Source organism: Cetorhinus maximus, chromosome 19, assembly GCF_964194155.1.
Source record: "Cetorhinus maximus chromosome 19, sCetMax3.hap1.1, whole genome shotgun sequence".
NCBI lineage: Eukaryota > Metazoa > Chordata > Chondrichthyes > Lamniformes > Cetorhinidae > Cetorhinus > Cetorhinus maximus.
In genome coordinates, this window is record NC_135897.1 from 17,446,139 (window position 1) to 17,590,317 (window position 144,179).

The 144,179-nt window shown below is 43.5% G+C and overlaps 1 protein-coding gene across 8 annotated transcripts; it reads right to left on the bottom strand.

Moving 5' to 3' along the window:
• Window positions 1–5,492: 5,492 nt before the first annotated feature.
• Window positions 5,493–113,466, bottom strand: cep63 (centrosomal protein 63). 8 transcript variants are annotated; one of them, XM_078563533.1, is made up of 15 exons: window positions 113,372–113,466; window positions 106,815–106,888; window positions 92,404–92,587; window positions 81,811–81,906; window positions 81,448–81,576; window positions 78,869–78,982; window positions 67,656–67,910; window positions 61,501–61,646; window positions 54,535–54,678; window positions 39,328–39,442; window positions 31,351–31,548; window positions 26,759–26,830; window positions 25,149–25,351; window positions 20,001–20,340; window positions 5,493–6,671 (listed from the first exon to the last, which is right to left on the bottom strand). In XM_078563533.1, exons 2-15 carry the CDS (start codon window positions 106,856–106,858, stop codon window positions 6,522–6,524), a joined length of 2,190 nt encoding a protein of 729 aa, XP_078419659.1. In that variant the 5' UTR covers window positions 106,859–106,888; window positions 113,372–113,466; the 3' UTR covers window positions 5,493–6,521. The 8 variants fall into 8 exon arrangements, with proteins under 8 accessions (XP_078419659.1, XP_078419658.1, XP_078419662.1 ...); XM_078563532.1 differs by having other exon boundaries at window positions 54,535–54,681; XM_078563536.1 differs by lacking the exon at window positions 78,869–78,982.
• Window positions 113,467–144,179: the final 30,713 nt, after the last annotated feature.

A 144,179-nucleotide genomic window follows, 5' to 3' on the forward strand; every position in this document is an offset into this window, starting at 1 on the left:
AGCCCCGTCGACCCTGCAAAGCCAACTTTAATAACATTGGGGAGAGCTATCCCACAGACTAGGCAAGTAATAGCCTGACATCATCATACTCAGCAAATCATGCCTTACAATGTTCTAGACTCCACCCTCACCATCCCTGCGTATGTCCTGCCCCACTGGCAGGACAGACCGACCAGAGGTGGCAGCTGCTATGATCCCCGCTGAGGTTACCCCTGGACAAGCCTGATCCCATAGTGGAACCCAGCTTGATAGATCCTAACTTTGTTTGTGTAGATATGTGGAGAGTAGTATGTGAGCAAATAAGAATCACAGGAGTCAACTGATGAACTTTTTATAAAACAATAAAACATTTATTCAACAAGAAAAGGTGAACTATATTACAATACTCCTTCACCCACAACTAAACCTTTAACATATAAGATAGCTTTTGTGACTTGTGTTATTCTTACTGTGTACATTATAGATATATACAGATTTGTAAGTACCCAGTCCATGTAAACCTATGACACCCTGTTGTCAGACATACCACACTCTGACCTCAAGTGACAGATGCCACCTCAACCAGATGTTATGGATCCCTCAACTCCCCCCAGATATCTGTCACATTGTGAGCCAACCAGTCTCACTGAACTCTGTCCTTCACACAAGGGTTTCCAATCTCCACTCTCCAAGACCTCACCTTGGAATCTTCTCCCAAACTGATGTTTTCACTCAGACACCTTCCACAAGGGTTCACCTTCAGGGTTTCAAATTTTCCATTTCCCTGGTTCACCACGTGCGTTCAAGCTGTCTTTCACACACTCTCTCACCAACTCAGCATTAAGAGTACACCACTGCTTCACATGCACATAGCAAAGAATTACAGACCTTCAGTTGTCTCTTTGAACCTTCTTGCTTCTTGCAAACTGTTCTCACTTTAAATCTGAAGCTTGGAGCCTTTCCCTCTGCCCCTCACTCTTAACTTTACTTAATAGGACCTTTTCCCAGGCTCATGTCCTTCCCTTGACTACAAGGTCTCCTTTAGACTTTCCCCTCTTTCACTCTCCTGGATTTTTTGTTCTTTTGGGAAATCTGCAGTTCCCTCTCCCAGTGTCCAGTTTCTCTGGGGTCCTGACTTCAACTGAACTTAAAAATGCTGTTTCTTTAGTTCTGTGTGTATATCTTTGGGAGGAACCTGCCTATCTGCCTGCCACCCCAACCCCCCCAACCTGTTGCTAGGCAACCAGCACTATTCTCTCTACTCGTGTGTCTACTTTTTAGGGGTCGTAAACTTTTTGTTAGAAATGCAAGTAACCTTTTAAAGTGAAACTGAAACTCTATTTGACCTTTCTTAACACACGGATACAGAAATACAAATCAAACTTATTTCTACCACCCACAAATACAAATAATTTGAGTTTTAGCTTTGTAGTTTAAGTAAGTTATAATCTCCATTTCCTAACAGCGGCATGGTGGTATACAGTTGGAACATGTGGCAAATGTCATATACTTGTACTTTGAAAGGGCCTTGGGAAAAAAAAATAGACATGGTAGGCTCAGGACAAAGTTAAGACAAATGCACTCAGGGACAAATAGCTACACTGATAATAGCTACACTGATAGTGAATTGGCTAAAAATTGATTGGAGTTGGGGGCTAAAGGATAGTTATTCCTGAGAGTAGAAAGGAAAGTTCCACAAGGATCAGTGTTGGGACCATTCTCATTCACAATTTGCATCAATGATTTGGACTTCAACGAGTAACTCAACGGACATTTGCAGATGATAACAAACTGAGGGGTCTAATGAACACTGAGGAACTATGCAATATTTTCAAAGATGACATTAGAGATCTGGCATACTGAGCAATTAAGTGGTAAAGTAACTGACAGTAAGTATGAGGTGATCACTCTGGTAGGTGCCATGAAGGGACATTAATGTATGTAATGTTATTGGAAATTATTTTAAATTGGACTTGTAGTAGGGCCTGTATCTGTGGGTGTGCCTGTGTGTGTCTTAATTGGATTAAAGCCAGCTAGTCTGGGTGCTTCGATGTACAGTAGTTTTGAAATGTTAACAGCAAGGTAAAGGGTGTATTTGCATTTTGATGAATAAACCATTTGAGGACTGGGGTGAAATCTTGTATCTAGCTGAGAGACACCAAGAAATATGTTGATATTACTAATAAAATTGGTACTATGGAAGGGGTTTGATTGTTAGAAGAGGTGGAGTTCAGGAGGTGATACAATGAGATTTTACATTCAAAGGGAAGGCTAGGTATATACAGAAGAATTTTGTGTGTGGAAGTCAGAGGCATGTGAGATCTAAGCCTGGAAGTCTATAACTGTGTCTGCAAAGGCAACAAATTGAAAGAGACCTCATTTTGAATTCGTAAGATAAAATGTGCTTTGCCTGGTGTCTATTTAAAGTCTACGGGTAGAATTTTCTGGTCGGCGTGTGGGGGGCGGGCATGTGTCCCGACATTGCTGCGCGTCATTCCAATCTTTAGTTCGGCGGGCATGCACCGGAGTTGGCTGCGTGCCCACCGAATTGTCAAAGGCCTATTAAGGCCATTGATAACCTAATTAACCAATTGAACAGAGCTGCCCGTCCAACTTTAAGGCTGGCCGGCAGGCAAAGAGCCCAGGCGGCGCATCCACAGGCAGGATGAGGTTTCATGAAGGTTCTATTAATTCAATAAAAGTTTTCATGAAAATTCATAAACATGTCCCAGCTCATGTGACACTGTCACATGAGGGGACATGTCTGAATAATTTTATTTTTTTCCTTTTTTTCAATGTTTCATTATGAAAATAATCTCCCTGAGGCAGCTCCAGACCTCAGGAGATTTCTGCTCTCTTTCGCGCACATGCCCCAACTCTCCCTCCTTGCCCCACCTGCACAGGTAGCACTGAGCACTACTGGGTGTGCATCACGCTGGGCGGGCCTTAGTTGGCCCACCCATGTAAAATGGTGGCCGCAGCTGATCGCGGGCGATCACCTCCGCGCCCACCCCCGCCCGCTCTCAAACTGCCCACCTGACGGGGAGAAAATTCTCCCCTATGGGCTATTGTTGCCTTGGTGAAGATTTTAGGAGTGATTAATTTAGGAATTTGTTTAATAGTTACTATGGTAGTAATTTGTAGATGTCTATGTGTTGTAGCTGTAATCTCCTAGTTCTGACATCATCCTTGTAAATGTTTTTACACTTTCTTTAATTCTGTGTCCATGTTACAGTGTGGGGGCCAGAAATGTGCACAGTACTCTTAAGTACAGTTTGACTAGCGTCCTATGCAGTTTAACATAACGTCACTATTGAATTCCATATCACTGGAAATAAACCCTAGTGCTTTATTAATATTTTTAATTGTTTTGCTGACCTGTGGTGATATTACAGCGAATAGTTATTATGGTGGTAATTTGTAGCTGTGTATGTGTTTAATACCTTGTAAAATTAATAAATGTTTAATTTAATTTATATAAAAAACCTCTGGAGCCTTGGTGGTTTTATTTCTGAATTCAGAGCTGCATCTCAAACATACCAATTGATAATATAGTTTATGACAATTGTTTAAAGTTTCCCTCTGGGATTTTAAATAACTCAGCCTTTACCAACTGCTGTATCATAACAGCAGGGAAAACAGAAACATCAGTGACAGCTTAGAAAATCAAACTGAACAGAGTAGAAGAGCAAAGGGACCTAGGGATACAGGTGAAAAAATGATTAAAATCAGCACCACAGGTTAGCAAAACAATTAAAAATATTAATAAAGCACTGGGGTTGATTTCCAGCGATGTGGAATTCAATAGTGACGTTGTTACAACTGTATAGGACGCTAGTCAGGTTATACTTAAGAGTACTGTGGACAGTTCTGGCCTCCACACTGTCACATGGACGTAGAATTAAAGAACGTGTAAAAATATTTACAAGGATGATGTCAGAACTAACAGATTACAGCTATTGGTTGAACAGATAAAACTTAGGAAAGACCTGATGTTTTTTAAAAATTGGGAATGGGTTGGACAGGGAAGATATGGAGAGAATATTTCTCCTTGTGTCAAAATCAAACTAGGGGCCATCAATACAAAATAGCTCCTAACAAATCCGATAGGGAAATAAGGAGAAATTTCTTTACTCAGAGAGCAGTTAGAATGTGGAATTTGCTACCACAGAAGGTGATTGAGGCAAATAATTTATCGAGTTTCCATCCGAAAGTATCTGAGTACATGAGAGAAAAGGGAATAGAAAGATCGGCTGAAAGGCTAAGATGAAGCAGACAGAATGAGAGAAGACTTTTGTGGGCCATTAACACCAGCACAAACCATTTGGATTAGACAGCTTGTTTCTGTGCTGAGTGTTCTATGTAATTATTACATAAATTATTTGAATTTTTTCCTCTTTCTGCACATCACTGAAGTCCCACATCCCTGGTACTATTCTAGAAAATCTTCTCTGTATCCTTTAAGGGCTTGAAATCCTTCCGAGAGTGTGGCATCCAGAATTAGACACAACACTCCAGCTGTGCTGTATAGGTTTAGCATAACTTCCTTGCTTTTGTCCTTAATTCATAAAGCCAAGAATCCCAAGTGTTTCTTCAACAGCCTTCTCAAATTGTCCCTCAAGGTTTTGTGTACATATACTGCACCCCGCCACACCCCACTCCACCCACCACCACCACAGCCACACCAGGTATCTCTCATCATGCAATCCCTTTAAAATTGCACCATCTGGGACCACTGGTGACAGAGGTCTAATACAATACTAAGCAGGTACCTGTGTTTTATTTCAAAATGTGAACAAATAATATACTGCCTGGGATTTTGCCACGTAATTCTATGGTCAAATCCTGGGCATTATATTGACATTTTTAAAAGATCATAAAAGTTAACTTTCTATCCTTTGCAGCACTGACCAACATAGTCACTATTTTGAGTTACCCTAGACAATTACCAAGAGCGTCTTTTCTTGAAACCGTTTTACTTTCTCTAAGGAAATGTCAACCTTCCATTTAACATTTCCTCTAACCCACTCATTCAAGATTAGATCCTTGGGTGGAGAAGTGCAGAGACTCAAACACAAGAGCAAAATACTGTGGATGCTGGAAATCTGAAATAAAAACAGGGTTTTCCTTTTTATTTATTATTTCACAGGATGTGAGCATCGCTGGCTAGGCCAGCATTTGTTGCCCATCCCTAATTACCCCTGAGGTGGTGAGCCACCTTCTTGAACTGCTGCAGTCCCTATGGTGTAGGTACACCCACTGTGCTGTTAGGGAGGGAGTTCCATTGTGGCATTCAAGCAGCAACTGTGGAGAGAAAAAAGAGTTGAAGTATCAGGTCTGTGACCTTTGATCAAACTATAACTCCGTGCCTGTGCAATGCAACATGAGATCATGTATATTACAACAGGCAAAATAAAAACGGAAAGGACTCATTGTTGTTTTTATACAAATCTAACATGCATATAGATGTCACATCTGTGTACTTCAATAAAACAAGCTGGAACAAGTTTCTTCAATTGTGTATAAAGTTTATTGATAAATCTTATGTACATAAATATACAATTATAAATTAGCATTGGAGGTTTCCTTTATAAAACAAACAATTAGCTTCATTGATTAGTCCTTTCAGGAAGATGCAGATCCTTTTAAGTAATACTGACCAATAGACGTGGGAACCTGCTACCAATACATGACTGACAAAGGATAAACTGATCAAAAGCAGACTCTGAACTCGTCAGTTTCATTCCTTCGACTGCACGAATAAAACTCTAACTTTTTGATAGAGTTTGAACTATTTGTTAACTGGCATTCATTCGCCAGTTTATAATGGTGTAAAAAGTGTAAACATGATTTCAGACATGTCTAAAATACTGTTAAACGTGCAATGTAAAACATAAGACTTGTTGACTGGTCATTCTTGGGCCACAATGTTGTACCAAAATACAGCTGTCAAGCAGACAGCTTATTGTTTCCTGTCCTTTAACAGAAGCACCCATTGTTGTATTTTGGACAAGTAGGCCCAATCCAACGTCTTTAGCACAGCACCAATATGGGGTGGTGGATAGTCTTCAAATGGTTCACAAATGTGTTTACTCACAAATACTGATGTAAACATGGCCTTGCACTTGACACTTGCCAAGCTGGGCTGTTGTAGGTACTGGAGTAGTTTCTCAGTGCCATCTCTGAAAATTCAGGGACAGAGACTGGATTTTAGGGGAAGAATAAGAGCTTGAAGTAAACCTCCCAGAGTGGTATTGAGTGCACTTTGAGGCATATGCTGGTTGCACTGCTATAGACTAACATGATTACAGATCAGTAACTTTGGTCAGGATGAACAAAAAGCTACAGTACCACAGGTTATTAAGAAACCAGGAGAAGGATAGTTAATGCATACTCTAATATACATTAGGTACAGTTCAAAGAACCAAAATGTAACAATCACCAAGGCTGGACAGTACACACAATAGCTCCATTTTATTCAGTCTCACACTGAATAATGTCCGTTATCTGGAGCCTGGGAACGGTGTTTGGATCACAGTGGACTAAACATATTTGTCAATGGTTCTTTCGCTTTCAGTTTTGAGTTCCTCAATGTGCATGTCCAGACGTTTTAAGAGCTGCTGTGATCTCCTGTCCTCTTCCTCAAGAAACCTGACCGCGAGTGATGTGTTGGTAGATGCAATTGTTGGGCTCTGAAATACATTAACCAACATGATTACAAACAATAAATGGAAGGACTATCTATTTTGAGAGAGACAGACAAATTAGCGCTACTAGTGTACAGGTGTGAGCTGTTTTACACTATGTGCTCAGATCATTAGTTGAGTCTCTTAACAACCTGCAGAGGAAGGAGACATTCTCATGGACTGGATATAAATATAGGTCCCTTGTGCAAAAGCTAAAGTCCTAACCAAATACATTGTGCTATTCCATTGTATAAATATGATGTTGCTATGAGCAATTTCAGGTCACCTTGTGTGGTTTTTTAAACACTAGCCGGAAAATTGGGCAAAGCCCGATAACGTGTGTGGGTATTGCAAAGCATAATTTACCCACATCTGTTGCTTCTGATGCAGGCAGCTTGCAAACTTTGTGCTACCTGTTAATTTGCATGATGACTGCATGCAGCCAGCCGTAAACCTGGCTGCAAGCAAGGGGCCCCAAGTTTGGGCAACACTCGCACCACTTAAAGCTGTTCTGCATCGCTTAAATGGAGAGGTGGATTCTGGCAGGACAATATGTTGGAAATGGTTGTAGAAGAGAGTGTGAGCACGAAGGACACTGAAATATGGCAGAACAGGGCATGAAGCATGCTCCAAAGTTGTGGGAGTTTGCTGTGTGTGAATTGGTGTTGCATTTCCCACATCATAACAAAGACTATTCTTCAAAAGTACCTCACTGGCTATAAAGCATTTCAGCACATCCGGTGGTCGTTACAGAAATGCAAAACTTTGTTTTCTTTATCAGTCATGACTCATACTGCACATTCATAGTTTCATCTCACCCTCACACATTGAGTACTGTTGCACGCCTCACAGCCACATCTCATGTCAAGCACATCACCCAAATACATTGCAACACACTCACTAACACAGTTCCCTCTCTATTGCGGACAATAGGTGCATAAACTGGAGGCAGCAGCACAAAGCCCACAAGGGGCAGACAAGGTTGCAAGTCCTAACTAGATAGAAGAGATGGTGGTTGCCATGATTAGAGCAGCCATCGCGAATGTTGGGGCAAGCAGCGGGGCTGAAACAATTCATAACAGCATCCTGTTACATAATCCTCCTCTCTTACATCTATAATTTCTTTTCCCAGTGGTCCCACCACAGCAGCCATGTAATCTGGGAGAATTTGGGTTGGGTAGAAATGAGAAATGATAAAGGCAAGAAGTCACTTGTGGAAGTGGTGTACAAGCCTCCCAACAGTAACCACACGGTAGGACGGGGTATAATGGAAGAAATAATGGGAGTGTGTCTGAAAGGTATGGTAATAATTATGCAGATTAAAATCCCCTATCTAGACTGGGAAAATCAGATGGGCAAAGGCCTAGATGAGGAATTCATAGAATGTTTTTGGGATAGTTTCTTAGAACAGCACATTCTGGCACCAAGCAGAGAGCAGGCTATACTAGACCTGGTACTGTGCAACAAGATAGGGTTAATCAATGACCTCATAGTGAAGGCACCCCTAGGTAGGAGTGATCATAATATGATTGAATTCTACATTCAATTCGAGGGAGAGAAGAGTGGGTCCAAGACTAGTATTTGAAACTTAAATAAGGGCAATTATGAGGGTATGAAAGTAGAGCTAGCTAAAGTGAATTGACAAATTAGGTTAAAGGATAAGTCAATAGAGATGCAGTGGCGGACATTTAAGGGGGCACTTCAGAATATACAGGATAGAATTAAAGATTGTTCCAAAGTTAAAGAAAAAACATATACTTGCACAAAGATGGGTGGCAGGTCAGAAGATAGGGCAGAATATAAATGATGGCAAAGAATGACCAAAGGATTGATAGGCAAGGAAAAATTAGAGTACGAGAGAACGTGAGCTAGAAATATAAAGACAGACAGTAGGAGTTTCTATAGGACCAGCGTTCACTTTATTAACTCATTTCTTTTTTAAAAAATCTATAGAAAGTGAGTCTGGGAAAATAAACAGATGGCAGATGAATTGAACTGGTATTTTGCATCGGTCTTCACTATGGAGGATGCAAGTGACATCCCAGAAATAGCAGTAAATCAAGAAATGGAAGGGAGGGAGGAACTTAGGAAAATTACAAACACCAGGGAAGTGGTACTGAGAAAATTGTTGGAACTGCAGGCTGACAAGTTCCCAGGACCTCATGGACTTCACCCTAGGGTCTTAAAAGAAGTGGCTAGTGAGACAGTTGATAGTTGATCAAAATGGGGTGAGATGGCTGCGGCATTGCTTTTAATTTTCCAAAATTCCTGAGATTCAGGGAAGGTTCCTTTAGATTGGAAAATAGCCAATGTAACTCCTTTATTCAAAAAGGGAGGCAGAAAGCAGGAAACTACAGGCCAGTTAGCTTCTAATATTTTCCCTATGACAGATATTAAGCTATTATTAAAGGTGTTATAGCAAGGTACTTGGAAAAATTCAGGGTAATCAGGCAGGGTCAACATGGTTTTGTGAAAGGGAAATCACGTTTAATTAATTTATTGGTGTTCTTTGAGGAAGTAACATGGATAAAGGGGAACCGGTGGATGTGCTGATTACCCAGAATTTTTCCAAGTACCCTGCTATAACACCTTTAAATTTCTAGAAGGCATTTGATAAAGTGCTATATCATAGGTTACCCCGTACACAACGAGCTTTTATTTTTCGCAATAACCTATTGGCATGGATAGAAGACTGGCTAGCTGACAGGAAACAGAAAGTAGGCATTAATGGGTATTTTTCTGATTGGCAAGGTGTAACAAGTGGTGTGCCACAGGGATCAGTGCTGGGCCCCAACTTTTTACAATTTATTTAAATGACTTGGATGAAGGGGCCTAAAGTATGGTTGCTACATTTGCTGATCACACAAAGATAGGTAGGAAAGTAAGATGTGAAGAGGATAGTAGGAGGCTACAAAGGGATATACAAAGTGAGTGGGCAAAGACCTAACAAATGGAGTATAATAAGGAAAATGTGAAATTGTCCATTTGGGAAGGAAAAATAAAAAATGTATATTTTTTATTCATTTACGGGGCATGGGCTTCGCTGACTGGGCCAGCATTTATTGCCCATCCCTAACTACCCTTGAGAAAGTGGTGAGCTGCCTTCTTGAACCGCTGCAATCCCTAGAGTGTAGGTACATCCACAGTGCTGTTAGGGAGTTCCAGGATTTTGACCCAGCGACAGTGAAGGTACGGTGATATATTTACAAGTCAGAATGGTGGATGGCTTGGAGGGGAGCTTGCTGGTGGTGGTGTTCCCATCTATCTGCTGCCCTTGTCCTTCTAGTGGTCACAGGCTTGGAAGGTGCTGCCAAAGGAGCCTTGGTGAATTTCTGCAGTGCATCTTGTAGGTGGTACACACTGCTGCTACTGTGCATCGGTGGTGGAGGGAGTGAATGTTTGTGGATGAGGTGCTAATCAAGTGGGCTGCTTTGTCCTGGATAGTGTCAAGCTTCCTGAGTGTTGTTGGAGCTGCACTCATCCAGGCGAGTGGAGAATATTCCATCTCACTCCTGACTTGTGCCTTGTAGATGGTGAACAGGCTTTGGGGAGTCAGGGGTTGAGTTACTCGCCGCAGGATTCCTAGCCTCTGACCAGCTCTCATACATGGCTAGTCCAGTTCAGTTTCATATTATCTAAATGGTGAGAGATTCCAAAGCTCCGAGATGCAGATTGATTTAGGGGTCCTCATGCATGAATCGCAAAAGGCTAGTATGCAGGTATAGTAAGTAATTAGAAAAGCCAATATAATGTTATTGCTTATTGCAAGGGGAATTGAATACAAAAGTAGGGACCTTATGCTTCAGTTATACAGAACGTTGGTGAGACCATATCTGGAGTAATGTGTATAGTATTGGTCTCCTTATTTAAGGAAGGATGTAAATGTATTGGAAGCAGTTCAGAGAAGGTTTACCAGACTAATACCTGGAATGGGCGGGTTGTCATATGAGAAAAGGCTGGACAGGTTAGGCTTGTATCCTGGTTTGTAGGCTGGTTTAGAAGGGTAAGAGGTGACATATGTTTCAATCAAAAGATCCTGAGGGGTCTTGACAGGGTGGAGAGGATGTTTCCTCTTGTGCGAGAACCCCTAGTACGAGGGGCCACTGTTAAAAAATAAGGGGGTTCCCATTTAGGACAGAGGTAAGGAGAATTTCTTTCTCTCAGAGGGTAGTAAGTCTTTGGAAAACTCTTCCTCAAAAGGCAGTGGAAACAGAGGTAGATATGACAGAGGCAGAGGTAGATAGATCCTTGATAACGTTTCACCTCCTTGCTTATCAGGGGTAGATGGGAATTTGGAGTTGAGGTTATAATCAGGTCAGCCATAATCCTATTGAATGGTGGAGCAGGCTGGAGGAGCCAAGTGGTCTACTCCTGCTCCTAATTCGCATGTTTGTATGTACCATCTTCCCCACTGAGTATCACCAACTATGCTGCAGCCACTGGGGTAGTGCCATGTAGCAGCACTAGGACACGCAAAGCCATATGGAAACAGATACTAAGGAAACGCACACAGTTAACGTTTATATGCAACATGGTATGGTTTAATTCATAAGTTTGGTTGGAATACTTATTTTTTTGCAGCTTTTTTGTATTATAGCCAAGTGGATAGTAAGGTGTCGGATTGTTGGGGAATTGGAACGGTGTTTCCTAGGATCACAGTCGGGTGAGCTGATCACGGACAGCCTGGCCAGGAAACAGCTGTATGTTGGTTGCCTCTTCTCTTTGTCCACCTCCTCCTATAGATGGGAGCAAGGATTGTCCCCTCAGCAGGATTGTGCAGCAGACCACTATGAATCTTGGCACATCCTCTGCAAAGTACTTCAAGGCTCCTCCAGCGAAGTCTGAGCAGCATAAGTGTAGTTTAAACATCCCAATGGTCTGCTTGATCACATTTTGTGTGGGAGCATGGTTTCCATATGCATGCTGCATATTTAATGTACAAAAGTCATGTGCTAGGTGGTAGCTGATGGTGCTTGTGGCCCAGCAGCCTCTGATTTGTCCTCAAATGCAGATGGGACTGTTGCAGAAGGAAGACATCATGACTGTTGCCAGGATACCAGGCATTGACCTGCATGATTCTCTGCTTATGGTTTGCACATCAGTTGGACATTAAGGGAGTGCAATCTGAATTAAAACGCACAGCAAAGCAATGGGCACACAGTCAACGGCACCTTGAACCATAGGGAAACCTGCAATCTTCACAAAGCCCTGTGCTCACTCTGCCTGCTTCTCTCTGGCAAGACAAAGTGAAATGTTGCCAGTTGTCTTGGATATTTAAATTGAGAGAAACATCATAAACAGAATGCTTCAGTGCAGAGTCCTCATACATGAATCGCTGAAAGCTAGTATGCGGATACAGCAGATATTAAGGAAGGCAAATGGAATTTTGGCATATATTGCCAAAGGAATAGAGTATAAAAATAGGGAAATGTTGTTGCAACTGTGCTAGGCATTGGTGAGACTGCATCTGGAGTACTGTGCACAGTTTTCGTTCCCTTACTTGAGGAAGGATGTAGTTGCATTGGAGGCGGTTCAGAGGAGGTTCACTAGATTGATTCCAGAGATGCTGGGCTTGTCTTATGAGGAGAGATTGAGCAGTTTAGGCCTATACTCGCTAGAATTTAGAGGGAGGAGTGGAGATCTAATTGAGGTATATAAGATGCTAAAGGGGATAGACAAAGTAGAGGTGGAGTGGATGTTTCCCCTTGTGGGGCATTCTAGAATGAGAGGCCATAGTTTTAGGCTAAGGGTGGTAGATTTAAATCCGAGATGAGGAGGAATTACTTTTCTCAAAAGGCCGTGAATCTATGGAATTCATGACCTCAGAGTGCAGCGGATGTCAGGACGCTGAATAAATTTGAGGAGATAGACAGATTTTTAATTAGTAACGGGTTGAAAAGTTATGGGGAGAGGGTGGGAAATTGGAGTTGAGGCCGAAATGAGCCATGATCGTAATGAATGGCAGGACAGGCTCGAAGGGCTGAATTGCCTACTCCTGCTCCTAGTTCTTATGTTCTTAATACAGAGCCTCAGTGGACAGCAAATTGGAAATGTTGCAAATATCACCTTCTCCAGCCTGCAAGCGCCCAGGCACATAAAAATTCATCAGCATGGTCACCTTCACAGCCACTAGCAATGCCGTCCTCACCCTCTACTGAGCCTGCAGCAGGTGGTAGATTGCAATGAGGTGCCCTTAAGGCAATATCACACCCACCCTTTGTAAACACAGTGATATCAGCCTACTCTAGGAACTTGCCTGAAACGCTGTTCCTTACTGAGGATCAGGAAGGAAAATTGCTCCCTGAACCCTCTTTATGGATGTGGTCTCCTGCAGAAAGCCCAATGCCCACCCTCCCTCTTCCAACAGCCTGTCTTACTCTGTATTGCCTCTGCCCATTCTCCTCACCATGCTGTAGTCCAAGTGGGGTGCAAACTACTACAACTTTGGCTGAGAACAAGTGGACTGTGCAGAATCCTCCAAGTCAGGCATTATCTCACACCACTCGCCATAGACTTGAGCCACTTTAAAGAATTTAGAAACCAAACATTCCTACAAACTCTGCAACAATCAGTAAAAATCAAACTAACCTGACAGTTGATGATCCCTTGAAATAGCTCTGGTGGGGCAGCCTTCTGCTGCTGAACAGCTGAACATGTGTGTCAGGTGAAGAGAGGGCAAAAGCTGTATACTCCCAACTGACACTCACTGCTCAGGTGCTAATGCCCTCATCAAAATGGCACCAGGTGTGGCTTGCACCAGAAGCATGTGGTTTACCCCAGACGGCACTTTGGAGGCAAAAATAGCACTCATTATGCCAAGAAAACAGGCAGTCAACAGCATGACTTCAAAGGCACTATGGGTGAATTATGGTCCTCTCGCATGGTGAAAGATTCAGGGGCAAACCAGCAGATTACTACCCAACTTAAAAACCCTTAGTACTCGCAAGATTCAGGGACTTGGGCCTTTTCATTCTGGAAAAATATAGGGTCTGTGGAGACATAATTAAAGGATTTAAAATTATATTTAAAGGATTGTGTACATGTAGACATTTCCCCATGTTCTTGCTAATTTATCAAAATGAAATATTCTGTCTACAAGTTACGTGAGCATAAGGTTTGATGGCTTTCTTTTCAGAGAGTCACTGACCTTTATTGGCATTAGTGGTCGATCACAACATTGGGGCAGATTTACAGCAAAGATTCAAAAGGGAACAGGACAAGTTCTTAGAGGCGGCTCATATCACAGAGTTTACAAAAGGCGTATGATGCATCTTGTGGTCATTTACCAACTAGAACTAGTTTTTGATGATCGTCAGCAACAATTTGCATTTATATAGCACATTTAACATAGTGAAATATCCAAAGGCACTTCACAAGAGGATATCAGACTAAGTTTGACAATGAGCGACACAAAGAGATATTAGGACAGGTAACCAAGAGCTTGATAAAAGTGGTAGGTTTGAACAGGCTTCTTTTTATGAAAACGCACGTTCCAAACGCTTTGGCCAAATATTCTGCAATTGTTTGCAAATGCCACCACTTTCCAAACCTGATCAAATTTTTCCACAGTTGCCAACCATTATACAAACTTTGGAAGTTAGAAAACAAAATGGGTTTCAATGACTAACGGTGGAATCATCCTAGATTTGCAGTAATTGCAGCAATGGCTGCTTCTCACGCTGTACTGTCCCAGCTTTAATTATGCAATCCCGGCAAACATGCCATTTCAATGCCGGATGGGCTTTCATTCATCCGCCACCCCATCACCTCTCCGCTTCCTCACACTGGGCGCCATATTTAAAATGCATCCGTGCGCACATCTTTCAGTGCTTCCAGCTCAGGAATGCTGCATGGAAGACATGGCTCCGAAATACAAAACAACCGCAGCCCCCAGGTTTAATGATGTGCCCATTGAGCGCCTTTTGGACGCAGTGGAGGCTCGGCGTGATGTCCTCTACCCCTGCTCTGTCTGCAGGATGAGCAGCAACATCACCAATCAGGCTAGGGAGGTGTTGGCAGCTGTGGTCATTGCGAACACCTGACAAAAGAGGACAGCCATCTAGTGCTGGAAAAGGATGAATGATCTCCTCCGTTCTGCCAGGGTAAGTCACTCTTCTCATCACTCTCAACTCACACACTCACAAACCCATTACACATCCACAGGGAAACCCCACTCACTGCCAGTTCAAGGGACATCACCATTCACTCTCTCATGCACAGCTTCATTGTCCTTATCCCATCCATGGGACCACTCATCACCCACACATGCCAGGTATACTTATCATTTTACTCTCTCCATCTCTATTCATGCAGGATAAGCTGGCACACAAGAGGGAGAGGCTGCAGACTGGTGGAGGAATGCCTGAAATCAAGGCCATCCAACTGGCCGCTGAGAATCTGGGCCATTCCTGTGTTGTCGGTGAGGCTGGTGGTGCTCTACCGAGTGAGGATTCAGCAGTGCAATGTCCATTAGACAACCACGCTTTCAGTGATGTGTACTGTTTCACAGACTACTGCCATGCACTAATTATCTCCCCTTGCTTCTACAGGCACATCTGGGAAACAGCCAAGGGAGTCCACGACCCAAAGCCTCCAATCAAGCCATGATGAAACCTCTGAAGAGGAATATGAACACCCTTGTCCCTGAGGAGCCATCCCTGCAGTTTCAGTGGACCCTGGAAGATGCCAGGGGTCTGTGACCGACTGAGAATGTAGGAGTCGTGGACACTCCCTGGAAGTTGAGTGCAGACCTGCAGGGTGCGTTTGTGGTGGTCACACACCAGCTGCACATTCAGTGAATGGAAGCCCTTGCGGTTGATGTAGTTGACCGCTTGTTGCCATGCAGATCTGAGCAACATGTGAGTGCAGTCGAAGGCACCCTGTACCTGTGGCAAACCTGAGATCTGGGCAAATTCAATAGCTCTTGCATCCTGGCTCTCCTGGTCCCAAGTGAAATTCACAAATTTGTGTGCCTTCACAAAGATGGTGTCTGTGACCTCATGGGTGCATTTGTGGGTGGAGGATTGCGATATCCCACAGAGGTCACCTGTGGAGTCCTGAAAGGAGTCACTGGCATAAAAATTGAGTGCTGCAGTCACTTTCACAGCCACTGGCAGTGGGTGTCCCAGTGGGGTCAAATCCTGCAGCAGCTGGCAGATGTGAAATAGGCATGTTCCCTAGACATGTGCAGAATTCGGTGACACTGGTTCTAGGTCATCTGCAAGAATGAAAGGCTTCGTCTTTAGACCCTGGGTCTGGACAGGCACCGCCCAGCGACGGCTCACTATGGCTCTTCAGCGGCGTATGCGGGCGTCACCACCACCTCTTCTTCCTGAAGGTACTGCTTCTCCATCTGCACAGCCAGACGTCTCCGCTGCTCTCTTCTCCATCATCTCTGCTCTCTCTCACGAGGCATACAACTAGTTCACCAGGCTTCATGCTCCTGATGTACTCCTCCTGCAGAATGAGAGAGAGAGACGTGTGGGTTAGCATGGGTGTTCACAGAACCTCTCTTAGTTAAGTCTGAAGGCCTCTTAACGCATTCCAGAGAGTGCTGGCCACCACTTGGGTGACCAGAGTTTAGTGCGCTGCATGGCTGCCCAAAGCCCAACCCACCTCCGCCCCACTCCACCTGACCAATTGGGGCAGCTTTGTCCATTGGACTGCACGCTGTGCTCTCAGCTCAGGCACAGGCATTCTCCTAGCCCGCACTGCAAAGCTGCACTGTCAGCTTGAACCATGGGGGAGACTGGACCAAACTGGGATGATGACATTGCAAAGGGCTGTGAGCACCTCCACCCGTGACTGCTCCAAGGCCAGCTTTAGCAAGGAGATTGGACAACGTGTCCAGTTGTCCAACAGTTCTACAGTCCACTAAAACACTCATTAGTTTGCAGTCTTTGCCTGAGAACTGAAAAGCTCTGGAGCACTTGATGGCACTTTATGCATGTTGCTTGAGTGGGGAGGGAAGCTAGAGGTCCGACTCCAAGTATGTTAATATGACAGTGTCCGAACTGTCTCAGTTGCGGAGGAATGATCACTTTATACAAGGTTTCACTGATGTGTGGCCGCTTCCCTCCCCCCACATGCTTGTGCACTACCACTGACTGCAAGGCAGCCCTTCCCCCCCAAACCCGCCTCAACCACAGGGCAGCCCTCCCCGCCCCCAAACCCACCTCAACCACAGGGCAGCCCTTCCCCCCACCTCCCCCCCCCCAACCGCAGGGCAGCCCATCCCCCCAAACCCACCTCACCCGCAAGGCAGCCCTTCCCCCAAACCCACCTCAACCGCAAGGCAGCCCTTCCCCACCTAAACCCGCCTCAGCCACAAGGCAGCCCTTCCCCCCACCCCCCCCAAACCCACCTCAACCGCAGGGCAGCCCTTTCCCACCCAACTCGCCTCAAGCTTGAAATCCAACAGGCGACCCTCATGAGCATTGCGCAATGTTACTGTGCACTCACCTCCAAGTTCCCCTCAAAGTGTAGCTCGCCAAGTGCACGCCTTATATATGCTGTTGTGAAACACATCAGTGTTGGACAATCCAGTGTCGGGGGATGATTCTGGCAGGCTGGACTTATAATGGGATGCAGGTGTATTACAATGAGTTTCCCGACATCCGACATCGGGAACTGCGGCCCACCATTGACAGGCAGAGGAGATGATTGCAAACTGGTTTCACCGATTTTTGGCCTTCTTGCCAAACACAAACACAAACTCACACTGCCAAACACACCCGATGCCAGCGGGCATGGAAAATTCCATCCTAAATTTCAATTTAGTTTCTTTTCCAATGACTGACATTGGTCTACCTCAAGCGGCTGTAGATTGGATTCCTGTTTGCCAGGGCCCAACTAAAGCAGAGGTGCTTTGTGCATACTCGTACAGTGAGCTGCACCCAGCAGCAAAATTCTACAAGCTTATATCACACAGATGTCAATGATAGCCTTGGATTAGCAATTAAATTAGTCGCAGGTGCATACAAAAAGTGTTCAGGAGATTCAGTGGGCTCCCTGGCCAACTTTCCTCACCTGATTTGCATTGGATTAACACTTCAAACAGAGGTGCTGTGAGATTCCCTTCTCCTGAGTGTTTTTTTTTGCCAGTGACACTCACGTCCCAAGAATGGATTAAAAAATAAAGGTGCAGTGCAAATATTGTGGATTTTACTAACAGATAAACTGCCATCATATTAAAGGAATATGTATCCACTGTAGCCTTCTCACATGGCCTCACTAGTACAATGGAAAGGATAAGGCCAAATCTGATCGCTCTGCACCTGCAGCACCCCCACCTCCTGCAAACTCCATTTCCTATTGTGTCTGCCCCTGGAGAAGAAAACTCTCTCATTACCGGGAGAGTCGCTCAAATCCAACAGCCTCGGGACTGGGTCCTTGGCGGATTTCGGAACTTGCTAGTTCTCAGGAAAAAAAACTGGAACTCCCTTAATTCAGTCAATAGGGGACAGAGGGGACACAGGAAAGCCAAATGATATGATTGCAAACCACTTTAGGTTAATGGCCATGTCTCTGCTGATATTAATTCACTTCTCACACATTGGATTTAATAACTCTTCCATGCCTACCCCTACATCAGCAAACCATGTTTAAAATGAGGAAAGATCGATCAAACTGAGATGATGTTAAAAATATTGTATTGTAACTGAAATTGTTTTTTATTCATGCTAGATTGTACAGTACTCTTTAATAACTCTTTTTGAGCTGACTTGGGCTAATGGCAAGAAAGTGCTCCTACACGGGTCGGCTATAATCTTCCAGTCTTCCTTAGAAGCAGGGGAGGTGCCAGAGGACTGGGGAATTGCAAACATTACACTCTTGCTCAAAAAGGGATGCAAGGATAAAGCCAGAGACTATAGACAAGTCAGTTGACTTCAGTGGTAGGGGAATTTCTGGAAACTATAGTTCAGAGCAAAATCAATAGTCACTTAGACAAGTGCAGTATAATTAAGGAAAGCCAGCATGAATTAAGGGAAAATCATATTTAACTAACTTGGAGTTTTTTTGAGGCAGTAACAGAGAATGTTGATAAGGGAAACGCTGTTGATGTGGTGTATATGGATTTTCCAAAGGCATTCGATACAGTGTCATACAACAGACTTGTGACCAAAATTCTAGCTTGTGGAATAAAAGGGAAAGTAGGCACTTGGATAAGAAGTTAGCTGAGTGGCAGGAAACAGAGGGTAATGATAAATCGTTGTTTTTCAGATTGGAGCAAGGTTTGTAGTGGAGTTTCCCAGGAGTCAGTGTTGGGACCCTAGCCCTTCCTAATATATATGAATGACCTAGACTGTGGTGTTCATGGTATGATTTCAAAATTTTCAACTGATACGAAGATTGGAAACGTTGTCAACTGTGATGAGGATAGTCTTGAACTTCAAAAGGGACATAGACATGTTGGTGGATTGGGCAGCCAAGTGACAGATGAAATTTAATGCAGAGAAGTGTGAAGTGGTTCATTTTGGCAGGAAGAATATGGAAAGACAGTATAAAATAATGGGAGCAACTCTAAAGGAGGTGCAGGAACAGAGGGACCTCTGTGTATATGTACCATAAGTCACTGAAGATGGCGGGGCATGTTGAGAGAGCAGTTAAGAAAACATATAGTGTCTTAGGATCTATTAATAGTGGCATTGAGTACAAGAGTAAGGAGGTCACATTGAACTTGTATAAGACACTAGTTAGACCTCATCTGGAGTACTGCGTCCAGTTCTGGATAGCATACTAGAGGAAGGATGTGAAGGCATTGGAAAGAGTATAGAGGAAATTCACAAGAACAATTCCAGGGATAAAGAGCTGTAGCTATGAGGATAGATTGGATAGGCTGGGACTGTTTTCCTTGGAGCAAAGAAGGCTGAGAGGAGACTTGATAGAGGCATTCCAGATCCTGAGGGGTATGGACAGGATAAATAGTTAGAAACTGTTCCACTCAAGAGAGCATCAAGAACTAGAGGGCACAGATACAAAATAATTGGCAAATGAAGTGAAAGTGATGTAGAGAAAATTTTTTTCACCCAAAGGATGGTTGGAGTCTGGAACAAACTTCCTGAGAGGGTGGTGGAGGCAGGTTTGATCGAGATATCAAAAAGGAATTGGATTGCTATCTGGAAAGAGAGAATGTGCAATGTTATGAAGATAAGGCAGGGGAGTGGGACTAGATAGAATGCTCTTTCAGAGAGCCAGTACAGACATGATGTGTCAAATGGGTCCTTCTGCACTGTAAGGATTCTGTAATTCACATATTTCAGAATAAGAGAGAAATTCACTGTTGAGGAGAATGCAAGTGTTTGGTTTACAATAAACGTACAATATATTACTTACCAAAGGCAGAAATTGTTCGCTGGGAAGTGAATGGACAGACTGTCCTGATACATTGTCAGAAAAATCTGCTTCATTTTCATCTGCAGACAGGATAACACAGGAGGTAAGCCTGTGCAGGGAGTCAGAAAATGAAGCATCAGATGAATCACTTTGAATGGCATTGGAAAAGCCCCTCTCAGTAAATCGGCCCTCTGTAAAATTGGGGAAGTCAGACTCTGAGCACGGATGCTGGCTTCGCAGTGCCTGTTTGTCTCCTTCAGAGTGGACAGCCATCTCCTGGAGTCTGTTCTGAAGCTCTCTGAGTTCCTTCTTATGTTCAAGCTGGAGCTCCTCCACTCGTCTACAAATATTCAGAAAAGTTTTCAGATTACACAACTGTTCCTCTAATTAATGGAATTAAAGCAACTGCTGGAAGCTGTAAAACATCAGTTCTCCAGTGAGTGCTGCACTAAATCAATTACCTTTACCACTTTACACATTTTAAGGGAACTTTGATCAAAACATATCGCTCAAAAATTATTTTACACCTTTAGGGAAGGAAAGCTGCTGTGCCTTTCTAGCCTGGTCTATATATGACTCCATTATACTGCAGGGAGATCTAGTGTTCAGTAGTCTAGCAAGCCACTTAGTTATGTCAAAGCCAGTACAAAGAATATCGGAAATAAAACAGGGTGGACCACTCAGCTGAACACTTTACATAGGGGAGCAACTTCACCAGCTGGACTGCAGCAGTCATGTCAGAAGGCAGCCCACCACGACGTTCTCAGGGTAACTAAGAATGGGCAATAAACGTTGGCTTTGCCAGTGATGCCCACAGCCTGAGAATCATGAAGAAGGTTTTATTTAACCAAAATTTGGAACGCAAAGCAATCACTTTTGAAGATCTCCAACTATGTCTTTCACCATCACCAGCTACAACAGAGAGCTCCTGAACTTCTCAATTCTGGATGGGGCACTTAAAGCAAAAATCAAATTGCAATTTTGGAAATAAATGCCTGTAGATTTACTTTTTTGTTACGAGTACAGTGAAAATCTCTGCCAACTCTTCAGGTTACAGAATCACTCAATGTTACTAGGCTCCACCTAATTCAACATTAACCCAATGATAAAATCTGACACTGCAATGAAGCCATGTCTTATCAACAAGTTTCTTTATCACGATGTAACATCCAGCTCAGAAAAAAAAAATGCTCTCTTTTGGATGGTAAGAGGCATTACTGAAGGTGGCTCACTAAGTTTTGTGCATCATAGTTTGGAGTTTTTGAACTCTTGAGGAGATTGGGGAGAGGAAGTTGTAATGAAAGTCTGGAATTATAATCACACTACACCCTGCTCAGGGTGGCATAGTGGTAATATTACTGGACTGATAATCACTTGACAGGACCTTCCAAACCAAAGTTATTCAGCCCCTTGAATCTGTTCTATCATTCAATTAGATCATGGCTGGTTCAGTAGCTCAACTACATTTAACCTCTACCACACAAGGACAAGGGCAGCAGGCACATGGGAACACCACCACCTGCAAGTTCCCTCCAAGCCACACACCATCCTGACTTAGAAATATATTGCTGGGAACTATGTTCACTGTTGCTGGGTCAAAATCCTGGAACACTCTAACAGCTCTGAGCATGTACCTACACCATAGACTGCAGCAGTTCAAGGAGGTGGTTCGCCTCCAAGGGCAGCTAGGGAAGGGCAACAAATGTTGGCCTAGTCAGTGAGCCACATATCCAATAAAAGAAAATTGCAGGATACTTGTAACTTAAGCAAATTAAGTTCTCCTTCCTTCTCCAGAACATCTTCAACTCAGTTTCTTTTACAATACATTTCACTCAATTAGATTTTCTCAGTTATTTCCATGATGCATTAGATGCACGTCTGCTTCTTACACCCTACAGTTGCCTTCTAACTCTTCTTGAAGCTATTGTAGCACTTCCCAACTCAGGTCATGAACCACTAGACTCACTGGCCAGCTCTGTCCCTGGCATTCACCATCATCAATAAATTGCCTCACGCATCACCCTTCAACCTCCACGTAAGTAAGAAATGAAAGAAGCTATTCAGCCCCTTGAATCTGTTCTATCATTCAATTAGATCATGGCTGGTTCAGTAGCTCAACTACATTTAACCATCTTAACTCCATACTCCTTGAAACTCTTATCTATCACCGGTTTATCCATCTTGTGCCTGAAATTGCAATTGTTCCAGAATCCACAGCATCTTGGGAACCAGTTCTAGATTTCCCTTATGTGAAAAAGGGCTTTCTGATTTGATTCCTGAATAGCTGGCTTTAATTTGTAGTTATGCCCCCTTGTTCTGGATTCACCTAACAGATGAAATAGTTTCCCTATCCTGTTGATCCCCGTTGTATTTAATTGAGTTCAGAAGGTTGAAAGATGATTTATAAGTTGTTTTCATAATTTAACCCTGGTATCATTCAGATGAATTTGCATCGCTCCCCCTCCAGTATATCCTTCCCTGAGGATCGTTCCCCTGAACTGAAAACAGTCCTGCAGATGAGGGTCTGACCTCGACTCAAATACAACTGAAAACACTCCATTAGCCTTTTTGATTACCTTTTGTAATTTTATGTACATGGACATGCAGATCTCTCTACTCTTTCATAGTTCCAACTCTCTAATTGAGAAAACATTCCCATTTGGCTTTCCCAGATCCAAAGTGGATGATCTCATATCTTCCTGTATTGAACACCATCAGCCAGATTTGCCCACACTCTTAGCCTGCTTATATCATTTTGTAACTTCTTGCTTCCACCTACATAACTTGCTATGTCTCCCAACTTAGTGTTATCTACAAACCTGGATAGGCAGTTCTCTATTCCTTCAACCAAATCATTGATTACATGGTGAAAAGCTGAGGCTCCAGAACAGATCCCTGGGGAATACCACTTATCACATCACAGTAAACCTCTCCTTTATCCCTATGCTTTACCTCCTACCTCCTTTACTAACCACAAGGTTACCTCCAAATCCAGACACTTGCATTTTTGACAATTTTCTGTGCTAGACCTCGACAAATGCCTTCTGGAATTCCATTCTGACAAGATCCACACGCTCCCCTGTCTACCATGTTAGTAATCGACTCCAAAAATTGAACTAGATGAGTCAGACTCGAACTACACATACATTATTAAACTGACAGGTCCTAAGTTACAACTATGACTACACTTCATTGGCTGCAAAGCACATTGGGACGTCTTGAGGTCCTGAAAGGCACTACCTAACTGCAAATCTTTCTCTCTTTCTTTAGTTGGCTGGTTTCTACATCCCTCCCTTTTTAAATAATGAAATGACGATCACAATTTTCCAATCCAAAACACAGTTCATGTATCTAGGGAGCTTTGAAAAATGACTAAAGCCTCACTAATTTCCTCACTATTTCTCTTAATTGCCATCAGGCCCTGAGGATTTGGCTATCACAAGTCCCATCATTTTCTCTATTGCTATTTTATTTAGAGTCCTAGAATGACACAGCAAAGAGGGAGGCCCTTCAGTCCATCATGCCCTTTAAAGAGCTATCTAACAGTCCAACTCCCTATAACTTACTTACTCACACTAAATCCATAATGTTTCACCCCATGAATTATATTTATGTTTCCTGCACCCCTGGTATTTTGTCCACATTCTCACTGTGAAAATGTATTAAAAAGTACTCATATTTCAAAAGCAAAATATTGCAGATGCTGGCAATCTGAGATAAAGAAAGAAAATGCTGGAAATACTCAGGTCAGGCAGCAGCTGTGGAGAGAGGAATCTGCACCAATTCTAATAAAAGATCATTGACTTGAAATGTTGGCTCGAGTTTCTCTTTCTACAGATGCTGCCAGACATTCATTCTTTTGAGTGTTTAATATTTATGTTCCCTTTACTCCTCTTATATTATAAAAACTTTAGCTTCAATAACTCTTCAAAGCTGTTTTTCTTTAAATATTACCTTGTTGCTCATTACCTCCTTTATAAGTCTGTTGCATTTTAGAGCTTTCCAGTCTCCTGGATTTCTATTTTCCCTTACACTTGTCCACGCCTTTACTTTCAGCTTCATTCTGTCTCCTGTCTCATTTATTTCCCACTGCTCAAAAATTTTCTGCCGGTATTTCTAACATTAAATTATTGATCTGAGCCTTGAAAGTGTCCCTCAGGATCTGCAGCATTTTTTGGGGGAAGCGTGTTCTGGCTTTCCACTACCCTTTGTGTGAGAAAATGCTTCCCGAGTTTGCTCTTGAATGACCTGGCTCTAATTTTAAGATTATCTCCCCTTGTTCTGGATTTCGCCATCAGAGGAATTTGCTTCTCAGTCTCTAACCTATTGAAGCCTTTATCATTTTAAACACTACTATTACATTCCTCCTAAATCTTTTATGCTCAACACAAGCCAAGTTAATGCAACCTGCCTTCAAGCTACTTGTTTGCATTTAGTCAACGGGATATTTGATAACAGTTTGTGGCTTTCTGAACTAATCACAGGCGCTTTGGCCTATGACTGTGAAGTCTTGGAAGGTCTGGTACACATGACTGCTGAATTTTTAATTATATTAATATAACATTTGGTATTACAACTGCATGGTGATGTTAACCAAGACTGCATACATCAAATGGTTTCTGACATCACTAAATTGGAACTACTGCCTAACGACAGATTGTGGCTATTAAGATGTTAAGTATTTCTCTATAAATAAAATCTTAGATCCATTTCTTTTATATTCTTTCTTGGCCAGACCAGCATTTATTGTCCATCCATAATTGCCCTTGAGGAAATGGTGGTGAGCCGCCTACAACTTCGTGGCTTGTGAGGCCATTTCAGAGTCACACAAAAGTCAACCACATTGGTGTGGCTCTAGAGTCACATGTATGCCAGACCACGTAAGGACTGCAAATTTCCTCTCTTGAAGGGCAACAGTAGCTTAAGGAGGGTTTCACAACAATCTGGATCATTATTAATGGGACTAGTACTTCATTCCAGATTTATTCATTCATTGAATTTAAATTCCCTGAGCTACCTTGGTGAAATTTGAACTCATGTCTCTGAACATAAGCCCATTCCCCTAATGATACTGTAAATGTTAGAGGTTAATGCAGTGCATCTAGTTGAGAGTTAACTACATATTTGTGCCTGACAAAGATTTCATACCTATCCTCCGTTTCTCTGATATCTGTCAGCTTGTTCTGTATTTGCAGCAGGAGCATCTCGTATCTGTCCTGAGACACCTTGGCTGACATCTCCAGCTTGCTTCTCACATCAGTCAGTTCTTGTTGGAGCTGCTGGTTTTCTTGTTCCAGTCGCCTCACAGATGAAACATAGCCATCATGAAGGTCTGTTACTGAACAATTCTGCTGTAGTTGGAATGAATGGAGAGGTTGTTAATTTGTATCCCTTTCTCCCTCTTCCCTTTTGGAAGTCATGGATTCCTGCAGCTTACCAATATAACCATTTTTCAAGTGTCAACCGTAACACAGACTATTCAACCACAAAGACCATCACTGCTGAACACAATCCTACCATCATCCAGCATACGTGTATTCCAGAATGAGCCAGGACCTCTTGTCATTGTTCCATTTATCTAGCTCAAAGGTACTAAGGTCAAGTATAGTGCCTGGCATTGCTAGCCCAGCAGGATTCAATTGCTTCAGCAAGAGAGGGTGCAGGACCTGATACCTTGTGTCGCAGTTAAAGACTAGCTTTACTATCTGAGCACCCAATGTTCACTTTCAAACCGATTAATCAGTCACTAAGCCCATAAAGAAATTGTTAATAATTGCACTGTTAATAAACAGTTTTTTTATTTAAAAAAAGAAATATTTCAGCAACCAAATCATTAACATGAAAATAGTAATAGCTGCAGAGAACACATTTATTTCAGTAAAACTAGCTTATTTTTGACAAATGTAGCCCCATACTATGAAAACTACATTTTATTAATTATTGATTTGGCATCATCTTGGAAAATATATTTAATTTCCTATTACTAACTATTGAGGAACATAACATAAAACCTTGCTTATGGGGATTTCAAATAGGAGCTGGTGCAATGTGTTACAGAGAGAAAGCGTAATCTAGTTCATCTGCATTTAGATAGCGTCTTTCACAACAGTGTTTTTGCAGCTAATGCAGTATTTATAAAGTCTAATTACTGTTTTAGTGTAGGAAACAGGGCAGCTAATTTATGCACAGCAAGGTCTCACAATCATTATGACCAGACGATCTGTTTTAGGTTTAGTGATGTTAATCGAAGAATAAATATTGGCCAGGGCACCTATGTTTCCCCCATTCTTCTTCAAATAGTGCCGTGGGATTTTTTATGTCTACCTCAGTGAAGAGTTTGGAGCTTGGTAGCTCTGACAGTGCAGCGCTTCCTCAATACTGTACTAAAGTGTCAGCCTAGATTATGCACTCAAATCTCTAGAGAGGGACAGCACAATTGCGCAATCGATGCAATGTGCTATTGAGCCAATCAGTAAATCATAAAACTACAGTGATGTGGCTTGTGCCATTAGTCTTGTACAGGATGGACCCTTAACCTCGACCTCACTGCTGAAAGATCCAGTCGGTGTTCATGTTTTCCCTCATAAACTTTGCACTAGTGTTGACTGGAATCAGCGGCAGAGCGCCGTATCTTTTCAACCACCAATAGCTCCAAACTGAAGTTAGGCCAAACAACTGTGGTCAAGAAGAATTGTCAAATTTAAGTGAACCTTAAGCTTGGCCCTGCCTCATCCAATACATTTTAAATATGCCCTTACCCCATCTACTTTTAATATTGCTGCTAAGTGTTCATTTTCCAATTTCAAGGTCTCTAACTGAATCTGGGTAATCTGGAAAAAAGGAAAACAAAAGCTCTTTAAAATCCAGGAGTTATTGTTTGAGGCTTGCAATGTTACTCCTAATTCAGTGTGTGTCCATTTTGATATTTAAGTACATTAAAGCAGATTCTGTATTAAGGCAAAGATCTAAAAATAAATCCGAAGGCAGGATTCTGTTAAACTTCAAAGTAAATAGAATATACAGCACAGAAATAAGCCATTCAAACAAGCCAGTCCATGAGTGCTTCTATTCCACTTGAGCCTCCTTCTATCCTCCATCTATCAATCAACACAACCCCCTATTCTCTCTTCCCTCCCTATGTTATCCAGCTAAACCTTAAATACCTTATACTGTTTGTCTGAACTAGTTTCAGCTGAATTCCTTATTTGATTTTTTTGATGGCTATCTTAAATTGATGGTCTTTAGTTTTGTTCTTCCAAATTTGCTACCTCTAGCACCTAGGAGAACAAGGACAGCAGATGTTTGTGAACACCAATGTCTTTCCATACAAGCGCAGGAGATGCAACACCTGCCCTTTTATTTCCTCTCTCCTCACCATCCATGGCCCCAAACACTCCTTCCAGGTGAAACAACAATGTACAAGGATTTCTTTTAATTTAGTATATGCTGTATTCGCTGCTCACTATCCAGTCTGCTCCATATTGGAAAGGCCAAATGCAGATTGTGTGATCACTTCACAGAACATCTCCGTTCAGTTCACAAGCATGATCCTGAGCTTCCCGTCAGCTGCCTTTTTAATTCTCCACCTTGGTCCCACTCTGACCTTTCTGTCCTCAGCTTCCTGCAGTGTTCCCATGAAGCTTAATACAAGCTCAAGGAACGGTACATCTTTTGATTATTCACTTTAAAGACTTCTGGACTCACTACTGAGTTCAGTAATTTCAGGTCATAACCTCGGTCCCCATTTTGTTTCCATTTTCTTTGCAGGTTTTGGTTTTATTGTCTTGTTTTTCTATTTCTTTCCTTTATGATTCATATTCATCATTCGGTCATTCACACCTCCTCTGGACACATCTTTTGTTTCTTTACTTGTCCCATTACTACTACCCTTGACCTTAAGCCACCAACCTTTTTGTCTTTTAACCTCTTCTGTTTTCCACCCCATACCACAGATCTTCCCTTTCAATCTTTTTCCAACCTTCCTCCCCTCCCACAACATTTCACCTACTTAAAACCTATTATATTTCTAACTTTTCCCAGTTCTGATAAAAGGTCATCGGCCTGAAACGTTAACTCTGCTTTTTTCTCTCTACAGATGTTGCCAGACCTGCTGCATATACTGTTTATATTTCAGATTTTATGCATCTGCAGCATTTTGCTTTGGCGATATAACCAAGGCTTGATATAAACTTAACATAACCCCTCTACTTTTCAATTCTATCCCTTTAAAAATAAATCCCAGTGCTTGATTTGCATTTTTTAATTGTCTTTATTAAACTGTTGTTCATTTTGAGTATTTGTACTCCCAGATCCCTTTGCTCCTCTACCTCATCTAGATTCACATTTTCCAAGTAATGTGGCTATCTTGTTTTTCTTACCAAAATGTGAGAGTAAAACATAAGGAGGGTAAGGGGTTTATGAAATGTGTTCAGGAGAACTCATTTGGCTAGTATGTTCTCCGCCCAACTAGGAAGGAGTCATTGCTGGGTCTGATGTTGGGGAATGAGATGGACCAAGTGTCTGTGGGTAAGAGTGATCATTGTATCATAAGGTTTAGACTAGTAATGGAGAAAAGCAAGGAACAACATAAATTAGAACATCCAGGTTGGAAGTGGGCTAAAATGGAACCAAAGACTGACAGGAAAAAACTGTAATGAAACAATGGCTGATCTTTAAGGAGGTAGGTTTGAACAAGGGTGAAAGGTAGGGGATTAAATAAAGTTCGATGGCATTGTATGCTGTACATTTCTCTATAATGAAATGTGTAGGGTATTGTATGAAAGGCTAGATTATTTAACTTCATGAGAGAACATCTGTCCTGAGCAAATGTTTTTATGTAGCTATGTAACTATCACTCAATACCTGACCACAGCAGCACATGTTGAATATAAAATACCAACAGCTGCCATCGCTCATCCTCATGCTGGACATCCATGTTAAAACAACACTGTCCTAGCACACTGCCAATGAACAGAATACCAAAACAAATCAAATGAAATGACCCTGTTGCCACAGGCTGAACAATTGCTGCACTAGATTTATTTTTCCATTTGCTCTGTGCTGTGATGGTATCGCTCTGCTTTAATCCACAGTAAGTTGGATTAAGCACGTCACAAGTCGTGATAGACAGTAACTTTTTCCTCATATAAAGACAGAAAATTCTGGAAAAAATCAGCACGTCTGGCCACATCTGTGGAGAGAGAAAAACATTAACTCTGTTTCTCTCTCCACAGATCTTGCCAGACCTGCTGAGTTTTTCCAGCATGTTTCTATTTCAGATTTCCAGCATCCGCAGTATTTTGCTTTTAACTTTTTCCTCATGTTCTGCTTCTATTAAACCTGTACCTTTTCAATCCAAAATCAAAACATAAGGTGGAAAAAAACTTTGTATTTCAAAATAAGAGAAATGAGAAAGTATGTGCTTGACAGTGACTTAAAAGCAATAATTCAATCTCAACACTTAAAATACAGGAATTACACAAACTCAGCTCTTGCTATTAATGATGCTATCTTAACAGTTTTATTGAAATGTGCCTTGTAAGCTTTCAGCTAATTGCAATCCTCCAATATTAAATGGAAATCATCATTGAAAATAATGAAGCAGGTTAGGGAGCTGGAAGAAGGGAGGCAAATTCACTATTTTGAGTGGAACCAATTTTGATGACAGGTCGTACTTGAAATTTTGACTTGCATTTCTTCGGGGCTTAGGGGTTTGAGGAGTTAGTAAGCAAACAGCTGAACCATACACAGCAAACAGGTCTGATCTTTGGTCTGTGTAGCTATGGTTCGCTCTGTTACACAGCTGTAGTGCTTGACATTTCTGGGGTCGGAAGGGAAAAAATAAAGAGTCAAGGCTGATGCCTGCAAACACTGTCAAGCTCAGCTATGATGTTTTGTTAACAAATGGCCTGGAGGTATTCACTGACATTTTGGAGGAGGTGACCAGGGAACTGCACCCCAGCCAAACATCGCTACATTCATAAGAGGAGCAGGGGATCAAACAAACTGATTGGAAAATGAATGACAACATAATAGGAATCTCCTCTCTTTTAAATCCTGAGTAGCCATCTGTACATGTCTAGGTATAGAAGAGAAGGACTGCATGGCTGCAAGCAGAGTCAAATTCATGGAGGAAGATGACAAATTTTAGTTAACAGTCGGAAAATATCACAGGTTTGGTTCTCATGATTTAGAATGATTATATTTACAACAAACAATAACTTGGATTTATGTATAGTACCATTAATGTAGTAAAATGTCCTAAGGCGCTTCACAGGGGTATTATCAAACAAAATTTGATACCAAATCACATAAGGAGCTATCAATAAGCTTGATTCCTCATCCCTGGCCACAAGCCAATCTGTTCACAACCTTGGTGTGATCCCAAAATAGGTTTCCGACCATATATCCATGCTCTCACCAAGACCTTGGTAACATCATCCAACTTTACCCCATCTCAGCTCATCTGCTGCTGAAATACACATTCATGCCTTTGTTACCTCGAGACTCGACTATTCCATTACACTCCTGGCTGGTGTCCCACATTCTACCCTCTGTAAATTTCAGCTCATCCAAAACTCTGCTGCTCCTGCCTTAACTCACACCAAGTCCTGTTCCCCTATCACCACTGTGCTCGCTAACCTACATTGCCTCACTCTCAAGCAATTGTCTTGATTTTAAAATTCTGATCCTTGTTTTCAAATTCCTCCCTGGCCTCGCCCCTCCCTATTGCTGAACTCCACCAGTCTCACAACCTTCTGAGATATCTGTGCTCCTCTAATTTTGGCCTCTTGTGCATCTGCAATTTTAATTGCTCAACTGATGGTGGTCATGCCTGCAGTTGCCTAGGCCCTAAAATTGGAAATTTCCTCCCTATACCTTTCCATCTCTGTGTCTCACTTTCCTTATGACAATCCTTAGAACCTACCTCTTTTGGCACTTGACCCTATCTCCTAATATGGCTCAGTATCATATTTATTTTATAATGCTCCTGTGAAGTGCCTTGGGGCATTTCATTACATTAGAGGCACTACATAGATTATTGTTGTTGTTGATTAAAGAGTTAGGGTTTAAGGAGTGTCTTAAAGGAGACTCTCCTTAAACTCAGGGCTCAGCATCTGAAGGCAAGGCCACCAATGGCAGAGCGATTAAAATTGGATGCATAAGAGGCTAGAATTATGGTAGCGCAGATATCTCGGAGGATTGCACGGCTGGGGTAGGGACCCTCCCCCATTCATATCCCACTCTCCAGCACTGAATATCCATCACTTTGATAAGCTGAACGGTCTTTTCACATTTCTAAGTGCCATGCTATGAGGCAAAGCAATAAGTTAATGGTTAGTTTAAATACCTTAACTTCTTTTGTTTTCCTATCAGTTTTATCCAATTCACTTCGAAGCTGTCGCTCCATGTTGGAGGTGGCTGCACTCATCGTCGCGATTGTTAAATCCCGCTGGTGCAGTTCGGTGGTTAGCTGTGCAATCTCCAATTTCATTCCCTTCAATTCAGAGTGGCGTTGCTGCTCGAGGGAATTCAACTGGTCTCTCAGCTGTTACAAAAAGAAAAGGCTTCATTGAAAGAGTACTCAGGGCATTAATTAAAGGAACTTCATCAGCTCTTTCCGTGTGTTGGGAGGTGGATGTTCTCCCAGCAGACTTACAATATAGTCCATGTCTGTCCTCCATTATACTAAAAGGACGTGGCCACTCATAATGAAACACTGCAGTAATGGATTTTACAGCAAACTAAACACTTTTGTGCTGTGATTTTCCCAGTTACATTGAACACTTACATGAGGACCAATGGAATTCAATGAACTTCCCATTTCTAACCTGTTGAGGTATCTAGAAAGATAGATGTGGAGAAAAAGATGTGGGAAAAAAAATTCTGATCCTTGTTTTCAAATTTCAGGTAGAGTATCTCCAGTTAATTCCCTGGAGTTTCCACGAGGAGTTTTCACTGCACCATTTGCTTCAGTGAAATTCACCTGACATCAGTCAAACCAGCGCCAACGATTGCAGAATTTCAACATAGATTACCCCTGCACAATTCAAGTTTTCGCAATCTTTTGTTCTAGTTTAAAAAACATCATGCAAGAGACTAGCCCTACTCATAAAAGTGGCCATGCCTCCAGATCAAATTAATCACCAGGGTGAGTTTCTATTAATTATACCCAGTCCTGTAGTGCAGTGGAATTAAAAAATCCCACCACAGCAGCTGAGAAACTTAAATTCAATTACATGCATCTGAAATAAAAAGCTACCACCAGTAATGGTAACCAGGCTGTCATAAAACACATCTGGTTCACTAGCCTCCTTTAGGAAGGAAATCTGCTGTCCTTATTCATCTGGCTGTATGTAACTCCACACAGCAATGTGGTTGACTCTTAATTGCTGTGAAATGGCCGAGCAAGCAACATATTTGTATTCAAGGCAGCGACTCTCCACCACCTTGTTGAGGGCAATTAGGGATGGGCAAAAACTGTTGACCTTATTAGCAATGCCCTCATCCCATGATTGAATAAAGAAAAATTAAATCATTGGGCAGGTTTCTGTTAATTTCAGGGGGGCCTGGGGGAGGCACAGGGATGCAAGTAGGTACATTTCAAAAACATTTAAATATATTTTCTAGTTTACTAATAAACTGCTGTATTACATTATACCAAAAAAAAATTATACTGAACCATTTGCTGAAGTGTTTTTCAATTATTTAAATTTAGGTGGTGGATTGACGCTTTAATTAAAAAGCCTGTGTTTCTGCCTCTGCAACTGCAGGGGGCGCATTCGCCAGACATGCAGTCGCAGTGCCTGTAACATCACTGCCAGCAATCAAGGAATAGGACCATCCATAATACTGAGTATTATTAAACAAGTGCAGCATCAATACGTGTTTTGAGGTGTCAGCTGTGGCTCAGTTCATAGCACCCTCGCCTTTGAATCAGAGGGTTGTGGGTTCATGTCCCACTCCTGGAAACCAAGAACTGTGATTGTACTCGAAAAGAGTTGCAATCTGTGACTGTTGATAACTCGAAAGAGTATCAATACGTGTTTTATACACCATGGTTAAGGATTGCAGTTTTCACAGAATATTGAACCCCAAAATGCCCAGTTGAAAATCCTTGGATCGCAATTGCGATTTTCTCATCACCCTGCTCGTTGCCTCACTGCCTCTCCCACTTGCCACCCTGCTCCCTCGCTGTCTACAGGCAGCGAGTGGGAGGGCGACCGAATACCCCAAGGATTGGAGCAAAGCAGTGAGAGGGGCGGCGAGAAAAGAGGCCAAGGGTTTGGAGCGGGGCAGTGAGTGAAGCAACGAGTGAAGTGAGCAAGTTGGTTAGCTTCCAACGAGTGCACAATGATGACATCAGCAGCACTGCATATGTGTCTACAGGTGGAGTGGGTGCTGACTTCCTGTTCCAGGCACACAATGATGGTGTCAGTATTGTAACATGGGTTCTTTAGATGTCTCAATCATGAGATCTTGAGACTTAGATATTTAAAAAATTCTTTCGAGTTATCAACAGTCACAGATTGCAACTCTTTCGAGGACAATCACAGTTCTTGGTTTCCGGGAGTGGGACACGAACCCACAACCCTCTGATTCAAAGGCGAGGGTGCTATGAACTGAGCCACAGCTGACACCTCAACATGAACCGTTTATTGTTAGAGTTTAACTAATTACAGATTCCAGGTCACTGTCATGCATGGTAGTTATCTCCATGCAGACTGGGTCCAGGGTGCTCTTTCTAGAATGTTCTCTGAGTCTATTACCTATACATTATACTATGGGCGGTGCTATTCTCCAGTCCCACAGTAACCCTTGCTCTGCTGAGCACCTTTACATTACAATGGCATGCAGCATACAACATCCCCATTTCTTCTTCAAAGAAAACTTTCCTTTCCAACTGAGTATAACTATTTGTGATACAATCAATACTTGCTATCCTTGCTCCCCCATCTCAAGTCTTTGACTTTATAAATTCAGACGGTCTTCAGGCTTGACAGTTCTTCCACATCTTGGTCTGACACATTTGGAGGAATGGTAGTAGGACTCTGTTTCTGATACTTGGCTATCTCCATTTGATTTGTTTTATGCGCTTTGAGTCATGTTGCTCTTTGTTAACAACTCGTTCGCTTTTTCGGACACTGCAGGTTTGTCCTGTTCCTTCTGTGGGGAATGTACACTCCATTCATTCCTAGAATTTTCTTTTTCCATGGTGCCTGCCATGTTCTCGCTGGACCTTGACAATTTGCAAATGGAATCTTCATTTCCACATGCCTCACAATCTCAGCCAAACATTTGTTTGCTGTTTTATTTTCAAATTGTTTTGCAAACTTATGAATCTTTTCATTCAGCTCAGCTTTTTCTTTTTTTTTCTTTTTCTAGCACCTTGTGCTTCAGTGTCTAATTTACATTTTCTGGTCTCATTTCTGTCTTCTTTTTCTGTCTGCAACAGAACTTTCTCCTTGTCCTTCATTTTGGATTCACTGTCAGCCAGGTCTGCCTCTGGCGAAGTCTTAACTTGTTTAGTTCTGTAATTGTACAACTCATGGCTTCATTGTCTGAACGCAGTTTGGAAAGTTCTACAGCTTTTCCTTTCAATGCCTCCTCTTCTCCATTCAATTATTGGCTTAGCTCTGGCTTCCTCCTGGAATACTGAACATTGCTGAGTCTTCCTTGCCAAATGGTTCTTCAGTTTGTTCGGAGTGATGTTACATCCATTTTGCTTCTCTTTGCAATTTTTCAGAAGAATAAACTTTGTCCTGTGGGATATTCTTGTAACATGTGAAGGCTGTCAACAGGTTTTCCTTTTTTGTGAAGCTCGTTTGCTTCATCTTGAGCTTTCCTGTAATTCAACAGAGTCTCGAGTTTCTTCTGCTGTGCTTCCTTTCTGCTCTTTAAGACGGTCTTCATTTCTTCATGTTGCTGAATGTTTACACATTCCTTTTATATTTGATCTTGAAGGACAATCAGTTGTTCTTTCAACTGTTTATTTTCCTGCTGACTGCTTGCCAACTCACTCGGGGCTTTAGTGCATCATTTTGTTGCTACTGAAATTTCCAACACAGCTTTTTCTGAAGTAATATTCGACATTCTTTTTAGCATGATTTTCCATGGCTACATTTTTATTTTTCAAGGACCCTTCCATGGTCACAATTTCTTTGCGTGCCTTATTTGTCTGCTGTTTTGCCTGGCTGTACATCTGGTTGAGTTTGCCCAACTCCTGCTTTGATTTGCCTACTGTGGAATTGAGGGTCATAATTTCCTTTGTGTCATCTCTGAAATTTTTGTTCAGACCTCAAACAGCTTGGCTCATTGAAGACTTCAGTTTATCATGCAGTTCAAATCTTTCAGTTCAGCTCAGATGTGAACATTTTCCTGTGGGACAGCTTCATTTACATTTTGCTTCTTTTGAGTTACCTCAGATGGTTCTTCTTCATTCACTGTCATCTGCTCACTCTGCACTGTCTCCCTCCCTCTGGGTCTTCTTTCACCCTCTTTCTGGGGTCCCTCGGTGCCCGCACCCTGCGGTTCCTCGGTACTCGCCCCCTGGGGCCCTCTGCTGCCCTCAGCACTTTATTGGGGGTTACCCTCTCTCTGGGTTCTTTTGTTGTCCTCAGCGCTTTACTGGGAGTTGCCCTCTCTCTGGGGTCTATTGCTGTTGTCCATGGTCTTTTTTCTTGTAGTTACCGCTTTAAATGTCATGACCCCTTTAAGGCTGTCAGTAAGGTAACCATTTCTTTCCACTTGGGCTGACTGCAGCTGTCGGCTTTCCATGCTGTGAGTTTCATGTGCTTTTTTGGGTTTTGGCAGGCTCTCTGCTGACTGCGGCTGATTTTGTTTTTGAACTTCTAAACTTTTAAGTTAGGAGTATTGCTTTTCTCTAAGATTTTTTCCTTTTTTTTCTGCAGGTCTTCTTTTTTGGAGTTTTGGTGGGCTTGTGGTCTGATGGGGTCCTTTTGTTTTTAAACTTAAAGCAACTGCACTTTGTTCTTAAAAATCTGCAGGTCTCCTTTTTTAAACTCTGCATGTTCTGCTTAAACTTTTGACTCTGTCAGCTGATTATATATCAGCGATATATTTCCAAGGTGGTGAGTGGCTTGGAGGGGAATTTCCAGGTGGTGGTGTTCCCATCTATCTGCTGCCCTTGTCCTTCTAGATGGTAGTTGCCGTGAGTTTGGAAGGTGCTGTCGAAGGAGCCTTGGTGAATTCCTGCAGTGCATTTGTAGACGGTACACACTGCTGCTACTGTGCGTTGGTGGTGGAGGGAGTGAATGTTTGTGGATGTGGTGCCAATCAAGCAGACTGCTTTGCCCTGGACAGCATCAAGCTTCTTCAGTGTTGTGGGAGCTGCACTCATCCAGGCAAGTGGGGAATATTCCATCACACTCCTGACTTGTGCCTTGTCGGTGGTGGAAAGTCTTTGGGGAGTCAGGAGGTGAGTTACGCGTCACAGGATTCCTAGCCTCTGACCTGCTCTTGTAGCCACAGTATTTATATGGCTAGTCCAGTTCAGTTTCTGGTCAATGGTAACCCCCCAGGATGTTGATAGTGTGGGATTCAGTGATGGTAATGCCATTGAACATCAAGGGGAAATGGTTGGATTCTCTCTTGTTGAAGATGGTCATTGCCTGATACTTATGTGGTGTGAATGTTACTTGCCAGCCAAAGCCTGGATATTGTCCAAGCTGGATTTGGACATAGACTGCTTCAATATCTGAGGGGCTGCGAATGGTGCTAAACATCGTGCAGTCATCAGTGAACATCCCCACTTCTGACCTTATGACAGAAGGAAGGTCACTGATGAAGCAGCTGAAGGTGGTTGGGCTGAAGACACTACCCTGAGGAACTCCTGTAGTGAAGTCCTGGAGCTGAGAGGACTGACCTCCAACAACCACAACCATCTTCCTTTGTGCTAGGCATGACTCCAACCAGCAGAGAGTTTTCCCCGATTCCCATTGACTCCAGTTTTGCTAGGGCTCCTTGATGTCACACTTGGTCAAATGCGGCCTTGATTGTCAAAGGCAGTCATTCTCACCTCACCTCAAGAGTTCAGCTCTTTTGTCCATGTTTGAACCAAGGCTGTAATGAGGTCAGGAGCTGAGTGGCCCTGGCGGAACCCAAACTGAGCGTCAGTGAGCAGGTTATTGCTAAGCAAGTGTCGCTTGGTAGCACTGTTAATGACCCCTTCCATTGCTTTATTAATGATGGAGAGTAGACTGATGGGGCAGTAATTTGCCAGATTGGATTTGTTCTGCTTTTTGTGAACAGGACATACCTGGGCAATTTTCCACATAGCCAGGTAGATGCCAGTGTTGTAGTTGTACTGGAACAGCTTGGCTAGGGGCGTGGCAAGTTCTGGAGCACGAGTCTTCAGTACTATTGCCGGAATATTGTCAGGGCCCATAGCCTTTACAATATCCAGTGCCTTCAGCCGTTTCTTGATATCACATGGAGTGAATCGAATTGGGTGAAGACCGGCATCTGTGATGCTTGGGACCTCTGGAGGAGGCCGAGATGGATCATCCACTCTGGCTGAAGATTGTAGCAAATGCTTCAGCCTTATCTTTTGCACTGATGCGCTGGGCTCCTCCATCATTGGGAATGGGGATATTTGTGGAACCTCCTCCTCCAGTGAGTTGTTTAATTGTCCACCACCATTCATGACTGGATGTGGCAAGGCTGCAGAGATTATATCTGATCCGTTGGTTGTGGGATCACTGAGCTCTGTCTATCACTTGCTGCTTATGCTGTTTGGCACACAAGTAGTCCTGTGTTATAGCTTCACCAAGTTGACAGCTCATTTTTAGGTATGCCTGGTGCTACTCTTGGCATGCATTCCTGCACTCTTCATTGAACAAGGGTTGATCCCCTGGCTTGATGGTAACGGTAGAGTGGGGGATATGCCGGGCCATGAAGTTACAGATTGTGTTTGAGGACAATTCTGCTGCTGCTGATGGCCCACAGCGCCTGATGGAAGCCCAGTCTTGAGTTGCTAGATCTGTTCAAAATCCATCCCATATAGCACGGTGGTAGTACCACACAACACGATGGAGTGTATCCTCAATGTGATGGCGGGACTTCATCTCCACAATGACTGTGCGGTCGTCACTCCTACCGATACTATCATGGACAGGTGCATCTGCAGCAGGCAAGTTGGTGAGGATGAGGTCAAGTATGTTTCTCCCTCTTGTTGGCTCCCTCACCACCTGCTGCAGACCCAGTCTAGCAGCCATATCATTTAGGACTCAGCCAGTTCAGTCAGTAGTGCTGCTACTGAGCCAGTCTTGGTGATGGACATTGAAGTCTCCCACCCAGAGTACATTCTGCACCCTTGCCACCCTCAGTGCTTCCTCCAAGTGATGTTGAACATGGAGGAGCACTGATTCAGCAGCTGAGAGAGGGCGGTATGTGGCAATCAACAGGTTTCCTTGCCCATATTTGACCTGATGCCACGAGACTTCAAGGGGTCCGGAGTTGATGTTGAGGACTCCAAGGGCAACTCCCTCCCGACTGTATAGCACTGTGCCGCCACCTCTGCTGGGTCTGTCCTGCCAGTGGGACAGAACATACCCAGGGATGGTGATGGTGGTGTCTGGGACGTTATCTGTAAGGTATGATTCTGTGGGGATGACACTGTCGGGCTGTTGCTTGACTAGTCTGTGAGACAGCTCTCCCAATTTTGGCACTAGTCCCCAGATGTTAGTAGGGAGGACTTTGTAGGGTTGGCAGGGCTGAGATTGCCATTGTCATTTCCAGTGCCTTGGTCGATGCCGGGTGGTCCGTCCGGTTTCATTCCTTTTTTGTGACTTTGTAGCAGTTTGTTACAACTGAGTGGCTTGAGGCCATTTCACAGGGCATTTAAGAATCAACCACATTGCTGTGGGTCTGGAGTCATGTGTAGGCCAGATCAGGTAAGGACGGCAGATTTCCTTCCCTAAAGGACAATAATGAACCAGATGAGTTTTTACAACAATTGACAATGGTTTCATGGTCATCATCAGACTTTTAATTCCAGATTTTTATTGAATTCAAATTCCACCATCTGCCGTGGCAGGATTTGAACCCTGGTCCCCAGAGCTTTACCCTGTCTCTGGATTACAAATGCAGCAACAATATCGCTATGCAGTCGTCTCCCCCCTCACCCCGTGACAGCAAACATAGCAGGAATGGAAATCCTGTATTGGTTATTGACAAGGTAAGAAATAGAAATGGGGGAATTGAACAGCACAAAGAAAAAATACTTATTTTTATCAAAAAAAGACCAGACATTTAACATAATGATGGTGGATGGAGGACACTGCTGTGCCCAGTATTCATTCTGTACCTTTTTAATGTCTGCTTTGCATTTACTGTGCTCCATGTCCATCTGTCTCAGGTCCCCCTCTTTTTTCAAAATTTCCTCAGACAGAAACGTACAGTGATCATTCGATGAATCTAAACTAATAAAAGTATCCTTTTTTAAAACAGGTATCCAAAATCCATCTGCATTGAGAACATTAATCAAACTAATTTTCCTCTTAAATCTATAACACTTTATTTAGTTAGGCCCACCACTAGAATTTATGAAAAGAAACGGAAGTCCCAGTCGCCCCAGAGGACCATAGGCTGCTTTTCTCATTAGAGGGAGATGACTGGCAGTGAGTTTAACCTGAGGGTCACCACACCTCAAGCGAGGGGCAAGGTTCAGAAGGTGCGGCCTTCATGGTGACCTCAGCCGGTACAGGAATTGAACCTGCGCTGTCGGCGTCACTCTGCATCACAAACCAACCATCTGGCCAACTGAGCTAACTAAGGCTCTGCTGGGAGTCTAAATACCTCTGAGACACACAGTTACAAATTTGCAGCTGCCACAGGTATATCTGCTCAGGTTCAGTGGAATCATCTGCTCCCTTAAGCAGTGTCTTTCTTACGGATGTTGAGTATTTTGCAATATCCACTGCGGTAGTGAGATTTGCGAGTATAACAAGGCTTCCTTTCGATCTGGACCGAATTGCGATGTGTTACACACGTGCTCTGTTTCAACATCTCTGAAGGTGAAGCAAGGTAAAGCTGTATGGGGCAAACTTTTGTTTGAATCATAAATTGCTTTATTCCACAGTAGGTTAAAAATACAGAAACAATGGGGTTAGTACAATGAACATACGAATTAGGAGGGGTAGGCCCTTCGAGGCTGCTCCGCCATTCAATAGGATCATGGCTGATCGGATTGTAACCTTAACCCCACGTTCCTGCCTACCCTCGATAGCCTTTCACCTCCTTTATTAATCAAGAATCTAACTAGCTCTGCCTTAAAAGTATTCAAAGACTCTGCTTCTACTTCCTTTCACGGAAGAAAGTTCCAAAGGCTCTCAACCATCTGAGAGAAAAAATTTCTCCTCGTCTCTGTCTTAAATGAGCAACCCCCTATTTTTGAAGTGACCCCTAGTTCTAGATTCTCCCACAAAAGGAAACATCCTCTCCACATCCACTCTGTCAAGGTCCCTCAGGATCTTAAAGGTTTCAATTAATTCGCCTCTTACACTTCTAAACTCCAGTGGATACAAGCCTAACCTGTCTAACCTTTCCTCATAAGACAACCCGCCCATTCCTGGTATTAGTCCAGTAAACTTTCTCTGGACCGCTTCCAATGCATTTACATCTTCCTTTAAATAAGGAGACTAGTACTGTACACAATACTCCAGTCTCACCAGTGCCCTGTACAGCTGAAGCATAACCTCCCTACTTATGTAATCAATTCCCCTCTCAATAAATGATAACATTCTATTAGCTTTCCTAATTACCTGCTGTACCTGCATATGAACCTTGTGTGATTCTTGCACTAGGACACCCAGATCCCCCTGCACCTCAGAACTCTACAATCATTTCCATTTAGATAATAAGCTTCCTTTCTATTCTTCCTGCCAAAGTAAACAATTTCACATTTGCCCACATTATACTCCATTTGCCAGATCTTTGCCCATTCACTTAACCTATCTATGTCACTTTGTAGCCTCCTTACGTCTTATTCACGATGTACTTCCCTACCTATCTTTGAGCCGTCAGCAAATTTAGCCACCATTCCTTCCGCCCCTTCATCCAAGTCATTGATATAAACTGTAAAAAGGAGGGGCCCCAGCACTGATCTCTGTGGCACTCGTCACATCCTGCCAACCAGAAAAAGATCCATTTATGCCAACTCTCCGCTTCCTGTTAACTAACCAAACTTCTATCCATGCCAATAGGTTACCTTTTATTTTCCGCACTTTATCAAATGACTTCTGGAAAACTAAGTACATCCACTGGTTCCCCTTTATCCACAGCACATGTGACTCCTTCAAAGAACTCCAATAAATTGGTTAAACATGATTTCCCTTTTACAAAACCATGTTGACTCTGCCTGATTGTCTTGAATTTTTTTTTAAGTGCTCTGCTATCACATCTTTAATAATAGCTTCTAACATTTTCCCTATGACAAATGTTAGGCTCACTGGCCTATAGTTTCCTGCTTTCTGTCTCCCTCCCTGTTTAAACAAAGGAGTTATATTTGCTATTTTCCAATCTAATGGAACCTTCTCCAAATCTAGGCAATTTTGGAAAATTAAAACCAGTGCACCAACTATCTCACTCGCCACCTCTTTCAAGACCTTAGGGTGAAGTCCATCTGGACCTGAGGATTTGTCAGCCCGCAGCCCCAACTATTTGCCCAATACCACTTCCCTGGTGATTGTAATTTTCCTGAGTTCCTCCCTTCCTTTCATACAACTTGCTTGATGCAAATTGGTTATATCTAAAGAACTTGCAGAGGGGATGGGAGGAGCCAGTTATCATGGTCCATGTTGGGATGAACTGCATTGGGAAGAGTAAGCAAGAGAAGGTCCTATTTGGTGAGTACCGGGAACTAGGAGCTAAATTGAAGAGCAGGACCTCGTTGGCTGATTTATGTGCAAATTGGTGTAGGGATAAGCAGATTGGGGAGGGGAATTAGTATTGGAACAGGAAAAAAACTGCACAGTTGGGATGGGTTCCATCTGAAATAAGCTGGGACCAGGGTTCTAGCAGAAATGATAAATAAGGCGGTCACAAAGGCTTTAAACTAGCAAGTAGAAGGGTGGCTCTAAAGAAAAAGGTAGTAGAACACTGGTTCAAAAACAGACAAATGTGAAGAAAGTGGAGTAACAGTCAGAAGTAGTACTTTATACTTTTTAGTTTTCCCTTTACCTGTCAAGCCTAAAGTTATGAGACCAGGCGAAAGTAGAAAGAAATAGAAAAGGATTTAAGACTGTAATGGAAGTTGTGCAAAGATCCACTAGTAACAGCTGTAATGTGGTATATTCCATAAATGCAGAAACTAGCAATTAGGAGGGGCAGAATGGTTTTAATGGGGGATTTTAACTTTTCATAAAGATTGGGAAAAGTAGACACATGTCAGAAAGGTAGCAAATTTGAGTGTGCCCAGGGTAGTTTTGGAAACAATGTGTTCTAGAACAAACAAGGGGGCATGTCGTATTAGGTTTAGTAAGGAGTAACCAGAAAGATTTAGTTAAGAATTTAATGGTGCGTGAATATTTATTTAACATTGATCATAATATGATTGAGTTCAACATAGTGTTTTAAAGGGGGAAATGTCAAACAACTACAATTTTAGATTTGGGTAAGGCTGAGTTCAATGCAAAGAGTCAGAGACTGTCCATGGTTAGCTGGTCAAATCTGTTAAGGGTAAGATCAGTGGGACATGTTTAAAAAGGAAATTAATGTAATACCGACCAGGTTATATCCCTAAGGGGCAAGAGTTCCACTTGCCAGCAAAGACAAACAGATAGTGAAACTAAAAAGATAAGAGACAACATAAAACTAAAGCAAAAGCATACAAGAAAGAATGAAAAGTCAAAGTGCAGATCCTGGTGAATAAGTAAGATACGAGAAACTCTCTCGCTCTCTCTCAGGTCATCCTGCAGGATTGAGGATGTCTTGGAGATGGCTGATAGTTCCAATGCACGATTTGCAGACTCCGTCACATGTGGGGTCAGTGGTGCTTGAAGGGTGGGTGATGTTTCATCTTTTCAGGGATGCTTTGAGGGCATCCCAAAAGTACTTCCACTGTCCTCCTGGGGGTCTCCTGCCACAGAGTTCTGAGTGGAGCAGCTGCTTCAGGAGTCTGGTGTCAGGTATACGAATTACATATCCTGCCCAGCGGAGCTAGTTTTGAGTGATTAGCACCTTGATACTGGGCAAGTTGCTTTGGGAGAGGACATTGCTGTTGGAACCTTTCTTGCCACTGGGTTTGAAGGATCTTATGAAAGTATCACTGGTGGTGCTTTGATGTGTCTGCTGTAGGCTGCCGAGTCTTCATAGCATCTAGGAGTGTGGGGATCACTGCTGCAAGGTGAATCATGACCTTAGTCTCAGGTTTGAGATCTTGGTCCACAAAGACTCTTTTCTTCAGTCAGTCAAAGGTTGTGCTGACATATTGGGGGCGATGAGGAATTTTGTAGTCTATGAGCAGAATCGTCCCAGATTTGCACGAAGTGCAGTAGTGGGCGAGAAAAAGGACGTTTTACCCACCAGGCGCAATGGCGGGTTTTCGCACCATAACGTCCCATTCCTGCCTATAGTTATATGCATTCCTGGGAATCACTGGCGGGGTGTCCTCTGATTCGCCTGCCCTGCTATCACCTCAGGCCTTCAGTAATCCAGGCGCCATTTTTAAGGGCTGCCCCTGCACAGAGAAGGCACTCTTCAAGGGATAGGAAGCTGCTGGGAACTGATGGCTGCCAAAGGGAGGAAACATACCGCCCCCAGATTTAGAGACACCTCCCTCAAGCACCTACTGGACACTGTGGAGGCCAGTCACGACATTCTCTATTGCCGCTCTGAGCAAAGACCAGCAAGCAAGGTCACCAATCCAGCATGACAGGCAGTGGTATCTGTGGTCAGCGCCAATGCCCGACAAAAGAGAACAGCCACCCAGTGCTGAAAGAGGATGAATGATCTCTGACAGAATGTTCTGCCAGGGTAAGTCACTCTCCTCATCACTCTCAACCCCATCACACATCTACAGGGATCTCACTCACTGCCAATTCAAGGGACATTCACTCTCTCACACACACCTTCTTCTGCCCTGCAGATCAAGTCCTCGTCCTGTTCATGGCACAACTCACCACCCACATCCTTATCATCTGGCGTGGCAGGCGTCCTCCTTGCACTCTCCATCTGTTTTCATGCAGGACAGGCTGGCACACAAAAGGGAGAGGTCACAGACTGGTGGAGGAATGCCTGAAATCAAACTCCTCAAAAGACTTTGAAAATAGAGTTGTCCAGCTGGCTGGCGACAACTTAAACCATTCCTGTGCTGATGGTGAGGTCGGCGGTGCTCAACCAAGTGAGGATCCAGCAGTGCAACATCCATCAGATAACCATGTTCTCTGTGAGTCACTTCCCCTACTCCGCAGCCTCTGCCATGCACTAATTACCTCTCTTTGCTTTTACAGGCACGTCTGGGAAGCAGCTGAGGGAGTCCACACCCTAGGTCCTCGATTCAAGCCCCGAAGAAACTTCATAACAAGAATCCAATGACAACCTCATTGAAGACCCATCACAGTGCTCACCCACATCCTCCACCAACGCAGAGATGTACACCTCGGTGGGACCTAGCTTTAGAGTAGCCTATGGGTCACAATCTGATGAGCATGTCACATTGTGGGATCAGCAGCAGGCGGAGGCAGGGACTTCCCAGGTTTCTGGCACTCGAGGACTGCTGGAGATCAGAAATCTGCTGAGTCAGAGTCAGATGATGAGCCTCTGGACTCGGTCATACCTCAGTTGCTGGGGCTGCAAAGGCAAGCTCGGGAACACCAAGAAGGGATGTCCACTGCACTCCTCAGGTCGCCTTCAGTCTGAGGTGATAGCGCCGGCATGCCAACACACCGAGGTCAACAATAGTAGGATGGACTATCGGTCCTGCACTGCTGCATGGGCTGAACTCGATCGCTGACGTCATTTGGCCTCCAACAGTGTGTACGCAAGAGGGGTGTGGGGCAGCTCAATCTCACTCCAGCTTCCCCTTCTCCTTAAGGAATCAGCCAAGTGTCCTTGGACACCAATAGGGAGGAGGATAAGCAGGTGCACAACCCAGGGCCATTCACCCAAGTGACTCCGGGAGCATCCAGTCCACTTGAATCCCCTCTTCCTGTGACCCCAGCAGCTCTAGTTCCACAGGCTGAGGAGGTGCGACTGCCACACAGCAGGACCCTGAAAGCAGGCCAGGGCCCTCCAGAGGACGCCCATCAAGGTCATCACAGACAGGGCGTAGCATTCAGCAGGCTGCCTCCACCCCCACTGTGGATGTCAGAGGAGCACCAAGACGTAGGGACAGAGTTAGGAAGGTTAAGATGATGTAACTCTTTTCAGTTCTGTCCGAAGAGGGGTTATTGTCTCTTTTTTTTTTACCTCGAGTTGCTTTGCCATCTCCTTCCATTTCCAGGGGCAGGGCGAGGTCTTAGCTCTGAAGAGTCATATATTGGACTCAAAACTCTGCCAGACCTGTTGAGTTTTTCCAGCAACTGCTGGCTTATTTGATGGGAATCGATCCCATGCTGCTGGCGTTATTTTGAATTACACATGAGCTTGCTAATCGGTTAACAGGTTAAGATGATGTAACTCTTTTCGAGTCAAAACAATAAACTAAATTAACACAATAAGGGATAAATCAGGCACAGCCCCAAAGTCAGGTCAGCTGTGAAACCAAGGACAAAGTTTAAAGGAAACTTACAAACATTAAACCAAAATGTGATTAAAGGGGTCAACAAACCACCCCAGTCCCCACGGCGCCCACCGGGCACGGAAGGCCTCGAGAGTGCCAGCAGACACCGCGTGCTCCCTTTCCAGGGACACCCGGCCACGAAAGTAGTCGCGGAAGAGGGACAAACAATCGGGCAGGACTCCCCCCTCGATCGCCCGCTGCCTGGACCTGTTGATGGCCAACTTGGCCAGGCCCAGGAGCAGGTTCACGAGGAGGTCCTCCTCCTTCCCGACCCCCTTCCGCACCGGGTGTCCGTAGATCAGGAGCGTGGGACTGAAGTGCAAACAAAACATTAACAGAAGGTTTTTTAAATAACTAAAAAGGGAGTGCAGCCTACAACACCCTATGTAAACGTGGTCCACGGACTCCACAAGACCACAAAAAAGGCAGGTGTCTTGGGAGTCCGTGAACCTACACATTTTACGATTGTAGGGGACTGCTGCATGCAACACCCTCCAACCCAGGTCCACGATAGAAAGAGGGAGGACACCTCCGTAGAGGGCCTCCCATCGGGGGCCTCCGCCGCCGGACGGTAACAAGGCACGCCAGGGCGTGTCCGGGCGGCAGACGAGGGCGAGAAAATGGAAGGTGTGCAGCAGCAGTCCGTACAGAAAACTCCTCTGCGCCGTGCCAAATGGCACGGAGGGCATGTCCCCGAGGCGGCTCATATTATTGCGGGGCACCGGCACCCGAGGGAGGGTTCGGGGCTTGGGGCCAATGTGGAATTCCGTCCGAACAGGGGAACGTTCAGCCGGAAGATCACCGCGCACCTGGGCCACCTCCAGACCTAAAATGACTTCGGGTCCGAGCACGACCGTTTTTAGGTCTTGGATGGCATCGGCTGTGACCTGGACACTCACTGACGCGCGACGCGCCAACTCCTGCGGGAGCATCCAGCCCAGTCCTCCGCCACCCAGCACGTCCCCGATCCTGGTCACCCCGGCAGCCACAGCCCTCCTCTCTGCCAGCCACTGAAAAGGACGGAGGGGCGGATTCCTGAGCAGCGGCTCTCTGACGATAGCCGCTACTCCTGATGGGGGAGAGCTGCGTCGCGAGGCGACCACATTCCAGACTTTGATCAGGTCCTGGTAAAAGACGGGCAATGCCTGTAAGGAGCCACCGAGGCCCCTCTGCTCTATAAACAGGAGCTGCACGTCATAATTCAGGCCGTGCACCTGGCGGAAGAAATACGTCACCAGGGCACACCATCTCTGAGGAGGCTTGACATAAAGGTATCGCTGCAGGGTCTGAAGACGGAAAGTCGCCACCTGTGTGCGTAGGCACACTAGCGCCTGACCGCCCTCCCTAAGCGGGAGACTCAGAACCTCAGCAACGACCCAGTGCAATCTTTTGTCCCAGAAGAAGTCGACTAGCATTCTCTGGATTTTTGCGACAAAGTCCGGGGGAGGGGTCAAAGTGACCAGCCGATACCACAACATGGCGGCGATCAGCTGGTTTATGACCAGAACTCGACCCCATGATGATGTAACTCTTTCGAGTTATCAACAGTCACAGATTGTAACTCTTCTGAGTACATTCACAGTTCTTGGTTTCCGGGAGTGGGACATGAACCCACAACCTTCTGATTCAAAGGCGAGGGTGCTATGAACTGAGCCACAGCTGACACCTCCCCATGATGATGTAACTCTTTCGAGTTATCAACAGTCACAGATTGTAACTCTTTCGAGTACATTCACAGTTCTTGGTTTTCCAGGAGTGGGACATGAACCCACAACCTTCTGATTCAAAGGCGAGGGTGCTATGAACTGAGCCACAGCTGACACCTCCCCATGATGATGTAGTTGCACAGCCTGGGCACGGGTGTTAATCACTTGTACATCGTGTTCACTATTGTCAATAAAGTCCCAAAAATGTCTCCCTGCCTGTGGTTCCTTGTTCTGGTGAACAGTGTTCATGTCACTCAGGTGTGAAACCTTGGTCCCTGCACAAGATAAAGGCAGGTGTCTCAGTCCAGGGCCTCCTCCCTGTGCTTTGTGTAACTTTCCCAGCACACTGATGGTGCATCTTCACTGTCACTGGTCACATCAGTCATGCCTGCACCTCGATGGGGCTTGTCATTGCTGCCAGAATGTCCTGGGCCAGCGGCACAGAGTTCCATCATTCTCTCTGTGTGTTCTCAGCACCTTGAGGTGCGACTGGCCCCCGTCTCATCGGCATCTGTGTCCGGAGACAGTGTGGTCCTGAAGGGTTCAGCTCACGAAAGATGCCATAGGATCAGGAGAAGTTAAAGTTTCCCCGCTGCATCTCCATGATATGACTCTGTTCACAGGGTGCAAGCGAGCTGCCATCAGCCAGAAAGGAATCAGATATCCATGAAAGCTATGTGAGGATCTACGGAGTGCCCCCACTGCACGTCATCATCCTCCTGGAATGTAGGGACGATGGGCATCTACTGTGTCTCCATAACAGGAGCATTATCACAGATGGTACGTGCACTGCCATCAGCCAGACAGGAGTCAAACGTTGACAGATGAGGATCTATGGTGTCTCCTCATTTCATGTCATCACCATCTTCTACGAATATAGCAGCTACGAGGGCCTCCCGAGAGCACCTGCCTCATCTGGCCAATGCGATGGCCTAATTGCCATCATCCTTGCCTTTGAGGAGCTCCTCATCCCCGTCGACGTCCTCTTCATCGGAGGAGATGTAGAGCTCCTCCATCTCCTCCTCAGCCAGCTTCTCTCCCCGTTGCAGCGCCAGATTGTGAAGGAAGCAGCAGGCGATGACGACACGTGACATCCTCTGTGGACCATATTGCAGGGCTGCGCCAGACCAGTCTAGGCACCAGAACCTCATTTTCAATATTCCATGGTTTCTCCCACCAAGGTACGAGTTGCAACATGAGCCTCGTTATACCTTCGCTCTGCTGCCGTCTGAGGCTGCTGCACGGGTATCATTAGCCACATCCTCTGCGAATAGCCCTTGTCTCTGAGGAGCCAACCCTGCAGCCTCTGTGAACCCTGGAAGATCTCAGGGATCTGAGCTCCACTGTAGATGTTTTAGTCATGGACACTCCCTGGGAACCGTGCGCAGACTTGCAGGATGTGTTTGTGGTGGCCGCACAAGCTGAACATTCAGCAAGTGGAAGCCCTTGCAGTTGACATAGTTGACCGTTTGTTGCCACGCAGATCTGAACGCCACGTTGAGTGCAGTCGATGACACCTTGCATCTGTGGGAAGCCTGAGATCTAGGCAAATCCTAAGGCTGTTGCATGCTGGCTTTCCTGGTCCCGAATGAAATGCACAAGCTTGTGTGCCTTCGCAAATATGGCCTCGTGACCTCCTGGGTGCATTTGAGTGTGGAGGCTTGTGATATCCCACAGAGGTCACCTGTGGACCCACTGACGTAAGAATTGAGCGCTGGGGTCACTATCATGGCCACTGGCAGTAGATGCCCTCCATGTCGCCAAATCCTGCAGCAGGTGGCAGATGTGACCGACCAGTTCCCTGAACATGCACAGTCTTTGGCAACACTGGATCTCGGTCATCTGCAGGATTGACAAGCAGCATCTATAGGCTCTGGATCTAGCTGGGCGGTGACCAGCGATGGCTCACTATGGTTCTTTAGCAGCATGTGCAGCAGCCCCAGCTGCCATTTCTTCCTGAGGGTGCTGTTCCTTCCTCTGCCCAGCCAGGCCTGGATAGAGTGGACGTGGGGAAGATGTTTCCATTAGTAGGACAGACTAGGACCCGAGGGCACAGCCTCAGAGTAAAGGGAAGACCTTTTAGAACAGAGATGAGGAGAAACTTCTTTAGCCAGAGAGTGGTGAATCTATGGAATTCACTGCCACAGAAGGCTGTGGAGGCCAGGTCATTGAGTGTATTTAAGACCGAGATAGATAGGTTCTTGATTGGTAAGGGGATCAAAGGTTATGGGGAGAAGGCGGGAGAATGGGGTTGAGAAACTTATCAACCATGATTGAATGGCGGAGCAGACTCGATGGGCCGATTGGCCTAATTTCTGCTCCTATGTCTTATGGTCCCTCCGTCGTTCTCTTCTCCTTCGTCTCTGCTCCCTGTAAGCCATGAGGCATACAACTAGGTCACCAGGCTCCATGCTCCTGATGTACTCCTCCTGCAGGACGAAAGAGAAGCGCATCACACCATGCTGCCTTGCACCCCACAACTCGCCTCAAACAGTTCTGGCTTTCACCCCCCACCAAACGCAGTGTAGCACTTGCCCGGCACCACACTGTCTACCGGGAAAAAGTGACTTCCCGTGCTCTCGCTTGACTGCGCGGCGCCTTGAAGTCGAATGGGCGTTAGTGAGTACTCGCCTCCGAGTTCCCCTCAGCTCGCCAAGTGCACCCCTTTTAAATGCTATTGTGAAACACGTCGGTGTGATTCCTTGGGTGATCCAGCCTAGGGGGATGATTCCTGCAAGCAGGGCTTAAAATTATAGGCAGATGTATTAAAATGACGTTCCCAATGTGCGGCGGAGGGAAACACGGCCTGCCATTGACGGGAGGAGTGGACAATTGCAAACTGGTTTCATGGCGGCGTGAAACCGACTTTTGGCCTTCCCGCCATGTTGTCCGCTCACGCCCGCCATGACATCCGACGCCAATAGGGACAGAAAATTCCAGCCTATGTCTGCCTTCATCCCAGGATACAGAATATGGTCCACATTTTCCAGGATCTCACTGCTGATCTTAATCGATGGGTGGAGTTGCAGTGCTTTGAGAGTTGTTAGAGGACCATCTCAGTGTTTCTGTGTTTACTGAAAGTCCCATTTTCTCATTTGCTTCATAGCAGAAGCTGACAATGACCTGGAGCTCAGTTTCTGAGTGAGCGCACACACAAGTGTCATTTGCATAATGAACTCTAAGACTGGTTGGAGTTGGAGTGGTTTTGGTTTTGGATTGAAGGTGGTGTAGGTTGAACACTTCCCCGTCTGTTCTGTAGATTATCACTTGTGGGTAATTTGCTGAAGCCTTTGACTATGTTAACTGCAAAGGCTTATGGAGTATCCTTCTCAAATTTGGTCACCCTCAGAAATTTGTCACCGTTCTCCGCCTACTCCACAATGATATGCAACTGTGATCCTCAGCAACAGAACCATCACGACCTCTATCTCAGTGAAAACTTGGTCAAACTGTGTCATCACAAAAACTTTTCCATTTTGCTCACAGCAATACTGATACAAAGAACAGCAAAGGATGACAAAGCAAGTGTTAAGAGCCACAAACAGTGAGTATGAAAAGAAGCTCGCAAGAATATCAAAACCAAAATAAAGTTACTTATTTTCAAAAAGTAGTGGGCAGAAGCAATATGGGCCCCTTTAAAATTAACAATGGTGATAGCAATGAAAATAAGGTAAAGATGGAACTTTGTGCCAATATTTAAAGTAGAGAAAAAGGCTAACATGCCAAACAACCCAAATATTGAATATGAGCAGCAGGGATACACCAAAATTTATTCATTTCGGGCTCTGCTCAAAAGCAGGTCCTTGACTCATTGTCTGCTGATGCTTCAACCTGAGCCATTTTCTAGGCAGTTTTTTGCCAGTGATGATTTGCCATTGCCTACCACTCTCAGGGAAAGTTGAAGGAGGCAATTCCCAAGTCTACCTCAGCTGGAATGGGAATCAAAACTGCGCCTTTGGCATTATTTTGAACCACAAGCTAGCCATCTAGCCAAGTGAGCTAACCAGGCACACCAAAAATTACCACAAGCAAAATAACAGCAATGAAGAAAATAAAGTCACTAAACAGTGACAAATCCCAAGGACCAGGCAGTTTCTATTCCAAGAAGTAGGTGAGAACATTGGAGATATCTTAACTTTAGGGTCATAACATCCGGTAGAGTGACAATTGAGTCAGATTGACTCCGCTCAAAATTACTTACCTGGAAATCCAGGCGATCCTATCTTGCCCGATCTTTCTACTCGGGCTGGGAGATCAGTGCAATGCAGCACGCTCCCAGGTCGTACATGAGGGCAGCGCATTCGAAGATAGGTAAGCCACGCCCCTTTTTTTGGCACTCTCTGCCGTAAACCAGGTAGGTTTAAAGGTCCAGCTGGGTTTAAAGGTCTTTGACAAGCCAGGGAGAAGGTAAGCCTATAAGGTAAATGGGTAGGACTTTTTGGAAGGTGGGGGGGCTGCAGGTGGGAGTCCAGCCTAGGGGGGTGGCAGCCTGCCTTGTAGAGGGGAGTTGGGTCTGGGGCGGAAAAGTCAGGAGCGGGGGTGGTTCAGGAATTGGGCCTGGGGGGGTGGGGTGATGTTGGAGAGAGGAGCTGGGCCTTGTGGGCAAGGGAGATGGTGGGGGAAGGGGCGGGGGAAAAAATTGGGTGTCAGGCCTCGGCGGGTGGGGAGTTTTGTTGAGGGACTATTGGGGGTGGGGAGGGGGGTGGGGAGAGTCCCACTGTGTGGAGATTGGGAGGAGGGGAGGTAGTCCCAGGCAGGAGTTGCGGGGAGGGTTGGGGTGTGTGGGTCGGGGTGGTACATGGAGTCCAGTGGGGGTTGGGCTGGGTCAGTCCTATAGTTACCCAGAAGCTAGAAGTGGTTGTTATTCTTCTGTTTCTGGGTAACTATTACTGCACCACAGTTGGAACCATCTGAAGTTTGTGATTTAAATCATATTATTGGATTGTTCCCAGTGCAAGGCAATTGCCCAGAGGAAGTTAGAACTTCCAGGGTAATTGCCGTACAATCCTTATCTGGGAACTTCTGGGTGTGGGGAGGGCAGTTCCCCTATGCATCTTTTGCATTCATGGCGCTAAAGATGCACAGGGGAACTGCCCTCCCTACACCCAGCAGATACACTGCCCTGGAGCTTGGAAGTTACAGCCCAATTTGGGAACCATTCTTTAGATTGGAAAATTGTGTATATCAGTCTGCTATTTGAGAAAGGTAACAAGCCAGTTAGCCTCACATCTGTTGTTGGGAAATTGCTAGTAGGGTGACTGAACAACTTGAAATTTTCCAGCTAATCAGAGAGAGCCAGCATGGATTTGTAAGCAGTAGGTCTTATGTGACGAATCTAGTCAAATTTTTTGAAGGAGTGACTCAGTTGCAAACATGGAAATGTCTGCGGAAATTATTTATATGGATTTTCAGAAGGTATTTGCTAAAGTTCCTTCTAAACTTGACAGCTAAAGTTGAAATTTATGGAATTGAAGCCAAATAATGACCTGGTTGAACCAGGTAAACAGAGAGTAGGGATAATGGGCATGGACTCTAATTGGCAGGATGTGACCAGTGGCAAGGATCTGTGTTGGTGCTTCAACTTTTCACTGTATCTATCAACAACCTGGAATAGATAGCCACATATCCAAATTTCCTCATGCCACATTGAAAGGCAGCATCATAAGCAGGGTTCATGGATGCGAGTGGTCAAAGACAAAAAGATCTGAAAATTTTTTGGGACGAGAAATGATATAATTATAGCACTTTTTTATGATCCATAGTGAAATGCAAATGCTTCCAGGCTGCTTCAAATGTGTGGAATTATTAGACTTCAAGGGGGTAGAAACAATAGTCTTTCCTTTGTTTACCTTCCATTACCATCAAGACTGTGAAACCAATGCATTTGTATCAAATCACCAAAGTGACCTCAGCATTTCAGCATTCAATGCAGTTAGTGCATGTAATGCAGGATGAAGTCCATACTAACAACAGATCATGACCTTGTTGGATTACATATACAAGAAGTGAAGCAAAGCACTATGGCAATATTTCACAAATTATTTTCCAATGTGACCCCAAATTTACTCACCACCACCTTCTCAAGAGCCCCTTATCCTGAGACTGTGCCCCTGTGTTCTAGATTCCCCAGCCAGAGGGGGAAACCTGTGTCCACCCTGCCAAGGCCCTTCAGAATCTTTCAATGAGATCACTTCTCATTCTTTTCATCATAGACAACCCGCTCACCCCAGGAACCAATCTAATGAATCTTCACTGTACCACCTCCAAGGCAAGTATATTCTTCCTTAGATATGACACCAAAATTACACACAGTATTCCTGATGTGGCCTCACCAAAGCCCTGTAAATGTAGCAAGATTTCCTTATTCTTGTACTCCAATGCACTTACAATAAAAGCTAAGGTGGCATTTGCCATCCTTATTTCTTGCTGTATCTGCATGCTAACTTTGTACAAGTACACCTCAGTCCCTCCGAACATCAACATTTAGAAGTTTCACACCTTTTAAACAAAAATATTCAGCCTTTCTATTCTTACTACTAATAAATAACCTCATACTTCCCCACATTATACTCCATCTGCCACTCTGATGCCCACTAATATTCTGCCTATATCTCTTCGCAGCTTCTCTGTGTCCTCCTCACAGCTTACTTTCTTTAGCTTTATATCAGCAAACTTAGATAAATTGCTCAAGGTAAGAACTTCAATTACTCATTCACTCTGAATCATGCTAGTCCCTAACTCAGCCCATTATGCCAAGTATAAAGTATCCATTACATGCACATATAACTCAGTAACTGGTACAGTGCACCCTTTAAACAGAAAGGTCAAACTATTGAATATCAAAGCACAATATACTTAAAAAGCAATAATTTACAGGGCTATGGGGAAATAGCAGGGAAGTGGAATGAATTGGGCAGCTTTTTTGAAGAGCCAGCATAGGCATGATGGGTCAAATGGCTCTCTTTGTGATTTATGATTCATTGATATGCTGAAAGTATCTTAACTGTAGCAAAAAGCAAAGAGTAACATTTCAGCTATTAGCTCGTGTTCATGCCATTACTCTCTTTACAAATCTCTTGGTGCTTACCTGTGCTGAAGGAGTATCATTTCTTCCTTGAGATCCACTTCACCTTGCAGGTTTGCTTGGAATTGCACAGGTGTCTGTTGTACGTCAGTCTGCCTGTGGGAAATGTCACTACACTGCTGCTCCAGTAAGTTTTCTTCTCGAGATCTGCTAGGATTCAGGGTAGAAGTTAATTGTTTTTAAAAGGGGTCTGTTAGAAAAGTACACAATACACTTGTAGGTTAAACTAATATCTGACTTAATACTATATTTATTTCAATTTGTAATAACCTCAGTCTTTCAGCTGGTGGATGAGGGATTACATGAGGGAGCAAAGCAACAATCCATATAAAAAAGTCTAATTAAAATATTCATTCAAAATATAAAATACTGAAATGTAGGTCTCAGAATTTCTACATATATTACTTTGTTTAGGTTATAAAAATGTTCAGTGCAATACATACAAGACTGAGGCAACTCAGCTGCAACAACCAGCTGGAACTGAGAACACAAACACACCTGAACATATCATCAGCAAGCACATTACATACATATGTAACCACATGAACAGAGCCGCCAGCCACGTGCAGATTCTTTTATCCTTTATTTGTACTATTTTGATAAATCCCTATTTCCCTTCCTCACTGTACAAATTTTTACAGGGCAGATTTTCCTAATTTCAAATACTGAAATCAATATTGGTTAGACTAAAGAACAGGGGCATACAGCAAGAAGTCTTTACAATGTTGTCCTTCAGATCTGGGGAGCATATTTTAGAAAAAGGAGGTATAGGAAAATAGGAACAGATATTGGCCATTCGGCCTGTCAAGCCTGCTCCTCCATTCAAACAGATCATGGCTGATCATCTACCTCTTTGCCATTTTTCCCCACTATCCCCATAACTCTTGATGTCATCATAGTATTTAGTATTCTATCAATTTCGGTCTTGAACATGCTCAATGACTGAGCTTCCACAGCCCTCTGGGGCACAGAATTCCAAAGATTCACCTCCTCATCTCAGTCCTAAATGGCTTGCTCCTTATTCTGAGACTGTATCCCCCGGTTCTAGAACCCTACACTCCATCCCCCACAGTCCCCCCCACAACAAACCAGGGGAAACATCCTACATCTACTCTGTCACATCCTGTAAGAATTATATAAGTTTCAATGAGATCACCTCCATTCTCATACATGCCCAGTTTCCTCAATCTCTCCTCCTAAAACAATCCTACCATCCCAGGAATCAGTCTGGTGAAACTCCGTTGCACTCCCTCTATGGCAAGTATATCCTTCCTTAGATAAGGAGACAAAAACTGTACACAATACTCCATGGTTTCTGATTGCAAGATTAAGGAAAACATTAAAAAACTAAGTAAGTTTCATATGCTGTTGAAGGAAAGGAATACAATGTTCCAAATACATTCTAATGAAATGCAGTCCAAAAGGAAAGCTCTGTGAAGAGCAAGATCCTGGAGGAAGCAGAAATGAAAGGCTGGTGAAACTGTTCTGATGTTATGGTGAAGCAATAAATGCTGGGCACGATACCAGGGAACTCGTTCTTTAAATAATGCCATAGGATCACAAACCTCCACCTGAACCAGTAGACAGGGCCTCAGTTTAACATCTTATCTAGTATTGTAGCACCTCTAACATAGGAACAGGAGTAGGACATTCATTTAGATGAAAGCTGACCTGCAGACTTCAATGCCATTTATCCACCTTTTCTCCATAACCCTCAATGCCCTTACCTAACAGAAAACTATCAATTCCAGCCTTGAAAATTCCAGCTGACCCTGAGTTTCAGATTTCCACTACCCTTGGAATGGTAAAACTGTTTTCATTCCTACTAGTCTTGCAGTAATTTTCAGATTAGGCCTCCTTGATCTGGATTCCAACAGTGGGAATAATTTCTCAGAACCCACCTGAACAAATCTCTATCATTTTGAAAACCTCAACATTTCAAACTTAAGGGAACACAAGCCAACTTTATCCAAAGTATCTTCATAACAACTAGTTAAGCCTTGGTATCATTCTGGTGAATCTACACTGTAACCCTCTAAGGCCAAAACATCCTTCCTGAGGTGTGATGCCCAAATTTGAAAGCAGTGCTCCAGGGGAGGTCTGACCAAGTTTGGTACAACACAGAGTCAGAGTCATTAGAGCTCAAAAGGAGGCCATTCCACCCATTGAGTCCATGCTGGCTCTCTGTAGAGTAATTCAGTTAATCTCATTCTCCCATCACTTCATATTATAACCAGCTTGAGATGAAGGCCAATGCTCCATTAGCCTTGTTGATTACTTTTTATACCTGTTTACCAGCTTTTAGTGATCTGTGCACATGGAGATGTAAACCACTTTGCTCCTCCACAGTTCTTAATCTTTACCCATGAAGAAAATATTCTAGTTTGCCTTTGTTGGATCCAAAGTAAATCACTTCACCCTTCCCCACAACTAACTCGTGACTGCCATATATTTTCTAAAAGTTAGTCTGTGTCCCATTGCCTGCTCCCATCTACACAACTTACAATGAATCCGAAATGCAAACTTGGATATACAGCTCTCTATTCCTTTGCTCAAGTTATAAATATATATTGACCCAGATGTTCCACAAGTGGCAATCACCATTGTTGGACTGCTGCTCTGCTCAAACTTTTGCCCGTCCCAATGCTAGTCTGCACTTCTTGCCAAGTCTTCAGAGCCTGGCTTCTCCAGAAATGGGAAACGCAGTGTCCATCAAAGAGCTCCACTGCAGCACTGTTGCGTCAGGGCACGCCCCTTTTTGCGGCACCAGCTGCCCTATAGTAGGTTTAAAAATTCTCAGTGTGTGTTAGTAAATGGTTGAGTGAGTACGTGGGTGAATGTTAGTGTAGGCGGGTGGGTAATGGGTAGTGGGCGGTAAGGAGATAGGGGGGTTGGGGGTAGTCAGGTCTGACTGAGCAGGTAATCGGGTGGTCAGGATTAAGTGTGTTTGGAAGGTGCCGTTGGGTTGGGTGTAGTCAGGTGGTCGGTGGCAGGGTGGTCAAGGAGTCAGTCGTGGGGGACAGCGTGAGTAATTGGGGAGTCAGTTCAGTAATTACCCAGGAGTTAGACCAGGATTTTTCTGCGTAACATTTCCTGGGTAACCATCCAGTTAAGTGTTGTGGAACTGTCCAAAGTCTCTGACTCTAGCAGAGGGACCCAGGGAACAAAGGAATTTCCCATCAGGACAACACCACCTGCAAGTTCCCCTCCAAGGAACTCAGCATTCTGACTTGGAAATATATTGCCGTTTCTTCACTGTTGCTGGGTCAAATTCCAGGAACAGCACTGTGGATGTACCTACACTACATGGACTGCAGCGGTTCAAGTAAGCAGCTCACCACCACCTTCTCAAGGGCAATTAGGGATGGGCAATAAATGCTGGCCCAGCCAGCGATGCCCACACCTCATTATTGAATAAAAAAAAGGAACCCACACTTCCCAGCAATGCACACGGTCAATGCATTGGGACTTCCGCAGAGTCCTGATGCACATAATGGGTCGGAGAATGGAAGATCTGGGCCATTTTAAACGGCCAAAGTCCCACAACAGATCTCTGGAGAACACCATTTGTCATATCTTGCCAATCAGTGTATTCCCCTTATCCCTTCTTTCTGTCTCCAACCTAGCCAATTTTCATCACAAGGTTGCATCCAATTCCATGTGCTTTCATTTTTTATGATAATTCCTTGCGTGAACTGTATCAATTTCTTTCTGGAAATCCATACTGACAACACCTGTAGAAACTTCCCTCCCCACCATGTTTTTGACTTCCTCAAAAAATGTAATGAAGTAGTCAGACATGCCTTATCCATCACAAGCCATGCCAACTCTCTCTGATTATGTCGTAATTGCCCAAGTGGTTTGCCACTCTGTCGCCAATGATAGTTCCAAGTAACCTCTCTGCAATTCACACTAAACCGACGATCTGAAGTTATAGATTTCTCCCTCCCTCCTTTCTTAAATAGGATAATGACAGTTGCAATTTTCCAATCAACAGGCACAATTCTTGAATCTAGAGTGCATTAGAAACTAAGATGAAAGCAAAAAACTGGGGATGCTGGAAATCCAAAACAAAAACAAAAATACCTGGAAAAACTCAGCAGGTCTGACAGCATCTGCGGAGAGGAACACAGTTAACGTTTCGAGTCCATATGACTCTTCAACAGAACTAACGAAAAATAGAAAAGAGGTGAAATATAAGCTGGTTTAAGGGGGGGGTGGGACAAGTAGAGCTGGATAGAGGGCCAGTGATAGGTGGAGATTGCCAAAAGATGTCATAGACAAAAGGACAAAGAGGTGTTGAAGCTGGTGATATTATCTAAGGAATGTGATATTATCTAAGGAATGTGATAATAAAGGTACAGATAGCCCTAGTGAGGGTGGGGTGGGGGGAAGGGATTGAAATAGGCTAAAAGACAAAGATAAAACAATGGATGGAAATACATTTAAAAATAATGGAAATAGGTGGGAAAAGAAAAATCTATATAAATTATTGGAAAAAAGGGGGGATCGGAAAGGGGGTGGGGATGGAGGAGAGAGTTCATGATTTAAAATTGTTGAACTCAATATTCAGTCCGGAAGGCTGTAAAGTGCCTAGCCAGAAGATGAGGTGCTGTTCCTCCAGTTTGCGTTGAGCTTCACTGGAACAATGCAGCAGGCCAAGGACGGACATGTGGGCATGAGAGCAGGGTGGAGTGTTGAAATGGCAAGCGACAGGGAGGTCTGGGTCATGCTTGCAGACAGACCGCATTAGAAACTTATGACTAATACATTTGCCATTTCCCTTATTTCTTTTAATACCCAATGTAATATCACTCAAGAATTATGAAATGTCAACTTTGATGGTGCATTCTGTCCTGAGATGAAATTTCAACCTACAATTTTTTTGATTCAACTGATAAAAGTACCTTTAGTACTTTTAGCTATATAATATGCAACTCATCTTTCTTCTTGGCTTGGGCACAGTATAGAAAGGAGTCCAAAGCACATTGAATTGGCTTGTCAAATCTCACTCATTTACAGTGAGTCACAATTTTTATGATTTTTTTTTAAAACCTTGTCATCATGAAAGAGCTCCCAGCTCAATTGTTTTTTTTCTTCCAATAGGTTTTCAAATAATGTCAGTTATTCTTAAAAAAAAATTGAATGTTTTCAATAGTGCAACCATGACAATGACGTATGTTTGTATGTGCGTGGGTGAAAAGGGAATCGCTTGCAGACGCTCGATTAACCAGCTGGTCAAGGAAGAGATTGCTGCACAAAGTTTGGAAAATCCTACAAATACTGGGCTAATAAGGGGGGAAAAAAAACTTGCATCCAATCGTGCCGAGAGATCTTTCTTCATGACACTGAAGTGCCAGCCTAGATTGGGAAGTTAAGATCCTGGTACAAAGCTTGAAAGCGCGGTTAAAATGGTTAATGCTGAATCTCCATGACAAGGATATTCAAAATGCAATGTGTGGGGAGCACACATTGAGTAACCTTGCCATTCACGTTCGGCACTAACCATTTTAACGCCATGTTTTCAAGCTCCATTCCAGTATTTTGTGTGTTCTTTGGTCAGCCGAGTTGCATTTAATAAAGAAAGAATAGGAAAGAGCTGCATTTATACAGAGCATTTCAAGATCTCAGGACATCACAAAGCGCTTTCTGAAATACTTTTGAAGTGTAGTCACTGTTGTAATGTAGAAGATACGATAGTCAAATTATGCACAGCAAGATCCCACAAACAGCAATGGGATAATGCCCAATTAATTTGTTTTAGTGATGCTGGTTGAGAGAGAAACATTGGCCAGGGCATGAGGAAGAATGCCACTTCTCTTCTTTGAAATAGTGCCGTAAGATCTTGGGTTAAAGTTTCATCCAGAAGATGGCACCTCCAAAAGTACAGCACTCCCTCAGTTCCTAGGTTTTGCTTTTAAGTCTCTGGAATGGGGCTTGAACCCACAACCTTCTGACTCAGATATGAAAGTGCTACCACTAATCCATGGCTGACAAGTGGGCATAGCTAATACTAACAGTAATAAATTTTAGTTATTAACTTATTGCGACCATGCTGGTTTCCCCAGGAAATGTTGGTTTAGTCTATTCAGTTACACTGGGAGAGCAAAGCACCCACTAATGCACACATCTTTAAAGCTTGATGACTAATGCCAAGGGGGAATAGTTAGAATGAATAGGATGCATTTATAGAGCAATTCACTACAAACCAAACAGACTATTTTGTCTTTGGACAAGACTATAGTTGAGTGCCCCTGATAGAATACTTTGTGCAGTTTTGCTCTGCTCACATGGTAGATGACATCGAAGCTTTGGAAAGTGTACGACAAAACTGATTCACAATTTAAAGCATCTTAAAGATAGGGTCAAAGAGCTGGGGCTCTATACTTTATGGAGGCATAGACTTAGTATTGACGTTGACAGGACCAAATGGTGTTAGGGTAAACTATTTGTTTCAACTAAATAGGCTTGTACGACCACAGTCACAATCTTAAGTTATGTAAGGACAGATCTAGGTTAGATGTCAGTAAGTGGTCCTTTTCCCAGAGATAAGGCTGCTGGCTCAATGCCGATTCACTAAGCTCCTTCCAGCGAGAGCAGGGCCTGTTTCTGGCTGGGGTTGAGAGCGCCTTGTACAAGAGGTATGAGCTACAAGGAACTACCAGAGATAGAGTGATTCACGTGGCTGGCTTCAATCACCTGAGGTTGAAGAGGAATTTTCCAGATTTTTAAAAATCCCCCAATTGGTCTGGCTTTCAGTCTGTTCTTACCCCTCTTCCAGATCATCATAAGACTTCTAGGTGAAAGTAGGGAGTATCTGTCTTCTAGTGCACACTCATTACAGTACTTGGAATATGCTAGATGGAGCAAAAGGTCTTTTCATGTCCATCATTCCTAGTATGATGTTAGTACGATCACACTGCCAAATGCACTTTAATTGACAGTGTCACCCTCGCAAGAGCTGGTTACCTGGTTACTTTCTCCCGGGTGTACAGTAATTCATTACACCGAGCTAACTCCTTGTACAGTTGCTTTTGCTGAAGATCTTTACTCTGAATGATATCCTCTTGTGTTTGGAGCTTAGTCTTCAGTTCCTCATTTTCCTCCTCTGATTTCTAGTAATCAAACAAATTGCAAAATCCAAATAAATCATAAACTGAGCTCTTTATCAAGTTAAAAGTTTAAAGGTAATGCATTAAAAATGATATGAAAAGCCAGAAACAGTGCATGGAAGTTTGATTCCACACTTAAAATGCCACTGATTTTCCAGATAAGAACATAAGAAATAGGAGCCGGAGTAGGCCATATGGCATCTCCAGCCTGTTCAGCCATCTAATAAAATTATGTCTGATCCTCGACCTCAACTCCACATTCCTGTCCCATATTCCTTGATTCCCTTAGAGCACAAAAATCTATTGAACTCATCCTTGACATGACTGAGCATTTGCAGCCTTCTGGGGTAGAGAATTTTAAAGATGTACAATCCTTTGAGTGAAAAATCTTCTCCTTCCACAAATCAATCTATGAACCTTTTGTTGTTGCACCCACTCTAAGGCAAGTATATCCTTCCTTGAGAATGGAAACAAAATCTATTCCCAGTACTTCAGGTGTGGTCTCACCAATATCCTGTACAACTTAAGCAAGACTTCTTTACTCTTGTATTCCAACCCTCTTGCATTAAAGGTCAATATGCCATTTCCCTTCCTAGCTTCTTCCTGTACCTGCATGTTAACTTTCTGTTTCTTGTATAAATCCTTCTGGTCATAACAACTTAAAGCACTAACATCCCTTGGTTAATGCTGTTAATGATAGAATTAACAAAAACTGCAACACTTTCACCAGCAGAAATAAAGCCACTTTCTGTACTGGAAACAACTCTACAGAAACAAACAAATTTGCCTCCAAAGCCATTTCATAGCCTACTTCAACGGTCCTTCCCAGTAAGCTACTTTTCAAATCTTTGTCCTTTGGGTGTTAATATCTCCAGGTTTTATTGCTGGGAAATACTTGTGTGGGGACATGATTTACCATTATTACAACATCGCAAACCCTCCTATTGCTAAATAAACAGCTGGCATACTTGAGAAATTTAGCAGGTGAGATAAAAATGGGCAGTTGGTGAGGCATCAGGGACAGCTAGCACTTGTATTGTATCAAGTATGAGTCACAGGAACAGAGAAAGGAGGAGTAGACCATTCAATCTCTTGAGCCAGTACCACCATTCAATTAGATCATGCTTTCATTCCATAACCCTCAAGAAAAGTTTATCACTCAGTTTTGAAATTTTCAGTTGGCCTCCAGTCACAGAAGTGTTTTGACTCAAACTTGTCAGGAGGAGAAGAGAGAAAATCAGGAAAGAAAAGCAAGAAGAAAAGGAAAGAAAAACAATCAATGCGAAATTTCAGCTGAATACTTTAACAAAATATTGAAACCATACACTAGAAACCAATATAACCAGAGCACTGCAAAAAAAGCATTGAAGCAATAATAATCGGGATCTGAAGGTTTTAGGTGCTTACAACTGTATTAAAGGCTGTTCTAATAAAAAAATGGCTCAAGACTTAGGATATGGTACAAAGTAAGGAACATAAAAGGAAAACAATTACACAAATACTGTGGAAGCCTTTTATATTACACTTCTGCAACAAAAAGTCACAGAGGCTGACTGATCAGGAATTAGATACATATTTTGACGAAATAAGGACAGCATCAAGTTACAGTTTTGAAACCAGCACACTCTCAAAACATTTACAACTTGATCCTTTTAAAAGTCAGTTGAACTTGGTACATTAACAAACTTATGACTTTCACAACCTCGGAACATCCCAAAGCACTCTACAGCCAATAAAGTGCAGACACTGCTGTCACATTGAGAACAATGCAGCTAATTTGCAGCCAGCAGGTTCCTACAAATAGCAATGTGGTTGTGAGCAAGTCATCTATTTCAGTGAAGTTGGCTGAGGGGTAAATATTGGCCAAGACACCTGGGATAATTCCACTGCTCTTCTTCAAAATAGTGCCACGAGGTTTTTTTATATCCACCTGAAAGGGCAGAAGGAGACTTGGTATAATGTCACATCCTCAAGACAGCATCTCCAATGATGCAGCACTCCCTCAATACTGCACAAGGCACATCAGGCTGGACTTTGTACTCAAGTCTCTAGAGGCAAGAGTACAACCAACTGAGACATGGCAGACACATTAGTGTAATAAGACTCCTGAAGCTAAATATAATGAACACCTTTTTAAAAAATAGTTCTCTCTCTTGATGGTGCTGGCTCTTACTGAACTATGTTTACAATGGTAGCACAATCCTCCTGTATCACCACCTAATGCCATTCTACATGAATAAGTCCCCCTTCAACCATGGAGGGCACTGAACCAATTTATGTTCTACACAAAGCACCACACAGTTAATAGGCCATTGGGAGAGTTCAACTGAATGGGCAGAAATAGCTGAAATGAAAGTTCAAGGGCGGGGTGGGGGGAAAGACAGGTTCACAATACCGAGGCTCCAGACAGTAGCCAAGCCTCACAAATCCAAAAGTTCCCAGAATCAATGCAGCTGTGCGAGCAGAAACCATCCAAGTAACCCAAGCTAGGAAGAGAGAGAGGTAAAAGTAAATATCATTCAAGGTTTCTGCTCACTATTCATCAACCCTTGTTGCAAAGCTCACCAGGGCATCTGGTGAGAACGGTGCGAGGCTAACACATGATGACTCTTTTGAACAGCCTGCTAGCACTCATCACATACTCACAGATGACAAATGACCATTTGGGCCAGGTACAAGGGCATATCCAATGTCGGTTTTCTAAAGGCTTATAAATACAGTTCTAAGACTGCAGCAAGAAGAGGGGTGGAACTGATTAAGGACTGAAAAGAGGATTTATGTATGGAGACAGGAGGCATGGCTGAGGTAGTAAATGAGTACTTTGCATCTGTCTTTACCAAAGACAAAGGTACTGTGAAAGTCAGAGTGAAAGATAAGGCAGTTTGAGATACGGAATGGGCGAAAATTAACAAAGAGAAAGTATTAGAAAGACTGGTTATATTTAAAAGTTGATAAGTCACCAGGACCGAATAAGAAGATTTGAGGAAAGCAAGGGCAGAAATTGCGGAAGTACTGGCTGTAGACAATCCCCCATAGATATGGGGAAAGTATGTTGCAGGAAACAGTGCAGTTCTGAGTTGTAGTTCCCCTGTTGGGAGTCTGGGACCACTGCTTTTAATATACATAAATGACTTAGACTTTGGCGTGCAGATGATACAAAGGGTACAAAGAGGGTGCAGGAATAGACAGACCTTGGGGTATATTTGCACAAATCATTGAAGGTGGGAGGGCAGGTTTACATGGTTGGAAAATGAGATTCTCTACTTTATAAATAGAGGCATAGAGAACAAAAGCAAGTAAGTTATAGAGAGCAAAAATAAAAATACCTGGAAAAACTCAGCAGGTCTGGCAGCATCTGCGGAGAGGAACACAGTTAACATTTTGAGTCCATATGACTCTTCAACAGAACTAAGTAAAAATAGAAAAGAGGTGAAATATAAGCTGGTTTAAGAGGGGGGGGGACAGGTGGAGCTAGATAGAGGGCCAGTGATAGGTGGAGATAGCCAAGAGATGTCATAGACAAAAGGAAAAAGAGGTGTTGAAGGTGGTGATATTATCAAAGGAATGCGCTAATTAAGGGTAGAAAGCAGGACGAGCAAGATACAGATAGCCCTAGTGGGAGTGGGGTGGGGTGAAGGGAAGGGAAGGGATCGAAATAGGCTAAAAGGTAGAGATAAAACAATGGATGGAAATACATTTAAAAATAATGGAAATAGGTGGGAAAAGAAAAATTTATATAAATTATTGGAAAAAAAAGGGGGATCGGAAAGGGGGTGGGGATGGAGGAGAGAGTTCATGATCTAAAATTGTTGAACTCAATATTCAGTCCGGAAGGCTGTAAAGTGCCTAGTCGGAAGATGAGGTGCTGTTCCTCCAGTTTGTGTTGAGCTTCACTGGAACAATGCAGCAGGCCAAGGACGGACATGTGGGCATTAGAGCAGAGTGGTGCGTTGAAATGGCAAGCGACAGGGAGGTCTGGGTCATGCTTGCGGACAGACCGAAGGTGTTCCGCAGAGCGGTCACCCAGTCTGCGTTTGGTCTCTCCAATGTAGAGGAAACCGCATTGGGAGCAACGAATGCAGTAGACTAAATTGAGGGAAGTGCAAGTGAAATGCTGCTTCACTTGAAAGGAGTGTTTGGGCCCTTGGACGGTGAGGAGAGGGGAAGTAAAGGGGCAGGTGTTGCACCTTCTACGGTTGCATGGGAAGGTGCCGTGGGAGGGGGTTGAGGTGTAGGGAGTGATGGAGGAGTTGACCAGGGTGTCCCGGAGGGAACAATCCCTGCGGAATGCTGCCGGGGGGGGTGAAGGGAAGATGTGTTTGGTATCATGCTGGAGTTGGCGGAAATGGCGGAGGATGATCCTTTGAATGCGGAGGCTGGTGGGGTGATAAGTGAGGACAAGGGGGACCCTATCATGGTTCTGGGAGGGAGAGGAAGGTGTGAGGGCGGAAGCACGGGAGGTGGGCCGGACACGGTTGAGGGCCCTGTCAACCACCGTGGGTGGAAAACTAGAGAGAGCCTTTCTTTACAAAACAATAGTTCAGCCTCAACTGGAGTACTACATCCAATTCTGGTCACTGCATTTTAGATGTGAAGCCTTTACAATGGGTGCAGAAAAGATTTACCAGAATGATTCCAGGAATGAGGGCTCAGTTACATGGATAGATTGCAGAAGCTGAGGTTATTCTCCTTAGAGGTTGCTGACAGGAGATTTGATTGAGGTGTTCAAAATCCTAAGGGATCAAGACAGAGTACATAGAGAGAAACCATTTCCATTATGGAAGGATCGGGAACCATGAAAAATGCAGATTTGAAGTGAGTGGCAATGGACAACATCAGGAAAAGTGGTTTGGATCAGGAATGCAATGGCTGAGAGCGTGGTGGCGGCAGATTTAATCATGGCTTTCAAAAGAGAATTGGGTATTTTTAAAAAATATCTACAGGGCCATGGGGAAAGGGTGGGGTGGTGAAACTAGCTCTGCTGCTCTTGCAGAGAACAGGCAATGGGCTTGACAAGCCAAATGGTTTCCTTCTGTGCTGTAAACATTCTATGATTCTATAGCAGAGGTAGAGTTGGAAAGAGTGTGAGATTGCACATGGTCCCACATTTTTGCAGGAAGTAATGCAAGTGCTTGTAACTACGTGAGGTGTATCTGTGTTGTATCGACTATTTAAAAAGTGAAATTTACCTCTTTATTTGAAATGCTCTTCACCTGTTAATGTTTCAATCCTGTTGGTTTTAGTTAGTTTGTTACAGTAAAATTTTTAAAACGTGAAATCTTGTCCATCAGTTTTCTTCCCATTGGCTTTGTGGGGGTTCCGTTCTTTTTAAAAGTTATTGGCCGTTACGGGAATCATAACAGTTGCCAGGAGGCAGCTATTGCATAAGTTCCAAGTCTGAAGTAGTTACTGTTCAAACTGTCATTACATCAAGTTGCTTTTAGGTATAATCCCATCCCCAAATTCAACAGAAAGGACTTTCCATATTGAACTACTGAAATGGCTCTCCTACAATTCCAAAGATTTGGAACATATTTTTCTTAAGATTTGTCCCCATGGTAACAGACACTTTTTGATGGAGCTTCCTTAGCTGCTCCAATAACATTGCAGATGTAGACCATTCTTAACTTGTCAAACCAGAAAGAATACAATTCCTTGTATCATTGCTTCCAGTACTGAAATCACAGTGTCCTATAGCGACTGCCTGGACTCAAACTTTAGATCCATTTACCATCTTGATAATCATTGCCATACAATGCTGCAATTTGAGAGAACACAAAGAGCCCTAGGTTCATGTCCTAATGCTACCAGATGGACATACCGGCAACAGAAAAAATGGCTGCTCATCACTGAGTCCTGCTTCAAGGTGTTTCTTCTGTCCCAAACCCATATAGAAACAAAGATTTCTGGCACAGAAGGAGGCCAGCCTCAATTTGCAACTAAGTTGTAAATCACCTCACGCTTTCACAAAGGGAAACAACCTTCCCTGCTATTAAAGCTGAATCCTCCAACCTGTATGAGTTGCTGCAATTGTTGCAGTTCTTCCTGCAAGAGTCGTCGTCCCTCTTGAAACTGCTGGTTAGCACCTTTTAGTTCATCCACTGTCATGTTCAGTCGCTCCATGGTCATGTCATTTGCACAGATTGTGTCATTGGCTCTCTCCAACTGGCTCCTCAGATGCTGCATTTCTGACTGGCTGATTAGCTCAGTCTGCTCAATGAGCTGTTTCTGACCACCGAGCTGAGTCTGATATTTTACAGTCTGTTGCTGAAGGACATAAACAAAAGAAAAGCACAAACACAGAAAGAGAGAAGCTTCAGAACAAATACAGGCAAGAGCGAATGTACAGATGGAACTGAAATTAAACCAGCTGGGCAATTAGAATAATCACTATATTCAGGTCAAATCACAGCAGAACATTCCATAGAATCAGCCAGCCCACTTCATTTAAAATGTTCACTGGGAAAGTCTTGCAGCGCGATTCCATTTAACAAAATTGGGAATAGTGGGCTGAGAATCTGTCTCCGTAGAGAAAAGGAAATCATGTCCTTTTTACTCTTTTGTTCAACCGAGTATTAAAATCAAAAGTACAAGGGTTTCCTCATCATGCACTCAGGGCATCACTGATTTCCAGGTGGAGTTTGAAGGTTGAATCACTGATGTGTTGTGATGCCTGCAGCTTCTCCACGAAGCTAATTAAACAGAGAGCAGCAAAGCACAGTTCTTTGTCACCAGATGTCTGTTTGATCCTGGTCATAACACTGAAACCTGGATGCTTGGTGTGTAAAGTGAACTTGCATCTTTTTGATGAGCACAGGAAGCTCCACTGTTCACCAGCAAATGGCTTTTACCTGCTTAATTTTTTTTTAAAAAGACCCAATATTGATCGCTTTACAAGCATCCTCAAAATTTGAGAAAACAGCAAGTAGTGATATTGCTTTTTGATGTTTAGATCAGAAGAGGTTCCACAGAATAGCAAGGGAGCTAAATGTAACACAAATTTTCATTTGACCTCCTGAGTTTCCTACATTGGCAGATTGAGATTAAGGGGATTGCTGACCCAAGTAGTGTGTAGGGCTGAGCACAAGGAACATCTCTTATTATTTTTGCTCATACATCAAGTTTAAGCTCCTTGTCTTTACTCTTTTTATTGTCTGGAAATCTGCTCACTTTCATTTCCCAGACTCCTGGACTTGTCTGCCATTTGGACTATGCTTTCTGCTGCACTACAATTCATGCCTTGGCTGCTGAGATTCTGCTCTGTGACTCAACTGCTTATTTTTTAAGGTAATCTGTTCCAGTCTACACAGTGTTCAGCTGCCCTCCCACTGCTGTTATCTGCTGAGCTTCACAACTGCAGGACTGTCTTCTCTAGCTTTACTCAGCTGCTGTGCTCAGTTCAGGATAGAAGTCTGTCTTTTCCCATGCTGAAGTTCACTTCTCCACTGGCTTCTGAGCTTCAGTGACATCTACCTTCACCATTGCTTTCTATTCCCTGCTGAACTGTCTCTATTCTTGTATCCGATCGGCTTCTGCAGAGTCAATTTGCTCTTCATTCTTTGGGAATTTTTCACTATGCTGAACTGGCTCTGACCTGCTCCTTTAGGCTTCCATTCTGTTCTCGACTCTGCTCCCTTAACTGATTGATTGCTGCATTGCTGATCTATGTTTACTATGACTGCTGACTCTGTTCATCCTTCATCTATCACCCTTCTGGGTTGAATAAGCTACTCAAGGTACAACTGTTACTGCTGACCATGTATGCTTCTCGCCCCTTCACAGCTGCTCCTGCGACCAGCTCCCTTGACTGCACCCATCCCTGTTAAGCAAAGCCTCAATGTTAAAATTCTTATCCTTGTTTTCAAATGCCTCCATGTCCTCTTATGACCCTCTCACTGTAAACTCTGCCAGCCTACAACCCTCAAGATATCTGCGCTCCTCTAACTGTGGCCTTGGACTTCCTCAATTTTAATCATTCCACTATTGATGGCCATGTCTTCAGCTGCCTAGGCCCAAAACTCTGGAATTCTCTCCCTCGCTGCCTCGCTTTCCTTCTTTATGACGCTCCTTAAAACCTACCTCTTATGATCATCTGACCTAATATTTCTTGTGGCAAACATTTTGATTTATAACATTTTTCCTTTCACACACAGACTGGTCCCTTTCCATTGCTTCTCTCTTATCCTCTCATAATCTTGTCACCCAGTCATGCCAGCCTTTATTTTTCCCTTCTTGGGTAATATGTCTCCCCAATCCCTACCCAAATCCACCACCAACTCCCATGCCTCCCTATTCTCCAGCTGCCGCCCCAGACTTGAATTCCTGCTGAACACGTCCATACCTAACCCTCTGGGTCTACCTTGGATCTTCTGAAGAATCCCATCAAGATACTTGCCCCTGCCTGAGAAGAAGCAGCAATTTCAATTGCCCCAACCTCCTTTCTTGCTAATCTTACCACCCAGTGCATCCACTGTGGGAGCAATTTATACTCACATGGTCTGCATCACAAACAAGGCCATCTCCAAACATTGTCCTTTCATTCACCATGATACTTAAGCAGCTGTTGATCTGTTCAACCACACCGTCACCTTTCATACTCTTGCCCCAAGTAAAATTTTCATTCTCTCCCAACCTAGCTGTTTCCCACCCACTAAGGTATCCATCTTCACTTCCTCAAGTCTAAGGCATGTAGACTAGAGCATATTCAACACAAAACTCACTTAGCCATCAATCAGCAGATCTGTTTGGATCACGTCAATTATTATCAGGCCTCACTCTCCCGCTAAAACCAATGACTGCTCCAGGGTCATCTGATAAGCAAAGATAACCTCAGCTTATTTTCTCCACAGTCTACCAACTCCATCAATCCTTTTCCACCTTCACTTGCAACAAGTGCAAGATGATCAGGATTGAGACCATTTGATAAGCTTCCCCCTTCCCTTTCCTTCACCAAACCAAACCTCCTCACTGCCCATGGCCTGATCTGACTTTTTATTTGGTTTCTCTCTAGGCCTTCTTCAAGTTCATGTTGCCCATGAGGCAATCTCCTTCTCCCTTGATCAAATTAGGAACATAAGAACAGGAGGAGTTCATTTAGCTCCTCAAGACCTTTCTACCATTCAATGAGATCATGGCTGATCTGTAAGTCTATATACATGCCTATGCCCATATTCCTAAATATCTTTGGTTAACAAAAATCTATAAACAGATTTAAAATTAACAATTGATCTAGCATCAATTGCCAATGGGAAGGCAAGTTTCAAACTTGTATCACCCTTTGTGTGTAGCATGGATCCTGAAATTTTAGACTATGCTTCCTGATCTTAGATTCCCCAACCAGCAGAAATAGTTTCTCTCTATCGCTTCCCCTTAATATTTGGATCAAATCATTCCTTAACATTCTAAATTCCAAGGAATACAATGCTAGTTTGGGTCAAGGGTTATGGGGACAGGCAGGAAAGTGCACTGAAGCCACAATCAGAACAGCTATGGTCTACTGAAGGCAGAGCAAGCCTGAGGGGTTGAATGGCTTACTCCTGCTCCTATTTCTTATTTTATGGTGTGTCGTGTAATCCCACCTCTTAATTTAAAGGTAACATTCTGCTAAATCTATGCTGCACTCCTTCCAAGGCCAAATATATCCTTCTAAAGGTGTGATAACCAGAACTGTTCACAATATTCCAGATGTGGTCTAACCAGGGATTCCTACCGCTGAAACATGACTTCTACCTCCTTGTATTCTAGTCCTCTAGATATAGAAGCCAGAATTCCATTAGTTTTTTTGATTATTCTATATATTTTTCCTGGTATTTTAATGATCTATGTACTTTGCCCCTTTAGTTGCTAACTTTTCACCATCTAGAAATACCCTGTTCCATCCCGATTAGATCCAAAGTAGATTACCTCACTCTTTCCTGAATTGTTAACAGGTCTCACTTTCCTCTGCCAAAACCAATGACTGCTCCACAGTCACCTGGAGAACAAAGATAACCAGCTTATTTTCTCCGCAAAGATATTATGCACAGGTTAAGTGAGCGCACCACAAGGTGGCTGATGGAATATATTATGGGTAAGTGTGAAGCTATTCACTTTGATAAGAATAGAAAAGCAGAATTTTTTTTCAAAGGTGTGAAACTTTTAAATGTTGATGTTCAGGCTTGGGTGTGCTTTTACAAGGAATACAAAAAGTGAGCATGCAGGTACAGCAAGCAATTAGGAAGGCATGTTGCCTTTATTCCAAGGGGATTGGAGTACAAGATTAAAGAAGTCTTGCTACAATTGTACATAACTTTTATGAGCAGAATACTTGCCCATTATCCGTACTTTCCATCCCCTGCCACTCAGCTAATTTCCTGATAGATCAGCCTTTGATTCCATGAGGTTCAACATTAGCTAATGGCCTCTTATTAGGGGCTTTGTCAAATACCTTCTAAAGTCCATTTTAATAATATTCATAGACATTGCCCTGTTCATTACTTTAGTCACCTCTTCAAAATTTCAGTCAGATTTATCAGACATTACTAATGCTAGCTCTCTTGGATTAGTTGAAAATTTTCAAGATATTCAGTAACCCTACTCTTAATTATACACGCTAGAGATTTCCCAACAAATGTTAGGCTAACTGGTCTATAATTCCATGGTTTCCATCTATCACCTTTCTTCAAGTATTTTGAATACTTTGTGATTTTACATATATTGTGGATCAACAATGGATTAATTGGGCTTTTTCAAATACAGAAAGGGTTAACCCACCAAGCTCATCATTAACAGAACTTACAGTTCTGATTCACAGGCATAGAGAGTAATAATAGGAGCATAAAGGGAGAGGACAATAGAGTTTCTTTCATGCAAAGGGACATTAGAATACGCATTAGACAAAGCATTTTTTCAAAGTCAAGCCAGTCACAGCTTTTAAGGGGGAAACCAAAAACTTGCAGGGCAAACACTAAACTAGGATAAGCCAGACCTGCTGAGTTTTTCCAGGTAATTCTGTTTTTGTTTAGGATAAGGGATAGCTATTTTGAACGTGAAGCTAGCTCCAGCAGTTACACTTCACTGAATAGCCATCTTGTGTACGAGAATGTTTGTGACTCACCACTGAAGGAAACTGCCACTTTCACTCTCCATTAAACTTCCCCCATTCAGCTGCTCAGCTCATGTTGCCCTGTAACTAAAAGGAGGCTATTCTTCCACAAAAAAAAAAGACTCTTCCCAGTGAAGCTCAATGCAAACTGGAGGAACAGCACCTCATCTTCCAATTAGGCACTTTACAGCCTTCTGGACTTAACTGAGTTCAACAACGTCAGACCGTGAACTCTCTCCTCCATCCCACCCCTTTCTGAATCCCTCCACCCAAACTTTTTTCTTATTCATTTTTATTTATTTAAAAAAAAATCCCCCACTTTTTTCATTATTATTTTTTATTTCCATTTTATTCATTGTTTTACCCCCAGCTTTTAGCCTTTTCGATTTTTTTCCCACCACTGTCCCCTCCCTCCCCACCCCCACTAGGGCCATCTGTCACTTTCCAGAATTAACAACCCTTCGACCTTTTGTTTATGACATCTTTCGCAATCTCTCCTTTGCCTCTACCTATCGCTGGCCTTCTATCCAGCTTCACCTGTCCCACCCCCACCTTAAACAGTATATATTTCACCACATTTCTACTTCCCTTCAGCTCTGAAGAAGAGTCATACAGACTCAAAATGTTAACTCTGTCTTTCTCTCCACAGATGCTGTCAGACCTGAGTTTTTCCAGCATTTTTTGTTTTTGTTGTGACTCTTCCCCAGAATTGCTACCAGCTCTATGTGGCCCACCCATTGGGAGTGTTAGTAGCAATGCTTAAAGCAACTTTAAAGCAATTTAACAGATAACCAATGGCCTCAAGCATTTAATTTGCTACAAAGACCCTTAGGAAACAATTCAACACCCAAACATGCCAATGTGGGTTCTAGCTGCAAACAAAATCAAAGGTCCAAGCAACCATTACTCATTGTCTTCCAAGTTATCACTTCATTGTTTACCTCTAAGCAGCTAATCAGGAACTAAAACAAAAACAGAATTACCTGGAAAAACTCAGCAGGTCTGGCAGCATCGGCGGAGAAGAAATCAGTTAACGTTTCGAGCCTTCGTGGCCCTTCGGCAGAACTGAAGCATAGTTAGAAGAAGGGAGAAATATAAACTGGTTTAAGGTGGGGTGGGTGGGGGGGGGTGGAGGAGAGAGACGTTGAGGGTGTGGTGATTGTGGAGATGAGCAGATAATCAAAAGATGTCACAGACAAAAGGGTCAAAAAGAGGTGTTGAAGGTGGTGATATTTGTCTAAGAAAAGTGCTAATTAAGAATGGAAGACAGGATATTCAAAGTACAGCTCTAGTGGGGGTGGGGTGGAAAGACTAACGAGGTTTTAGTTTTAGATTTAAAAATAATGGAAATAGGTGGGGAAAGAAGAATCTATATAAATTATTGAAAAAAAGGGGGGGGGGTGAATTCAATATTCAGCCCGGAAGGCTGTAAAGTGCCTAGTCGGAAGATGAGGTGCTGTTCCTCCAGTTTGCGTTGGGCTTCACTGGAACAATGCAGCAAGCCAAGGACAGACATGTGGGCAAGAGAACAGGGTGGAGTGTTAAAATGGCAAGCGACAGGGAGGTTTGGGTCTTTCTTGCGGACAGATCGCAGGTGTTCCGCAAAACGGTCGCCCAGTTTGCGTTTGGTTTCTCCAATGTAGAGGAGACCGCATTGGGAGCAACGAATGCAGTAGACTAAGTTAAGGGAAATGCAAGTGAAATGCTGCTTCACTTGAAAGGAGTGTTTGGGCCCTTGGACGGTGAGGAGAGAGGAAGTGAAGGGGCAGGTGTTGCATCTTCTGCGTGGGCATGGGGAGGTGCCATAAGTGGGGGTTGAGGAGTAGGGGGTAATGGAGGAGTGGACCAGGGTGTCCCGGAGGGAACGATCCCTACGGAATGCCGTCAGGGGGGGTGAAGGGAAGATGTGTTTGGTGGTGGCATCATGCTGGAGTTGGCGGAAATGGCGGAGGATGATCCTTTGAATGCGGAGGCTGGTGGGGTGATAAGTGAGGACAAGGGGGACCCTATCGTGTTTCTGGGAAGGAGGAGAAGGCGTGAGGGAGGATGCGCGGGATATGGGCAGGACACGGTTGAGGGCCCTGTCAACGACCGTGGATGGAAAACCTCGGTTAAGGCAGAAGGAGGACATGTCAGAGGAGCTGTTTTTGAAGGTAGCGTCATCAGAACAGATGCGACGGAGGCGAAGGAACTGAGAGAATGGGATGGAGTCTTTACAAGAAGCGGGGTGTGAGGAGCTGTAGTCGAGGTAGCTGTGGGAGTCGGTAGGCTTGTAATGGATATTGGTGGACAGTCTATCATCAGAAATTGAGACAGAGAGGTCAAGGAAGGGAAGAGAAGTGTCAGAGATGGACCATGTGAAGATGATGGAGGGGTGGAGATTGGAAGATTGGATTGCTTCCAATCTCCACCCCTCCATCATCTTCACATGGTCCATCTCTGACACTTCTCTTCCCTTCCTTGACCTCTCTGTCTCAATTTCTGATGATAGACTGTCCACCAATATCCATTACAAGCCTACCGACTCCCACAGCTACCTCGACTACAGCTCCTCACACCCCGCTTCTTGTAAAGACTCCATCCCATTCTCTCAGTTCCTTCGCCTCCGTCGCATCTGTTCTGATGACGCTACCTTCAAAAACAGCTCCTCTGACATGTCCTCCTTCTGCCTTAACCGAGGTTTTCCATCCACGGTCGTTGACAGGGCCCTCAACCGTGTCCTGCCCATATCCCGCGCATCCTCCCTCACGCCTTCTCCTCCTGCCCAGAAACACGATAGGGTCCCCCTTGTCCTCACTTATCACCCCACCAGCCTCCGCATTCAAAGGATCATCCTCCGCCATTTCCGCCAACTCCAGCATGATGCCACCACCAAACACATCTTCCCTTCACCCCCCCTGACGGCATTCCGTAGGGATCGTTCCCTCCGGGACACCCTGGTCCACTCCTCCATTACCCCCTACTCCTCAACCCCCACTTATGGCACCTCCCCATGCCCACGCAGAAGATGCAACACCTGCCCCTTCACTTCCTCTCTCCTCACCGTCCAAGGGCCCAAACACTCCTTTCAAGTGAAGCAGCATTTCACTTGCATTTCCCTTAACTTAGTCTACTGCATTCGTTGCTCCCAATGCGGTCTCCTCTACATTGGAGAAACCAAACGCAAACTGGGCGACCGTTTTGCGGAACACCTGCGATCTGTCCGCAAGAAAGACCCAAACCTCCCTGTCGCTTGCCATTTTAACACTCCACCCTGTTCTCTTGCCCACATGTCTGTCCTTGGCTTGCTGCATTGTTCCAGTGAAGCCCAACGCAAACTGGAGGAACAGCACCTCATCTTCCGACTAGGCACTTTACAGCCTTCCGGGCTGAATATTGAATTCAACAACTTTAGATCTTAAACTCCCCCTCCCCCCATCCCCACCCCGTTTCTCCCCCCCCCCCCACTTTTTTTTTCAATAATTTATATAGATTCTTCTTTCCCCACCTATTTCCATTATTTTTAAATCTAAAACTAAAACCTCGTTAGTCTTTCCACCCCACCCCCACTAGAGCTGTACTTTGAGTGTCCTGCCATCCATTCTTAATTAGCACTTTTCTTAGACAAATATCACCACCTTCAACACCTCTTTGACCCTTTTGTCTGTGACATCTTTTGATTATCTGCTCATCTCCACAATCACCACACCCTCAACGTCTCTCTCCCACCACCCCCCCCCCCCCCCCTTAAACCAGTTTATATTTCTCCCTTCTCCTAACTATGCTTCAGTTCTGCCGAAGGGCCATGAAGGCTCGAAACTTTAACTGATTTCTTCTCCGCCGATGCTGCCAGACCTGCTGAGTTTTTCCAGGTAATTCTGTTTTTGTTTTGGATTTCCAGCATCCGCAGTAGCTTGTAGCTTTTTGTTTTTATAATCAGGAACTAATGTGTTTCCACCTTTCAAACATCTCAGAACTGTATTGCTGCAAACTATTTTCACATTTGTTACTAGGCTGTAAAATCATTCAAAAAGTAGCAAATATTCCACCTGAATGTGGAGGTAAGGCTTCAGACGTTTAAAAACATAAGGTAATGTGTAAATGGGTGAGAACTGTGAGGCGATGCACCTGGGGAAATCAAACAAGCAAAAAGAATACACAATTAATGGAAGAATGCTGAGAGGTGTAGAGGAAGTGAGGGAACTTGGAGTGAATGTCCACAGATCCCTGAAGGTAACAGGACAGGTCAATAAGGTGGTTAAAGCGGCATATGGAATCCTTTCCTTTATTAGCTAAGGTATTGGATACAAGAGCAGGGAAGTTATGCTGGAACCATATAAATGGCAGATAATGTGGAGTATAATGTGGGAAAGTGAGGTTGTCCACTTTGGCAGGAAGAATAGAAAAACAGTTTATTATTTAAATGGAGAGAGATTGTTGGCATTATTGCACAAGGAATAGATATAAAAGTAGGGAAGTTTAACTACAGCTGTACAGGGCCTTGGTGAGACCACATCTGGAATACTGTGTACAGTTTTGGTCACCTTATTTGAAAAAAGATATAATTGCATTAGAAGCAGTTCAGAGAAGGTTCACTCGATTCATTCCTGGAATGAAGGGCTTATTTTATGAACAGATTGGGTCTATATCCACTGGAAAATGAGAGGTGAACGTACTGAAACATACAAGATCCCGAGGGGACTTTATAAGGTGGATACCGGGTGTATGTTTCCGCTTGTGGGAGAAACTAGAAATAGGGGACACAGTTTAAAAATAAGAGGTCTCACTTTTAAGACAAAGATGAGGATTTCTTTTCTCTCAGGGATCGATAGTCTGTGGAATTCTATTACACAAAAAGCATTGGAGGCTGGGTCATTGAATTTATTCAAGGTAGAATTAGATAAGACAAGGGAGTCAAGAGTTATGGGGGACAGACAGGAACCACAATCAGGTCAGCCATGAATGGCAGAATAGGCTCAAAGGGCCAAATGGCCTACTCCTGCTCTAAAGTCCTATGTTCCCTTGTCCTAGGTGGTTAAGTTTACTATACATAACTGATCAGAAACATAAATTAGATTTAGACAAAACATCTATTCAAGTATATAGAATAACTAATTGGGTCTGAGGAAAGGTCGTAGACCTGAAATGTTAACTCTGTTTCTCCCTCCACAGAGCTGACTGACCTGAATATTTGCAGCATTTTCTGTTTTTACTTCAAATTTCCAACATCCACAGTATTTTGCTTTTTGTCCATCTATTTAAGTGCTGCTTCCTGCATACCACTTCAACCCAAGGTTCATTTAACTGCTTCATTGAACATCCATATCAATTATCTCTGGATGGCTTATTTAATGAAGGTAGTTACAAGAAGTTCACACGTAGAGTTGGGAGCCAATTTGCTTGGTAAATTGGTGGATAATCCCTAGACAAGTTGCAGTAAGGTGTGATTTAGTGTGATTTACTACAAATGTTGCTTTGTTTGTTCACTCTGTCTTTGTAAAATAAACATTTGATCATTTATATTAGGCCTCATCTTACTAAAGTAAACTACCTTTTGGAATATTTGAGAAGGCACACATAGGGTTAATGCACCCACCTTTTATAACGAGTTCAATTTCAAGCTCTGGGTCACACCATATCACTTGATAGTGAGCAGTAAATGTAAACTCCCGATCAAAAGAGATGTGCGGCCCATTTATTGGAAAGATCAGTAACAATGAACCTGAGAGAATATCTAATGCTGACCCAAAATTTGTAACGTTCCTTTGGTCTGCATATTATTGGGCAGTGATGTACAGCACCTCAACTGATTACCATTACTGTGACACCCATCACCAACAAATGAGCAGCAAAACCAGCAAATAACAGAATATAAATTATCCAAAACTCCACAGCATGTGTATGAGAGATGTTGGATGCTTGGGAGACATTTCCAAACCCTAATGTATGCAAATAATTAGAATCCCCAAGAGGAGGAAGGACTTTCGTGTCGCCGGGGTCCTCTGAAGAGAGGACTACCTTGTGATTGTTCCTGCTCTATTAAGCTCTCTGCACAATTTGTACTTCTTTTCAAATGATTGGAGTGCACAGGATGCCAAAAGCAAATTCTAATATGCAGACGTAAGCTTGTTTATTGTAGCCAAAAACTGATTAAATGTTGTACCTGAATGGCTTTACACTGGTCTGCCAGCAGCTTTCTCTCTGCATCCAGTGATGCCACCTGTTGTTGATAATAAAGCCGCTGTTTTTCCCAGGCCAGTGACTTTTCTGAAAACTCCTAAAAACAGAAATGCTTTTATTGAGGCTCAGTAAATGGGAAAAAAAAACACACCCAGAATGTAAAGAACCAGGAGAGACAATGTAACAATATCCTAGGCCTGAAAATATTAATTCTTCAACATTTTTGAAGTATTACTAAATTGTTGGTAAAAGTTGAAATGTTCAATCTCTGCACTGTCAGAGGTGCCATCTTTAGGGTGAGATGTTAAACCAAGATGAGATGTCTCTCAGGAAGATGTAATGCATCCTTCAGCATTAATTGAAGGGGAGTTCACCAATATTTATCCCTCAATCAACATCACAAAAACATGATTATATGATAAAAGCAAAATACTGTGGATGCTGGAAACCTGAAACAAAAACAAAAATTGCTGGAAAAACTCAGCAGGTCTGTCAGCATCTGTGGAGAGGAAGACAGAGTTAATGTTTCGAGTCCGTATGACCATTCATCAGAACTGATTATATGGTCATTATCACATTGCTGTTTGTAAGATCTTCCTGTATGTGAATCAGCTGCTACATTTCCTACGTTATAACAGTTTCATTATAACAGAACTTTATAATGCTTCAAAAGTACTTCAATGGCTGTAAAGTGCTTTGGGATGTCCTAAGGTCATAAAATGTGCTGCACAAATACAAGCCTTTCTTTCTCTTTATTTCAATTCCTATTTGATTAAAAGCATTATCTTCTTGTATTCTCTGCCTGAAGGCAGGTCCGACTCACAGTGCCATGACCTCCACCATGGGTAAGGCAAGGAGGCAGGTCCCAAATCCACCCTGATCGAACCCATGCTGTTAGCACCAATCTGGTCCACACAAACCGTCCAGCCAACTAGCTCCCCATTGAGTCTAGGTCGCTGTGGTGACATACACTTTTACAAGCATGTCATAACCTAGACATATGGATAGTGATGGTAGAGATTCCAATTTCTTTCCATCACATGGTTGACCAAGAATCTCTCCTGCTCTTACCGTCTGGAGTATATTGGAAGGGTTGATAATCAACCAGTTTGGCTATGTTATGAACAACCTTCTTTGGCCATCAAGTCCTGGAGTGGGGCTTAAACCGGGAGCTTCCAGCTCAGAGGAAGGGACACTGCCCACTGCACTACAGGACCTCCCATAATGGCATTATATATTCTAGCAACTAAAAGACACATTAAAATACTGGGCTGATTAATTTTTTCAAATAGCAGCCACCACATCCACACTCATGCAGCAATTAGAAATCTAAGAAACAAGTTTTTTATTCATTTGGATCTATTCCTGAATCACCACCCTGTGCTGCAACATAACACCAGAAACCATTTCCAACACCTTTCGGAGAACTGTAGTCAGTATTACCTCACATGAGTTCATTCAGGCATTCCAGACTCAGGAGACCAATGCCAGGCTGCTGTTAACAACTGCTCAACTGATATAGTCATTCTTCTGAGATCACATAAATGCCTGGTATTAAGCTGTTAGCCAGGTGACTATTTTAAGATTGCCAAGGCAATGTGATGACAGAGTTGGAAGCCGACACAGCTCTAAACCCAACAAGTCCAATTTTGGTAGAATGTCAATTGTGCTCATCTGAACATGGAACCTGAGGCAGGCCAACTGTCTATCCACAGGGAGGAAAGAAAACAAAATCAAAGCAAGGTTCACCTTTAAAGAGTTACTTCTAATGGCAGCTCTAACATCTGCCACTTCATAGCCTTGCAATGTTCACAGTGCTCAGTGGACCGTGAGCAATTCTGGTCTCTATATTGTAAAATGAAGCACTGGAGAAAGTGAAAACAAGATTTACAAAGGATGATAGCAGAATTGAGAGGTCATAACCATCAGGAAAGACTGAACAGGCTGGAGCTCAGAAGACCAAGGGTAACCTAATGGCGGTCTTCAAGATAATGACAGGACTCGAAAGGGTACATGTAGACAAGGTGTTTCCACTTATGGGGAATCCAAAATTAAATATTAAATAGTCACTAATAAATCCAATAAGGAAGTCAGGAGCAGTTTCTTTACCCCGAGAGTAGTGAGAATGAGGAACTCTACCACAGAGAGTAGTTGAGGCGAATCATATAAATACATTTAAAGGGAAGCTAGATAAACATATGAGGAAGATAGGAAGTGGAGAGTGTGCTGAAATAGGCTTAGATAAAGTAGGGTGATTGGAAACCTGTGTGGAGCATTACCACTGGCTCAGGAGAGTTGGGTCGAATGGTTGTAAAATTGTACAGAATTCCATGTATTTACCTACTGCCATATGCCACACATGTCCCCACTTACAATAACGCACACTGTTAAACCCTCGGTTCCATCTTGCAGCATAAAAGTCAGGCAAGAACAAAACAAAACAAGAGTGTACTGTGTACCCAGTGAATCCTGACAGCTGAAAGTATTGATGAAACCTTGAGAAATACTGAATAATCCAAATGTCCAAAGCAAACAAACTAAATTTCACATGGGGTTGTTTACCTCGACCTTCTTATTCAGCCTGTTAAGTTCAGATATGCCTTGCTTCTCTTTTCTGTCCCTCACATCCTCCTTCCTGTCCTTCAACTGGCGTCTCTGCAACTTCTCATAGCTTTTCTTCAGTTTTCCAATCTGAAAATATGAAAGTTTGAATGGAAGCTAAAAATTGATTGCATTTTAGTAAATACATTGTGCCCCCATGTTCTCCACTTTTGCATCCTTCAATAGGTGGTCAACTGGGCTGGCTAGAGTCAGGGCTGCCTTGGTGAACACTGCAGCAAGTGTGCTGAGCCCTGGGAATTTCCAGACTATGTAGTTTTTCTTTTTAAAAGGGATTCTATGTGATGTTTTGACACCATCTCTTACCTCTTCCCGAAATACGTTCAGCTGTGCTTCATATTGCACCACCATATCATGTTGAACCTTTTCATTGTCCTGCAACTGCTGTCTCAATATTCCCACCTGAAAAATAGAAGAAACATTCCTGTTATTTGTGAGAGAAATCGCACACAAAAACGAGGCATGAAATCCAAAGAGTGCAGTTCAGTTATTACCCACAGACCGTGCACTTCACTCCCAGAGTTAGTAAGTGAACTATTCACATCTGGAATTTTAAACCGGTGGGATTTTATGGTCCTGCCGAAGTAAAAGGGCTTTTGAATGGCTCGCTGCATTTTACGACCCTGCCTACATCTCCACAGGGCCGTAAAAATCCACCCATGGATTGAAAACAGAAACTGCTGAAAAATACTCAGCAGGTCAGGCAACATCTATGGAAAGAGAAACCGAGTTAATGTTCAAGGACTATTGTCAGTACTCTGATGAAAAAAGTCCGATGAAAGGTCATCCACCTGAGCCGTTTACTCCATTTCTCTCCTGACAGAGACTGCCTGACATACTGGTAGGCAAAAATCAGGGAATGTTTTTATTTCAGGTTTCCAGCCTCTGCAGTATTTTGTTTATTTAGTTAAATATGAATTCCTGGTATGGTCACCATATTGGAGGAAGAAAGTGCTACAGCAGGCTGCAGGAGAATGGGGACAGGAAGCAGAAGGAAAGAGAAGGGAATGGGACTGAGGAATCCAAATAGAAGTCCTTCCACAGCCAACTAATCTCAGCAACATCTTCAATAAGAGGTGGAAAGCAGGTGGCCAGTTAGTTCTTCACAGAGTGAAAATAAAGTGGTTTTTATTTGTTCACAAGTTGTGGACAACATTAGAAGACCACATTTCCTGGCCATTCCAGTTGTCCTGAGATGCTGGTGCTCCTGGAGTCTTTAGTCTTTGTCAAGATGATGGTCCAGAGATGGTGTACAATGGGGACCATGGGAATGAGACAGTCTCAGCTTCTCACGCACAGCTCTGTGCTCAGCTAAAGAACAGCACAGAATGGAAAGAGAGAGGCCTCCACACTCATCCCCCTGCAACCCCCCCAACCACTCATGGTGCCTGATGCAGAGATGCTGTGAAGGCAAAGATAAACAGAAATATTCTGAGATTACTTCTGTAGTAACTGTAAAAAACAAAAGGGAAAAAATTAGCAGGGTAACCATCACCTTCAGCTTTGGGTTAGGTCTGGTTAGAAGTAAACAGAAGATGAGAAAAGACTGGGCCAAAATTTACTTAAAGAGTGCATGAATGACACATACTACAAATGTGCAAATCAGCTAGCGACACATAGTAAGTGAGAGATGCCCTGTGAGTTCCGAATTATCACAATTGATGGCTGTTTTGCAGCATTCCACCCATTAACTTTGCGAAAACAGCATCGTACCCTAAACCGCCCTGTGTCATGAAGTTGCTGCATGTGTACACTAATTGCCTATTAAACTCACCACAGAAAGCCAAGTCAAGTCATAGCATAGGTACCCTTTAAATGGTGTGAACTTTAACAACTACCAAAAAACCTTTCCATCCAGAGAGTGAACAATTAGAAGTGTGGAATCACATTCCTTCAGCAAGTGAAGTATTTGAGATTTTTAAAACGGTCAAATTTTAAAAATGTCCACTTATTTTCTTACTTTCCTTTCTCTCTATTTTTCTCTCTCAGTGAAATCTTTCTTTCCCTCTCTGTTTCTCTGTGTGATGCTTATTTGACATTGAATTCACCCACTCTAATTCATGGTCCTTCTCAGTCCCTTTCTATTTAATTCATAACCCTTAAATTTCACTGTTTGCCCTCATGTCCCGTTGCCCTTGTAGCCCCACCCCCCCTCCCATCTGCTTGCACTTCCAGGAACTTTATGGACAAACAAATATTTTTTGAACTGAAGGGGCAGGAAGGAGTCTAACTAACAGAGCCCACTGTGGGATGTCGTCTCCAGAAAATCATGAAGCAATGAGCTCCACTGTGTAGGATCAAAATCTCCTCCAACTGGGAAATTTATGGAATATAATTTCAAACCAATGGACATGTTTTGACCTCATGATTGGAACTACAAATTTCAAAAAGATAAGCTGTGGTCAGCAGTACAGGGCTGGGCAGCAAAGGGTTAATTCGGACATTTAATGAAAACACAGTGGGCTGCATCTTCCGGTCGGCGAGTGGAGGCGGGGCCCACTCGCTGACATGTAAAATGGTGCAGGGTGATGTCGGACAGGCGTCTCGACGTCACCGCGCGCCATTTAGATTTTCAGGTCTGCGCGCCCGCCGAACTGTCAAAGGCCTATTAAGGCCATTAAAAAAGTAATTGCAATCATTAATGGACCTGCCCGTCCAACCTTAAGGTTGGCGGGCAGGCCGGGGGCCCAGGTGGGCTTCTGAAAAAAATCAAACCTCATCCGCGGGCAGGATGAGGTTTCATGAGGGATTTAAAAATTTCTGAATATTTAAAAATAAAAGTTATGGAGATGTCCTAACTCATGTGACAGTGTCACATGAGGGGACATGGCAGCGAAATTTTTTCTATTGTTTAAACAGCTTTTTACATTTGAGCTGATCTCCCTGAGGCAGCACTTTGCCTCAGGGAGATCCGTGCGCTCTTTCGACCGGAGGGGCTGATCGAGAACCCACCTGCCCGCGCCCGCTCATCCACCCTGACAGGGGGAAAATGTTGCCCAGTGACTCATCAAAAGGGTTTGAACATTGACTAATGTGATCAAGAAGTCTGATTACCCAATACAATGGCACAATGGGCATATCATCAATACAATACACTCAAGGAATTATTCAACCACCACAGGCAATAGTACTGGAATAGGTTTTGTGAAGGTTTGGGGCAAAAACTTGGGTTTTTTTGTCGGTACCTACAACTTGTTTCAGCCATATCTTGGTGATATTGGTTTGAGGGGTTTTATTCTTAAGGTTTCAGGACAGGATGTGGTGTTTTGCCTGTGTTTTTGTAAATTTTAACCAAGTCATGGTGATTTTGTGTCGGGTACTGGGAATAGGTTGTTTTAATTTTTGGGTTTTGTACTGTGGGGTTGTGGGTGACTCAATAAAGCGACTGTGAATTATCAGAAGAAACTTGTCTCACTGCTCATTCTGTTCAAGCCATACACTTGTGAATCTAGCGTCACGAGCTTGAGTGTAGGGAGGATCTCTGAGGGAAAATGGGAACCCCTACAACTGTGGCACCCACATCTCATTTTTTCCCCACAGGTTTCTTTCTTTTCTTTTTTCTTTGTTCTTTGGATAAGAATAACAGGAGTCCTCAGGTTAAGGTGCTTCATTGGGGGAAGGCTAATTATAACAATATTAGGCAGGAACTGAGGAATCTAGGCTGGAGGCAGATGTTTGAGGGCAAATCAACAACTGACATGTGGGGGGCTTTCAAATGTCAGTTGATAAGAATTCAGGACCGGCATGTTCCTGCTAGGATGAAGGAAGAGTATGGCAAGTTTCAGGAACCTTGGATAACGAAGGATTTTGTGAGATTAGTTGAAAAGAAAAGGGAAGCATTCGTAAGGGCTAGAAGGCTGGGAACAGATGAAGCCTGTGGAGAATATAAAGAAAGTAGGAAGAAACTTAAGCAAGGAGTCAGGAGGGCTAAAAGGGGTCATGAAAAGTCACTGGCAACCAGGATTAAGGAAAATCCCAAGGCCTTTTATACATATGTAAAAAGCAAGAAGGTAGCCAGGGCCCACTCAGGGACAGAGGTGGGAATGTGTGTGTGGAGCCAGAGGAAATGGGAGAGATACTGAATGAATACTTCTCATCAGTATTCACCAAAGAGGACTTAGCAGTCAATTTGTCTAGGGAAGAGTGTGTAGATAGCCTGGATCATGTTGAGATCAAAAGAGAGGAGGTGTTAGGCGTCTTGAAGAATATTAAGGTGGATAAATCCTCAGGGCCAGATGGCATCTACCCCAGAGTACTGAGGGAGGCAAGGGAGGAGATTGCTGGGGCCTTGACAGAAATCTTTGTATTCTCACTGGCTACGGGTGAGGTCCCAGAGGACTGGAGAATGGCCAATGTTGTTCCATTGCTTAAGAAGGGTAGCAGGGATAATCCAGGAAATTACAGGCCGGTGAGCCTTACGTCAGTTGTAGGGAAATTATTGGAGAAGATTCTTCGTGACAGGATTTACTACCATTTGGAAGCAAATGAGCGTATTAGTGACAGGCAGCATGGTTTTGTGAAAGGGAGGTCGTGTCTCACTAACTTGATCGAGTTTTTCGAGGAAGTGACAAAGATGATCGACGATGGAAGGGCAGTGGATGTTATATACATGGATTTCAGTAAGGCCTTTGACAAGGTCCCTCATGGCAGACTGGTACAGAAGGTAAAGTCGCACAGGATCAGAGGTGAGCTGGCAAGATGGATACAGAATTGGCTTGGTCATAGAAGACAGAGGGTAGCAGTGGAAGGGTGCTTTTCCGAATGGAGAGCTGTGACTAGTGGAGTTCCGCAGGGATCAGTGTTGGGACCTTTGCTGTTTGTAGTATACATAAATGATTTGGAGGAAAATGTAACTGGGCTAATTAGTAAGTTTGCAGACAACACTAAGGTTGGAGGAGTTGCAGATAGTGAAGAGGATTGTCAATGGATACAACAGGATATAGATCGGTTGGAGACTTGGGCGGAGAAATGGCAGATGCAGTTTAATCCGGACAAGTGCGAAGTAATGCATTTTGGAAGGTCTAATACAGGCAGGAATTACACAGTAAATGGCACAACCCTTAGGTACATCGAAGGGCAGAGGGATCTGAGTGTACAGGTCCACAGGTCACTGAAAGTGGCAACGCAGGTGGATAAGGTAGTCAGGAAGGCATATGGCATGCTTGCCTTCATTGGCAGGGGTATTGAGTAAAAAAGCTGGGAAGTCATGCTGCAGCTGTATAGAACCTTGATTAGGCCACACTTGGAATATTGCGTGCAATTCTGGTCGCCACATTACCAGAAGGATATGGAGGCGTTGGAGAGGGTGCAGAGGAGGTTTACCAGGATGCTGCCTGGTCTGGAGGTTATTAGCTATGAGGAGAGGTTGGAGAAACTCGGATTGTTCTCACTAAAGCGACGGAGATTGAGAGGCGACTTGATAGAAGTTTACAAAATTATGAGTGGCATGGACAGAGTAGATAGTCAGAAGCTTTTTCCCAGGGTGGAAGAGTCAATTACTAGGGGACATAGATTTAAGGTGAGAGGAGAAAACTATAGAGGAGATGTGCGGGGCAAGTTTTTTACGCAGAGGGTAGTGAGTATCTGGAATTCGCTGCCAGAGGAGGTGGTGGAAGCAGGTACAATAGTGGTGTTTAAGAGGCAGCTTGACAAATACGTGAATAGGATGGGAATAGAGGGATACGGACCCCGGAAGTGCAAAATGTTTTAGTTGACGGGCAATATGATCGGCGCAGGCTTGGAGGGCCAAAGGGCCTGTTCCTGTGCTGTACTTTTCTTTGTTCTTTGTTCTTTATTAACAGCAAGTCTCCTGTAAAGACAAAGCCACTGGGCTCCATTTAGTTGATGGATGATAGCCAAAATCCAAGGAAGGATCGATGATTTGGTAAAAATTCTATTAGCATTACCAACTACTTGATTGTTAATTTCTAAGAAATATAGAGCTGTTTGAGATATTGACCAATGTGATCTTACTAAGTTACGACAGGACTTGAAAATCCACAACCTCTCCTCACCAGTATTGAAGGCATCTTGCAAAACTTAACATTAAAAATAGACTTAGCCGGTTTTGTTTGCTGGCCCAGATCTTCCAATCCCCATGGTGGTGAATGCTACACTGTTACTGTTCACTGCTACTGAGGATCACAATGGCATTAGAAATCCTGGGAAGCTGATTTACTCCTGAGCACAGAAATTCTGGTACACCAGAAATGGTTTCCTGGGAGCCCTCGCTGATGGCCCCATCGGGACCTGTCAAAGTATAAACTTGGGAAGTTTGCCGTATACGGACACTGTTTATTTTTACACTGATTTGCTTGGAGCTGTTCCCAGCAGTTGTAAGGCCTGATTAGGAGCACAGCTCAAAATAATGCAGGCACAGTGTCAGAGCATTCCAGCACCCATGGGAACCAGAGATCGTTCATCTCACGCCACCAACTCCCTCCACATCACTGGCAATGAACTCCCACCACAGCTCCCCACCACTGGTTACCACCGCACCCTCAACATGGCTCACCACCTGTCTCACACCTCTCTCAACACTGCTCATCCCGCCCCCACCAATGCTCACTTCCCAGCCCACATATCCCCAGCACAGCACCCAGAATCCCCAGCTCCTTAGTCTGGCTGATGTTGGAAAAGCACTCCCAGCATTTCAGGGGGAGTGGGGGTGGGAATGAACATTGCCAGGGGGTGCGCAGATAGGGGAAGAAAATTAGCATTGTTTGGCGGAGGGGTTGGGGGGGGGGGGGGGGGGGGGGGGAAGGACCAATGTCGAGAGGGGGAGGGAGCAGTCAGGGGAGGAATAAGCATTGTCGAGTGGTGGAGGGATGAACATTGTCGAGGCTTGCAGGGATAGGGGGAGAAAATGAGCATTGTCAAGGGGCAGGAAGGAGCATTGTCGGGGGTGGGGGAATGAGCGTTGTCAAGGTGGGGGAATGATCGTTGTTGGGCGGGGTGGGGGGGCTCATGAGCATTGTCAAGGGTTGCTGGGGGAGGGGGGGAAAATGAGCATTGTCGGGGCGGTGGGGGGGGGAATGGGCGTTGCTGAGGGTTGCGAGGGTTGGTGCTGGTTTGAGCAGTGTCAGGGTGCAGGCCGAACAATGTCAGCGGTGTGAGTCGAGGGGGAACCTAAAGACAGAGACAGGTCGATTTAAAAGCAGTGCAACTCAGTGAGCTGAAGACAGACCTCAGGTCATGTGCCTTCAATTCATGCTGAGAAAGGCAGTGTGGCTTGGGCTGCAGTTCACCACTTGCCCTCTCAACTCAATTTGTCACTGGATCCACATTGGACAAAATATTCTAAGGCCCCAACATAAATAGGTAAGGGTGCAGCATGAAACGGGACTGGCGGTATACACCCCCACTCCATTGCTGACAGGAAGATATGGGCCATTAATTCTAAAACAAAATACTGCGGATGCTGGAAATTGGAAACAAAAACAGAAAATGCTGGAAATACTCAGCAGGTTAGGAAGCATTAGGTGGAAAGAGAAAGGGAGTCAACTTTTCAGGTCAATGACCTTTTATCAGATGAGAGGTCCTGATGAAAGGTCATCGGCTTAAAATGTTAACCCTGTTCCTCTCCCCACAGATGCTGCCTAACCTGTTCAGTATTTCCAGCATTTTCTATTTTTATTACTTATTATTCCTCTTGATTTGGACATAATTTGAGCAGCCTAAATGTGATTTGAACAGTAGTTCCTCTAAACCTTTGCAGTAGAGACCCAACTACAATGTAAAGCACTAATGCCACCTACAGGCACATTTAAATGCAATGATAAGCCATGAGCCATAAGTCAACTTTCTGCTGCATGATCAAAATCAAAAGAAAACCTAGCAGGATTGACTTTCAGAGTGAAGGACTGCACTGATCCAGTTACATATAGCACAGATTTACTAGTGTTGTTGGGGAGAGCTTAAACTAGCTAGGCAGTGGGATGGGAAGTTGAGCAGATTCAGAAGGGAGAAAGGCAGAGGTAAAAATGGAAGGCCGAAAATTAGTGAGAGAAAAGTTTGGAAGGCAGAGCAAACAAAGGTTGGAAAATAGATTTAAAGAGAGTCTGGTTGTGCTTCATGGTATGTACCTGATTACGAGGAGTATCGTGAATAATGCAGATGAGCTAAGGGCACAGATTGACATCTGGAAGTATGAGTTTTTAGCAGTCACTGAAACACAAGTCTCTAGATCGTCCGATATAGAACGTACGCCGGGCGACGGGACGCACGCCGGGCGACGGGCATCTGGACTCTACAAATGACCTGAAGCACAGGCATACACGGGAATTGCCTGAGAAGTTTAAGCTTCCAACTGGCTGATTCCCTGCTGCCGGGGCCCTCTACAAATGTCTCTGACCCCGAGCTCAGGGCAGAAACCTGGGCCAAATAAGTGAGACTCACCTGCATACCTACCCAGAAATGCTGGACAGTTTAATTCCTGGTCTAACAGCTGTGTAACTCAACTGAACTTCACAACTGAACTCCCCCAAATTACCCCCCCTCATCTTCCTGACCCTCTCACCCATATTTATTCATTGAAAGGCCTAAGGCCTTTAAAAACTTACCTGAATATGGCAGATACTGTCTTAAAAAGGGAACATCCTCTCCTTTCTCCAACCCTCCTAACACTCATTGGATTTACTCTGCAGTACCGGTGCTGCCCATTTCTGCTTCAGCCAGGATAGGAAGAGCCCAGAAGAAATGGGAGTATTGTCGAGTTGGAAAAAAATATCCAGGCCATGGCTTAGGGAGGATCAGGAATGGCAGCTTAATTCTTGTTACAGAGTTTTCAGATGAAACTGGGAGGGGTTGGGTGCCAAGAGACGAAAAAAGAAAGCGGGGTGGCAATTTTAATTAAACAATTATAGCTATCAGCAGTGATAATGTGTCAGCAGGATCATCAAATGAGGTTATGTGAGTTGAATTAAGGGTCAAAAAACTAAAGGGGTATCACACTGTTGGGAGCGTACTACAGACCCCAAATAGTCCTTGGGAGATAGAACAGCAAATTTCAAAGCAAACTTCTTAGATTCAAAAACAATAAGAATTATTGTGGATTATGGGGGATTTCAATTACCCTAATATTAACTGGGATACACAAAAGATGGGAAATTCTGAATTTAGTTTTAGGAAACGGGGCAGGTGGAAGGAGTATCAGTGCAAGAGCATTTTAGTGCTAGTGATCATAATTCAGTTAGATTTAGCATAAGTGTGGAAAAGGACAAAGATAAAATAGGAGCAAAGGTTCTAAATTTGGAGAAGGCTAATTTCATTAGGCTGAGGATTGATTTAGCAGATGTCGGTTGGAAACAGCTACTTGAAGGCAAATCAGTGTCAGAGCAATGGGAGACATTCCAGTAGGAGATTCAAGGGGTTCGAGGTAAACGCATTCCCACAAAGAAAAAAGGTGGGAGAGTCAAATCTAAAGTCCCCTGGATGACAAGGCACAGAGAGGCTGATAAGGCAGAAAAGGGAAGCTTCTATCAGACATCACAGAAAGCCTAGAAGAATAGAGAAAGTGTAGGTACAAAATTAAAAGGAAAATTAGGAAAGTAAAGAGAGGGCATGAAAACATACTGGTAAGTAAAATCAAGGAAACCTCAAAGATGTTTTGCAAGTACATAAAGAGCAAGAGGATAGCTAAGGAAAGAGTAGGGCCTATTAGGGACCAAAAGGTAACCTGTATGTGGAGTTGGCAGGGGATGTGGGCAAGGTTCTTAAAGAATACTTTGCAGCTACCTTCATGATGATGACAGCATAGTTAAGGAGGAAGGACGTGAAATATTGGATGTGAAGTTATACCAGAACCATACACAACACCAGACAGACAATAAATCAAGTACTGTATACAGTTCTGGCCACATTACAGGAAAGATGTGATTGCACTGGACAGGATGCACAGGTAGTTTACAAGGATGTTGTTGGGACTGGAAAATTTTAGCTGTGAGGAAAGATTAAAGAGGCTAAGGTTGTTTTCTTTGATACAAAGAGGGCTGAGGGGTGACTGAATTGAGGTGTACAAAATGATGAGCAGCCTAAATAATGTAAATAGGGATGACCTATTTACCTTAGCAGCAGAGTCAAAAACCATGGGCACAGATTTAAAGTAATTGGTAGAAGGATAAGTGGGGAGATGAAGAAACATTTTTTTATCCAGAGGGTGGTAAGGGCCTGGGGCTCACTGCCTGAAAGGGTGAGTTTCTGCCTCTGCCACCACATTTAAGAAGTAGTCTACTTGAAGATCAGTGACCTGCTGGGCTACAGAAGGTGTGGTTAGGCTGGGTAGCATTGATTAGCATGGACACGATGGGCCAAATGGCCTCCTTCTGTAAATTTCTATGAGATTGGAGCAAGCCACCACTTCAGCTCTGAGTGTCACTAGGGTACTAATCAAATACTTATCACATCAGTAATCCAGATGAAAACTCACGAACCTCAGTAATCTACGTAGACCCACAGCAGTGGCATTTCAATCACTAACATCCCAATTACCATGCAGGACTCAGAGGTGGCTAGCTTTCAGCGACATTCACCGGAAAGCTTTGAATTAAACTCATGTGAACGTCACACTGAAAGCTTCCATCTACCCACATCTTCAAGTTCATCTTTTACTCCTGATGGAGGGATTATTGGTAGGTACATCTACCTAACCACTCCTTCTCCCTGCAATTACAGCCACCCACCCCAAGATCAGCTAGCTTCCACATCCTCATACTCCCCAGGTTGTTGCCTACTTCGAGGCTCATTCCCTAATAACTTGCCTCCCCAGTAAGTTCAAAAGCACACTCGCATCGAGATTGTAATATCCTCCTCTTGAGCTGTACTGAACTGGCAATATGTAGGTAACTTCAAAGTCTGCATGGCCACTTTCAATTGTGGTATTGAGGGAAGCTTTGCTCCTACCTCTGTGTGTTTCTGGTCAAGCAATAGTCGAAAGGCACTGAGCTCCTGTTCTCGGATCTTCAGCCTGGTTTCCACCGACTGGAACTGCACTTCCCATTCAGACTTTTTCTGTGCCACCATAATATCGATCTGCTTCATCAATTCTTGTAATTCAGCCTCGCAGGTGGTCAGGGCACTGCTGCAACTTGATTCATTCAAAGCCAATAAAATCAGAGAGAAAGAAATTCAGAAGTTTAAAAAACAGACTCCTTTCAAAGCCAATAAAATCAGAGAGAAAGAAATTCAGAAGTTTAAAAAACAGACTCCTTTCCCCAATGACTTGGTGAATAAAGGCATCATCCATTACATAGTCTCAGTAATGGTACCATGAAACTATCATCAATTTCCATAAAAATGTCCTTTAGGGAAGGAAATCTGCCGAACTTATCCAGTCTGGCCTACATGTGACTCCAGACCCACAGCAATGTGGTTGACTCTTATCTGCCCTCTGAAATGGCCTACCAAGCCACTCAGCTGTACCAAACTGCTACAGAAAAGTTAAAGAGCAATAAAACCGAATGGACCACCTGGCATCAACTTAGGCACCAGAAACGACAATGCAAGGTTGATGGGGTTGGGTGTGCCAAAGTCCTCCTCACTAAATCTGGGGCTTGCACCAAAATTGGGAGAGCTGTCCCACAGTCTAGTCAAGCAACAGCCTGACATAGTCATACTCTTGGAATCATACCTTACAGACAATGTCCCAGACACCACCATCACCATCCTGGGTATGTCCTGTCCCACTGGCAGAACAGACCCAGCAGAGGTGGCAGCACAGCGATATACATTTGAGACGGAGTCGTGCTGGGAGTCCTGAAATTGACTCCAGGCCCCCTGACATCTCATGGCATCAGGTCAGACGTGTGCAAGGAAACATCCTACTGATTACAATGTACTGCTCCCCATCAGCTGATGAATCAGTACTCCTTCATGTTAAACACCAATTTGAAGAAGCACTGAGGGTGGCAAGGGCACAGAAAGTACTCTGGGTGGGGGCTTCAAAGTCCATCATCAAAAGTGGCTTGATAGCACCATTACTGACCAAGCTGATTGAGTCCTAAAGGACATAGCTGCTAGAGTGGGATGCAGCAGGGTGTGAGGAAACCAACAAGAAGGAAAAACATGCTAGACCTTGTCCTCACCAATCTACCAGATGTATCTGTCCATGATGGTGGTGGTAGGAATGACCATTGCACAGCGCTTATGAAAACCAAGTCCCATCATCACACTGAGGATACCCTCCATCGTGTTGTGTGGCACTATCACAGTACAAAATGATTTAGAACAGGTCTAGTAACTCAAAACTGGACATCCATGAGACACTGCAGCAGAATTGCATTCAACCACAATCTGTAACCAGCATATCCATCATTCTGCCATTACCATCAAGACCAAAGTACAAAGAAAAGTACAGCACAGGAACAGGCCCTTCGGCCCTCCAAAGCCTGCGCCGATCATATTGCCCGTCAACTAAAACATTTTGCACTTCCGGGGTCCGTATCCCTCTATTCCCATCCTATTCATGTATTTGTCAAGCTGCCTCTTAAACACCACTATCGTACCTGCTTCCACCACCTCCTCTGGCAGCGAATTCCAGACACTCACTACCCTCTACGTAAAAAACTTGCCCCGCACATCTCCTCTATAGTTTTCTCCTCTCACCTTAAATCTATGTCCTCTAGTAATTGATTCTTCCACCCTGGGAAAAAGCTTCTGACTATCTACTCTGTCCATGCCACTCATAATTAAGTAAACTTCTATCAAGTCGCCCCTCAATCTCTGTCGCTCTAGTGAGAACAATCCGAGTTTCTCCAACCTCTCCTCATAGCTAATAACCTCCAGACCAGGCAGCATCCTGGTAAACCTCCTCTGCACCCTCTCCAACGCCTCCATATCCTTCCGGTAATGTGGCGACCAGAATTGCACGCAATATTCCAAATGTGGCCTAATCAAGGTTCTATACAGCTGCAGCATGACTTCCCAGCTTTTATACTCAATACCCCTGCCAATGAAGGCAAGCATGCCATATGCCTTCCTGACTACCTTATCCACCTGCGTTGCCACTTTCAGTGACCTGTGGACCTGTACACTCAGATCCCTCTGCCCGTCAATGCACTTAAGGGTTGTGCCATTTACTGTATAATTCCTGCCTGTATTAGACCTTCCAAAATGCATTACCTTGCACTTGTCCGGATTAAACTCCATCTGCCATTTCTCCGCCCAAGTCTCCATTCGATCTATATCCCGTTGTATCCTTTGAGAATCCTCTTCACTATCTGCAACTCCTCCATCCTTAGTGTCGTCTGCAAACTTACTAATTAGCCCAGTTACATTTTTCTCCAAATCATTATGTATACTACAAACAGCAAATCATTTATGTATACTACATCAAGCCAAGGGATCAACCCTGGTTCAATGAAGAGCGCAGAGGGCGTGGCAGGAACAGCACCAGGCATATCTAAAAATGAGGTGTCAACCTGGTGAAGCTACAACACAGGACTACCTGCATGCCAAACAGCATAAGCAGCAAATAATGACAAAGTTAAACAATCTCACAACTAAGGAATCAGATCAGTTCTGCCACATCCAGTCATGAATAATGTTGGACAACTGAACAATTTCTTAAAAAATCATTTATGGGATGTGGGCTTCGCTGGCTGGGCCAACATTTATTGCCCATCCCTAGTTGCCCTTGAGAAGCTGTTGGTGAGATGCCTTCTTGAACCGCTGCAGTCCATATGGTGTAGGTACACCCAGTGCTATTAGGTAGGGAGATCCTGGACTTTGGAGGTGGAGGCTCCACAAATATCCCCATCCTCAATGATGGAGGAGCCCAGCACATCAGTGCAAAAGATAAGGCTGAAGCATTTGCAACAATCCTCAGCTAGAAGTGCTGAATGGGTAATCCAGCTCAACATCCTCTCGAGGACCCCAGCATCACAGATGTCAATCTTCAGCGATTTTGATTCACTCCATGTGATATCAATAAGCAGCTCAAGGCACTGGACACTGCGAAGACTATGGGCCTTGGCAACATGTCCCTGCCCACAAAGAGAAGGCAAATCCATTCCAGCCAATTACCCTCTTATCAGCTTCCTCTTGATCATCAGTAAAGTGATGAACGATGTCATCGACACAGCTTTGAAGCGACACTTACACAGCGATAACCTGCTCACTGATTTAAGTTATGAGGAGGGGTTGGATAGACTTGGGTTGTTTTCGTTGGAGCAGAGGAGACTGAGGGGCAACCTGATCGAGGTGTACAAGATTATATGGGGCATGGACAGGGTGCATAGGGAGCAGCTGTTCCCCTTAGTTGAAGGGTCAGTCACAAGGGGGCATAAGTTCAAGGTGAGGGGCAGGAGGTTTAGGGCGGATGTGAGGAAAAAATCTTTTACCCAGAGGGTAGTGACGGTCTGGAATACACTGCCTGGGAGGGTGGTGGAGGTGGGTTGCCTCATATCCTTTAAAAAGTACCTGGATGAGCACTTGGCACATCATAACATTCAAGGCTATGGGCCAAGTGCTGGTAAATGGGATTGGGTAGGTAGATCAGGTGTTTCTCACATGTCGGTGCAGACTCGATGGGCCGAAGGGCCTCTTCTGCACTGTGATTCTGTGATGCTCAGTTTGTGTTCCGCCGGGGCCAGTCGGCTTCTGACCTCATTACAGCCTTGGTCCAAACAGGGACAAAAGAGCTGAAATTAAGAGACATGGTGGGAGTGACTGCCCTCGACATTAAGGCATCACTTGACCGAGTATGGCATCAACTGAAGTCAATAGGAATCAGAAGGAAAAGTCTCCTTGGTTGAAGTCATACCTAGAACTAAAGAACATGGCTACGGTTGTTGGAGGCCAATCATTTCAGTCCCAGGACATTGCTGCAGGAGTTTCTCAAGAGTAGTGCAGTAGTGCCAAAATGCAGCAAGACCTAGACAACATTTAAGCTCTTGCTGATAAGTGGCAAGTAATGTTTGTGCCATACAAGTGCAGGCAATGACCCTCCCCAACAAGGGAGAATGTAACTATTTCCCTTTGACATTCAATAGTATAACCATCGCTGAATCCACCACTATCAATATCCTGGGGGTTACCATTGACCAGAAACTGAACTGGACTAGCCATATAAATACTGCGGCTACAAGATTGGGTCAAAGGCCAGGAATTCTGTGGAGGGTAACTCATCTCCTGACTCCACAAAGCGTGTCCACCACCTACAAGGCACAAGTCAGGAGTGTGATGGTTCTACTTGCTTGGATGAATAATCTTTAAAAGTTCTTTCACAGGATGCAGGTGTTGTTTGCTAGGCCATTTGCTGCCCTTCCATAGTTGCCAGAGAGGGTGGTGGTGAGCCACCTTCTTCAACCATTGCAATCCAGTGTACCACTGTGTAGGTACACCCATAGGGCTGCTAGGGTGTTCCAGGATTTTGACCCAGCGTCAGTGAGGGAACGGTGATATAGTTCCAAGTCAGGATGGTGTGCGGCTTGAAGGAGAATTTGCAGGTGGAGTGCCCCCATAAGCGTGTTCACCTTATTCTTCTTGGTGATAGAGGTCACTGGTTTGGAAGGTGCTATCCAAGCTGCCTTGTTCAGTTGTTGCGGTGCATCTTGTGGATGGTACATGCTGCTGCCACTGTGCGTTGGTGGTGGAGGGAGTGAATGTTTATGGATGTGGTGCCAATCAAGCGGGCTGCTTTGTCCTGGATGGTGTCCAGCTTCATGAGTGTCGTGGGCGCTGCACTCATCCAGGCAAGTGGAGAGTATTCCATCACACTCCTGACTGGTAGCTTGTAGATAGGCTTTGCGGAGGCATGAAGTGAGTTAGTAGCCACAGAATTCCCAGCCTATGACCTGCTCTTGTAGCTATAGTATTTGTATGGCTGATCCAGTTCAGTCTCTCGTCAATGGTAACCACCAGAACATTGATAGTGGGGAATTCAGTGATGGTAATTCCATTGAATGTCAAGGGGAGATGGTTAGATTCTCTCTGCTGGAGATGATCATTGCCTGGCACTTGTGTGGTATGTATGTTATTTGCAACTTGTCAGCCCAAGCCTGGATATCGTCCAGGTTTTGCTGCACTTGGACATGGACTGCTTCAGTATCTGAGTCGGCGCATAATCATCAGCAAACATCCCCACTTCTAACCTTATGATGGAGGGAAGGTCATTGATGAAGCAGCACTACCCAGAAGAAATCCTGCAGCAATGTCCTGGGACTGAAATTATTGACCACCAACAATCACAAATAAGTTCCTTTGTGCTAGGTGTGACTCCAACCAGCGGAGAGTTCTCCCCCCAATTCCTATTGACTCGAGTTTTGCTCGGGCTCCTTGATGCCAAACTCTGTTCAATGCTGCCTTGGTGTCACTCTCACCTCACCTCGAGTTCAGCTCTTAAGTCCAAGTTTGGACCAAGGCTGCAATGAGGTCAGGAGCTAAGTGGCCCTGGTGGAACTCAAGCTGAGTGTCAGTGAGCAGGTCATTGCTGTGTAAGTGCCATTTGATAGAACTGTCAATGACATCTTCCATAACTTTGCTGATAATCAAGAGTATATTGATGAGGCAGTGATTGGCCAGGTTGGATTGGTCCTGCTTTTTGTAGGGCAATTTTTCACATTGTCGGGTATATGCCAGTTATATAGCTGTGTGGCTCCAGCAACACTCAAGAAGCTTGACACCATCCAGGACAAAGTAGCCTGCCTGATCAGCAATCCATCCTCCAACAAAAACATACAGTCCCTCCACCACCGAATGCACGGTGGCAGCAGTGTCTATCATTTACAAAACGCACCACAACAACTGAACAAGGCATCTTGGATAGCACCTTCCAAATAGCAACACAGCAAGACTCCTTTGAAAGCAACTTCCAAACTCATGACCCCTACCATCTAGAAGGACAAGGGCAGCAGATTCATGGAAACACCACCACCTGGAAGTTCCCCTCCAGGTCACCCACCATCCTGACTTGGAACTATATCGCCATTCCTTCAATGTCGCTAGATCAAAATCCTGGGACTCCCTCCCTAACAGCACTGTGGGTGTACCTACACCACATGGACTGCAACAGTTCAAGAAAGTGGCTCACCACCAGCTTCTCAAAGGTAATTAGGGATGGGCAACAATTTCTGGTCTTGCCAGTGATGCCCACATACCATGAAAAAAGTTTTTAAAAAATGAGCCACAAAATCTGAAATGATAATGTTCATTATCAACCTATGCCGAACCAATTGGGGGATTACAAAGTAGACCTTAGCTAAGGGGGAAAAGAGCAACAAAATCAGCCAGGGTCCTCATATCTGATTCTTCTACTGTGAACTTTGCTGCAGGACACGAGGACAGCCCCTGGCTCAATTGTAATATCTTCCACAATTGAAAAAGTTGCAGGCATACACACATGGGCTTGCATTTACTCTGTAATATCACCTGAGGAGCTGATATGAACATACGAACGAGGAGTCCATTTAGCCCCTCGAGCCTGCTCCGCCATTTAATAAGATCACGCCTGAGCTGATAATAACCTGAAACCTGTATCCCACCTACCGCTGACAACCTATCACCCCTTGCTTACCAGGAATCTATCCACCTCTGCCTGAAAAATATTCAAAGACTCTGCTTCCACAACCTTTTCAGGAAGAGGGTTGCAAAGACTCACAACCTTCTGTAAAAATTTTGCCTCATCTCTGTTTTAAATGAGTAACCCCTTATTTTTAAACAGTGACCCATAGTTCAAATTTTTCCACAAGAAGAAACAACCTCTCCACATCCACCCTGTCAAGACCCCTCAGGATCTTATATGTTTCAATCAAGTTGCCTCTGACTCTTCTAAACTCCTCATTAAGACAACCCACCCATTCCAAGTATTAATCTGCTAAACCTTCTCCGAACTGCTTCCAACACATTTACATCCTTCCTTAAATAAGGTGGCCAATAATGTACACAGTACTGCAAATGTGGTCTCACTAGTGCCCTGTACAACTGAAGCATAACCTTCCTACTTTTGTATTCAATTCCCCTCACAATAAATGATAACATTCTATTAGCTTTCCTAATTACCTGCTGTACTTGCATACTAGCCTTTTGTGATTCATGCACTAGGACGCCCAGATCCCTCTGCATCTCAGAGCTCTCCAATTTCTCACCATTTAGGTAATAAACTTTTTTTATTCTTCCTGCCAAAATGGACAATTTCACATTTTAACACATTATACTCCATCTGCCAAATCTTTATCCTCTCTTAACCTATCTATATCTGTTTGTAGCCTCCTTATGTCCTCTTCAAAAATTACTTTCCTACCTATCTTTGTGTCATCAGCAAATTTGGCAACCATACCTTCAGCCAAATCATTTATATAAATTGTAAACAGTTGAGGTCGCAGCACTGATCCCTGTGGCACGCAACTCGTTACATCTTGCCAACCTGAAAAAGACTCTTTATGCCTACTCTTTGCTTCCTATTAGTCAACCAATCTTCTATCCACGTCAGTATGTTACCTCCTATACCATGAGCTTTTATGTTCCGCAATGTGACCATAATATGATAGAATTTACCCTGCAATTTGAGAGGAAAAAGCTGGAATCAAATGTAACGGTATTACAGTTGAATAAAGGCAACTACAGAGGCATGAGGGAGGAGCTGGCCAGAATTGACTGGGAGATGAGCCTAGCAGGAAAGACAGTGGAACAGCAATGGCAGGAGTTTCTGGGAGTAATTTGGGAGACACAGCAAAAATTCATCCCTAGGAAGAAGCAGCATACTAAAGGGAGGACGAGGCAACCATGGCTGACAAGGGAAGTCAGGGACAACATAAAAGCTAAAGAGAAAGCATACAATCCGGCAAAGAGCAGTGGGAAACCAGGGGATTGGGAAGCCTACAAAGACCAACAGAGGACAACTAAAAAAGAAATAAGGAGGGAGAAGATTAACTATGAGGGTAAACTAGCCAGTAATATAAAAGAAGATTGCAAGAGTTTTTTTTAGATATATAAAGGGTAAGAGAGGGGCAAAAGTGGACATTGAGCTGCTGGAAAATAACGCTGGAGAAGTAGCAGTGGGGAACAAAGAAATGGCGGAGGAACTGAATAGATACTTTGCATCAGTCTTCACAGTGGAAGACACGAGTGACATCCCCAAAGTTCAAGAGAGTCGGGGGGCAGAGGTGAGTATGGTGGCCATTACCAAGGAGAAGGTGCTAGGAAAACTGAAAGGTCTGAAGGTGGATAAATCACCTTGACCAGATGGATTACACCCCAGAGTTCCGAAGGAGATAGCTGAAGAGATAGTGGAGGCGTTAGTGGTGATCTTTCAGGAATCACTGGAGTCAGGGAGGGTCCCAGAGGACTGGAAAATCGCTAATGTAACCCCCCTGTTTAAGAAGGGAGTGAGGCAAAAGATGGGAAATTACAGGCCGATTAGCCTGACCTCGGTCGTTGGTAAGATTTTAGAGTCCATTATTAAGGATGAGATTTCAGAAAACTTGGAAGTGCATGGTAAAATCGGGCAAAGTCAGTATGGTTTCATCAAGGGGAGGTCATGCCTGACAAATCTGTTAGAATTCTTTGAGGAGGTAACGAGTAGGTTAGACAAAGGAGAGCCAATGGATGTTATCTACTTGGACTTCGAGAAGGCCTTTGACAAGGTGCCGCACAGGAGGCTGCTCAGTAAGATAAGAGCCCATGGTGTTAGAGGCAAGGTACTAGCATGGATAGAAGATTGGCTGTCTGGCAGGAGGCAGAGAGTGGGGATAAGGGGGTCCTTCGCAGGATGGCAGCCGGTGACCAGTGGAGTTCCGCAGGGGTCAGTGTTGGGACCACAACTTTTCACTTTATACATTCATGATCTAGATGAAGGAACTGAGGGCATCCTGGCTAAGTTTGCAGATGATACAAAGATAGGTGGAGGGACAGGTAGTATTGAGGAGGCGGGGAGGCTGCAGAAGGATTTGGACAGGTTAGGAGAATGGGCAAAGAAGTGGCAGATGGAATACAACGTGGGGAAGTGTGAGGTCATGCACTTTGGTAGGAAGAATAGAGGCATAGACTATTTTCTAAATGGGGAGAGAATTCAGAAATCTGGAGTGCAAAGGGACTTGGGAGTCCTAGTCCAGGATTCTCTTAAGGTTAACTTGCAGGTTGAGTCGGTAGTTAGGAAGGCAAATAAGGCTCTGGTCAGACCACATTTAGAATATTGTGAGCAATTTTGGGCCCTGTATCTCAGGAAGGATGTGCTGGCCCTGGAGAGGGTCCAGAGGAGGTTCACAAGAACGATCCCAGGAATGAAAGGCTTAACATATGAGGAACGTTTGAGGACTCTGGGTCTATACTCAATGGAGTTTAGAAGGATGAGGGGGGATCTGATTGAAACTTACAGAATACTGAAAGGCCTGGATAGAGTGGATGTGGGGAAGATGTTTCCATTAGTAGGAGAGACTAGGACCCGAGGGCACAGCCTCAGAGTAAAGGGAAGACCTTTTAGAACAGAGATGAGGAGAAACTTCTTTAGCCAGAGAGTGGTGAATCTATGGAATTCATTGCCACAGAAGGCTGTGGAGGCCAGGTTATTGAGTGTATTTAAGACCGAGATAGATAGGTTCTTGATTGGTAAGGGGATCAAAGGTTACGGGGAGAAGGCGGGAGAATGGGGATGAGAAACTTATCAGCCATGATTGAATGGCGGAGCAGACTCGATGGGCCGAATGGCCTAATTTCTGCTCCTATGTCTTATAAGCTTTGATGTGGCACTTTATCAAATGCCTTCTGCAAATCTAAGTCCAGTACATCCACCGGTTCCCCTTTATCCACAGCACATGTTGCTTCCTCATAGAACTCCAATAAGTTGGTTAAGCATGCTTTCCCTTGCACAAAAACATGCTGACTCTGCCTGATGACCTTGAACTTATCCAAGTGCCCTGCTATAACATATTTAATAATAACTTCTAACATTTTCCGTACGACAGATGTTAAGCTAACTGGCCTGCAGTTTCCCACTTTCTGTCTCCCTCCCTTTTTGACTACTAGAGTTACATTTGCTATCTTCCAATCTAATGGAACCTTCCCCGAATCTAGGGAGTTTTGGAAAATTAAAACAATGCATCAACTTGTCAGCCCGCAGCTCCAACAGTTTACTCAGTGCCACTTCTCTGGTGACTGTAATTTTCCTGACTTCCTTTCCCACTTCCATTTCCTGGTTTATAGCTGCTTCTGGGGTGTTACTTTTATCTTCTATAGTGAAAATTGATGCAAAATACTTGTTCAATTCATCTGCCATCTCTTTGTTTTCCATTATCAATTCTCCAGACTCACTTTCTATAGGACCAACACTCACTTTGTTAACTTGTTTCTTATTTAAATATTTATAAAAAACTATCTGTTTTTATATTTCTGGCTAGCTTTCTCTCATACTCTAATTTTTCCCTCCTTATTAGCCTTTTAGTCATTCTTTGTTGTTCCTTATATTCTGTCCAATCTTCAGGCCTTCCGCCTATCTTTGCACAATTAGATGCCTTTTCTTTAAGTTTGATACTATCTTTAACCTTTCTAGTTAACCACGGATGGTGTGTCCGTTCCTTGGACTTTTTCCTACTCATTGGAATGCATCAACTCTGTGCATTCTGAAACATTCCCTTCAATATTAGCCACTGCACCTCTATTGAACTATCCCCTAATCTAATTTGCCAATTCACTTCAGCCAGCTCAGCTTTCATCTCCTCATAATTGCCTTTATTTAAGTTTAAAAACTTAATCTTAGACCCACTCCTCTCTCCCTCAAACAGAATGCAAAATTCAATAATAACATGGTCGCTGTTACCTCGGGATGCCTTCACTATGAGGTCATTAATTACTCCCATCTCATTGCACAATACCAGGTCTCGTATAGCCTGCTCTCTAGTTGGCTCCAGAACATGCTGTCCGAAGAGACTACCCAAAAACATTCAATGTACTCCTCATCTAGGCTACCTTTGCCCATCTGACTTTTCCAGTCTATATGTAAATTAAAATCTCCCATGATTATCGCAGTGCCTTTCTGACAAGCTCCAATTATTTCTTCCTTTATGCTCCACCCTACCATGTGGTTACTGTTAGGGGGCCTGTACACACCTCCCACATGTGACTCCTTGCCTTTTCCACTTCTCATCTCTACCCAAACTGTTTCCACATCCTGCTTTCCTGAACTTAGGTCATCTCTCTCTATTGTGCTAATAGCATCATTAACCAACAGAGCCACCCCTACACATTTTCCTCGCTTCCTGTTCTTCCTAAATATCCTGTGCCCTTCAATATTCCGGTCCCAATTCAAGTCCTCCTGCAGCCATGACTCCGTAATGGCTATAAATCATAATTATTTACTTCTATGTGCGCTCTCAGTTCATCTGCTTTGTTTTGAATGCAACGTGCATTCGAATTCAGAGTGTCTTTTTTAATCCTTTTATTCTTTTTATAATCTCTAGTTTCTTCCTTGATATAACATTAGATGTGTACTTTCTATCCCTCCCTGTCATTGTTGATATATAGAAATATATATTTCTATATATCACTATTTCCACTATCATCAATAGGAGGGTGGAAACAAATGGGCAAAATAAAATATTTCTTCAGTTGTTCTCAGTTATTTAGGTTTGATTTCACTTTTCCTTTCCATCCTTCAGTTTTCTGTATATGTTTCACCAGCCCTTCAGTTAAAGACTCATACAGGGAATATTTTTAAGCAATGACAATGCACCAAGTGGCTATTTCTCATGTATCAATAGCAAATGTTAGCTTATTTCACTGTAGAGGCCATTATATCTCAGGGTAATATCATGGTTCTGGTACTGGGCTAACAGCCCGGAGGCTGTGTTCAAGGCCCACAATGGCAAATTGATAATGGAATTAAATAATCTGGTAATTTAGATTCATAGGGCCAGATTTTCATGTGGGAAGCGGGAAGGTCAAGTAGGGAAACCTCCCTAGCAGACCTGACTATTTTAAAAAGACCCCCGCCCAGTACATTTTTGTTCCTGAGAGGAAGGGGCAGGATGGATTCAGGTCTGAGGAGACAACAGAAGCCAACAGGCTAGAATGCCAACTTCTATTTACTGGGACACCAGCCCAGTTTTAACGATGAATGCCAGGCTCTGTAACCTCACCCAATCAATACCCCCTCCATGTTCCCATGCCATGTCACCAATACCCCAATACCCACCATGTCACCTCCATGCCCCCCATAACCCCCTTCCCCCTTCATGCCCAACATGTATTCTCCATAGCCACTCACCCAGCATCCACTATGGCCAGGCCTCAGGGTATTCTTGAAATGGACATTTTAAAAAAATAAACTTCTAACAATCTAATATTCAAAGACACTTCAGACTGGTGAAAAAAACTCATCCATAAAACCCATTCAAAAAATGTAAATCCCTTCAAGTGGTCAATCTGTTATAAAAACAAACACTTATTCACTTACAACATCAAAGACAGATAACCCTTTAATAACAACTGTCAATCAAAATGTGAACACAGCCCTGTTCCCCCACCCTGGTCCCCTGAGGTAAGTGGTTCTGGACTTGTCGAAACTCAGCCAAACATTCATAATAGTCCCAGCTATCAAAACAAATCCTGGGAAAAATCAATAATAGAGTCCACTGAAACACCAGGTGGTCTTTTTTTGAGCTGCAGCTGCTGTTTTATTTCCATTTCAAAGCAGACTGTCTGCCAATTAATGGAGTGTCGCAGGTACTTAGACTTTTTTTAAAGTTCAACAGCAAGGTCATTTTTTTCAAAGCTATAGATTGCTGCACATTTAAATCCCAGTACAAACATGACAGGAGAATTTCCCAGCACATTTTTCTACAGTTGTGGATGCAGTATGGCACTTTCTTTTTCTCCATCATGGGGAGACTGGTGTAAGAAGGAAATAGATAGATTCCCAGACTCTAAAGGCATCAAGGGGTATGGGAAGAGAGTGGGAGTGTGGCATTGAGTTAGAGGATCAGCCATGATCATACTGAATGGTGGAGTGGGCTCAAAAGGCCAAATGACCTACTCCTGCTTCTACTTTCTATGTTTCTATATAATGGTACTGTCACTTTGGTTACCTACTTGGAACTGGGGTTTCCCCATGGTTCATTACTCCTCTGAGGTGCTGTGAACCAATCTCCTACCAAAATGGGGCCAACTCCATGAAAATAGTGGAGGGTCTGAAATGCCCACCCCCCCACATTGCAGTAGGCAAGGGTAGGATTGCTGGTTGCAGGCTCATTATCTGCACCCTTATCCCAGGGCCATAAAAATCCAACACAATGGGAATGGGAGCAGGAATCCAGGAACCGGATCCTGATTGCTATTTTTAAATCCCCTGCCTCCATTTGAGCATGGACAGAGGCATGAAACTCCAGGCCATAGAGTCATTATGGCACAGAGGAATTAAAATCGGCCCACTGAGTCCATGAATTTGTGGGCAAGCACCAGGAGGCATGACTGTGAAAGTTGGTTCACTATTGCCACTCTAAGCTGGGCTGTGACTCCAGTTCACGTTAAATGGTTAACTCTCAACACCCTCTGGTGTTCTCAATACCCTCAGGACAACAAGGAATAGGCACCAAATGCTGCCTTGCCAGCATCACTCATTTCTCAAGAACAAATTTAAAAAAACTTTGTCCACTTGAGCATAATTCCAGCTGAGGTGGATCCACTGGATATATAATCCCATAACCAACGTTCCCTATAAATTCCACGGCCACATGGCTACCTGAAAGCTCCCACCCAGGTCGTACAGAAGCTAGCCTCTTTAAAAGACTGTGCATATACAGCTACGCAAAAAATATGAAGTACAAAAATATGAAATATGCACACTTAAATAGATCACACATGCACTCCAAAAGAAATTAATGAGAATGTTGCCCATAACCTATCCCTTGGCTCGAAGACATTAAGGCCACTGCACCATTATCAAGATTGTCCAGGGGTAAAAACTGTACCTTTCCTCATTATTCCTCTTGCATTCTTTGTAGCCTCCTGTCTGTTTTCTCACAACCTAAACCGCCAAAAAAATTACATTATACCCCTCCTTTCCCTTTTAGTATAGAAATTTACAGCATAAAGGAGGCCACTTGGCCCATCATGTCTGAGCCGGCTTTTTGAAGAAGCGATCCAATTAGTCCCACTCCCCTGTTCTTGCCCCAGAGACATTTCTGAGTCTTCTTGTAAGATTCTGCTAGCTGAAAGAAAAATCTAATGTGCTAGGTTTTCAGGTAAATCTGAGGTATAATTGTACAGCAACGCAATTTAAAACCTGTTCACCACAGTGACAACGAGAAAAGAAATTAAGTCCCTAAATGTCAGATTTTCTAAGCACAACTAACACTCTACCCATGAGAACAAGTTATTCTACTCACCCATCTTGGCCAAAGTTTTGCACTGCTTCCAGTAAAGCCTCCATTTCTTCCTGCTTCCCAGCTTCAATGGATAACTGTAAGAAACAAGGACAGGAAGAGCTAGTAAGGTTCATTGATAAAAAGAGATTTCAAAACCGTATCTGCCAAAACCTCCCATTGATTAAATTTGCTGTTCCACTCTCATCACACTTCTTAAATTCGGAGTCATCTCACTCTTTTCTTGCACAATGAAACCATTTTCATCTTTGCTAGTTGAAAGATTACACAGGCAGAAGAGAAATGGTGACCATCAGAAACAGTAAAAGAGTCAGGAAGGTAGTGCAGGAGTCCCCTATGATCATCCCCCTCTCTAACAGATATACCGCTTTGGATGCTGTTGGGGGGGATGGCCTCTCAGGGGAAAGCAGCAACAGCCAAGTTCACGGCACCGTGGGTGGCTCTGCTGTTCAGAGGGGCGAGAGGAAAACAAGTAGCAGGGTTATAGTGATAGGGGATTCAATAGTAAGGGGCACAAACAGACGCTTCTGTGGCCGCAAACGTGAATCAAGGATGGTATGTTGCCTCCCTGGTGCCAGGGTCCAGGATGTCACGGGGCGGCTGCAGAGTGTTCTGGGGAGAGAAGGTAAACAGTCAGTGGTCATGGTACACATTGGTACCAACGACATTGGTAAACTAAGGGATGAGGACCTGCGAGCTCAGTACAGGGAGTTAGGAGATAAATTAAAATGCAGGACCTCAAATGTAGTAATCTCAGGATTACTCCCAGTTTCACGTGCTAGCAAGAGCACGAATAAGAGGATAGACCAAATGAACATGTGGCTGGAGAGATGGTGTAGCCGGGAGGGATCAGATTCTTGAGGCACGGGGACCGGTTCTGGAGAAGGTGGAACCTGTACAAACCAGACAGGCTGCACCCAGGCAGAGCTGGGACCAGTGTCCTTGCGGGGGCTTTTGCTAGTTCTGTTGGGTAGTATTTAAACTAGTGTGGCAGGGGAATGGGATCCCAGGAGTAGGATCAGATAGGTCAGATTCAGATCAGAAAAACGGAGGTAGAACGTTAGCTAGGGACGTTGTGATAGACATGGAGTTACAGGAGAAGCAAAGTTTACAAAGTGTCCAGCAAGGGAAATTGACGGGGTTAAAATGTTTATACTTCAATGCAAGGAGTTAAGGGCACAGGTAGACACATGGCAGCAGGATGCCATTGCTATAACGGAGACCTGGCGAAAGGAGGGACAAAACTGGCAGCTTAATATCCCTGGTTATAGAGTCTTCAGACACGATAGAGTAGGAGATAAAAAAGGAGGGGGGTGGCACTAATGGTTAAAAAATCAATTCTAGTTGTGAGAAGGGATGATATACTAAATGGGTCAACAAACGAGGCTTTATGGTTTGAGCTTAGAAATAACAAAGGTGCAGTCACACTACTGGGAGTATACTACAGACCCCCAAATAGTGAAAGGGAGATAGAAGAACACATATGTAGGCAAATTTCTGCTTGTAAGAACAAGAGGGCAATAATAGTAGGAGACTTCAATTATCCTAATATCAACTAGGATTCAAACAGTATAATGGGCACCGAGGGAGAAAAATTCATGCAGTGTGTCCAGGAAAATTTTTTCAACCAACTGGTGACAAACCCAACGAGAGGAGATGCAATTCTAGACCCAGTCTTGGGGAACAAAGAAGGGCAAGTGGGTGAAGTGACAGTTGGTGACCATATCGAAGACAGTGATCACAATTCAGTTAGATTTAGCATTACCATGGAAAAAGACAGAGATAAGGCAGGAGTAAAAATCTTGAACTGGGGGAAGGCAAATTTTGCGGAAATGAGAAGGGACTTGGCAGAGGTGGACTGGACAGTACTGCTGGAGGATAAAACAGTGGAAAACCAGTGGGAAGCACTAAAAAGCGAGATCCTAATTGGACAAAAATAAGAGTGGTACTGCCAAATCTAGACCCCCTGGTTGTCTAGAGGAATATAGGGGAAGATCAAACAGAAAAAGAAAGCGTACGATAGGCACAAAGAACTAAGCACTGCACATAGCTTAGATGAATATAGGAAGTACAGGGAAAAAGTAAAAAAGGAAATAAGGAAATCAAAAAGAGGGCATGAAAAAAGATTAGCAAGTAAAATTAAAGATAACCCAAAGATGTTTTACCAATACATAAATGCTAAAACGTTAGTTAAGGAAAAAGTGGGACCTATCAGAGATGAAGATGGAAATTTGTGTGTAGATGCAGAGGCTGTGGGAAGGGTTTTGAATGAATATTTTGTCTCTGATGTAGATATAGTAGTCCAGGAGGAACACTGCGAGGTATTGGACGGGATAGTCATAAAGAGAGAGGAAGTACTCAAAGGGTTGAAATCCTTGGAAGTTGATAAGTCACCAGGGCCAGATGGATTGTTTCCGAGGTTGCTGAAGGAAGTCAGGGAGGAGATAGCAGATGCTCCGAGGATGGTTTTCCAATCTTCGCTAGATACAGGGGAGGTACCGGAGGACTGAAGAAATGCAAACGTAGTTCCATTATTTAAAAAGGGATCAAAGGAAATGCCAAACAATTATAGGCCAGTTAGTCTTACATCAGTGGTGAGCAAATTAGTAGAATAAATCCTGAGATATAGGATTAACTGTCATGTGGAAAAGCATGGACCAGTCAGGGATGGTCAGCATGGATTTGTTAAAGGAAGGTCTTGCCTCACAAATTTGATTGAATTCTTTGAGGAAGTGACAAGAGGGTTGATGAAGGTAGTGCAATGGATGTTGTGTACATGGATTTTAGCAAGGCAATTGACAAGGTCCCACATGGCAGATTGGTCAGGAAAGTAAAAGCCCATGGGTACTGGGTAATGTGGCAAACTGGATAAAAGATTGGCTTTGTAACAGGAAACAAAGGGTAATGGTCGATGGATGCCCTTGTGAATAGAAAGTTGTCTCAAATAGTGTTCCACAGGGCTCGGTGTTGGGACCCTTGCTGTTTGTGTTATATATTAACGATTTGGACGTGAACGTGGTGGGCACGATTGGGAAATTTGCAGGTGACACAAAGATTGGCCGAGTAGTAGATAGTGTAGAGGATAGCCATAATCTCCAAAATGATATAGATGGGTTGGTGGAGTGGGCGGTAAAGTGGCAGATGGATTTTAACATAGAGAAGTGCGAGGTCATACATTTAGGGAAGTCAAACAGTTACAGGGGTTACACAATAAATGGGAATATACTAAGAGGGGTAGATGAAGTGAGAGATCTTGGCGTACAAGTACACAGGTCCCTGAAGGCAGCAGTTCAAGTAGACAAGGTTGAAAAGAAGGCATATGGAATGCTCTCCTTCATTGGCAGAGGTTTGAATATAAAAGTAAGGATATAATGTTGGAATTGCATAAAACACTGGTGAGGCTATAACTGGAGTATTGTGTGCAGTTCTGGTCACCGCATTACAGGAAGAACATAATAGCTCTGGAGAGAGTGCAGAGGAGGTTTACAAGAATGTTGCCAGGGTTAGAAAAGTGTAGCTACGAGGAGAGATTGGATAGGTTGGGGTTATTTTCCTTAGAACAAAGAAGGCTGAAAGGTGACTTGATTGAGGTGAACAAAATTATGAGGGGAATAGATAGAGTGGACAGGATAAAACTGTTTCCCATGGTGGAGAGTTCTAGAACCAGATTCATAGATTCAAGATAAGTGGCAGAAGGTGTCGGGGGGACATGAGGAAGAACTTTTTTTACACAGAGGGTAGTGGGTGTCTGGAATTTGCTGCCCGAGTTGATGGTAGAGGCAGAAACTCTAAACTCTTTTAAAAAGTACCTGGATCTGCACCTTAAGTGCTGTAAGCTGCAGGGCTATGGGCTAGGTGCAGGAAGGTGGGATTAAAAAGGTCCCCTGGGTGTCCTCGGGCTGGCATGGACAAGATGGGCAGAATGGCCTCCTTCTGTGCTGTAACTTTTCTATGGTTCTGGAATTCTTCCTCCTTACTAATTTCCACAATACGCTTCCCACTCCTACCCTCCAAACCGAAGGAAGAACATGTGTTAAATTCACTCTATTATCCCATTGCTTACCGCACCTCTTTCAAATCACCTGATTTAGGAAAAGCATGCGTGGCTGGGAGTAATGAGATAGATCGTTCAAAGAGTTGGAATAAGTATGACTGGTGAATCATCCTCCCATTTTGTTAGGCTCCAGGATGCGGAACTGCAGTTACATAGATTGATTGGAGAAGAGAAGCTTGAGAGGAGTTTTGATATAGGTATTCAAAATCATGAGGGGTCTGGGCAGAATAGATAGGGAGAAGCTGCTCCCATTGGTGGAAGGATCAGATACAAGAGGGCACAAATATAAAGTAATTGGCAAAAAAAGCAAAAGTGACAAGAGGAATACCTTTTTCACGCATTGAGTGGTTAGGATCTGAAATGCACTGCCTGACAGTGTGGCGGAGGCAGGTTCAATCGAGGCATTCAAGAGGGAGTTGGATTATTAGTCGAAAAGGAAGAATGGGTAGGCCTTGAAGGTGAAGGCGGGGGAGTGACTGCAGAAAAATTGCTCTATGGAGAACGAACGTAGACACAATGGGCTGAATGGCTTCCTTCTGAGCTGTAACAATTCTGTGATTCTGATTAAATAATTCTGCTGCATTTGCCAAATCAATGAACTCAAAGAGGACAGGATGTGGGATTTTCTTTTAAGCTAAAGTGAATACAACTCTAACTTCTAATTATTGAATCACCATTATTCACTACTTCATTAGCTCTACCTGTCCTCACTAATCAACTTGGCACGAACGGCAAGTGTAATGATCCCAGTTGATGTTACTACTGGACAAGCCAAATCTCAGATGGAACCTGGCTTGATAGATTCTAACTTTTATTTTCTGTTTAGATATGTGGAGAGTGGCTACTGAACAGATTCACAGGAGTCAGCTAATGAACTTTTAACAAAATAATAAAACATTTATTAAATTAGAAAAGATTAACTATATTACAATACTTCTTCACCCACATCAATATCTTTACAGATCTACTCAGATTCATAAGAAAAACATAAGTTACAGAAGTTATCTTATACTTTAATGTTCCCAGTAAGTACAAAGTTCATGTAAACCAATAGGCGACCTGTGGTCAAACACACCACACTCTGAAACCAAGTGACAGATACACCCCAAACAGATGCTATGAACCTCTCCTCAACTCCCCCCAGACGCCTGTCATACCTTCAGCCAACCAGTCTCACTGAGCTCTGCCTTTCACACGAGGGTTTCCAATCTCCACTCTCCAAGAACTCGCTCTGGAATCTTCTCCCAAACAACACTTTCTCTTAGACACCTTCCACAAGGGTCCACCTCCAGGGTTTTGAACTCTCCTTTCAATGTTCCTCTCCTCTGGATTGCCATGTACATTCAAGTTTTCCTCCACACATTCGCTGTCACTGATTCAGCTATACCAACAGAATACCATTGCTTCACATGCCCATAGTAAAGAGCTACAGACCTTCAGCTGTCTCTTTGGATCTTCTGACTTCTCACAAGCCATTTTTGCTTTAAATCTGCCTCCTGCAGCTTTTCTTCTCTTTAAGCTTGAAGCTTGGAACCTTCCTCTCTGCTCCTTACTTTCACTTCCACATAACAGGACCTTTTCCAGACTCCTGTTCTTCCTTTGACTAGAAGGTCTTCTTTGGACCCCTCCTTTCAGTCTCATTCCTTGGCTTTGGGAAATCTACTCTTTCTGCAGTTCCCTCTCCCAATATCCAGTTCTCTGGAATCCTGGCTCCAACTTCAGTTTGGGACTTGCTATCTGTCCTTCTGCTGTCCAGTCTCTCTGGCAGCTGCTTCCAACTGAACTGAAGCTACCATTCTATCTTTGTGGGGCCTCCGGTTGCTAGGCAACAGCACAATCTTTTCTAACCTTGTTTGCTTTACTTCATTCAACAGTCGTAAAAATCTCATTAGAATGCAGGCACCTTTTAAAGTGAAACTAAAACTCAACTTCTCCTTTCCTAACAGACAAATACAGAAATACAAATCAAACTTAAACTTTAAAGATATACCTTATTTTTAATACACCCAAATACACATGTAACTTACTTAAACTATCAGTATTTACTAAAAGCCCCTTTCTAAAGAAAAATCTTGAACGGCTGCAATCAGTCTCCCCTTTTCCTGACTATCCAGCTGTTAATTCCAGATACTTCTCACCAGTGTCCCATAACTCTCTCTCACAGAATTGCCTGCAAAAAAACTCAAACTGTAATCCAGACCCATCCCCTCTCATTCTGCACTGTTAAGTTCATTCTCTGGAATCCAGTCCCATCACATTCAACAGCAACATCTACATAGTATATTTAACATAGTAAAACATCTTGGGGCACTAGAGGGGAGGCAGTGGTGTAGTGGTATTCTCACTGGAGTGACAACCCAGAGACCCAGGGGAAAGCTCTGGGGACCAGGTTCAAAGCCCAACAATAAAAATCTGGAATTTAAAGTCTAATGATGACCATAAAACTATTGTAAAAACCCATCTGGTTCACTAATGCCCTTTAGGGAAGGAAATCTGCTGTCCTCACCTGGTCTGGCCTACATGTGACTCCAGATCCACAGCAATGTGGTTGACTCTTAATGCCCTCTGAAATTGTCTAACAAGCCACTCAGCTGCATCAAACTGCTAAAAAGTCAAAAAAAGAGAATGAAACCAGACGGCATCGACCAAGGCACCAGAGACAACAACGGCAAACCCAGCACTGTCGACCCTGCAAAGTCTTCCTTATAACATCTAGGGGCTTGTGCCAAAATTGGGAGAGCTCTCTCAAAGGCTAGTTAAGCATAATCATACTAATGGAGTCATACCTTACAGATCATGTCCCAGACACCACCATATGCATCCCACAGGCAAGACAGGCCCAGTAGAGGTGGCAGCACCGTGGCATACAGTCGGGAGGGAGTTGCCCTTGGAGTCCTCAACAGCGATTCTGGACCCCATGAAGTCTCATGGCATCAGGTCAAACATGGACAAGGAAACCTCCTGCTGATTACCACATACCGCCCTTCCTCAGCTGATGAATCAGTGCTCCTCCATGTTGAACACTGCTTGGAGGAAGCACTGAGGGTGGCAAGGGCGCAGAATGCACTCTGGATGAGGGACTTCAATGTCCGTTACCAGGACTGACATAGCTGCTAGACTGGGTCTGCGGCAGGTGGTGAGGGAACCAACAAGAGGTAAAAACATACTTGATCTCAACCTCACCAACCTGCCTGCTGCAAATGCACCTGCCCATAACATTATTGGTAGAAGGACCAGCGCACAGTTGTTGGGTCGAGCTGCTTCATCAATGATCTTCCCTCCATCATAAGGTCAGAAGTGGGAATGTTTGCTGACGATTGCACAAAATCCTGCACCATTTGCAACTCCTCAGATACTGAAGCAATCCGTGTGCATATGTAGCAAGACTTGGACAATATCCAGGCTTGGGCAGCTAAGTGGCAAGTAACATTCATGCCACACGAATGCCAAGCAATGACAATTTCCAACAAGAGAAAATTTAACAACCTCCCCATGACATTCAATGGCATTACCATCACTAAATTCCCCACTATCAACATCATCAAGGAATTGAACTAGACCAACCATATAAATACACTGCGCCCATGATAGCTGGTCAGAGGCTGGGAATTCTGCAGAGAGTTACTCACCTTCTGACTCTCCAAAGCTTGTCCACCATCTACAAGACACAAGTCAGGAGTATGATGGAATACTCTCCACTTGCTTGGATGAGTGCAGTTCCAACAACACTCATGAAGCTGACACATCCAGGACAAAGCAGCCTACTTGATTGGCAACCCATTCACCATCTTAAATATTCTCTCCTTCCATCACTGATGCACCGCAGCAGTAGTATGTGCTATCTACATGATGCACTGCAACAGCTCACCAAGGCTGTTTCAACAACACTTTCCAAACCTGTACCCTCTAATAACTAGGACAAGGGTAAACGCAAGGGAACACCACCCTCTGCAAGTATCCCTCAAAGCCACACACCATCCTGACTAGGAAATATATCACCATTTCATCACTGTCTCTGGGTGAAAATCATGGAACTCCCTTCCTAACAGCACTGTGGGTGTACCTACATCACATGGACTGCAGCGGTTCAAGGAGGCAGCTCAACACCACCTTCTCAAGGGCAATTAGGGCTGCCTAACAAATGCTGGCCTTGTTACACCAAGAAGAAATTTTAAAAATCATTATGCTATGATTTAAGTATATATTTATAGTAAGTTTGCAGACGACACTAAGGTTGGAGGAGTTGCAGATAGTGAAGAGGATTGTCAAAGGATACAACGGGATATAGATCGGTTGGAGACTTGGGCGGAGAAATGACAGATGGAGTTTAATCCAGACAAATGCGAGGTAATGCATTTTGGAAGGTCTAATACAGGTAGGAATTATACAGTAAATGGCACAACCCTTAAGTGCATTGACGGGCAGAGGGATCTGGGTGTACAGGTCCACAGGTCACTGAAAGTGGCAACGCAGGTGGATAAGGTAGTCAGGAAGGCATATGGCATGCTTGCCTTCATCGGCAGGGGTATTGAGTATAAAAGCTGGGAAGTCATGCTGCAGCTGTATAGAACCTTGGTTAGACCACACTTGGAATATTGCGTGCAATTCTGGTTGCCACATTACCAGAAGGATATGGAGGCGTTGGAGTGGGTGCAGAGGAGGTTTACCAGGATGCTGCCTGGTCTGGAGGTTATTAGCTATGAGGAGAGGTTGGAGAAACTCGGATTGTTCTCACTAGAGCGAAGGAGATTGAGGGGCGACTTGATAGAAGTTTACAAAATTATGAGTGGCATGGACAGAGTAGATAGTCAGAAGCTTTTTCCCAGGGTGGAAGAGTCAATTACTGGGGGACATAGATTTAAGGTGAGAGGAGAAAACTATAGAGGAGATGTGCGGGGCAAGTTTTTTACGCAGAGGGTAGTGTCTGGAATTCGCTGCCAGAGGAGGTGGCGGAAGCAAGTACGATAGTGGTGTTTAAGAGGCAGCTTGACAAATACATGAATAGGATGGGAATAGAGGGATACGGACCCCGGAAGTGCAAAATGTTTTAGTTTGACAGGCAATATGATCGCCGCAGGCTTGGAGGGCCGAAGGGCCTGTTCCTGTGCTGTACTTTTCTTTGTTCTTTGTTCTCTTTTATTCATTTCAACTTTCACAATGTCCTGCTTTGGGACCATCACAGTCAGCCATGATCCTACAGTTTAGCTTCTCAGTGAGACACACTACATTAGCATACCTTCATTCGATTAGCTGCTACTGCACAAGGAATTGGCCAAAACAGGGTTCTTTTTATAAATACAGAAAAAATTACAGCCAACATTTCTCTGAGCCTGTTCCTAAGCCTCGCTGTCAGTTCCAGCAGACTCGCATGCCACTGGTGTTTTTTGGTGGTCATTGCCTCTGTCTCTGCCAAACATTTGGATAGATTACGAACTGCAGTACTTCTATCATTCAAATGCAATCGGTGCATCATGCTAAAGGAGGACAAATATTGGCCACATTTTAAAATGCCCACAAGAAAACAACCCTAAAATAAATACGCTCAATTAAATTACAATGAAGCAGCTCCAGGTAACAGCAGTGATGATCCGTGGTTTGCAACTCTACTGATTTGCTTAAACGTCTGTCATTTGTTACCTCAATACCTACTGAATAGATCATTCAGTCATCCCCTGGTTGATACGATGAGATGCAGAACGAAACAAAGGAAAAAGTAGTATTGCACATAGAATACATGCACAGAGTAAAAAGAAAGAAAGAAAGCAAAGGAAAGTCACAAAGATAAAGAAAAAAATCATTTGTGAGAAATTGTTTGAAAAGTGAAGTTATACTTTCAGGCCAGTGGTCACAATCAGCTTTGTTTCATCACTCCACCTCACACCATAAGTATACTGAACTGTAGTCAGAAGAAAATTCAAGCCTTATTTTAAATTAAAATACTAAAAATGTGCAGATTCGTGGCTGGGCATCGAATACCAGGAAATATTAGGAATCACCATCACTAGGATTCATCGGAACAGGAGGAAAAACAGAGTGACAGGACAGGAAGAAAGAACAAACGTGCAGCAGGCTATCACTCTGCTCTCCCCGATCTCAGAGAGCAGCTCAACACCCCTCCCCCCCACTCCCCCCGATCTCAGAGAGCAGCTTAACACCCCTCCCCCCCAGATCTCAGAGTGCAATTTAACCACCCACCCCAGTCCCCAACCTCACTCCCCAATCTCAGAGTCAACATAGGAATTCGGAGGAGGAAGCCACTCATCCCTTTGGCCCTGCTCCGCCATTCAATAAGATCATGGCTGATCTGATTGTAACCTCAACCCCACATTCCTACCTACTCCCAACATCCTTTCACCCCCTTGTTAATCAAGAATCTATCTAGCTCTGCCTTAAAAATATTCAAAGACTCTGCTTCCACCGCTTTTTGAGGAAGAGAGTTCCAAAGACTCACAACCCTCAGAAAAAATTTCTGCTCATCTCTGTCTTAAATGAGCAACCCCACATTTTTAAACAGTGACCCCTAGTTATAGATTCTCTCACAAGAGGAAATGTCCTCTCCACATCCATCCTGTCAAGACCCTCAGGATCTTAATGGTTTCAATCAAGTTGCCTCTTACTCTTCTAATCTCCAGTGGATACAAGCCTAACCTGTCCAGCCTTTCATTATAAGACAACCCACCCATTCCTGGTATTTCTGAACTGCTTCTAATGCATTTAATCTTTCCTTAAATAAGGAGACCAATACTGTACACAGTACTCCAGATGTGGTCTCACCAGTGCCCTGTACAACTGAAGTAACATTCCTACTTATGCCCTCACAATAAATGATAACATTCTATTAGCTTTCCTAATTACCTGCTGTAACTACATACTAGCATTTGTGATTCATGCACTAGAGACACCCAGATCCCTCTGAAACTCAAAGCTCTGCAATCTCTCAGCATTTAGATAATAAGCTTCTTTTTTTTGTTCTTCCTGCCAAAATGGACAATTTCACATTTGCTCACATTATACTCCATTTGCCAGATCTTTGCCCATTCACTTAACCTATCCACATCCCTTTGTAGTCTCCTTCTGTCCTCTTCACAATTTACTTTCCTATCTTTCTTTGTGTCGTCAGCAAATTTAGCAATCATTCCTTTGGTCCTTTCATCCAAATCATTTAACAAATCATAAAAACATATAAATTGTAAAAAGTTGAGGCCCCAGCACAGATCCCTGTGGCACATCACTTGTTACATCCTGCCAACCAGAAAAATACCCACTTATGCCTACCCTCTGCTTCCTCTTAGCTAGCCAATCTTCTATCCATGCCAATATGTTACCCCCTACACTGTGAGCTTTTATTATCTGCAATAGCCCTTGATGTGGCATTTTATTAAATGCCTTCTCGAAATCTAAGTACAGTACATGAACTGGTTCCTCTTTATCCACAGCACATGTGGCTCCTTCAAAGAACTCAAATGAATTGCTCAAACATCATTTTCCTTTCACAAAACCATGTTGACTCTGCCTGATTGCCTTAAATTTTTCTCAGTGCTCTGCTAATTTTCCCTATGACAGACATTATGCTAACTGGCCTGTAGTTTCCTGCTTTCTGTCTCCCTCCCTTTTTGAATAAAGGAGTTATATTTGTTATTTTCTAATCAGATGGAACCTTCCCTGAAACCAGGGAATTTTTGGAAAATTAAAACCTATGCATCAACTATCTCACTAGCCACTTCGTTCAAGACCTTAGGGTGAAGTCCATCCGGACTTGGGGATTTGTCAGCCGGCAGCCCCAACAGTTGAAATTTTCCCTTCCATTTCCTGATTTACAACAATTTCTGGGATGTTATTGTGTCCTCTATAGTGAAGACTGAAGCAAAATACTTTTTCAATTCATCCACAATCTCCTGACTTTCCATTATAAATTCCCTAAATCGCAGTTTCTATAGGGCCATCACTCACTTTCTTCACTCTTCTTATTTAAATATCTATAGAAACTCTTTCCATCCGTCTTTATATTACGAGCTAGCAGCTTAATCCCCCACTTCCCCAGAGTGCAGCCTAACACCCCCATTTAACCAATCTCAGATTATACCCTAACCACCACCCCCTCCCCCACCCCCACCCTTCCCCTGATCTGAGTGCAGTTTAACCCTCTACTCCTGCAATCTCAGATTGCAGTTTAACACCTCCTGGCCAACTCCCCCAATCTCAGGTTGCACCCTAACCTCCCCCCACTCCCCAAATCTCAGATTACATCCTAACCCCCACCACTCTCCCAATCGCAGGTTGCACCCTAACCTCCCCCGCACTGCCCCAATCTCAGATTACACCCTAACCGCACCCCCAACTCCCCCAATCTCAGGTTACATCTTAAATCCCCAATCCCTAGTCTTGGGCTCCAGCTGGTTGGCACTAGCATCGTACCGTTTGGGATTGACACAGATAAGATCTGGCAGCTCAGATCCAGCAGCTCAAAACTGGACATCCATGAGGTTCTGTGGACCATCAGTAACAGCAGAATTGTACTGAACCACAATTTGTAACCTTATGGACTGGCATTTCACTGCTTTACCCTGTTTATCAACCCTGGTTCAATGAACAGCGCAGCAGGGCAATCCAAGACACAACCAGGCTTACCTAAAAAATGAGATCTCAATCTGGTGAAGCTACAATACAAGACTACATGCATGCCAAGCAGTGTAAGCAGCATGCGATAAACAGAGCTAAGTGATTCCACAACCAACAGATTAGATCATAGCTCTGCAATTCCGTCATATCCAGTTGTGAATGGTGGTGGACAATTAAACAACTAACCAGAGGACGAGGCTCCAGAAATAATCACCATCCTCCACAATGGGGGAGCCCAGCGCATCAGTGCAAAAGACAAGGTTGAAGGCAATTTCAGCCAGAACCTCCTCCTGAGGTTCGCAACATCACAGATTCAAAAATTCTGTCAATTCGACTCAGTCCATGTCATATTGAGAAATATCTGAAGGCACCAGAAACTGCAAAGGCGATGGGCACTGACAACATTCCGGCAATTGTATTGAAAATTTGTGCTCCAGAACTTGCCACATCCCTAGCCAAGCTGTTCCGGTACAGCTACAATACTGGCATCTACCCAGTAATGTGGAAAATTTCCCAGGTATGTCCTGTCGACAAAAGCAGGACAAACTCAATCCAGCCAGTCACCTCCTGTCATTCCATTCTCTATCATCAGAATGATGGAAGGCACTGTTTATGGTGCTATCAAGTGGCACGTACACAGCAATAACTTGCTCACTGATGTTCAGCCTGGAATCTGCCAGAGCCTCTTGCCTCCAAGCATTATTACAGCCTTGGTCCAAGCATGGGCAAAAGAGCTGAATTCCAGAGCTGAGGTGAGGGTGAGTGGCATGACATTTTTTCTTTACTGTTTGATGGGATGTAGACATCTCTGGCAAGGCCAACTTTGTTGTCCATCCCTAATTGAACTGAGTGGCTTGCCAGGCAATTTCAGAGGACATTTAAAAGTCAACCACATTGCTGTGGGTCTGGAGTCACATGTAAACCAGGCAGATAAGGGCGGCAGATTTCCTTCCCTAAAGCACATTAGTGAACCAGATGTGTTTTTATGACAATTGATGATAGTTTCATAGTCACCATTACTGAGACTAGTTTTCAATTCCAGATTTTATTATTAACTGAATTCAAATTACCCCAGCTGCCTTGAACCATGTCCCCAGAGCATTAGCCTGGGCCTCTGGGTTATTAGCCCAGTGACATTATTACGATACCATAGTCTCTCCATCAGCAGCATTTAACCAAGTGCAGTGACAGGGAGCCCGAATAAAATTGAAGTCAATGGAAATCAGGGGGAAAACTCGCCACTGGTTGGAGTCATACCTAGCACAAAGGAAAATGGCTGCGGTTGTTGGAGGGCAACCATTTCAGTTCCAGGACATTATTGCAGGAGTTCCTCAGGGTAGTGTCCTAGGCCCAACCATCTCAGCTGCTCCATCAATAACCTCCCCTCCGACTGATGATGCTGTTCACTGATGACTGCAGTGTTGAGGACTTTACGTGACTCCTCAAATACTGAAGCATTCCATGTCCATATGTTGCAAGACCTGGACAATATTCAGGCTTCGGGCTGATAAGTGGCACATAACATACACGCCATACAATTTATATTTATCTATCACCTTTTAATAAAACATCCCAAAGCGCTTTCACAGAGGCATTATAAAATCAAATACTACAGCAAGCCACAGAAGGAGACATTATGGCAGATGGCCACATGCCTGGACAAAGGGGCAGGTTTTAAAGAGGGTCTTTAAAGGAGAAAAGTGAGGTAGAGAGGCATAGAGGATTAAGGAGGCATTACCATTGCTGAATCTCCCACTATCAACATTTTGAGGGTTACCATTGACCAGAAACTGAACTGGACCAGCCATATAAATACTATGGCTTACAAGAGCAGATTAGAGGCTCAGAGTCCTGTGGTGAGTAACTCACCCCCTGACTCCCCAAAGCCTGTCCACCATCTACAAGGCACAAGTCAGGAGTGTGATGGAATATTCCCCACTTGCCTGTATAAGTGCAGCTCCAACAACACTCAAAAAGCTTAGCGGAGGCAATGGCACAGTGGTATTGTCACTGGACTAGTAATCCAGAGACCCAGGGTAATGCTCTGGGGACCAGGGAATCTCACCACGGCAGATGATGAAATTTGAATTCAATAAAAATCTGGACATCTAGAATCTGATGACCATGAAACCATTGTCAATTGTCATAAAAACCCATCTGGTTTACTGATGTCCTTTAGGGAAGGAAATCTGCCATCCTTACCTGGTCTGGCCTACATGTGACTCCAGACCCACAGAAATGTGGTTGACACCGAAATGCCCTCTGAACAAGGGCAATTAGGGATGGGCAATAAATGCTGGTCTAGCCAGCGACACCCACATCCCATGAATGAATGAAAAAGAACCATCTAGGACAAAGATGTCCATTTGATTGGCACCCCATCCACCATCTTAAACATTCACTCCCTTCACCACTGATGCAGAATGGCAGCACTGTGTACCATCTACAAGATTCAATGCAACAATTTGCCAAGCCTTCGACAGCACCTTCCAAATCTGCAACCTCCATCATCCAGAAGGATAAGGGTAGTAGACGCATGGGATCATCGCCACCTTCAAACTTCCCTCCAAGCCAGACACCATCCTGACTAGGTCAATATCCTAGAACTCCCTTCCTTACAGTATCATGGGTGTATTGACACCAGATGGACTGCAGCGGTTCAACCTAAAATTTATCACTGGGAAAATGCTTGTCATGAAGAGATATTAATGTCTATAATGTTGTTGGAAATTATTTTTTAAATAGTTTCGTGGTGTGTGTGTGTGTCTTAATTGGATCAAAGGCACTAGTCTGAGTGCTTTGATGTATAGTAGTTTTCAGATGTTAATGAGATAAATGTAAGCAAGTTAAAAGGTAAAATGCAATTTGCATTTTTAAATAAACCATTCAAAGAATAAGTAAAATCTTGCACCTAGCTGGGAGACGCCAAGCAATGTGTATATATGACTAATAAAACTAGTGGGATGAAAAGGTTACTGTTAGAAGATGTGATGTTAAAAGGCGAGGATACAGTGGAAAATTTACATTCAAAATGGCTGCTCCCAATGTGGTTTCCTCTACATTGGAGAGGCCAAACGCAGACTGGGTGACCGCTTTGCGGAACACCTTCAGTCTGTCCGCATGCATGACCCAGACCTTCCTGTTGCTTGCCATTTCAACACACCACCCTCCTCTCATGCCCACATGTCCGTCCTTGGCCTGCTGCAATGTTCCAGTGAAGCCCAACGCAAACTGGAGGAACAGCCCCTCATCTTCTGACTAGGCACTTTACAGCCTTCCGGACTCAACATTGAGTTCAACAACTTCAGATCATGAACTCACTCCTCCATCTTCACCCCCTTTTTGATCCCCTTTTTTCTAATAATTATTATATATTTTTATAAAAATCTATATATATATATATATATACACACAGATTTTTCTTTTCCCACCTATTTCTATTATTGTTTTAAAAATTTATTTCCACCTTTTAGTCTATTTCGATCCCTTCCCCCCACCCCACCCCACCCCCATTAGGGTCATCCGTCACTTGCTCATCCTGCTTTCTACCCTTAATGTCACCATTAGCACATCCTTTAGCTAACATCACTACCGTCAACACCCCTTTGTCTTTTTGTTTATGACATCATTGGCAATCCCTCCTTTGCCTCCATCTATCACTGGCCCTCTATCCAGCTCCACCTGTCCCACCCCCCATAAACAGCTTATATTTCACCACATTTCTATTCCTCTTTAGTTCTGATGAAGAGTCATATGGACTCGAAATGTTAACTGTATTCCTCTCCACAGATGCTGTCAGATCTGCTGAGTTTTTCCAGCAATTTTTGTTTTTGTTTCAGATTTCCAGCATCCATAGTATTTTCCTTTTATTTTATAAACAGAAAGGAGTTTGTGTGTGTAAGTCAGAGGCATTAAAGATCTAACCAGCTTGTAAGCCTACAAATGTGTCTGCAAAGGAACCAAATTGCAAGGGACCTCATTTTGAATTTGTGCTTTGCCTGGTGTCTGTTTAAAGTCTATGGGTTATTGTTGCCTTGGTGAAGATTTACCTGGGAGTAATTAATTTGGGGATTTGTTTAAAAGTTATTATGGTAGTAATTTGTAGAAATGTTTGTGTGTTTAATTTGTTGTTAAATTAATAAATGTTCAATTTAGTTTTATATGAAAAACCTCTAGAGGCTTGGCGGTCTTATTCTTGAATTCAGAGCTGCACCTCAAACATACCAATTGAAAATATAGGTTCTGACAGTTGTTCAAGCTTCCCTCTGGGATTTAAACAACTCGGCCTTTACCAACTGCTGTGTCATAACAATGCTAGAATCCATTAGTAAAGAACAGGAACAGGGCATTTAGAAAATCAGAATACAATCAGGCAGAGTCAACATGGTTTTGTGAAAGGGAAATTATATTCAACAAATTTATTAAGACCTATTTAAGCAGGAACTATTAAAGAGGAACTATATTTGGATTGTATTTTATATTGTTTTTGTATGCATTTCCGGGAGGCATTTGAAAAAGGTTGTTCATAAAAGGCAAGATAAGAGTCCATGGTGTTGGGGATGATATATTAGCATAGAGAGAGGTCTAGTTAACTAACATGAAATAGAGTCAGGATAAATGGGTCATTTTCAGGTTGGCAAACTAACTAGTGGTGTACTGCAGGGTTCTGGGTTCCTGCAATTCGCAATCTATATTAATGTATTGGATGAAGGGACAGACTGTATTGCAAACATTATTTATTGCAAAGGGGAAGGGGCATAAAAGTAGGGAAGCCTTGCTACAACTGCACAGGGCATTGGCAAGACCACACCTATTTGGCATGAAACATTAATTCTATTTCTCTCTCCACAGAACGTTGCCAGACCTGCTGAGTATTTCCAGCACATTCTGTTTTTATTCCTGGGGTGAAGGTGTTATTCTTATGAGGAAAGGTTGAGCTGGTTGGGCCTATACTCAGAGCTTAGAAGAACAAGAGTTAATCTTATTGAAAAATGTAAGATTATGAGAGAAAAGCAAAATACTGTGGATGCTGAAAATCTGAAACAAAACAGAAAATGCTGGAAAAACTCAGCAGGTCTAACAGCATCTGTGGAGAGAGAGGCACAGTTAACGTCTGTATGACCCTTCTCTGAAGGATTCTGAGAGAAAACATAAACAAAAATAGCTGGAAAAACTCAGCAGGTCCAACAGCATCTGTGGAGAGGAATGTTCTGATGAAGAGTCATTCCGACTCGAAACGTTGACTCTGTCTTCCTCTCCACAGATGCTGTTGGACCTGCTGAGTTTTTCCAGCTATTTTTTGTTTCTGTTTCAGATTTCCAGCATCCACAGTATTTTGCTTTTATCTTTTAGATTCTGAGAGGATGTTTCACTTCATGGGGAAATCTCAAGCCAGGGGACACAATTTAAAAATAAGGGGTCGCCATAATGAGAGATGGAGAGGAGGAAGAATTTGTTCTCTGAGAGTCGTTAGTTTTTGAAATTCTCCTCCTCAGAGAGCAGGGGAGGCTGGGTCATTGAGTATATTCCATGCTGAGTTAGGCACATTTTTGATCAACAGGGGAGTCAAGGATTGTGGGGACAGACAGGAAGAGCAGTTGAGACCACAAGTAGGTCAGCCATGATCTTCTTGAATGGGGCATCAGGCTGGAAGAACCGAATGGGTTACTCTTAACGCTATTTTTAGTGACGGTGTCTCACGATCACCTACTGAATTGCAATAAAGATAAAAAACAAACACTGGAATTCTCAAGTCACGTCCAGACAAAAAAAAGTGAGCAAATAAAAAACCGTCCGAATACAACTTAACCAGTCCCCCCACCCACACCATTCGTCTACCCGCTCACCCCGGTTACCTCAGAATCGCCGCCGCCTGACAAGCCAGGCCTTCAATGCGCCTGCGCACAGCTAACTGCGCAGCCTCCTGGGACTTGTAGTCCTCTATACCAAGGCAGTACAACGCAGCCGAGGTGACGCCAGAAGCGGACTGAAACCAGTGACGCCAAAGGGCACTGCGCAGTCGTAGAAAGGCCAGGCGCGCATTGAGCGGGCAGTTGCAGTGAGCTGTGGGAATCTGCAGTGGGTTGTGCTTAGTTCGCCTTCATGATGATCATGGACGAGCTCAGTATTTGGGTTCATGATGGTCATGGGCTGGAAGCTCAGTATCCGGGTATATAATGGACATCAACTGGCTCAGGATCTGTGATTTATAATGGACAACGACTCGCTCAGTTATCTGGGTGTATGATGGTTTTAGACTAACTCAGTATCTGAGTGTATAATGGTCAGGAACTAACTCAGTATCTGAGTGTATAATGGTCAGGAACTAACTCAGTATTTGAGTGTATAATGGTCAGGAACTAACTCAGTATCTGAGTGTATAATGGTCAGGAACTAACTCAGTATCTGAGTGTATAATGGTCATGGACTAACTCAGTATCTGAGCGTACAATGGTCAGGAACTAACTCAGTATCTGAGCGTATAATGGTCATGGACTAACTCAGTATCTGAGCGTATAATGGTCAGGAACTAACTCAGTATCTGAGCGTATAATGGTCACGGACTAGCTCAGTACCTGAGTGTATAATCGACATGAACTAGCTCAGTATCTGGGTGTATAATGATCACGGACTAGCTCAGTACCTGAGTGTATAATTGACATGAACTAGTGGGTGTATAATGGTCATGGACTAGCTCAGTATCTGAGTGTATAATTGTCATGAACCAGCTTAATATCTGAGTGCAAAATGGTTATGAACTAGCTTAGTACCTGAGTGTATAATCGACATGAACTAGCTCAATATCTGGGTTTATAATTGTAATGAACCAGCTCAGTATTTGGGTGTATAATGGTCATGGACTAGATCAGTATTTGGATTTATAATTGGCCATGGACTAGCTCAGTACCGGAGTGCATAATGGACATGAACTAACTTGGTATCTGGGTTCATAATGGGTCATGGACTAGCTCAGTATCTAGCTTTATAATTGGCCATGACTAGTTCTGTATCTGGGTTTATAACAAGACTGGCTTGGAGGCTCAGTATCTGTTTTCATAATTGGCCATAAACTAACTCAGTATCCGGGTTTATAGTAGTCATTGACCAGCCCCGTATCTGAGTGTATAACGGTCATGAACTAGCTCAGTACCTGAGTGCATAATGGTCATGGACTGGCCCACTATTTGCGTTCATAATGGTCATGGACTGGCCCACTATTTGCGTTCATAATGGTCATGGACTGGCCCACTATTTGTGTTCATAATGGTCATGGACTAGCTCAGTACCTGAGTGCATAATGGTCATGGACTGGCCCACTATTTCCGTTCAAAATGGTCATGGACTGGCCCACTATTTGCATTCATAATGGTCATGGACTAGCTCAGTACCTGAGAGCATAATGGTCATGGACTGGCCCACTATTTCCGTTCATAATGGCCATGGACTGGCCCACTATTTACGTTCATAATGGTCATGGACTGGCTCAGTATCCTGGTTTATAACGGCCATGGCCTGGAAGCTCAGGATCTGGGTTTGTAATGGGAATGGTCTAGCTCAGCATCTGGCTTTCCACTTGGCAAGGGCTGGAAACTCAGTATCCTGGCTTATCATGGCCATAGCCTGGTAGCTCATTATCTGGGGTCATAACTGTTCATGGTTGAGGTTAGTACACTGTCACGGTCATGGACTAGCTCAATTTCTGGGTTTATTACGTCCATGGACTAGCTCAATATCTGGATTTATAATGGTCATGGTCCAGCTCAGTATCTGGATTTATAATGGTCATGGTCCAGCTCAGTATCTGGATTTATAATGGTCATGGATTAGCTCAGTGTCAGCCATGGACTGGAAGCTCAATATCTGGTTTTTTAGTGAGTAAAGGTCTGGCTCACGGTCTGTGTTTATAATGGTCATCGACTAGATCAGTATCTGGGTTTATAATTGTCATGGACTAGCTCAGTATCTAAGCGTATAATGGTCAAGGACTAGCTCAGTATCTAGGTTTATAATGGTCATGAACTAGCTCAGTATCTGGGCTTCTAATGGCCATGGTCTAGCTCAGTATCTGAGTGTATAATGGTCATCGACTAGCTCACTATCTGAGTTTATAATGGTCATGGACTAGCTCAGTATCTGAGTTTATAATGGTCATGGACTAGCTCGGTATCTGAGTGCATAGTGGTCGTGAACTAGCTCAGTATTTGGGTGTGTAATGGTCATGGACTAGCTCAGTATCTGAGTGTATAATGGTCATGGACTAGCACAGTTTCTGGGTTTATAATGGACATGGACTAGCTCAGTATCTGGGCTTCTAATGGCCCTGGTCAAGCTCAGTATCTGAGTTTATAATGGTCATGGGCTAGCTCAGTATCTGGATTTATAATGGTCATGGGCTAGCTCAGTGTCTGGGTTTATAATGGTCATGGACGAGCTCAGTATCTGAGTTTATAATGGTCATGGACTGGCAGCTCAGAATCTGGGTTTGTAATAAAATTGGACCTGAAGCTCAGTCTCTTTCTTTATAATGTTCATAGACTATATCAGCATATGGCTTTTTAATTGGACATGGACTTGCTCAGCATGTGGGTTTATAATGTGCAAGGACTGTGTTCGCGTCTGGTTTTATAATTGACCATCGACTAGTTCAGTACCTGGGTTTACAATTGACCATGGACTAGCTCAGTATTTGAGTGCATAATGGTCATGGACTAGCTCAGTATCTGAGTGCATAATGGTCATGGACTAGCTCAGTTTCTGGGTTTATAATGGTCATGGACTAGCTAAATATCTGAGTGCATAATGGTCGTCAACTAGCTCAGTATTTGGGTGTATAATGGTTCTGGACTAGATCAGTATCTGAGTGCATAATGGTCATGGACTCGCTCAGTATCTGAGTTTATAATGGTCATGGACTAGCTCGGTATCTGAGTGCATAGTGGTCGTGAACTAGCTCAGTTTCTGATTGTATAATGGTCATGGACTAGCTCAGTATCTGAGTGGATAATGGTCATGGACTAGCTCAGTATCTGAGTTTATAATGGTCATGGAACAGCTCATTATCTGGGTTTATAATGGTCATGGACTAGATCAGTGTATGGATTTATTAAAGTCATGGACTAGCCTCAGTATCTGGGTTTATAATGGCCATGGACTAGCTCTGTATCTGGGTTTATAATGCTCATGGACTAGCTAAATATCTGAGTGCATAATGGTCGTCAACTAGCTCAGTATTTGGGTGTATAATGGTTCTGGACTAGCTCAGTATCTGAGTGTATAATGCGTATGGACTTGCTCAGTATCTGAGTGCATTATGGTCATGGACTAACTCAGTATCTGAGTGCATAATGGTCATGTACTAACTCAGTATCCGAGTGTATAATGGTCGTGAACTAGCTCAGTATTTGGGTGTATAATGGTCATGGACTAGCTCAGTATCTGAGTGTATAATGGTCATGGACTAGCTCAGTTTCTGGGTTTATAATGGTCATGGACTAGCTCAGTATCTGAGTGCATAATGGTCATGGACTAGCTCATTATCTGAGTGTATAATGGTCATGGACTAGCTCAGTATCTGAGTGCATAATGGTCATGGACTAGCTCAGTATCTGAGTGGATAATGCTCATGGACTAGCTCAGTTTCTGGGTTTATAATGGTCATGGACTAGCTCAGTATCTGGGCTTCTACTGGCCCTGCTCTACCTCAGTGTCTGAGTTTATAATGGTCATGGACGAGCTCAGTATCTGGGTTTATAATGGTCATGGAGTAGCTCAGTATCTGGGTTTATAATGGCCATGGACTAGCTCAGTGTCTGGGTTTATAATGGTCATGGAGTAGCTCAGTATCTGGGTTTATAATGGCCATGGATTAGCTCAGTGTCTGGGTTTATAATGGTCATGGATTGGAAGCTCCGTGCCTGCAGTTCGCGTGGCCATGGCCTGGAAGCTCAGTATGTGGGTTTGTAACAAACTTGGAAGGAAGCTCAGTATCTCTGTTTGTAATGGTCATTGACTAGTTCTCTATATATGGCTTTTTAATTGGACATGGGCTAACTCAGAATTTGTGTTTTTAATTGGCCATGGACTAGCTCAGTATCTGGGTTTATAATGGTCGTGAAATAGCACAGTATCTGAGTTTATAATGGTCATGGACTAGCTAAGTATCTGAGTGCATAATGGTCGTCAACTAGCTCCGTATTTGGGTGTATAATGGTTATGGACTAGCTCAGTATCTGAGTGCATAATGGTCATGGACTCGCTCAGTATCTGAGTGCATAATGGTCATGGACTAGCTCAGTATCTGGATTTATAATGGTCATGGACTAGCTCATTGTCTGGGTTTATAATGGTGATGGACTGGAAGCCCGGTGCCTGCATTTCTTGTGGCCATGGCCTGGCAGCTCAGTATTTGGGTTTGTAACAAACTTGGACTGGAAGCTCAGTATCTCTGTTTGTAAGGGTCATTTACTAGTTCTGTATATGGGTTTTTAATTGGACATGGGCTAACTCAGAATCTGTGTTTTTAATTGGCCATGAACTAGCTCAGTATCTGGGTTTATAATGGTCAGGGACTAGCTCAGTTTATAATATGCATGGACTGTGTCCTTCTCTGGGTTTATAATTGACCATCGACTAACTCAGTATCTGGGTCAAGGACTAGCTCAGTATCTGGGTTTTTAATGGCCATGGAGTAGCTCAGTATCTGGGTTTATAAATGTCATGGACTAGCTCTGTATCTGGGTTTATGATGGTCATGAACTAGCTCAGTGCCTGAGTTTATAATGACCGTGGACTAGTCAGTGTCTGGGTTTATAATCGACATGAACTAGCTCAGTATCTGGGTTTATAATGGCCATGAACTAGCTCAGTATCTGAGTGCATAATGGTCATTAACTAGCTCAGTATCTGAGTAGATAATGGTTGTGAACTAGCTCAGTATCTGAGTGTATACTGGTCATGGACTAACTCCGTATCTGAGTGCATAGTGGTCGCGAACTAGCTCACTATCTGAGTGTATAATGGTCGTGAACTAGCTCAGTATCTGGGTGTACAATGGTTATGGACTAGCTCAGTACCTGAGTGCATAATGATCATGGACTAGCTCAGTATCTGAGTGTGTAATGGTCATGGACTAGCTCAGTTTCTGGGTTTATAATGGTCATGGACTAGCTCAGTATCTGAGTGCATAATGGTCATGGACTAGCTCAGCATCTGAGTGGATAATGGTCATGGACTAGCTCAGTTTCTGGGTTGATAATGGTCATGGACTAGCTCAGTATCTGAGCTTCTAATGGCCCTGGTCTACCACAGTGTATGAGTTTATAATGGTCATGGACTAGCTCAGTATCTGGGTTTATAATGGTCATGGAGTAGCTCAGTATCTGGGTTTATAATGGTCATGGACTAGCTCAGTATTTGGGTGTACAATGGTTATGGACTAGCTCAGTACCTGAGTGCATAATGATCATGGACTAGCTCAGTATCTGAGTGTATAATGGTCATGGACTAGCTCAGTTTCTGGGTTTATAATGGTCATGGACTAGCTCAGTATCTGAGTGCATAATGGTCATGGACTAGCTCAGCATCTGAGTGGATAATGGTCATGGACTAGCTCAGTTTCTGGGTTGATAATGGTCATGGACTAGCTCAGTATCTGAGCTTCTAATGGCCCTGGTCTAGCACAGTGTTTGAGTTTATAATGGTCATGGACTAGCTCAGTATCTGGGTTTATAATGGTCATGGAGTAGCTCAGTATCTGGGTTTATATATGTCATGGACTAGCTCTGTATCTGGGTTTATGATGGTCATGAACTAGCTCAGTGTCTGGGTTTATAATGGTCATGCTTTGGAAGCTCCGTGCCTGCATTTCTTGTGGCCATGGCCTGGAAGCTCAGTATGTGGGTTTGTAACAAACTTTGACTGGAAGCTCAGTATCTCTGTTTGTAATGGTGATTGACTAGTTCTCTATATATGGGTTTTTAATTGGACATGGGCTAACTCAGAATTTGTGTTTTTAATTGGCCATGGACTAGCTCAGTATCTGAGTGCATAATGGTCGTCAACTAGCTCCGTATTTTGGTGTATAATGGTTATGGACTAGCTCAGTATCTGAGTGCATAATGGTCATGGACTCGCTCAGTATCTGAGTGCATAATGCTCATGGACTAGCTCAGTATCTGAGTGGATAATGGTCATGGACTAGCTCATTGTCTGGGTTTATAATGGTGATGGACTGGAAGCCCGGTGCCTGCATTTCTCGTGGCCATGGCCTGGCAGCTCAGTATTTGGGTTTGTAACAAACTTGGACTGGAAGCTCAGTATCTCTGTTTGTAAGGGTCATTTACTAGTTCTGTATATGGGTTTTTAATTGGACATGGGCTAACTCAGAATCTGTGTTTTTAACTGGCCATGAACTAGCTCAGTATCTGGGTTTATAATGGTCAGGGACTAGCTCAGTTTATAATATGCATGGACTGTGTCCTTCTCTGGGTTTATAATTGACCATCGACTAACTCAGTATCTGGGTCAAGGACTAGCTCAGTATCTGGGTTTTTAATGGCCATGGAGTAGCTCAGTATCTGGGTTTATAAATGTCATGGACTAGCTCTGTATCTGGGTTTATGATGGTCATGAACTAGCTCAGTGCCTGAGTTTATAATGACCGTGGACTAGTCAGTGTCTGGGTTTATAATCGACATGAACTAGCTCAGTATCTGGGTTTATAATGGCCATGAACTAGCTCAGTATCTGAGTGCATAATGGTCATTAACTAGCTCAGTATCTGAGTAGATAATGGTTGTGAACTAGCTCAGTATCTGAGTGTATAATGGTCATGGACTAACTCCGTATCTGAGTGCATAGTGGTCGCGAACTAGCTCACTATCTGAGTGTATAATGGTCGTGAACTAGCTCAGTATCTGGGTGTACAATGGTTATGGACTAGCTCAGTACCTGAGTGCATAATGATCATGGACTAGCTCAGTATCAGAGTGTGTAATTGTCATGGACTAGCTCAGTTTCTGGGTTTATAATGGTCATGGACTAGCTCAGTATCTGAGTGCATAATGGTCATGGACTAGCTCAGCATCTGAGTGGATAATGGTCATGGACTAGCTCAGTTTCTGGGTTGATAATGGTCATGGACTAGCTCAGTATTTGGGTGTACAATGGTTATGGACTAGCTCAGTACCTGAGTGCATAATGATCATGGACTAGCTCAGTATCTGAGTGTATAATGGTCATGGACTAGCTCAGTTTCTGGGTTTATAATGGTCATGGACTAGCTCAGTATCTGAGTGCATAATGGTCATGGACTAGCTCAGCATCTGAGTGGATAATGGTCATGGACTAGCTCAGTTTCTGGGTTGATAATGGTCATGGACTAGCTCAGTATCTGAGCTTCTAATGGCCCTGGTCTAGCACAGTGTATGAGTTTATAATGGTCATGGACTAGCTCAGTATCTGGGTTTATAATGGTCATGGAGTAGCTCAGTATCTGGGTTTATATATGTCATGGACTAGCTCTGTATCTGGGTTTATGATGGTCATGAACTAGCTCAGTGTCTGGGTTTATAATGGTCATGGACTAGCTCAGTGTCTGGGTTTATATTGGTCATGGACTAGCTAAGTATCTGAGTGCATAATGGTCGTGAACTAGCTCAGTATTTGGGTATATAATGGTTATGGACTAGCTCAGTATCTGAGTGCATAATGGTCATGGACTAGCTCAGTATCTGAGTGTGTAATGGTCATGGACTAGCTCAGTATCTGAGTGCATAATGGTCATGGACTTGCTCAGTATCAGGGCATTTAATGGCCATGGTCTAGTTCAGTATCTGAGTTTATTATGGTCATGGACTAGCTCAGTATCTGAGTTTATAATGGTCATGGACTAGCTCAGTACCTGGATTTATAATGGCCATGGTCTAGTTAAGTATCTGGGCTTCTAATGGCCATGGTCTAGCTCAGTATCTGAGTTTATAATGGTCATGGACTTGCTCAGTATCTCAGTTTATAATGGTCATGGACGAGCTCAGTATCTGAGTTTATAATGGTCATGGACTGGCAGCTCAGTATCTGGGTTTGTAATGAAAAATTGGACCTGAAGCTCAGTCTCTTTCTTTATAATGTTAATAGACTAGATCAGCATATGGGTTTATAATGTGCAAGGAATGTGTTCGCGTCTGGTTTTATAATTGACCATCGACTAGTTCAGTACCTGGGTTTACATTTGATCATCGACTAGCACAGTATCTGTGTTTATAATGGCCATGGAGCATCTCATTATCTGGGTTTATAATGGTCATGGACTAGATCAGTGTATGGATTTATTAAAGTCATGGACTAGCCTCAGTATCTGGGTTTATAATGGTCATGGACTCGCCCAGTATCTGGGTTTATAATGGTCATGGACTAGCTCAGTATCTGGGTTTATAATGGTCATGGACTAGCTAAATATCTGAGTGCATAGTGATCGTGAACTAGCTCTATCTGAGTGTATAATGGTCATGGACTAGCTCAGTATTTGGGTGTATAATGATTCTGGACTAGCTCAGTATCTGAGTGCATAATGGTAATGGACTCGCTCAGTATCTGAGTTTATAATGGTCATGGACTAGCTCGGTAGCTGAGTGCATAGTGGTCGTGAACTAGCTCAGTATCTGAGTGTATAATGGTCATGGACTAGCTCAGTATCTGAGTGGATAATGGTCATGGACTAGCTCAGTATCTGAGTTTATAATGGTCATGGACTAGCTCAGTAGCTGTGTTTATAATGGCCATGGAGCATCTCATTATCTGGGTTTACAATGGTCATGGACTAGCTCAGAATCTGGGTTTATAATGGTCATGGAGTAGCTCAGTATCTGGGTTTATAATGGTCATGGAGGAGCTCAGTGTCTGGGTTTATAATGGTCATGGACTAGCTCAGTGTTTGGGTTTATAATGGGCATGGACTAGCTCATTGTCTGGGTTTATAATGGTCATGGACTGGAAACTCGGTGCCTGCATTTCTCGTGACCATGGCCTGGAAGCTCAGTATGTGAGTTTATAACAAACTTGGACTGGATGCTCAGTGTCTCTGTTTATAATGGTCATTGACTAGTTCTGTATATGGGTTTTTAGTTGGACTTCGGCTAACTCAGAATCTGTGTTTTTAATTGGCCATGGATAGCTCAGTATCTGGGTTTATAATGGTCAGGGACGAGCTCAGTATATAATATGCATGGACTGTGTCCGTCTCTGGGTTTATAATTGACCATCGACTAACTCAGTATCTGGGTCATGGACTGAGGAAACTCAGTATCTGGGTTTTTAATGGCCATGGACTAGCTCAGTATCTGGGTTTATAATGGTCAGGGACTAGCTCAGTTTATAATATGCATGGACTGTGTCCGTCTCTGGGTTTATAATTGACAATCGACTAACTCAGTATCTGGGTCGTGGACAACCTCTGTATCTGGGTTTATAATGGTCATGAACTAGCTCAGTGCCTGCGTTTATAATGGCCGTGGACTAGCTCAGTGTCTGGGTTTGTAGTCGACATGAACTAGCTCAGTATCTGGGTTTATAATGGCCATGAGCTAGCTCAGTATCTGGGTTTATAATGGTCATGGACTAGCTCAGTATCTGAGCGCATAATGGTCATGGACTAGCTCAGTATCTCAGTTTATAATGGTCGTGAATTAGCTCAGTATCTGAGTGTATAATAGTCATGGACTAGCACAGTATCTGAGTTTATAGTGGTCATGGACTAGCTCAGTATCTGGGTTTATAATGGTCATGGACTAGGTCAGTATCTGGGTTTATAATGGTCGTAGACTAGCTAAGTATCTGAGTGCATAATGGTCGTGAACTAGCTCAGTATTTGGGTGTATAATGGCTCTGGACTAGCTCAGTATCTGAGTGCTTAATGGTCAAAACTACCTCAGTATCTGAGTGTATAATGGTCATGGACTAGCTCTGTTTCTGGGTTTATAATGGTCATGGACTAGCTCAGTATCTGAGTGCATAATGGTCATGGACTAGCTCAGTATCTGAGTGGATAATGGTCATGGACTAGCTCAGTTTCTGGGTTTATAATGGTGATGGACTAGCTCAGTATCTGGGCTTCTAATGGCCCTGGTCTACCTCAGTGTCTGAGTTTATAATGGTCATGGACTAGCTCAGTATCTGGGTTTATAATGGTCATGGAGTAGCTCAGTATCTGGGGTTATAGTGGTCATGGACTAGCTCAGTGTCTGGGTTTATAATGGTCATGAACGATCTCAGTATCTGGGTGTATAATGGTCATGGACTAGCTCAGTTTCTGGGTTTATAATGGTCATGGACTAGCTCAGTATCTGAGTGCATAATGGTCATGGACTAGCTCATTATCTGAGTGTCTAATGCTCATGGACTAGCTCAGTATCTGAGTGCATAATGGTCATGGACTAGCTCAGTATCTGAGTGGATGATGGTCATGAACTCGCTCAGTTTCTGGGTTTATAATGGTCATGGACTAGCTCAGTATCTGAGTTCATAAGGTCATGGACTCGCTCAGTATCTGAGTGCATAATGGTAATGGACTAGCTCAGTATCTCAGTTTATAATGGTCGTGAACTAGCTCAGTATCTGAGTGTATAATAGTCATGGACTAGCTCAGTATCTGAGTTTATAATGGTCATGGACTAGCTGAGTATCTGGGTTTATAATGGCCATGGACTAGCTCAGTATCTGGGTTTATAATGGTCATGGACTAGCTAAGTATCTGAGTGCATAATGGTCATGAACTAGCTTAGTATTTGGGTGTATAATGGTTCTGGACTAGCTCAGTATCTGAGTGCTTAATGGTCATGGACTAGCTCAGTATCTGAGTGCATAATGGTCATGGACTGCCTCAGTATCTGAGTGCATAATGGTCATGGACTAGCTCAGTATCTGAGTGGATATTGGTCATGGACTATCTCAGTTTCTGGGTTTATAATGATCATGGACTAGCTCAGTATCTGGGCTTCTAATGGCCCTGGTCTAGCTCAGTGTCTGTGTTTATAATGGTCATGGACTAGCTCAGTATCTGGGTTTATAATGGTCATGGAGTAGCTCAGTATCTGAGTGCATAATGGTCATGGACTCATCTATCTGAGTTCATAATGGTCATGGACTAGCTCAGTATCTGAGTGCATAATGGTCATGGACTAGCTCGGTATCTGAGTGGATATTGGTCATGGACTATCTCAGTTTCTGGGTTTATAATGATCATGGACTAGCTCAGTATCTGAGCTTCTAAAGGCCCTGGTCTACCTTAGTGTCTGTTTTTATAATGGTCATGGACTAGCTCAGTATCTTGGTTTATAATGGTCATGGAGTAGCTCAGTATCTGGGTTTATAATGGTCATGGATTGGAAGCTCCGTGCCTACATTTCTCGTGGCCATGGCCTGGAAGCTCAGTATGTGGGTTTGCAACAAACTTGGACTGGAAGCTCAGTATCTCTGTTTGTAATGGTGATTGACTAGTTCTCTATATATGGGTTTTTAATTGGACATGGGCCAACTCAGAATTTGTGTTTTTAATTGGCCATGGACTAGCTCAGTATCTGAGTGCATAATGGTCGTCAACTAGCTCCGTATTTGGGTGTATAATGGTTATGGACTAGCTCAGTATCTGAGTGCATAATGGTCATGGAGTCCTCTATCTGAGTTCATAATGGTCATGGACTAGCTCAGTATCTGGGTTTATAATGGTCATGGACTAGCTAAGTATCTGAGTGCATAATGGTCGTGAACTAGCTCAGTATTTGGGTGTATAATGGTCATGGACTAGCTCAGTATCTGAGTGCATAATGGTCATGGACTTGCTCAGTATCTGTGCATCTAATGGCCATGGTCTAGTTCAGTATCTGAGTTTATTATGGTCATGGACTAGCTCAGTATTTGAGTTTATTATGGTCATGGACTAGCTCAGTATTTGAGTTTATTATGGTCATGGACTAGCTCAGTATATGAGTGTATAATGGTCATGGACTAGCTCAGTATCTGGGTTTATAATGGTCATGGACTAGCTAAGTATCTGAGTGCATAATGGTCGTGAACTAGCTCAGTATTTGGGTGTATAATGGTCATGGACTAGCTCAGTATCTGAGTGCATAATGGTCATGGACTTGCTCAGTATCTGGGCATCTAATGGCCATGGTCTAGTTCAGTATCTGAGTTTATTATGGTCATGGACTAGCTCAGTATTTGAGTTTATTATGGTCATGGACTAGCTCAGTATTTGAGTTTATTATGGTCATGGACTAGCTCAGTATATGAGTGTATAATGGCTCTGGACTAGCTCAGTATCTGAGTGCTTAATGGTCAAAACTACCTCAGTATCTGAGTGTATAATGGTCATGGACTAGCTCTGTTTCTGGGTTTATAATGGTCATGGACTAGCTCAGTATCTGAGTGCATAATGGTCATGGACTAGCTCAGTATCTGAGTGGATAATGGTCATGGACTAGCTCAGTTTCTGGGTTTATAATGGTGATGGACTAGCTCAGTATCTGGGCTTCTAATGGCCCTGGTCTACCTCAGTGTCTGAGTTTATAATGGTCATGGACTAGCTCAGTATCTGGGTTTATAATGGTCATGGAGTAGCTCAGTATCTGGGGTTATAGTGGTCATGGACTAGCTCAGTGTCTGGGTTTATAATGGTCATGAACGATCTCAGTATCTGGGTGTATAATGGTCATGGACTAGCTCAGTTTCTGGGTTTATAATGGTCATGGACTAGCTCAGTATCTGAGTGCATAATGGTCATGGACTAGCTCATTATCTGAGTGTCTAATGCTCATGGACTAGCTCAGTATCTGAGTGCATAATGGTCATGGACTAGCTCAGTATCTGAGTGGATGATGGTCATGAACTCGCTCAGTTTCTGGGTTTATAATGGTCATGGACTAGCTCAGTATCTGAGTTCATAAGGTCATGGACTCGCTCAGTATCTGAGTGCATAATGGTAATGGACTAGCTCAGTATCTCAGTTTATAATGGTCGTGAACTAGCTCAGTATCTGAGTGTATAATAGTCATGGACTAGCTCAGTATCTGAGTTTATAATGGTCATGGACTAGCTGAGTATCTGGGTTTATAATGGCCATGGACTAGCTCAGTATCTGGGTTTATAATGGTCATGGACTAGCTAAGTATCTGAGTGAATAATGGTCATGAACTAGCTTAGTATTTGGGTGTATAATGGTTCTGGACTAGCTCAGTATCTGAGTGCTTAATGGTCATGGACTGCCTCAGTATCTGAGTGCATAATGGTCATGGACTAGCTCAGTATCTGAGTGGATATTGGTCATGGACTATCTCAGTTTCTGGGTTTATAATGATCATGGACTAGCTCAGTATCTGGGCTTCTAATGGCCCTGGTCTAGCTCAGTGTCTGTGTTTATAATGGTCATGGACTAGCTCAGTATCTGGGTTTATAATGGTCATGGAGTAGCTCAGTATCTGAGTGCATAATGGTCATGGACTCATCTATCTGAGTTCATAATGGTCATGGACTAGCTCAGTATCTGAGTGCATAATGGTCATGGACTAGCTCGGTATCTGAGTGGATATTGGTCATGGACTATCTCAGTTTCTGGGTTTATAATGATCATGGACTAGCTCAGTATCTGAGCTTCTAAAGGCCCTGGTCTACCTTAGTGTCTGTTTTTATAATGGTCATGGACTAGCTCAGTATCTTGGTTTATAATGGTCATGGAGTAGCTCAGTATCTGGGTTTATAATGGTCATGGATTGGAAGCTCCGTGCCTACATTTCTCGTGGCCATGGCCTGGAAGCTCAGTATGTGGGTTTGCAACAAACTTGGACTGGAAGCTCAGTATCTCTGTTTGTAATGGTGATTGACTAGTTCTCTATATATGGGTTTTTAATTGGACATGGGCCAACTCAGAATTTGTGTTTTTAATTGGCCATGGACTAGCTCAGTATCTGAGTGCATAATGGTCGTCAACTAGCTCCGTATTTGGGTGTATAATGGTTATGGACTAGCTCAGTATCTCAGTGCATAATGGTCATGGAGTCCTCTATCTGAGTTCATAATGGTCATGGACTAGCTCAGTATCTGGGTTTATAATGGTCATGGACTAGCTAAGTATCTGAGTGCATAATGGTCGTGAACTAGCTCAGTATTTGGGTGTATAATGGTCATGGACTAGCTCAGTATCTGAGTGCATAATGGTCATGGACTTGCTCAGTATCTGGGCATCTAATGGCCATGGTCTAGTTCAGTATCTGAGTTTATTATGGTCATGGACTAGCTCAGTATTTGAGTTTATTATGGTCATGGACTAGCTCAGTATTTGAGTTTATTATGGTCATGGACTAGCTCAGTATATGAGTGTATAATGGTCATGGACTAGCTCAGTACCTGGATTTATAATGGCCATGGTCTAGTTAAGTATCTGGGCTTCTAATGGCCATGGTCTAGCTCAGTATCTGAGTTTATGATGGTCATGGACTAGCTCAGTACCTGGATTTATTATGGCCATAGTCTAGTTAAGTATCTGGGCTTTTAATGGCCATGGTCTAGCTCAGTGTCTGACTTTATAATGGTCATGGACTGGCTCAGTATCTGAGTTTATAATGGTCATGAACGATCTCAGTATCTGGGAGTATAATGGTCATGGACTAGCTCAGTTTCTGGGTTTATAATGGTCATGGACTAGCTCAGTATCTGAGTGCATAATGGTCATGGACTAGCTCATTATCTGAGTGGATGATGGTCATGAACTAGCTCAGTACCTGGATTTATAATGGCCATGGTCTAGTTAAGTATCTGGGCTTCTAATGGCCATGGTCTAGCTCAGTATCTGAGTTTATGATGGTCATGGACTAGCTCAGTACCTGGATTTATTATGGCCATGGTCTAGTTAAGTATCTGGGCTTTTAATGGCCATGGTCTAGCTCAGTGTCTGACTTTATAATGGTCATGGACTGGCTCAGTATCTGAGTTTATAATGGTCATGAACGATCTCAGTATCTGGGTGTATAATGGTCATGGACTAGCTCAGTTTCTGGGTTTATAATGGTCATGGACTAGCTCAGTATCTGAGTGCATAATGGTCATGGACTAGCTCATTATCTGAGTGGATGATGGTCATGAACTAGCTCAGTTTCTGGGTTTATAATGGTCATGGGCTAGCTCAGTATCTGGGCTTCTAATGGCCCTGGTCTATCTCAGTGTCTGAGTTTATAATGGTCATGGACTAGCTCAGTATCTGGATTTATAATCATGGAGTAGCTAAGTATCTGAGTGCATAATGGTCGTGAACTAGCTCAGTATTTGGGTGTATGATGGTTATGGACTAGCTCAGTATCTGAGTTCATAAGGTCATGGACTCGCTCAGTATCTGAGTGCATAATGGTAATGGACTAGCTCAGTATCTCAGTTTATAATGGTCGTGAACTAGCTCAGTATCTGGGTTTATAATGGCCCTGGACTAGCTCAGTATCTGGGTTTATAATGGCCATGGACTAGCTCAGTATCTGGGTTTATAATGGTCATGGACTAGCTCAGTATCTGAGTGCTTAATGGTCATGGACTAGCTCAGTATCTGAGTGCATAATGGTCATGGATTTGCCCAGTATCTGAGTGCATAATGGTCATGGACTAGCTCAGTATCTGAGTGTGTAATGGTCATGGACTAGCTCAGTATCTGAGTGCATAATTGTCATGGACTTGCTCAGTATCAGGGCATCTAATGGCCATGGTCTAGTTCAGTATCTGAGTTTATTATGGTCATGGACTAGCTCAGTATCTGAGTTTATGATGGTCATGGACTAGCTCAGTACCTGGATTTATAATGGCCATGGTCTAGTTAAGTATCTGGGCTTCTAATGGCCATGGTCTAGCTCAGTGTCTGACTTTATAATGGTCATGGACTAGCTCAGTATCTGAGTTTATAATGGTCATGGACGATCTCAGTATCTGAGTGTATAATGGTCATGGACTAGCTCAGTTTCTGGGTTTATAATGGTCATGGACTAGCTCAGTATCTGAGTGCATAATGGTCATGGACTAGCTCATTATCTGAGTGTATAATGCTCATGGACTAGCTCAGTATCTGAGTTTATAATGGTCATGGACTCGCTCAGTATCTGAGTACATAATGGTCATGGACTAGCTCTGTATCTCAGTTTATAATGGTCGTGAACTAGCTCAGTATCTGAGTGTATAATAGTCATGGACTAGCTTAGTATCTGAGTTTATAATGGTCATGGACTAGCTCAGTATCTGGGTTTATAATGGTCATGGAGTAGCTCAGTATCTGGGTTTATAATGGTCATCGACTAGCTAAGTATCTGAGTGCATAATGGTCGTGAACTAGCTCAGTATTTGGGTGTATGATGGTTATGGACTAGCTCAGTATCTGAGTTCATAAGGTCATGGACTCGCTCAGTATCTGAGTGCATAATGGTAATGGACTAGCTCAGTATCTCAGTTTATAATGGTCGTGAACTAGCTCAGTATCTGGATTTATAATGATCATTGGACTAGCTAAGTATCTGAGTGCATAATGGTCGTGAACTAGCTCAGTATTTGGGTGTATGATGGTTATGGACTAGCTCAGTATCTGAGTTCATAAGGTCATGGACTCGCTCAGTATCTGAGTGCATAATGGTAATGGACTAGCTCAGTATCTGAGTTTATTATGGTCATGGACTAGCTCAGTATCTGAGTTTATAATGGTCATGGACTAGCTCAGTGCCTGGATTTATAATGGCCATGGTCTAGTTAAGTATCTGGGCTTCTAATGTCCATGGTCTAGCTCAGTATCTGAGTTTATAATGGTCATGGACTTGCTCAGTATCTGAGTTTATGATGGTCATGGACTAGCTCAGTACCTGGATTTATAATGGCCATGGTCTAGTTAAGTATCTGGGCTTCTAATGGCCATGGTCTAGCTCAGTGTCTGACTTTATAATGGTCATGGACTGGCTCAGTATCTGAGTTTATAATGGTCATGGACGATCTCAGTATCTGAGTGTATAATGGTCATGGACTAGCTCAGTTTCTGGGTTTATAATGGTCATGGACTAGCTCAGTATCTGAGTGCATAATGGTCATGGACTAGCTCATTATCTGAGTGTATAATGCTCATGGACTAGCTCAGTATCTGAGTTTATAATGGTCATGGACTGGCTCAGTATCTGAGTTTATAATGGTCATGAACGATCTCAGTATCTGGGTGTATAATGGTCATGGACTAGCTCAGTTTCTGGGTTTATAATGGTCATGGACTAGCTCAGTATCTGAGTGCATAATGGTCATGGACTAGCTCAGTATCTGAGTGTATGATGGTCATGAACTCGCTCAGTTTCTGGGTTTATAATGGTCATGGACTAGCTCAGTATCTGGGCTTCTAATGGCCCTGGTCTATCTCAGTGTCTGAGTTTATAATGGTCATGGACTAGCTCAGTATCTGGATTTATAATGATCATGGACTAGCTAAGTATCTGAGTGCATAATGGTCGTGAACTTGCTCAGTATTTGGGTGTATGATGGTTATGGACTAGCTCAGTATCTGAGTTCATAAGGTCATGGACTCGCTCAGTATCTGAGAGCATAATGGTAATGGACTAGCTCAGTATCTCAGTTTATAATGGTCGTGAACTAGCTCAGTATCTGAGTGTATAATAGTCATGGACTAGCTCAGTATCTGAGTTTATAATGGTCATGGACTAGCTGAGTATCTGGGTTTATAATGGCCATGGACTAGCTCAGTATCTGGGTTTATAATGGTCATGGACTAGCTAAGTATCTGAGTGCATAATGGTCGTGAACTAGCTTAGTATTTGGGTGTATAATGGTTCTGGACTAGCTCAGTATCTGAGTGCTTAATGGTCATGGACTAGCTCAGTATCTGAGTGCATAATGGTCATGGACTACCTCAGTATCTGAGTGCATAATGGTCATGGACTAGCTCAGTATCTGAGTGGATATTGGTCATGGACTATCTCAGTTTCTGGGTTTATAATGATCATGGACTAGCTCAGTATCTGGGCTTCTAATGGCCCTGGTCTAGCTCAGTGTCTGTGTTTATAATGGTCATGGACTAGCTCAGTATCTGGGTTTATAATGGTCATGGAGTAGCTCAGTATCTGGGTTTATAATGGTCATGGATTGGAAGCTCGGTGCCTACATTTCTCGTGGCCATGGCCTGGAAGCTCAGTATGTGGGTTTGTAACAAACTTGGACTGGAGGCTCAGTATCTCTGTTTGTAATGGTGATTGACTAGTTCTCTATATATGGGTTTTTAATTGGACATGGGCTAACTCAGAATTTGTGTTTTTAATTGGCCATGGACTAGCTCAGTATCTGAGTGCATAATGGTCGTCAACTAGTTCCGTATTTGGGTGTATAATGGTTATGGACTAGCTCAGTATCTGAGTGCATAATGGTCATGGAGTCCTCTATCTGAGTTCATAATGGTCATGGACTAGCTCAGTATCTGGGTTTATAATGGTCATGGACTAGCTAAGTATCTGAGTGCATAATGGTCGTGAACTAGCTCAGTATTTGGGTGTATAATGGTCATGGACTAGCTCAGTATCTGAGTGCACAATGGTCATGGACATGCTCAGTATCTGGGCATCTAATGGCCATGGTCTAGTTCAGTATCTGAGTTTATTATGGCCATGGACTCGCTCAGTATTTGAGTTTATTAT

Bases quoted from the DNA above. Each gene is read 5' to 3' on its own strand.
- cep63 (XM_078563532.1), bottom strand. From the start codon at position 106,858: ATGGAGGCTTTACTGGAAGCAGTGCAAAACTTTGGCCAAGATGG. The intron at 54,682-61,500 runs GTAACCAGCTCT...CCTGAATCCTAG, and splicing joins ACCCGGGAGAAAGTAACCAG to CAGATCTCGAGAAGAAAACT. The intron at 6,672-20,000 runs GTAAGTAATATA...AATGTATTTCAG, and splicing joins GCGAACAATTTCTGCCTTTG to AGCCCAACAATTGCATCTAC.